This window comes from Zootermopsis nevadensis, unplaced genomic scaffold (assembly GCF_977971745.1).
Source record: "Zootermopsis nevadensis isolate Lab colony 2312 unplaced genomic scaffold, Znev_1.0 Znev_ptg000009l, whole genome shotgun sequence".
Taxonomy (NCBI): domain Eukaryota; kingdom Metazoa; phylum Arthropoda; class Insecta; order Blattodea; family Termopsidae; genus Zootermopsis; species Zootermopsis nevadensis.
The window spans coordinates 3,627,377-3,749,272 of NW_028259141.1; the positions used below are offsets into that span (position 1 = coordinate 3,627,377).

At 39.4% G+C, this 121,896-nt stretch overlaps 7 protein-coding genes, 3 long non-coding RNA genes and 1 other non-coding gene across 18 annotated transcripts; 5 read left to right on the forward strand and 6 right to left on the reverse strand.

The window, feature by feature from the left end:
* Positions 1-7,847: 7,847 nt before the first annotated feature.
* Positions 7,848-9,801, forward strand: LOC147874376 (uncharacterized). Its single transcript, XR_015534299.1, has 2 exons — positions 7,848-8,410; positions 9,293-9,801. It is a non-coding gene; the product is annotated as an uncharacterized LOC147874376 (long non-coding RNA).
* A 3,959-nt stretch (positions 9,802-13,760) lies between these two features.
* Positions 13,761-20,844, reverse strand: LOC147874377 (eukaryotic translation initiation factor 4 gamma 1-like). Its single transcript, XM_087345977.1, has 9 exons — positions 20,684-20,844; positions 19,805-19,951; positions 18,613-18,686; positions 17,764-17,907; positions 17,025-17,162; positions 16,326-16,541; positions 15,176-15,189; positions 14,922-15,075; positions 13,761-13,895 (listed from the first exon to the last, which is right to left on the reverse strand). The coding sequence occupies exons 1-9, from the start codon at positions 20,712-20,714 to the stop codon at positions 13,761-13,763; spliced, it is 1,053 nt and encodes a 350-aa protein (XP_087202103.1). The 5' UTR covers positions 20,715-20,844.
* A 4,826-nt stretch (positions 20,845-25,670) lies between these two features.
* On the forward strand, positions 25,671-33,407 carry LOC147874378 (eukaryotic translation initiation factor 4 gamma 3-like). Its single transcript, XM_087345978.1, has 10 exons — positions 25,671-26,399; positions 26,998-27,073; positions 27,806-27,952; positions 29,077-29,150; positions 29,856-29,999; positions 30,601-30,738; positions 30,859-31,074; positions 31,660-31,724; positions 32,340-32,620; positions 33,397-33,407. The coding sequence occupies exons 1-10, from the start codon at positions 26,373-26,375 to the stop codon at positions 33,405-33,407; spliced, it is 1,179 nt and encodes a 392-aa protein (XP_087202104.1). The 5' UTR covers positions 25,671-26,372.
* A 5,404-nt stretch (positions 33,408-38,811) lies between these two features.
* LOC147874379 (uncharacterized) lies at positions 38,812-40,061 on the forward strand. Its single transcript, XR_015534305.1, has 3 exons — positions 38,812-39,303; positions 39,466-39,568; positions 40,036-40,061. It is a non-coding gene; the product is annotated as an uncharacterized LOC147874379 (long non-coding RNA).
* Positions 40,062-45,846: 5,785 nt separating this feature from the next.
* On the reverse strand, positions 45,847-71,416 carry LOC147874380 (uncharacterized). 7 transcript variants are annotated; one of them, XM_087345511.1, is made up of 5 exons: positions 71,239-71,416; positions 64,766-64,872; positions 57,410-57,499; positions 55,861-56,031; positions 49,884-50,895 (listed from the first exon to the last, which is right to left on the reverse strand). In XM_087345511.1, exons 2-5 carry the CDS (start codon positions 64,865-64,867, stop codon positions 49,933-49,935), a joined length of 1,326 nt encoding a protein of 441 aa, XP_087201637.1. In that variant the 5' UTR covers positions 64,868-64,872; positions 71,239-71,416; the 3' UTR covers positions 49,884-49,932. The 7 variants fall into 7 exon arrangements, with proteins under 7 accessions (XP_087201641.1, XP_087201637.1, XP_087201636.1 ...); XM_087345510.1 differs by having other exon boundaries at positions 64,766-64,996; XM_087345509.1 differs by having other exon boundaries at positions 64,766-67,114.
* Positions 47,039-49,087, forward strand: LOC147874381 (uncharacterized). The gene is made up of 2 exons (XM_087345551.1): positions 47,039-47,171; positions 48,429-49,087. Exons 1-2 carry the CDS (start codon positions 47,039-47,041, stop codon positions 49,085-49,087), a joined length of 792 nt encoding a protein of 263 aa, XP_087201677.1.
* On the reverse strand, positions 69,678-69,780 carry LOC147874382 (U6 spliceosomal RNA). The gene has a single exon (XR_015534380.1). It is a non-coding gene; the product is annotated as a U6 spliceosomal RNA (small nuclear RNA).
* Positions 71,417-75,294: 3,878 nt separating the features above from the next.
* Positions 75,295-80,892, reverse strand: LOC147874383 (uncharacterized). The gene is made up of 6 exons (XM_087345525.1): positions 80,779-80,892; positions 79,801-80,018; positions 78,658-78,820; positions 76,932-77,057; positions 76,319-76,441; positions 75,295-75,897 (listed from the first exon to the last, which is right to left on the reverse strand). The coding sequence occupies exons 1-6, from the start codon at positions 80,863-80,865 to the stop codon at positions 75,541-75,543; spliced, it is 1,074 nt and encodes a 357-aa protein (XP_087201651.1). The 5' UTR covers positions 80,866-80,892; the 3' UTR covers positions 75,295-75,540.
* A 7,914-nt stretch (positions 80,893-88,806) lies between these two features.
* LOC147874384 (uncharacterized) lies at positions 88,807-105,791 on the reverse strand. Its single transcript, XM_087345561.1, has 4 exons — positions 105,639-105,791; positions 103,865-104,201; positions 92,876-93,119; positions 88,807-91,114 (listed from the first exon to the last, which is right to left on the reverse strand). Exons 2-4 carry the CDS (start codon positions 104,198-104,200, stop codon positions 90,999-91,001), a joined length of 696 nt encoding a protein of 231 aa, XP_087201687.1. The 5' UTR covers position 104,201; positions 105,639-105,791; the 3' UTR covers positions 88,807-90,998.
* On the forward strand, positions 88,995-93,634 carry LOC147874385 (ferric reductase 1-like). 2 transcript variants are annotated; one of them, XM_087345583.1, is made up of 3 exons: positions 88,995-89,124; positions 90,212-90,373; positions 93,164-93,634. In XM_087345583.1, exons 1-3 carry the CDS (start codon positions 89,089-89,091, stop codon positions 93,173-93,175), a joined length of 210 nt encoding a protein of 69 aa, XP_087201709.1. In that variant the 5' UTR covers positions 88,995-89,088; the 3' UTR covers positions 93,176-93,634. The 2 variants fall into 2 exon arrangements, with proteins under 2 accessions (XP_087201709.1, XP_087201707.1); XM_087345581.1 differs by lacking the exon at positions 93,164-93,634 and adding an exon at positions 92,035-92,733.
* A 5,597-nt stretch (positions 105,792-111,388) lies between the features above and the next one.
* LOC147874386 (uncharacterized) lies at positions 111,389-117,716 on the reverse strand. Its single transcript, XR_015534271.1, has 2 exons — positions 111,806-117,716; positions 111,389-111,699 (listed from the first exon to the last, which is right to left on the reverse strand). It is a non-coding gene; the product is annotated as an uncharacterized LOC147874386 (long non-coding RNA).
* Positions 117,717-121,896: the final 4,180 nt, after the last annotated feature.

The following is a 121,896-nucleotide window of genomic DNA, read 5'->3' on the forward strand; positions in this document are numbered from 1 at the left end:
AAGAAGGAAATTAGTAGATAATTAACATTTTATTTAATTCCATATTTTTATTGCCAGGAAACCTTAAGTCCCAAAAAATGTAATATTCCTAATTTCAAGGCTTTGAAAGGATTAATGTCTTTCTGTACATAGCAGACTGACCTGAATATCTGAAAACAAGATATTAGGCAAGATCTGCAGGTAAAAACTTAGTAACATTGTGAAAAGAATTAGTGAAGTGAAATGGAGTATAATGTGGTGGAGATTTACAATATGCACAGATGACAGCAGCATTCTTTGAGAGCACAAAAAATTAAGACTGTGAATACATGACTGGTGTGAAAACAAACTGATGGGTACAACAGTGCCCGGGCCCCTCAAAAATCGTCTTTAAAATTAAACACGTTTCTCCGTGGCATCCCAACAATTACTCCATTCACACACAGAAGAAGGCAATGGCAAACCACTTCTGGATCATCTGCCAAGAACGTATATGAACAGGTCCCAGTCCGAGAAAAGGATGGACGAATCCTGTTCATATGGACCTGTCGTCAGACAGAACACTAACTAATAATAAAAAATAAAATACGACGTTATTTTTAAACAAGGGCAAATTAAATTACAAAATTTACTTCAAGCCTCTTTTCATCACCTTTAAATTTATTTCATTTACACAGAAAGTATTTAACATTAATTATTGACTTCGTATATTTAGGATGGAATGTAACCAAATTATAACTTGTAGTAATTAAAATTTCTATTTCTTTAACTACAAATAATGTGTAAATACGAAATACAGTCGTTTTTATAAAATACGAAAACCTGCGAGAGAAAGATTGGAATTCGTAAAGCACACCTGTGACGCAGACGTGCAACAGTCTCGATTGGCAGGCTATAAGGTTCATTTTTCATTTCTTATGCACGCCTGAATGAACCGAATTGAGCGCCTTTTCTCACTGTTGCGCAATACGTGACGTCAGCGAAAGCCGATTGTTACCTGCTATTTATACCAACACAACAAAGGATCCTTGTCCGCAGGGGCATTGATCATTACCCTGTGCCGGTATCGGGTCTACAACAACTAGAAGCAACCGCCATTCACCTGGTACTGGCAACCAGGAAAGTCAAGCTAGTGGCGGCATACCTCGCACCCACCCGGCCATGGATAGAGTCGGACCTGACCGAGTGCTTGAGCGGGGGTTTCCCGGTCCTCTTGGCTGGTGACCTCAACGCGAAACACACGGACTGGAATTCTAGCCTTATCTCTACTAGGGGCTCGCTCCTGCGTGATTACGCCAACAGAAATTCCTGCTTCATCTACGGGCCGGATTCTCCAACCACGGCTCCCTACACACACAACGCCACACCTGACGTCCTTGATATTGTCCTCATCAAGGACTTCGTCCTACCGGTGCACCTGACTGTCTGCCCCGCACTCAGCTCAGATCACCTGCCCGTCCTCGTCGACACCACGTGCCGATCGTCCTTTCAAAACCTGCCTGATCGCCCGGACTTCGCGAGAATGGACTGGTCTGCATTCCAGGCTTGCCTCGAAAGCAGACTACCGGGGAACCCCGTGGTAAACGACGAGGAAGAAATTGACAAGTGCGTCGAGGAGCTGACCAGTGCTATCCTGGAAGCCACAGCAGCGTCCGCTCCCAAGCTTCGACCCCGCATTGACAGGCGACCGCTTCTACCCGCTAGTATTCGAGATGAAATACGCCTGAAGAACCGGCTGAGGAGGCGATGGCAGGTCACAAGAGACCCCGCTCTTAAGACCCAGGTCAATCGACTCCAGAGATCGGTGACCTATCGTCTCAACGAGTGGCGGAACGAACAGTGGAGCGACACGCTCGAATCCTTGGACTGCGAGGACCAGTCGCTTTGGAAAATGACCAAGCGTGTGATGCGAGTCCCCACTCCGTCGCCCCCCTTCTTAGTGATGGGAGGACTGGCTCTCTCGAACCTCGAGAAGGCAGAAGCCCTAGCCGACAGCCTTGAGGTCCAGTTCCAGCCGGTAGACTACCCGTCGGACCTGACTACAATTGACATGGTTAACGAGGCGATGCGAGCATACGAGTATACCCCTGTAAATGAACCAAAATTAACCAGTCCATCGGAGGTCGCCCAGGCCATCAAGGGACTCAAGCTTGGCAAGGCTCCGGGCCCCAACGGTATACCGAACAGGGTCCTGAAACATCTTCCACGACGCGCGGTAACCTTTCTCACGAAAGTGTTCAACGCGGTCCTTCGCAGGCAACACTTCCCCTCGGCATGGAAACACGCTCGAGTGGTGTCCATACTGAAGCCGGGGAAGGACCCCACGCTACCTTCTTCCTATAGACCCATCAGTCTTCTCGACACGGTCGGCAAACTCTGCGAGAAAATCCTACTAACGAGGGTCCTACACGAGGTCAGTGAACGCGGGCTGCTGCGCGACGAGCAGTTTGGGTTTCGACCCAGACACAGCACATCGTTACAGCTGGCTCGCCTCGTCGAAAGGGTCAACAGAAACCTTGATGAGAAGCGGCTAACCGGCGCGGTTTTCCTGGACGTGGCCAAAGCCTTCGACACAGTCTGGGTCCAAGGCCTCCTATACAAACTGACCGTCCTCAACTTCCCGTCGTACTTGGTAAAAACCATCTCTTCCTACCTCGCTGACCGGACATTCCAGACATCCTTCCAGTCGGCCACGTCCACACGTCGTACCATGCGGGCTGGAGTTGTGCAGGGCGGAATTCTCTCCCCTGTGCTCTTCAGTCTGTATGTCAACGACATACCCACACCGTCCCGCCACGTCGAGTTAGCACAATACGCGGACGACACGGCTCTAGTAGCCACGTCCCGTAGCCCAACGCTTCTCGTCAGGTATCTGGAGACCTACCTCAGTAGACTTGAGCTCTGGCTCAGGGCCTGGAGGATTGCTATCAACGTCTCGAAGAGCACCGCGGTTCTCTTCATCTCCGCGAGAAGACACATCCAACAGCCCCGAGCAGTGCAGTTCCTCGGACAGCCGATCCAATGGGTCAAAACAGCGCAGTATCTGGGGGTCACCCTTGACGCCGGGCTTACTTGGTCGGCGCACGTCAACCAAGTGGGAAAGAAGGCAGCGCAACGATTAGGTGTGCTAGGCCCGCTTATCAATAGGAGAAGTGGCCTGTCAATCAGGAACGGTGTACTACTCTATAAGCAGCTCATCCGTCCCATAATGGATTACGCATGCCCGATCTGGAGGTCAGCTGCCCACAGCCAGGTCCAGAAGCTGCAAGTTCTGCAATCCAAGTGTCTTCGAATTGTTACTAACGCGCCCTGGTACGTTAGTAACAGGCAAATACATGAGGATCTGGGGGTCCCTTTCTTTGCCGACCACATCAGAGCACTAACTGAGAGGTTTGACTCGAGGTTAGCTGGTGTGGGGAACCCCTTAGTTCGGCAACTCGGAAGACACTCGTGCCGAATGAGGGCTGCCAGAGTTCACCCAAGGGCAACCGAGGGCGACTGATGTTCAGCAGGCCAGCCGAAGCCATCCCCAAAAGACGGCCAAGTCAGCACAACGAGTGGTTAGACTACTCGGCTACCCTGACTGAGGTTTTCCGTGCTTTCCTCAGTTGTAAGGCGAATGCCAGGGTATAACTTAATAGGGGCACGGCCCGCCACCCTTCCCCCCGATCATGGAGGCCATCAGCTGAAGTGATCTTCCCCCCATGCCGCAGAGGCCTTCAGCCGAAACGGCCCCTCCCCCTCTGGGTTCATACCCCAGAGACCCAATCAACCAAATTCCTTCGACAACTTGCCTGACAGGATAACCTCCCATCAGCAGCAACAAATCCCAGTTTGAATGGTCGAGGCTCCCGCCACGACGAAACCCCGTTAGCGTTAGCAAAATTTCCGTTCTTATATTACGACCGTTTACCATTTCCAGCAATGCGTCTTGTGCGCAGGAATGGTTTCACCTAGGTAGGGACGATGCTTGCGCTTGCGCAGGCCTCTGCCCTCAGTTAGCTTCTTTGGTTGGTTGGTTGGCAGACGTAACCTATGACGCAACAGTCAGTAGAGGGAGTGCAATACGGTTCATTCAGGCGTGCATAAGGACGGAGAAATGAATCTTATGGCATGCCAGCCGAGATTGTTGCGCGTGTTCGTATTTTATATGAGCACCTGCGTTTCATATTTACACATTCTTTGTAGTTAAAGAAATACAAATTGGATTACTCCAAGTTATAATTTGTAAGAAATCAAAAATTAATATTAAATATTTTCTGTGTAAAAGGAAATTAATTTAGAAGTACTGAAACGAGGCTTGAAGCAAATTTTGCAATTTAATTTGCACCTGTTTAAATATAACGTCGTGTTCTTTTATACTTTTTTAATTTTAAAGACGGCTTTTGAGGGGCCCGGGCAATGTTGAGCCCATCGCCCCTGGGCGAGGGAAAATGTTTTTCCCTTCGACTCCCGATTATTCATTTTGACCAATAAGAGAACGCAGGAAGGCAAGAACTCTGGAAGAAGTGTCCTGAGTTCGATTTCCTTCAAGGGCGGTTCCTTTGGCTCCGAAACTAAGCGAGACAGAAGAAGGGATCAGAGTTTTTTGCTTCGAAGAGGAGATTTCGGAAACGAAGGCCTCGACACTGAGTTCGAGACCCGACAAGGATGGTTTCTGTTGACGGGAAAGCACCCACGAGAAGAAATCGACGCCAAGGCAAAATTCTTTCTTTTCGGAGAGGAAATTACGGGGTCTAAGGTCACGGACACGAATACACAGTCCTCGGTTCGAGTCTCTGTTAGGATGTTGGTTTCTGGGGTAATTTTACGGGCGTATTAAATGACGCACGTTTAATGATGAGGCCCATAAGCTACCGGGTGTTTCCGAATTAATCTGCTAATTTTGTGTGGTTATACTAGACCATGCACTTTTATTTATTCATGGTTTATTTAACGACGCAAGTTTTTACCCCCAAAGCTTCCTTCACTGTTTTGAGGTATTTGCGGACATTAGCCACGAGGGCTGAGATACACGTAGTTTGATGGGTAAATATGAGCTGCCAATACACTGTACAAATTTGCACAAAATGTGTCCAAAATTGGAATGTGCAGTTCAAAATTATTCCACCATACACACATGACAGCAGCACTGTCGTATTTCCTGGTGGATCCCAATGAAGTCTGTGGGCCAGACGCTGGTAAGTCTGGGAAAGGCTTCAGAAATGTCTGAGACACACAGGCTTATATATCAGAACTCAAACAGCTCACAAAATGCATTTGATAAAACTACCTACAAATCTGTGCACTGTAACTGTCACAGAAGTGCGGAACATCTTAGGTTGATCTAAGTCCTATGCTCCTTGGTTCCTATTTAGTATTTATTGAGTGTGTGATTTATCAAGTCCTTCACAGCCTTACAAGTGCCTTTTGACTTGACCAACTGGACCATTCCCTTGTACGACATTTAGAAGCACAAGCAACTTGCTTTGGTCTCTGGAGTATCAGCGTGCACATAATATCCCTAAATATCGTTTCAAGATTAAACGTCCTAATTCTAGGCAAAACTTCACTGATTATACGGTCAAAAGAATCTGGTAGTCTAAAATGTCAAATTTCGGAAACTGTAGGTAAAGTAGTCATAATGCTGATTGACTTTATTGATAGAGCTACCAAAACCGGTTGAACTTCTTTATTTCCCCGAGAGATGGCACAACGAGTATGAACCCTCCTCTGTTCATAGTACCAAGAGTACTCCATTGAGTGCATCCGCTACCGCACAATAATATTGATTTTAGTCGAAAGGTTTCGCCTGCGTGAAAGAACGCTGTAGGGAACACAGATTTTAAGATCACGAATGAAATGAGGCAGTGAAACCATTTACGTTACTTTTACGAGCTGCATACGAACCTGTCCCTCTGATCCAGTAACCAAATCAGCCAACTTTTCTTCATTAAATCTGCCATGAACAGAGTGCACTGGAAGCCTTTTTAAAAAGTAATTAAATTTGTGTCAGCCCAGCGGAATTCGGCGTACGAATTCACAATACTCTCTTTATTAAAATTGACAAAAAAAGAGAAGAGATTCTGGAACGAACTGTGGATTAATATAAGACACAAAATACAACTATAAAATTCTCAAGTCCAAATTGTAGGCATATATGAAAAATATAATACCCACCTATCATATATTAGCCAACACAGACATATGCTTATTTTGCATGCATCGCGTTAAAGAGCAAAGGAGCATAAGAACAAGTCATTTGTATTTTATCTTTAAGTGCGCTTGGTCCAGCTTAGGTCGTTGCAAATATTCCGTCCCACTCACAGGCCACGCCCAACATTTCGGAACAATTTATTATTCTCACGGTCGGCCATTGTCAGCACCGCGACAACCCAAAGGTCGGAGAATCACCCCTTGTCGGCTGTCCGCGAATGCTGATCCGAAACACTCCGTATCTGGCGGCCATAGTCGATCGTGATGCTGGTTTTGTGTGGGCTGCGGGGCGAAGTTCCCGCCCTCTCTTTCTGCGTTCAGTCTGTTTCTGGGGCCCACCTAGCCTCGTATCCCGTGACCACCGAGGGTAAAGCAGGCCGCAGCGTGAAGACGCTTGAGCACAGGAACAATTATAGCATCAACGAATTATCTGAGGCAGAATCGGATTCAACGCCAGAAAATTCTCTAACTTAACAAAAGTAAAACCACGAAGTACTCAAGACAAAGCTGAGAGGTTATCCAAGCGATTTTCAGTTCGAATCTCGTTCAAAGACACAATCCCCACCTTGTCGAAGGCAAATTCCTCAGCAGTTCCTAAAATCCATTTACACATTCGTCCTGTCCCATTCACAATTCATAACAAACTTAGCATCCGCCATTTGAAGCCGCCTGTGAGATTATTGAAAATCTGTGGCTCCATATTCTAAAAGAAAAAATAGATTCAATTCCTGTCCCCTCTTAAAACACGCCCAAAATATCGGCTTCATCCAATCGCAGTAAACTAACATGTTGGCACCGGCTAACCCCAGCTTCCTGGTTCTTCTCAGTTAATTTATAGCAGGCACAGAATGTACTCCCGCGATCCATCATTCATAACCATCCTTTCATATTTAAATAATGGATACGCAACATTATCAGTTGATAGAGCGTTGAAGGAACAAGAATAAACACTACCTTATAAGTCGTGGTGAACGCCTTCTAACTGGTTTACCCATCAAACTACGTGTATCTCAGCCCTCGTGGCCAATGTCCGCAGTCAAGGAGGCCGTGGGGGTGGAAACTTCGAAGTCCTCCCTCTGTAGGCCTCATCTCCGCCTGGACCAGCAGCTTCAGGGCTCTGACGTCACCCCAGAGAACAGCCTAATTTCTCGATTTTGAGGCGAAAAATCCAATTGTCTGGAGTTGGTAGTCAGTCCAGTGCTTCAAAAACATTCGAGTGCACAAGAACTTGTCAGTGGGGCGCATTTTCATACACTTTTTATTCTTATCCACCAAACTACGTGCTTTATTCATCCGCCGGTCGAATGCGGTAAATTATATTACCACAAAAACCTTTCCGATATTTGGGTAACCCTACAAATTGTACGGCACTTTACTTTTGAGACATCTGGTGGCATTCGTGTTAGTCGACAGAACGAAGCTAGTTTTGTGTTTCCAAACAATAAAATAGGATTTATCAATGGATTTAATGCTCGGAGCTTCTGAAAGTGCGTCGTTAAATAAACTATGAATAAATAAAAAATCATAGTTCTCTATAACCACACAGAGTCAGCAGATTAATTCGGAAACACCCGGTAGCTTATGGTCCTCATCATTAAACGTGCGTCCTTTAATACACCCGTAAAATTACGGGAATACATGTACAGTTTAAGTAAAGTAAAACTTACGGAAGCCGATCTTATGGAATGGACCCACATAGACTGCTTTACCCAGGCTCTGTGCCCCTCTGGGAATTGCTCTTCCTAATGAAACATCTCATGTGCAATAATTCTGGAAGCATTGGCAGTAGTTACATAATAAAATACATTAACAGGCTTAGGTAGACACTGCAAAACTTGCTGGGAGGTCAGAATTTCAGAGTAAACCTCTCAGTACATGAGCAGACAACTTGAAACTTCCGTCCCAGCAAATGCGACATTGCAAAACACTTACAAAGAGCACAGTTTGTATTTACACAGAAGACTTCATTTCATGAACCTTGTACATGCTCGCTTGATAATTGAAGGGTCTTTTAAACTGAGGTGCTCTCGTGTCTGCCTGCTTTGCCAGGCTTCAGTCTGCAATAAGCACGCTGTTCCATACCATTAAAGCTTGTGATTTGTACTACAGCACACCACGTGGGATGACATCAGGTCAAAGGCGGTACTTCTGCCGTACTTCCTGCTTCTCGATGACAACATTGTCGATGATGATGATGAAGACCCTCAGTTACTAGGCACTCAGCCTCACTTTCAAGGTCAGTACATAATATAAATGTCGCTGTTTTGATTAGGCCTTCGCTGATATTTGTGCACTGTAACTCTGGTATGATTCAACATTCACACTGCCTTATTCTTTAACTTGCTTAATGCATATAAATGGCAGGTATTAGCAAAATAATGGTCATGACTGTGAACTGCAGACTGATATCAGTAACATAATGGGTTGTTAACTTCTTGAAGTACAGTCTCTTCTAGAAGCTGAGCATTTACTCAGCTAGTCCAGACATTAGCCACGTGTGACATTTTTTAACATACGAGAACTTTTCCAGTGAGGCGCTTCTAGCACCCCACCTGCCCTCCAATATATTTGCAGCTGTTTGATGTCTGGACATCCTTTCATTCCGCAGGGGATGGGCCACTTAGCATGTTGAAAATGTTTAAACGTACCTTTTAAGAAGGTGGCTGTCCTGTGGGTTGTAATGCTGTCATATTGTAGAAGATTACAGACGTTTCAGAGGTGCATGCTACCTCCATTATCAGGGAGATTATGATGCAGGCAGCAAGCACCTCTGAAATGTGGTTAAACTTCTGCCACATGATGGCATGACAGCCCACAAGAAACACATCTTCATATTCATGACTGTGAGGACCTGAAATTATACGTTAATAAATTTATGTTGAGTGAGGTCTGATGATGGACACTGAGATAGGCTGTATTGAACATTCAGAGTCAGACACAACACAGAGAGTTGTTTAATTTTCGTGAGCTTGGTCTTTGTTTTACATTGAAGGTACAATTTTATCATCATGTTTTCAGAGACATAACATTTGTGTTGTCTTATAAACACTGCAGTAAGGATATTTCGGTACATTTTAATTTGCCTGCTTTGATGTGACTTCTGTAATATGTATTGCAGTTTCTCATTTGTTTCACCTCCTCTGGACGAAATCCACGAGCAGCGCCCAACCACAGTGATAACAACCTCCATTGGATTTTAAGCTTGTATCTGATATATGCAGTGTAAATTATAAAGTTAGGTAATGATGCTTTTTATTATTGCCTCACACAATCAGTGATATTTTATTACGTATGTTTGAAAAATTGACAAGAAACCAACAAACTGCTTAGAAGATAAATGGCTACAGGCTTCAACCAGTTTTAGGCTCTACCAAAAATTATTATTATGGAATGGATTTTGTGTTGTCTGTCACAATAATATACATCAGTGAACAAATTTATGTGATGTTAAATGTAATACATTACAATAAAATCCTCTCGGGCTATCAGCCACGTCAACTGGTTAACCAGTTGATGCGGCTGATAGCCCGAAAGGATTTTCTTGTACACAGTCGCCATGAAAGCTGAAGAACATGCATATATTATATTACATTTACAGATTGAGATTAAAGATACACTTAGGTCATATTTGCAACCTTGAATTTATTCCCAAAAGTATAATTCCATCATGGCAGGCTGTATTCATCAACTGACCTTAGAAAAAGTCCACAGAGCTCATGTGGTTAGTTGCCGAGTTCTCAATGTGGGGGCTCGGGTTGAAACCCAAGATGGTCCATGTAGGATTTATGGTGGGCAAAATGATACAGAACACTCTTCTCAGAGATATTTCGTTCACTCAGACACTAGATTAATTGTGTCCGTTGCTTCGCATTATTTGTGGGCTGTAAGATCAGGTTTCTATGGGACGCATTTCCAGACAGGCAGTTGCTTCCCTTCACGATAATAACAGTAATGCAGAACGTTGCAGTATTAGAATAAAAACGATACAGAATTAAAATCAATAATTTAAAATATGGGATGGGCTGTGGATTGTATAAAATCTATTGTTGCTGTGTGAAATGTGGTTCTGATGTTTCTCCCTCATAATGCTAAAAGTAAACTTGGGACCAGCTGTACATGGAACATTATGGGGTGGTCAGTTATTATTTCTTATTGTAATATATGTTTAGTGTTTGCTTGTATGCTGTTGTTCCGCTGGCCCAGTGTGTGTTGTGATCATCAGCGGTGTACCGATGTTCTATTTCTGTGTTGACTACAGTGGTATTCTGTGATAATGGGCCAGTTCCTGGTTTCCTGACTCGTGGTCTACCTTAATCCTATAAAATTGTTGCAGTAATCATTTGACAGTGCCCATAACAGAAATATTAACCAGCCATGTGGAGGGTAACACCAGTGCACTGATAAATGTAATTCTGCAAACCCTCCCTCACTGGGAGAGCTCGCAGTTCGAAAGCAGCCAGGAAGAAGTTGAGCAGTTTACCCAAAATCTTATTAAGTGTTGTCAAAAACTACAGTGAACTAAGGGAGTGAATAAAAGACCAGGGAACAGCTGTGTTGCCACGTATATTTTGTTAGATGCTTGTTTTCCATTTTCTTTCTTGAAAGTCAGTTGTGATTGGTGTTTAGTATCTGGGGAGTGTTCACACTGAAGCAATTGAAACTGAACCAAACCAGGTCACACCGGACTTAGATCTTCCTGGTATCCCACTGAACCAACACTTGGTTGCTGAGTTCATCATTAAATTATATTCCAGATCGCTGTTTACACTGTAGAACTCTGAATTCTTTATTTTTAAAGCAGATTGTGTTTGTAGGTGTCACTAGGTCTGTTCCGTTTATGTGTTAGAGAGTTGCGTAATGATACTTCAATTAACAAAGTTAACATGCTTTGTGTGTGTTACCTACTCAGCTATGAGTATATGTTCTTCGATACTGGGAGTGCCGTGAATAAAACACGTTAAAGAGACCTCTATCTAACATTGGACGAGCCTTTTAAATGAGGTTAATTATGCAGTGACAGTGCGTATTAATTTGATTTTGAGTATTCAAATAACTTGTGTGTTTGATGTCATCACGGAATAATTAGTCTGTAGTGCCATGATGATATTGTATGTGTAAGTGAAATATTTATTAGTGTCGTGATTTTAGATCTTGTGATTCAAAGTGGCAAGCCAGATAATCATTATTTTATTACGGTCATTAAAGAGGACTAATTGTTTATATTTATAAACATGCAAGCCGACTCCAGTGAGAAGTTAGCAGTTAGTAGTTAGAAGTGAGCTAAGTTTTCATACTTGTATGATAAAATAAAAAACAAAAATTGCTTGCATCATCACAACTTCAAATCCTACATAGAACGAAAGATAACTGGTAATAAGACAAATGCAGAGGAGTGCGTTGTTAAACTGTGGGCCAAATTAAACATGTCTTAAATAAGTGAAAAGTGATTAAAATTTTGAGATTTTTGGGTAGTTTTGGATCTCCAATAAGAACACGTATTCAGAGTTTCAGTCATGTAGTGCAAGTAGCAGCGATCATCTGTTATCTTGAGAATGTTGAAATAAAAAATGTTCCCCCACACCAGACTATTATTGCTAAATATTTCAGTACACACATTCGTGTATTTGCGATACCAAGTGAAAGTATTCTGTCTTTTTTTATTTACATTTATTCAGCATGCCCCATTACAAGATTGCAATATTACATGCATTAATATAAAACACTTCAATAGAGTATACAACTCTAATATCATGATCCATTGCCACCGTTTGCACCTATGTTCCTGTGCTAAACTGTATTATAATCAGTGGATTCAATGAATTTATTAAAATGACCTAAAAATTTCTGAACAATTTCTTCATGCAACACTGGCCATGTGCCGCCATTCCTGACTATTGCATCTATTAAGTTGTTGTAGTTCATCGCAGTCATAGATGAGGTGATCCACTGTTTGTGCTGCTTTCAGGCATGAGCATGTTGGGTCGTCAATGATTCCAAACCTGTGTAGATATGATTTGTTTTTGCCATGTCCAGTCGTCATTGCTGCCAGTTCAGGACTTATTTCAATATTTAGCTTCATTGTTTGTCGCACTGACGGGAAGAATTTCTTGCACACTGCTCCTTTATTGGTGGCGCTCCACTCATTTTGCCATTTTATAATCCCTTCCTCCTTTGTTTCTTTAATAATTGTACTTTTAGGCTTCTTTGCATATACTACATTTCCACCATCTTCTGCTGCTGCCTTCGCTAATCTGTCCGCTATTTCATTACCGAAAATTCTGATGTGTGCTTTGATCCACCCAAAATGAATAGTCCAATTTTGATCTTTGAGATTCCTTAATCTCTTTCTTATCTCAGATATTACAAAGCCATGTTTGAAGTTGTTTTTTAGTAGATCGAGAGAAACTGGACTATCTGTGTACACCGCTACTATTCTTTCCTCAATGCTGATTTCCCTTAAAGTTGTTACTGCATCCAAGGCCTCTAGAATTCCGATCTGCTCAGCTTGATTGTTTGAGCAGTGATCGGGTAACTTGGTTTTAAAGCTATGAATTAGTTCTCCATTTTTGAAGATAACAGCGGCAGCACTCACCTTTCCCTGGTGTTTACTTCCATCTGTATAGATTTCCACAGTGTATTTATTGAATTCTTTCACTTCATCAAGAGTTATTCTTTCCGCTGGATGAGACCATTCCTTCTTGTTTAATGGTGCTCCGTACTCGTTAGAGTCATCTTTCAGTCTGTGTATAGTTTTATTTATCTGCACTGCTTCTTCGATAGTAATGCAGATAGGATATTCTGTCTTCCTGGTCTTTTCGAAGTGTGCATTTGTCAGTAGTGAGCGACCAGCCCACTGCCTCTGCACAATTTCTACTCAATCCTTATCTTTGTCTGCTATAGCCAACTAGTAGGAATCAGGAGAGACTTGTGTGAGAAATGGCCAGGGAGTTTTGCTTAGGAAACATCTCGTTCATTGTTTTTTGTGCCATAAATCTACGGCATGGGACCGCACGCTTTAGTTCCCTTCCGAAGGAAGTTGTTCTATGGATTTTTATCACCCCTTAAAATTCCATCAAACTCAGCAGTGTTTGAACTCGCGTACCTTGGGTCCAGTGGCGACGACATTAACCACTAGTGCAATGAGGGCGACAAGTTCGTTGAAATATTACTTTGCCAAAATAACAACAAGAAAGTTTATGAACATGTTTTTTATTTAATATTCTTAAATATATTAATTAGAAACAATTCAGAAAACATTAAATAATTTAACTATTTAACAAAAAATAAACAATTGAACTATTTTACAAAGAACTAAACTATTTCACTATTTAAATACTGAAGTATTTAACAAAAAAACTAAATAATTTATTTATTTAACAAATGTGAACAATTCAGATATTTAACAAAAAAATGAACAGTCTAACTATTTAAATACTAAACTATTTAACAAAAAATAAACAATTGAACTATTTTACAAAGAACTAAACTATTTCACTATTTAAATACTGATGTATTTAACAAAAAAACTAAATAATTTATTTATTTAACAAATGTGAACATTTCAGATATTTGAACAGTCAAAGTATTTAACATCCATTCCTTGGATCCCAGTTGCTTTGCCGGAGTTCGATGACGCCCTCGATCATATACTTGATTCTGCTCGAGAGCACCGCCTTCTTATTCGATAGTTCCTTAATTGTATGAAGGAACTCAGACAGATCCTGCAAGAAAACAAAAATTTAAAGTCACATTTCATGGGCATAATTAACTTCTTACGCTTATAAGCCTACACATAAAACTAGAAAATTCTGCCACTACTCATGTAGTTCACATAGAACTTGCTGTGTGGGAAGGCGCGTGTAAACTTAAATTGAGAGCTGAAGGTTGCTGTCTCGAACAAAACGTAAGTATGTGTCTCATCTAAACTAAGGCATAAACCGAGATTTTTGGTGGCTGAGCCTAGACATGACCCTTCGATCAGATTCCTGCTTTGTCCTGTCATGACTGAGTGAATTCTGACATGATTCAGCAGAGGTGATGAGAGGAAACGTAAAAGTGTAACCCAATACTGAGCACGATTCCCGTCGCACTAGACGGGGACAAGTTGAAGCCACGGCATGAGGCGTCTTTATATGAAACATGTAAGAGTGTAGAAGAGTATGAAGAAATTCAGAAGAACATGTCACGGTGATCATTTATCACACAGAAACACTATTCAGAATATTGCCAGCGAGCTCAGAAAGGTATTTCATATCAGAATAGATACAACATCCTCACGCGTTCTTTACAATGTGCACTTTCAAGCATCGAATCCACCTTCTGTGACAGTTCCCAATTTGGCCACGAGATTGCAGCACCTGACTTTCTACCTAGGAGGATATTCAAACTAGGATTATGCGAGGTCGTGCAGAATACCACAAACTAAACATCAAATTTCATCCTAGTCTGTCCATTGGTTCTCGAATTGAATGGACTGGAAAGACAGATGGACGAGAAGGTGCGACCAGCCCATAATGCCTTCTCACTATGATTTTGTGCAAAGAATGTATAACAATTAAGAAGACTTGCATGTTACAAAATGGAAGCCAGAAAGTCAGTGAGATCAAAGGGACACACTTACTGCTTTTTGCATTGTACCTTCCGTATAAACCTGTGGTCATCATAGAGCCCAAAGGAAGGCAATAAATTACACGGTAGGAGAACTGCAAATTAAAACTAAAAGTATTCCAAAATGAAAACAAACATACTTGGCTCTTGCTCTCGAAATCCTTTCCGGCCGTCATCAGTAGTGTGCAGAGGCACTCCAAGGAATGCTCGTCTTCTTGGGAAAGGAGACGTTTAATGCAATGCTGCATGGTGCTTGTGGCGAGCATTTCTGCTTGATGCAGTTCGCCAATAAACCTGTAACATAGTGAAGAATATATCACTTGGGTTGAGTTAAGACAATAGTAAAAGTCCAAAGAACAGAAGAGAAATGAGGTTCTTTGCCTCTACAACTTACAGTAAGATTTGTGCCTTAAAATAATGAGAACTTTTGTTTAAATAGATGGAATTTAATCAGTGTCTTGTGTGTGATATATATTTTTGAGGTGAAATATAATATTTCTGTACGTGGTCCTGTAAAAATCTGTATCTGTTTATAAATATAAAACGGCTGAGACCGAATATTGAAAATTTCAAATTAAATAATTATTTTTATGTAATTTGCATTTGATTCTGTATGGAGGTAAGCCATCAGTGCCATTTCACGATGCAAATACAGAGGAAGTGTAGACTTTATGATAGTCTGTGATCATGTAAGCAGCAGCATTATGAAGCACATTTAGAAATTGGTCCTGGATTTTGTGGAACACTTGCATACTGGAGGGCAAGAACCCATTAACATTTCAAATTTCCTCTCAGTGTCTTGTCCTAATTCACAACTCTTAAGTTCACTACTTTCAGAGTCACTGATGAATCAAATGTAGAGCTTCAAAATCACAAAGAAAAATGTAAGTTACCTGATGTTTCCTATTGATTTCATTCGTATCCTTCGCAGTTCCTGCTGTAGTTCGGTTTTCTTTACCTGCAGAAAAAATAAGTAGAAAAGATTAGAAATCGCCTTTTTTGATGGTATCTTGTAAGAGCCCTTCTTTAATGCACAGCTTTCAACATATGTAAGTTTGCATTTTAAAGTATGTGTCCACGATACTCAGCCGGTCAAGAAGCCCCCTGCCTTTATGCCCCCAAAACAACGTCATGAGCTAATGAGAAATGTCAAGTGCAGCCGGAGTCCATTATTATGAGAGTTTACAACATTTTGAAAAAAATGAGTACATTAAGTGCTCATTATAGGAAGTTAAAGTAACCTAAGAAGTTAGGAAAATGTTTTTTCATCTTGAGGTACCATTTATATCATAATAATTTAAATTAAGTTTATGTGCGTTCTACAGTCAGTCTTTATCAATTATGTCTCTTTCTTGTCTTTCAAGAAGTCTTAAATCCTGAACAACATATTGAATAATAATTTTTCAAATGATAGATATTCATCTTGAAGCAAAAATGGAGGAGACATCTATTCCATTCGATCAAGCAGACGGAGCTATTCCCAATCTGTGGACAGAAGCGTAGTAACACACGACCGTAGACAAAGACATTAGAGAAGCACTTACTGGGTCTGCTGTTTCCTGAATCTCTTTCTGTCTGGCTTCTTGATTTATGCCTGATTCAGGATTCTTTTCAAATTCGGCCCGGCATCGACCTAGCAGCAACTTCCTGAAGGTCACCTCTGGTTCGCCATTGTTCCCACGCTCTGCCGGAACTTTTATGCTGGAGAGAACCTTGCACATTCGTGCATAAATCTCTGTGAACTTTGGTTCATCAACAGCCTGCACATAAAAACACACAACATTATCACTTTGCTCTCATGTTATATTTATGAAAAACAACTCTGTTGAGCATACGTTACATAAACTAAATTTATGAAATGATGGCCACCTAAATGAAGCTTCAACAAAAGTAAATCTTTATCCCTTAAACCTGAGAAACTCAAAATCTCAGTCAGATGCAAGACACATTTCATGACAGCCTTAATTTTCTTGCATAAGATAAACATTTTTAGATGAGAGCAGATAAATTCTAAGCTTGGAGGTGAATTTAAAGAGAGAACAATCAGCTTACTGCTTTTTAAGATTATTATCATAGTGAACAGTAACAATTATAATTTTCACTTGCCCCTAGCGTCTCCAATACTACACTGAGGATAACTTCAATATTTAAGAAATTGAGCTGCAAAGTTACAAAAGAAGGGAATTTCTATCAATATGACGTCTCTGTCTGAATGTATCAGCTGCTAAAGACCGGTGCCTCACCTTTTCAAATATGAGGTCGATGACGCCCTTCAGGCGATCGCTGCTGTCAATTGGCAGAGCCTGGACCTGGGAAACAAGTTTGTCGAACTTGTCAGGCGTGAGTTTGTTGAGCAAACTGCGAGCCTTCTTTAACAGCTCCTGCAACATCAAGTTCCCTCTCATCATCTGACAGAACGCAAACACAGAAATAAAGCGAAACATGTTTTACTTCCTTAAAGCCTTCATAGAGATGATTAAAACCTAGAGCCAGTTGCTCTGCATGCGCCGTCCAGCCGCGTTTTGTCTACACCGAAGAAGAAGTCTGTTGTCATGAGAAGCCAATGTCTATTGAGAAATATAATTACAATGCATACTCATTATATGCAATTAAAGACTTGGAAAGGTAAACATTGCTTCTAAAATAAAAGAGTAAGCAAAAAGAAAGTTTATTTTTTAGAGTGGCAAAGTTCCAATAAGAAGTGATGAGGAAATTAGGAGGAGACGAATTCCGGAAATGCTTGCAGCTTCTCAGATGGAAATGTCTGATCTTTAAGAGCATCAAGATTAAAATATAGACCTACAATTTTGCCTGTTCCTTAATTTGGTGATGAACCTTCACTTACAATAAGCCACCTAGTTAGTTAGAGTAGACGTGTTTCTTAGCGCAGGACTGTTCCTTTCAGCCATCTTGCATTGGGGCAGATACAGCATTATTGACTGTTTCCAGGATCCTGTCCTTAATTGAATGCCAGGAACATACCTGAGTCTGGGCAGCCTGCTCGTTGTTGGTCGCCGGCTTCCTTCGCCCAGGTCGCCAGGCGTTTTCAGCTCTCGACAGTTTTACCTCAGTGAGCTTGATTTCAATGATGTTCTTTGTTTTAGTGGCTGGCCTTGATGCAGGCTGCTGTGAATGACACCAAAGCAACACAACATTAACCAAAAGTGTTCACTCTTAAATGTTGTTTTTATCACAGTTTTACGTACAATTTTTCCATTTTTTGGCTTTAATCATGCATTTAATACATTACTCGATGCTTCCTACAGCTCAGATAATAAGAGACCTGTATGTATAAAGCCCTAAACAGTAAATGACTGAAATTAGGCTCCAGGTGTTGTGTTCATCACCTCTCACAAAAAATACAACACTTCTTCTGCTGCAGTTGACATAGAACTGTTCACTTTATTATTTTCTATCACAGTTTATATGTTCACAAATGCATCACCAGTGAAAGATGATACACCCAAATTATGCTATTTCATCCGTAAAAGCCTTGGGTACCCTCTCTTTTGACAGAGAGTACTCGTGTCCGACCCCATCGACATCGCGAGTCACCGAGTAACTGCCATAAGCTATACTTCGTCCTACAAACTACACTCTGACAGCTACAGATGAAATCCTTCTCCTCCTCTTCAACAAATGATTCAGTCGGAAATGGATTTGACTTCTCACTTTTATTTACACGCCTTAGAAAGCACTTACCTCTTCATTTTTCCAATATCTGACAATTTTCAGTTACTGTTTAGTATTTATGATTTCAAGGAATCGTTCATTAATGCACAGAATAACTCTGAGCCATGCCCCACAATGCAACAGAAAGTTTAAACGTACCTGATTTTTGTCATTCTTCATTGACAGTGAGATCTCCTGTTGCAGCTTCTCAATGTGTTGCCTTGCAGCAAATTCTGTAACAATCGATAATTATTTTAGATAGTAAAATTACTCTTTTGACTATATGTTAACAAACAAGAAAGTTTGTCTTTCGAAACTGTTACGAATGTAAAGATGGAAAAAGACGAGAGGGTTTTCCGAAGACCAGAAACCCATGTCTCATGCAGCAGAAGGAGTAGTCGGAGACTCTATTTATAAACTCCATCCTGAAATATGTTCATTCAGAACATGAAAATTTAAAGTCCTTATGTGACATTAAAACTGGCAAGATCTCATTACGACAGCCAATACACATCCACAATTAAGAACAGTGTTGCCAGTTAGACGTAATTCCAATAGGATTTTGTAGTGTTTAGTTAGGACTCGCAGACTGCGCATTGGGAAACTCTTGTCTAAGTAATAAATGCATGTCAATACGAAGGCAGCGTCTGCTTCGGTGTTCACACAGAAGTGGAGGAATCTAATTGTGGGTACAATCAAACAAAGTTGCTCCTCATCACTAATGTCCGAAATACAAAGAATTTTGTGGTTTTTGAAAAGGAGACATGACCGTACCAAATCAGAACCACGGTCTAAAAAATAATGTGAGGAATGTTTGTAACCAAACAATTCAGTCTGCTGCTTTGCCCTTTCATCTGCTATATATAATTAAGGTTAAGTGACACAGAAATAATTATGGCTCTTTTAATGTAGTGGCGTACAATTTGTCTCACATTTTAAGTGCAGAACGCAGACACACATTGTTTTAGAACAAGATTGTGTGGGCCTTAGGTGTAAAGAGTGGCAGCTGATAATGTTGGAAATTATCCCACATTTCGACTAACAATGGAGTTGCCTTCTTCAGGTTAGAGATTGCAACCGAAATGTTTTGTGAAATGGATAATTTCAAACTTTAATGCCTTTCACCTCCTAAGGCTCGAGTTCAAAATATGAGAGCAAACTCTCTTCTTCTTTGGGTACATAAATTAGTCTGCAACTCAGGGCGAAGGTAACTGGAACAAAATGCCTAGGAGAATATCTGGATATCTCATGAGACATGCAGGAACATGGTAATGAACAGAATTTCATACTGAGGCAATTTGCAGCCTGTAATCTTTGACTTAGTACTTAAATAGAATGAGAGCAAACATACTTTCTGCTTGCAGCTCCTTGATCTGCTCAGCCTGCAGATTTCTTTCCTTCCTTAGCTTTTCCTTCTCCTCTCTGACGGCTCGGAGACTGACTTTGTGTTTCTCCCCTTGCCGGCGCTCGAACAAGATTTGGTTTTTGAGCTCCGTGTCTGTAACAATTCACGACTGCATCAAATGGTCTGTTAAATTCCTCATGTGACGTTATTTCAAGAAACAGCGTCAGGAGTTAAGTATTACTACGAAAAGAAAAGAGTTTGTTTAGTTAAAAAAAATGAACTTTAATAAGAGTTTGTAATTTTGAAATTGCATTTTTCTTGCCCGTGATCAAAGTCCAAATTCAGTTTAAGAGTCACTTCCAGTTGGAAAAACCAGTGTCTCTTACGCAATGCATTACTGATTGCTATTTGCAGTGTTTAAAACTGGGATTTGCATGCTGGTCACCGGAAAACATTCTTCTTAACGAAGACGTCGTTAAACAGCCTGGCTCTCATCGAGTCTTCCCGAAAGAGGGATGGGTGTCTACCCTGGGGGACCATCAGACAGACCTCCTCCTCGTCACTTGTGACTGAGGCGCAAGGTACACGTGGACACAAAATTAATCTTGGTCTCAACTCTCAGAGAGCAAAGTAAACGTACATAATTCACTAGAAAATGATTCTTTGAAGTCCAGCAAATTTAAAATGTCTGAGAATGACTATTAAAAAAGCAAAATTGCAATGCATGTAACATTTCTTGGTTTTCCTTCTGACAAAATCACTTAAAATAATGAAGAGTTGCTGGAAGTCTGGGGGGCATATCTGGACATCTAGAAAGACGTACATAAACATAATACTGACTGTACTCCACAACTTACTGCATGCACGGAATTAAACGACACTTACTCTCTGCTGCCAGCATCCTGATCCTGTTCATCAAGAAGCAAGTGATCCTCGTGTCTTCTGTTTCAGCAGGGTTTACCTGAGGACAGACAAAAAATGAGTCATTTTATAGTCCAAGAATTCTCTGCAACTTCATGAGGTTAATATTTATTATGAAATTGTTGTCCCAGTCACACACAAATCGCATGTGCCTTTGCTGTTTGTGCTGTACTGCTATCGATTTTCGTTTCTGCCAGAAAATATTAAGAAGACCTCACTTATAGAAAGAGAAATTAAGGCTGTGTCAGATAACGAGGGCTTCCTTTTAATGAATGATTTACCTTTAAAATTAGCATGTTAGGAAACGTTTCAAAGCTTTAATTGCAATATACAAGTCAGTTTATGATTAATCTGTAATACAAGACAACGATCCTGAGAAATTAAGCTGTTCACTCAACAATAACTTTCCTCTAGACGAAAAAATTAAGACTGAAAACAACCTTTAACAATGTCTGAATGTGACGAGTGACCCAGTCATAGGTCCCTATCAGCTGTTTAGCTTAGCCGGAATTCAAGTAACTTTGTTGATGATGGCCGACGTGTGTTGCTGCTAGCATTTGAATTCTTAAGAATGACATAAAATCCCTCAAGATAACGAAATAATAATATTAATAATAAGTAGGAAACCCTTGACTCACCCATTGTGAAGAGCTGGAAACCTCCATGTCGCAGGCAGCAAGATTTGAATAACAAATTAAACAGGTTGCAGGAAAGATTTTCACTATATAGAGAATTATCTTGTTCTAGAAGCTGCTCACACCAAAATACGTTTCACACTGAGGAGAGCCAACCAACCACTGAGTAGAGTAGTACCAACCAACCAAAGAAGCTAACTGAGGGCAGAGGCCTGCGCAAGCGCAAGCATCGTCCCTACCTAGGTGAAACCATTCCTGCGCACAAGACGCATTGCTGGAAATGGTAAACGGTCGTAATATAAGAACGGAAATTTTGCTAACGCTAACGGGGTTTCGTCGTGGCGGGAGCCTCAACCATTCAAACTGGGATTTGTTGCTGCTGATGGGAGGTTATCCTGTCAGGCAAGTTGTCGAAGGAATTTGGTTGGTTGGGTCTCTGGGGTATGAACCCAGAGAGGGAGGGGCCGTTTCGGCTGAAGGCCTCTGCGGCATGGGGGGAAGATCACTTCAGCTGATGGCCTCCATGATCGGGGGGAAGGGTGGCGGGCCGTGCCCCTATTAAGTTATACCCTGGCATTCGCCTTACAACTGAGGAAAGCACGGAAAACCTCAGTCAGGATAGCCGAGTAGTCTAACCACTCGTTGTGCTGACTTGGCCGTCTTTTGGGGATGGCTTCGGCTGGCCTGCTGAACATCAGTCGCCCTCGGTTGCCCTTGGGTGAACTCTGGCAGCCCTCATTCGGCAGAGTAGAGTAGTGGGGGTGTGGACTGCTATTTATACCTACATAACCTGTGACGCAACAGTCAGTAGAGGGCGTGCAATACGGTTCATTCAGGCGTGCATAAGAAATGAGAAATGAACCTTATGGCATGCCAGCCGAGATTGTTGCGCGTGTTCGTATTTTATATGAGCACCTGCGTTTCATATTTATACATTCTTTGTAGTTAAAGAAATACAAATTGAATTACTCCAAGTTATAATTTTTTTAAAATTCCATCATAAATGTAAGAAGTCGATTATTGATATTAAATATTTTCTGTGTAAAAGGAAATTAATTTAAAAGTAATGAAATTTTGCAGTTTAATTTGCACTTGTTTAAAAATAACTTCGTGTTTTTTTATACTTGTTCAATTTCAAATTCGATTTTTGAGGGGCCCGGGCAATGTTGAGCCCATCGCCCCTGGGCGAGGGAAAATGTTTTTCCCTTCGACTCCCGATTATTCATTTTGACCAATAAGAGAACGCAGGAAGGCAAGAACTCTGGAAGAAGTGTCCTGAGTTCGATTTCCTTCAAGGGCGGTTCCTTTGGCTCCGAAACTAAGCGAGACAGAAGAAGGGATCAGAGTTTTTTGCTTCGAAGAGGAGATTTCGGAAACGAAGGCCTCGACACTGAGTTCGAGACCCGACAAAGATGGTTTCTGTTGACGGGAAAGCACCCACGAGAAGAAATCGACGCCAAGGCAAAATTCTTTCTTTTCGGAGAGGAAATTACGGGGTCTAAGGTCACGGACACGAATACACAGTCCTCGGTTCGAGTCTCTGTTACGATGTTGGTTTCTGGGGTCATTTTTACGGGCGTATTAAACGACGCACGTTTACTGATGAGGCCCATAAGCTACCGGGTGTCTCCAAATTAATCTGCTGATTCTGTGTGGTTATAGTAGTTAATGATTTTTCATTTATTAAACGACGCATTTTCAGTAGGCGTAGCACAGGAGCATAAAAATCCATTGATAAATCCTAGCTTAATTCTGTATTACTGACGCCTAACACGGATGCCACCAGATGTCTCAAAAGTAAAGCGCTGTACAATTTGTAGGGTTACCCAAATATCGGAAAGGTTTTTGTGGTAATATAATTTACCGCATTTGACCGGCGGATGAAGAAAGCACGTGGTTTGGTGGGCAAACCCGTAAGAAGGCGTTCACTGTGACCTGTAAGGTAGTGTTTATTCTTGTTTCTTCAACGCTCTATCAACTGATAATGTTGCATATCCATTATTTAAATATGACAGGATGGTTATGAATGATGGATCGCGGGAGTACATTCTGTGCCTGCTATAAAGTAACTGAGAAGAACCAGGAAGCTGGGGTTAGCCGGTGCCAACATGTTAGTTTACTGCGATTGGATGAAGCCGATATTTTAGGCGTGTTTTAAGAGGGGACAGGAATTGGATCTATTTTTTTTTAGATTATGGTACCACAGAGTTTCAATAATCTCACAGGCATCTTCAAATGGCCGATGCTAAGTTTGTTATGAATTGTGAATGGGCCAGGGTGAATGTGAAAATGGATCTTAGGAACTGCTAAGGAATTTGCCTTCCACAAGGTGGGGATTGTGTCTTTGAACGAGATTCGGACTGAATATCGCTTGGATAACCTGTCAGCTTTGTCTTGAGTACTTCGTGGTTTTACTTTCGTTATTCAACCGGAGGTCAAATGCGGTAAATTATATTACCACAAAAACCTTTCCGATATTTGGGTAACCCTACAAATTGTACAGCGCTTTACTTTTCAGACATCTGGTGGCATCCGTGTTAGTCGACAGAACGAAGCTAGTTTTGTGTGTCTAAACAATAAAATAGGATTTATCAATGGATTTAATGCTCGGAGCTTCTGAAAGTGCGTTGTTAAATAATCTATGAATAAATAAAAAGGCATGGTCTAATATAACCACACAAAATCAGCAGATTAATTCGGAAACACCCGGTAGCTTATGGGCCTCATCATTGAACGTGCGTCCTTTAACACGCCCGTAAAAATGACCCCAGAAACCAACATCGTAACAGAGACTCGAACCGAGGACTGTGTATTCGTGTCCGTGACCTTAGACCCCGTAATTTCCTCTCCGAAAAGAAAGAATTTTGCCTTGGCGTCGATTTCTTCTCGTGGGTGCTTTCCCGTCAACAGAAACCATCTTTGTCGGGTCTCGAACTCAGTGTCGAGGCCTTCGTTTCCGAAATCTCCTCTTCGAAGCAAAAAACTCTGATCCCTTCTTCTGTCTCGCTTAGTTTCGGAGCCAAAGGAACCGCCCTTGAAGGAAATCGAACTCAGGACACTTCTTCCAGAGTTCTTGCCTTCCTGCGTTCTCTTATTGGTCAAAATGAATAATCGGGAGTCGAAGGGAAAAACATTTTCCCTCGCCCAGGGGCGATGGGCTCAACATTGCCCGGGCCCCTCAAAAATCGAATTTGAAATTGAACAAGTATAAAAAAACACGAAGTTATTTTTAAACAAGTGCAAATTAAACTGCAAAATTTCATTACTTTTAAATTAATTTCCTTTTACACAGAAAATATTTAATATCAATAATCGACTTCTTACATTTATGATGGAATGTCAAAAAATTATAACTTGGAGTAATTCAATTTGTATTTCTTTAACTACAAAGAATGTGTAAATATGAAACGCAGGTGCTCATATAAAATACGAACACGCGCAACAATCTCGGCTGGCATGCCATAAGGTTCATTTCTCATTTCTTATGCACGCCTGAATGAACCGTATTGCACGCCCTCTACTGACTGTTGCGTCACAGGTTATGTAGGTATAAATAGCAGTCCACACCCCCACTACTCTACTGGAAGACTGAGTGAGGAGTGGAGGATTGGGAGTGGACGAGATCCCCACCGGCACAGCCTGGAGAGAGGTAGGACGATGCTTGCGCTTGCGCAGGCCTCCGCCCTCAGTTAGCTTTTTGGTTGTGTCCAGTGGGACTCGTGTCGAACGAGGGCTGCCAGAGGTCGCCCAAGGGCAACCGAGGGCGACCGATGTTCAGCAGGCCAGCCGAGGCCGTCCCCAAAAGACGGCCAAGTCGGCACACGAGTGGTTAGACTACTCGGCTACCCTGACTGAGGTTTTCCGTGCTTTTCCTCAGTTGTAAGGCGAATGCCAGGGTATAACTTAATAGGGGCACGGCCCGCCACCCCGATCACGGAGGCCATCAGCTGAAGTGATCTTCCCCCCATGCCGCAGAGGCCTTCAGCCGAAACGGCCCCTCCCTCTCTGGGTTCAAACCCCGGAGATCCAACCAACCAAATTCCTTTGGACAACTTGCCTGACGGGATGACCTCCCATCAGCAGCAACGGATCCCAGTTTGAATGGTCGAGGCTCCCGCCACGACGTAACCCTGTTAGCGATAGCAAAATTTCCGTTTCTTATATTAAGACTGTTTACCATTTCCAGCAATGCGCCTTGTGTGCAGGAATGGTTTCACCTAGGTAGGGACGATGCTTGCGCTTGCGCAGGCCTCCGCCCTCAGTTAGCTTTTTGGTTGGTTGGTTTTTTTTCACTACTCTACTCTGCCGAATGAGGGCTGCCAGAGTTCACCCAAGGGCAACCGAGGGCGACTGATGTTCAGCAGGCCAGCCGAAGCCATCCCCAAAAGACGGCCAAGTCAGCACAACGAGTGGTTAGACTACTCGGCTACCCTGACTGAGGTTTTCCGTGCTTTCCTCAGTTGTAAGGCGAATGCCAGGGTATAACTTAATAGGGGCACGGCCCGCCACCCTTCCCCCCGATCATGGAGGCCATCAGCTGAAGTGATCTTCCCCCCATGCCGCAGAGGCCTTCAGCCGAAACGGCCCCTCCCTCTCTGGGTTCATACCCCAGAGACCCAACCAACCAAATTCCTTCGACAACTTGCCTGACAGGATAACCTCCCATCAGCAGCAACAAATCCCAGTTTGAATGGTTGAGGCTCCCGCCACGACGAAACCCCGTTAGCGTTAGCAAAATTTCCGTTCTTATATTACGACCGTTTACCATTTCCAGCAATGCGTCTTGTGCGCAGGAATGGTTTCACCTAGGTAGGGACGATGCTTGCGCTTGCGCAGGCCTCTGCCCTCAGTTAGCTTCTTTGGTTGGTTGGTACTACTCTACTCAGTGGTTGGTTGGCTCTCCTCAGTGTGAAACGTATTTTGGTGTGAGCAGCTTCTAGAACAAGATAATTCTCTATATAGTGAAAATCTTTCCTGCAACCTGTTTAATTTGTTATTCAAATCTTGCTGCCTGCGACATGGAGGTCTCCAGCTCTTCACAATGGGTGAGTCAAGGGTTTCCTACTTATTATTAATATTATTATTTCGTTATCTTGAGGGATTTTATGTCATTCTTAAGAATTCAAATGCTAGCAGCAACACACGTCGGCCATCATCAACAAAGTTACTTGAATTCCGGCTAAGCTAAACAGCTGATAGGGACCTATGACTGGGTCACTCGTCACATTCAGACATTGTTAAAGGTTGTTTTCAGTCTTAATTTTTTCGTCTAGAGGAAAGTTATTGTTGAGTGAACAGCTTAATTTCTCAGGATCGTTGTCTTGTATTACAGATTAATCATAAACTGACTTGTATATTGCAATTAAAGCTTTGAAACGTTTCCTAACATGCTAATTTTAAAGGTAAATCATTCATTAAAAGGAAGCCCTCGTTATCTGACACAGCCTTAATTTCTCTTTCTATAAGTGAGGTCTTCTTAATATTTTCTGGCAGAAACGAAAATCGATAGCAGTACAGCACAAACAGCAAAGGCACATGCGATTTGTGTGTGACTGGGACAACAATTTCATAATAAATATTAACCTCATGAAGTTGCAGAGAATTCTTGGACTATAAAATGACTCATTTTTTGTCTGTCCTCAGGTAAACCCTGCTGAAACAGAAGACACGAGGATCACTTGCTTCTTGATGAACAGGATCAGGATGCTGGCAGCAGAGAGTAAGTGTCGTTTAATTCCGTGCATGCAGTAAGTTGTGGAGTACAGTCAGTATTATGTTTATGTACGTCTTTCTAGATGTCCAGATATGCCCCCCAGACTTCCAGCAACTCTTCATTATTTTAAGTGATTTTGTCAGAAGGAAAACCAAGAAATGTTACATGCATTGCAATTTTGCTTTTTTAATAGTCATTCTCAGACATTTTAAATTTGCTGGACTTCAAAGAATCATTTTCTAGTGAATTATGTACGTTTACTTTGCTCTCTGAGAGTTGAGACCAAGATTAATTTTGTGTCCACGTGTACCTTGCGCCTCAGTCACAAGTGACGAGGAGGAGGTCTGTCTGATGGTCCCCCAGGGTAGACACCCATCCCTCTTTCGGGAAGACTCGATGAGAGCCAGGCTGTTTAACGACGTCTTCGTTAAGAAGAATGTTTTCCGGTGACCAGCATGCAAATCCCAGTTTTAAACACTGCAAATAGCAATCAGTAATGCATTGCGTAAGAGACACTGGTTTTTCCAACTGGAAGTGACTCTTAAACTGAATTTGGACTTTGATCACGGGCAAGAAAAATGCAATTTCAAAATTACAAACTCTTATTAAAGTTCATTTTTTTTAACTAAACAAACTCTTTTCTTTTCTTAGTAATACTTAACTCCTGACGCTGTTTCTTGAAATAACGTCACATGAGGAATTTAACAGACCATTTGATGCAGTCGTGAATTGTTACAGACACGGAGCTCAAAAACCAAATCTTGTTCGAGCGCCGGCAAGGGGAGAAACACAAAGTCAGTCTCCGAGCCGTCAGAGAGGAGAAGGAAAAGCTAAGGAAGGAAAGAAATCTGCAGGCTGAGCAGATCAAGGAGCTGCAAGCAGAAAGTATGTTTGCTCTCATTCTATTTAAGTACTAAGTCAAAGATTACAGGCTGCAAATTGCCTCAGTATGAAATTCTGTTCATTACCATGTTCCTGCATGTCTCATGAGATATCCAGATATTCATTTTGTTCTAGTTACCTTCAATATTTTGTCTTCGCCCTGAGTTGCAGACTAATTTATGTACCCAAAGAAGAAGAGAGTTTGCTCTCATATTTTGACCTCGAGCCTTAGGAGGTGAAAGGCATTAAAGTTTGAAATTATCCATTTCACAAAACATTTCGGTTGCAATCTCTAACCTGAAGAAGGCAACTCCATTGTTAGTCGAAATGTGGGATAATTTCCAACATTATCAGCTGCCACTCTTTACACCTAAGGCCCACACAATCTTGTTCTAAAACAATGTGTGTCTGCGTTCTGCACTTAAAATGTGAGACAAATTGTACGCCACTACATTAAAAGAGCCATAATTATTTCTGTGTCACTTAACCTTAATTATATATAGCAGATGAAAGGGCAAAGCAGCAGACTGAATTGTTTGGTTACAAACATTCCTCACATTATTTTTTAGACCGTGGTTCTGATTTGGTACGGTCATGTCTCCTTTTCAAAAACCACAAAATTCTTTGTATTTCGGACATTAGTGATGAGGAGCAACTTTGTTTGATTGTACCCACAATTAGATTCCTCCACTTCTGTGTGAACACCGAAGCAGACGCTGCCTTCGTATTGACATGCATTTATTACTTAGACAAGAGTTTCCCAATGCGCAGTCTGCGAGTCCTAACTAAACACTACAAAATCCTATTGGAATTACGTCTAACTGGCAACACTGTTCTTAATTGTGGATGTGTATTGGCTGTCGTAATGAGATCTTGCCAGTTTTAATGTCACATAAGGACTTTAAATTTTCATGTTCTGAATGAACATATTTCAGGATGGAGTTTATAAATAGAGTCTCCGACTACTCCTTCTGCTGCATGAGACATGGGTTTCTGGTCTTCGGAAAACCCTCTCGTCTTTTTCCATCTTTACATTCGTAACAGTTTCGAAAGACAAACTTTCTTGTTTGTTAACATATAGTCAAAAGAGTAATTTTACTATCTAAAATAATTATCGATTGTTACAGAATTTGCTGCAAGGCAACACATTGAGAAGCTGCAACAGGAGATCTCACTGTCAATGAAGAATGACAAAAATCAGGTACGTTTAAACTTTCTGTTGCATTGTGGGGCATGGCTCAGAGTTATTCTGTGCATTAATGAACGATTCCTTGAAATCATAAATACTAAACAGTAACTGAAAATTGTCAGATATTGGAAAAATGAAGAGGTAAGTGCTTTCTAAGGCGTGTAAATAAAAGTGAGAAGTCAAATCCATTTCCGACTGAATCATTTGTTGAAGAGGAGGAGAAGGATTTCATCTGTAGCTGTCAGAGTGTAGTTTGTAGGACGAAGTATAGCTTATGGCAGTTACTCGGTGACTCGCGATGTCGATGGGGTCGGACACGAGTACTCTCTGTCAAAAGAGAGGGTACCCAAGGCTTTTACGGATGAAATAGCATAATTTGGGTGTATCATCTTTCACTGGTGATGCATTTGTGAACATATAAACTGTGATAGAAAATAATAAAGTGAACAGTTCTATGTCAACTGCAGCAGAAGAAGTGTTGTATTTTTTGTGAGAGGTGATGAACACAACACCTGGAGCCTAATTTCAGTCATTTACTGTTTAGGGCTTTATACATACAGGTCTCTTATTATCTGAGCTGTAGGAAGCATCGAGTAATGTATTAAATGCATGATTAAAGCCAAAAAATGGAAAAATTGTACGTAAAACTGTGATAAAAACAACATTTAAGAGTGAACACTTTTGGTTAATGTTGTGTTGCTTTGGTGTCATTCACAGCAGCCTGCATCAAGGCCAGCCACTAAAACAAAGAACATCATTGAAATCAAGCTCACTGAGGTAAAACTGTCGAGAGCTGAAAACGCCTGGCGACCTGGGCGAAGGAAGCCGGCGACCAACAACGAGCAGGCTGCCCAGACTCAGGTATGTTCCTGGCATTCAATTAAGGACAGGATCCTGGAAACAGTCAATAATGCTGTATCTGCCCCAATGCAAGATGGCTGAAAGGAACAGTCCTGCGCTAAGAAACACGTCTACTCTAACTAACTAGGTGGCTTATTGTAAGTGAAGGTTCATCACCAAATTAAGGAACAGGCAAAATTGTAGGTCTATATTTTAATCTTGATGCTCTTAAAGATCAGACATTTCCATCTGAGAAGCTGCAAGCATTTCCGGAATTCGTCTCCTCCTAATTTCCTCATCACTTCTTATTGGAACTTTGCCACTCTAAAAAATAAACTTTCTTTTTGCTTACTCTTTTATTTTAGAAGCAATGTTTACCTTTCCAAGTCTTTAATTGCATATAATGAGTATGCATTGTAATTATATTTCTCAATAGACATTGGCTTCTCATGACAACAGACTTCTTCTTCGGTGTAGACAAAACGCGGCTGGACGGCGCATGCAGAGCAACTGGCTCTAGGTTTTAATCATCTCTATGAAGGCTTTAAGGAAGTAAAACATGTTTCGCTTTATTTCTGTGTTTGCGTTCTGTCAGATGATGAGAGGGAACTTGATGTTGCAGGAGCTGTTAAAGAAGGCTCGCAGTTTGCTCAACAAACTCACGCCTGACAAGTTCGACAAACTTGTTTCCCAGGTCCAGGCTCTGCCAATTGACAGCAGCGATCGCCTGAAGGGCGTCATCGACCTCATATTTGAAAAGGTGAGGCACCGCTGGCCATCATTTCATAAATTTAGTTTATGTAACGTATGCTCAACAGAGTTGTTTTTCATAAATATAACATGAGAGCAAAGTGATAATGTTGTGTGTTTTTATGTGCAGGCTGTTGATGAACCAAAGTTCACCGAGATTTATGCACGAATGTGCAAGGTTCTCTCCGGCATAAAAGTTCCGGCAGAGCGTGGGAACAATGATGAACCAGAGGTGACCTTCAGGAAGTTGCTGCTAGGTCGATGCCGGGCCGAATTTGAAAAGAATTCTGAATCAGGCATAAATCGAGAAGCCAGACAGAAAGAGATTCAGGAAACAGCAGATCCAGTAAGTTCTTCTCTAATGTCTTTGTCTACGGTCGTGTGTTACTACGCTTCTGTCCACAGATTGGGAATAGCTCCGTCTGCTTGATCGAATGGAAAGGATGTCTCCTCCATTTTTGCTTCAAGATGAATATCTATCACTTGAAAAATTATTATTCAATATGTTGTTCAGGTTTTAAGACTTCTTGAAAGACAAGAAAGAGACATAATTGATAAAGACTGACTGTAGAACGCACATAAACTTAATTTAAATTATTATGATATAAATGGTACCTCAAGATGAAAAAACATTTTCCTAACTTCTTAGGTTAGTTTAACTTCCTATAATGAGCACTTAATGTACTCATTTTTTCAAAATGTTGTAAACTCTCATAATAATGGACTCGTGCTGCACTTGACATTTCTCATTAGCTCATGACGTTCTTTTGGAGGCATAAAGGCAGGGGGCTTCTTGACCGGCTGAGTATCGTGGACACAAACTTTAAAATGCAAACTTACATATGTTGAAAGCTGTGCATTAAAGAAGGGCTCTTACAAGATACCATCAAAAAAGGCGATTTCTAATCTTTTCTACTTATTTTTTCTGCAGGCAAAGAAAACCGAACTACAGCAGGAACTGCGAAGGATACGAATGAAATCAATAGGAAACATCAGGTAACTTACATTTTTCTTTGTGATTTTGAAGCTCTACATTTGATTCATCAGTGACTCTGAAAGTAGTGAACTTAAGAGTTGTGAATTAGGACAAGACACTGAGAGGAAATTTGAAATGTTAATGGGTTCTTGCCCTCCAGTATGCAAGTGTTCCACAAAATCCAGGACCAATTTCTAAATGTGCTTCATAATGCTGCTGCTTACATGATCACACACTATCATAAAGTCTCCACTTCCTCGGTATTTCTTCTTCTTGGTATTTGCATCGTGAAATGGCACTGATAGCTTACCTCCATACAGAATCAAATGCAAATTACATAAAAATAATTATTTAATTTGAAATTTTCAATATTCGGTCTCAGCTGTTTTATATTTATAAACAGATACAGATTTTTACAGGACCACGTACAGAATTATTATATTTCACCTCAAAAATATATATCACACACAAGACACTGATTAAATTCCATCTATTTAAACAAAAGTTCTCATTATTTTAAGGCACAAATCTTTCTGTAACTTGTAGAGGCAAAGAACCTCATTTCTCTTCTGTTCTTTGGACTTTTACTATTGTCTTAACTCAACCCAAGTGATATATTCTTCACTATGTTACAGGTTTATTGGCGAACTGCATAAAGCAGAAATGCTCGCCACAAGCACCATGCAGCATTGCATTAAACGTCTCCTTTCCCAAGAAGACGAGCATTCCTTGGAGTGCCTCTGCACACTACTGATGACGGCCGGAAAGGATTTCGAGAGCAAGAGCCAAGTATGTTTGTTTTCATTTTGGAATACTTTTAGTTTTAATTTGCAGTTCTCCTACCGTGTAATTTATTGCCTTCCTTTGGGCTCTATGATGACCACAGGTTTATACGGAAGGTACAATGCAAAAAGCAGTAAGTGTCCCTTTGATCTCACTGACTTTCTGGCTTCCATTTTGTAACATGCAAGTCTTCTTAATTGTTATACATTCTTTGCACAAAATCATAGTGAGAAGGCATTATGGGCTGGTCGCACCTTCTCGTCCATCTGTCTTTCCAGTCCATGTGGTGGTCAAATTGGGAACTGTCACAGAAGGTGGATTCGATGCTTGAAAGTGCACATTGTAAAGAACGCGTGAGGATGTTGCATCTATTCTGATATGAAATACCTTTCTGAGCTCGCTGACAATATTCTGAATAGTGTTTCTGTGTGATAAATGATCACCGTGACATGTTCTTCTGAATTTCCTCATACTCTTCTACACTCTTACACGTTTCATATAAAGACGTCTCATGCCGTGGCTTCAACTTGTCCCCGTCTAGTGCGACGGGAATCGTGCTCAGTATTGGGTTAGACTTTTACGTTTCCTCTCATCACCTCTGCTGAATCATGTCAGAATTCACTCAGTCCTGGCAGGACAAAGCAGGAATCTGATCGAAGAGTTATGTCTAGGCTCAGCCACCGAAAATCTCGGTTTATGCCTTAGTTTAGATGAGACACATACTTACGTTTTGTTCGAGACAGCAACCTTCAGCTCTCAATTTAAGTTTACACGCGCCTTCCCACACAGCAAGTTCTATGTGAACTACATGAGTAGTGGCAGAATTTTCTAGTTTTATGTGTAGGCTTATAAGCGTAAGAAGTTAATTATGCCTATGAAATGTGACTTTAAATTTTTGTTTTCTTGCAGGATCTGTCTGAGTTCCTTCATACAATTAAGGAACTAATAAATAAGAAGGCAGTGCTCTCTAGCAGAATAAAGTTTATGATCGAGGGCGTCATCGAACTCCGGCAAAGCAACTGGGCTCCAAGGAATGGATGTTAAATACTTTGACTGTTCAAATATCTCAATTGTTCACATTTGTTAAATAAATAAATTATTAATTTTTTTTGTTAAATACTTCAGTATTTAAATAGTGAAATAGTTTAGTTCTTTGTAAAATAGTTCAATTGTTTATTTTTTGTTAAATAGTTTAGTATTTAAATAGTTAGACTGTTCATTTTTTTGTTAAATATCTGAATTGTTCACATTTGTTAAATAAATAAATTATTTAGTTTTTTTGTTAAATACTTCAGTATTTAAATAGTGAAATAGTTTAGTTCTTTGTAAAATAGTTCAATTGTTTATTTTTTGTTAAATAGTTAAATTATTTAATGTTTTCTGAATTGTTTCTAATTAATATATTTAAGAATATTAAATAAAAAACATGTTCATAAACTTTCCTGTTATTATTTTGGCAAAGTAATATTTCAACGAACTTGTCGCCCTCATTGCACTAGTGGTTAATGTCGTCGCCACTGGACCCAAGGTACGCGAGTTCAAACACTGCTGAGGTTGATGGAATTTTAAGGGGTGATAAAAATCCATAGAACAACTTTCTTCGGAAGGGAATTAAAGCCGGCGGTCCCATGCCGTAGATTTATGGCACAAAAAACAATGAACGAGATGTTTCCTAAGCAAAACTCCCTGGTCATTTCTCACACAAGTCTCTCCTGATTCCTACTAGATGGCTATAGCAGACAAAGATAAGGATTGAGTAGAAATTTGGCAGAGGCAGTGGGCTGGTCGCTCACTACTGACAAATGCACACTTCGAAAAGACCAGGAAGACAGAATATCCTATCTGCATTACTATCGAAGAAGCAGTGCAGATAAATAAAACTATACACAGACTGAAAGATGACTCTACCGAGTACGGAGCACCATTAAACAAGAAGGAATGGTCTCATCAAGCGGAAAGAATAACTCTTGATGAAGTGAAAGACTTCAATTAACACACTGTGGAAATCTATACAGATGGAAGTAAACACCAGGGAAAGGTGAGTGCTGCCGCTGTTATCTTCAAAAATGGAGAACTAATTCATAGCTTAAAAACCAAGTTACCCGATCACTGCTCAAACAATCAAGCTGAGCAGATCTGAATTCTAGAGGCCTTGGATGCAGTAACAACTTTAAGGGAAATCAGCATTGAGGAAAGAATAGTAGCGGCGTACACAGATAGTCAAGTTTCTCTCGATCTACTAAAATACAACTTCAAACATGGCTTTGTAATATCTGAGATAAGAAAGAGATTAAGGAATCTCAAAGATCAAAATTGGACTATTCATTTTGGGTGGATCAAAGCACACATCAGAATTTTCGGTAATGAAATAGCGGACAGATTAGCGAAGGCAGCAGCAGAAGATGGTGGAAATGTAGTACATGCAAAGAAGCCTAAAAGTACAATTATTAAAGAAACAAAGGAGGAAGGGATTATAAAATGGCAAAATGAGTGGAGCGCCACCAATAAAGGAGCAGTGTGCAAGAAATTCTTCCCATCAGTGCGACAAACAATGAAGCTAAATATTGTAATAAGTCCTGAACTGGCAGCAATGACGACTGGACATGGCAAAAACAAATCATATCTACACAGGTTTGGAATCATTGACGACCCAACATGCTCATGCCTGAAAGCAGCACAAACAGTGGATCACCTCATCTATGACTGCGAAAAACTACAACAACTTAATAGATGCAATAGTCAGGAATGGCGGCACATGGCCATTGTTGCATGAAGAAATTGTTCAGAAATTTTTAGGTCATTTTAATACATTCATTGAATCCACTGATTATAATACAGTTTAGCACAGGAACATAGGTGCAAACGGTGGCAATGGATCATGATATTAGAGTTGTATACTCTATTGAAGTGTTTTATATTAATGCATGTAATATTGCAATCTTGTAATGGGGCATGCTGAATAAATGTAAATAAAAAAAGACAGAATACTTTCACTTGGTATCGCAAATACACGAGTGTGTGTACTGAAATATTTAGCAATAATAGTCTGGTGTGGGGGAACATTTTTTATTTCAACATTCTCAAGATAACAGATGATCGCTGCTACTTGCACTACATGACTGAAACTCTGAATACGTGTTCTTATTGGAGATCCAAAACTACCCAAAAATCTCAAAATTTTAATCACTTTTCGCTTATTTAAGACATGTTTAATTTGGCCCACAGTTTAACAACGCACTCCTCTGCATTTGTCTTATTACCAGTTATCTTTCGTTCTATGTAGGATTTGAGGTTGTGATGATGCAAGCAATTTTTGTTTTTTATTTTATCATACAAGTATGAAAGCCTATCTCAGTGTTCTGCTAACTTCTCACTGGAGTCGGCTTGCATGTTTATAAATATAAACAATTAGTCCTCTTTAACGACCGTAATAAAATAATGATTATCTGGCTTGCCACTTTGAATCACAAGATCTAAAATCACGACACTAATAAATATTTCACTTACACATACAGTATCATCATGGCACTACAGACTAATTATTCCGTGCTGACATCAAAGACACAAGTTATTTGATTACTCAAAATCAAATTAATACGCACTGTCACTGCATAATTCACCTCATTTAAAAGGCTCGTCCAATGTTAGATAGAGGTCTCTTTAACGTGTTTTATTCACGGCACTCCCAGTATCGAAGAACATATACTCATAGCTGAGTAGGTAACACACACAAAGCACGTTAACTTTGTTAATTGAAGTATCATTACGCAACTCTCTAACACATAAACGGAACAGACCTAGTGACACCTACAAACACAATCTGCTTTAAAAATAAATAATTCAGAGTTCTACAGTGTAAACAGCGATCTGGAATATAATTTAATGATGAACTCAGCAACCAAGAGTTGGTTCAGTGGGATACCAGGAAGTTTCAAGTCCGGTGTGACCTGATTTGGTTCAGTTTCAATTGCTTCAGTGTGAACACTCCCCAGATACTAAACACCAATCACAACTGACTTTCAAGAAAGAAAATGGAAAACAAGCATCTAACAAAATATACGTGGCAACACAGCTGTTCCCTGGTCTTTTATTCACTCCCTTAGTTCACTGTAGTTTTTGACAACACTTAATAAGACTTTGGGTAAACTGCTCAACTTCTTCCTGGCTGCTTTCGAACTGCGAGCTCTCCCAGTGAGGGAGGGTTTGCAGAATTACATTTATCAGTGCACTGGTGTTACCCTCCACATGGCTGGTTAATATTTCTGTTATGGGCACTGTCAAATGATTACTGCAACAATTTTATAGGATTAAGGTAGAACACGAGTCAGGAAACCAGGAACTGGCCCATTATCACAGAATACCACTGTAGTCAACACAGAACTAGAACATCGGTACACCGCTGATGATCACAACACACACTGGGCCAGCGGAACAGCAGTATACAAGCAAACACTAAACATATATTACAATAAGAAATAATAAATGACCACCCCATAATAATAAATGTTTAATGCTCCATGTAAAGCTGGTCCCAAGTTTACTTTTAGCATTATAAGGGAGAAACATCAGAACCACATTTCACACAGCAACAATAGATTTTATACAATCCACAGCCCATCCCATATTTTAAATTATTGATTTTAATTCTGTATCGTTTTTATTCTAATACTGCAACGTTCTGCATTACTGTTATTATCGTGAAGGGAAGCAACTGCCTGTCTGGAAATGCGTCCCATAGAAACCTGATCTTACAGCCCACAAATAATGCGAAGCAACGGACACAATTAATCTAGAGTCTGAGTGAACGAAATATCTGAGAAGAGTGTTCTGTGTCATTTTGCCCACCATAAATCCTACATGGACTGTCTTGGGTTTCAACCCGAGCCCCCACATTGAGAACTCGGCAACTAACCAAATGAGCTCTGTGGACATTTTCTAAGGTCAGTTGATGAATACAGCCTGCCATGATGGAATTATACTTATGGGAATAAATTCAACGTTCCAAATATGACCAAAAGTGTATCTTTAATCTCAATCTGTAAATGTAATGTAATATATGCATGTTCTTCAGCTTTCATGGCGACTGTGTACAATAAAATCCTCTCGGGCTATCAGCCGCATCAACTGGTTAACCAGTTGACGTGGCTGATAGCCCGAGAGGATTTTATTGTAATGTATTACATTTAACATCACATAATTTTGTTCACTGATGTATATTATTGTGACAGAAAACACAAAATCCATTCCATAATAATAATTTTTGGTAGAGCCTAAAACTGGTTGAAGCCTGTAGCCATTTATCTTCTAAGCAGTTTGTTGGTTTCTTGTCAATTTTTCAAACATATGTAATAAAATATCACTGATTGTGTGAGGCAATAATAAAAAGCATCATTACCTAACTTTATAATTTACACTGCATATATCAGATACAAGCTTAAAAACCAATGGAGGTTGTTATCACTGTGGTTGGGCGCTGCTCGTGGATTTCGTCCAAAGGAGGTGAAACAGATGAGAAACTGCAATACATATTACAGAAGTCACATCAAAGCAGGCAAATTAAAATGTACCGAAATATCCTTACTGCAGTGTTTATAAGACAACACAAATGTTATGTCTCTGAAAACATGATGATAAAATTGTACCTTCAATGTAAAACAAAGACCAAGCTCACGAAAATTAAACAACTCTCTGTGTTGTGTCTGACTCTGAATGTTCAATACAGCCTATCTCAGTGTCCAACATCAGACCTCACTCAACATAAATTTATTAACGTATAATTTCAGGTCCTCACAGTCATGAATATGAAGATGTGTTTCTTGTGGGCTGTCATGCCATCATGTGGCAGAAGTTTAACCACATTTCAGAGGTGCTTGCTGCCTGCATCATAATCTCCCTGATAATGGAGGTAGCATGCACCTCTGAAACGTCTGTAATCTTCTACAATATGACAGCATTACAACCCACAGGACAGCCACCTTCTTAAAAGGTATGTTTAAACATTTTCAACATGCTAAGTGGCCCATCCCCTGCGGAATGAAAGGATGTCCAGACATCAAACAGCTGCAAATATATTGGAGGGCAGGTGGGGTGCTAGAAGCGCCTCACTGGAAAAGTTCTCGTATGTTAAAAAATGTTACAAATGGCTAATGTCTGGACTAGCTGAGTAAATGCTCAGCTTCTAGAAGAGACTGTACTTCAAGAAGTTAACAACCCATTATGTTACTGATATCAGTCTGCAGTTCACAGTCATGACCATTATTTTGCTAATACCTGCCATTTATATGCATTAAGCAAGTTAAAGAATAAGGAAGTGTGAATGTTGAATCATACCAGAGTTACAGTGCACAAATATCAGCGAAGGCCTAATCAAAACAGCGACATTTATATTATTATGTTACTTGAAGGCAACATGGCCCTCAGGTTCAGCACCTTTTCTAAAAGTAATAGAACGTCAAAAATTAAACATTATTCCCATGCAACACAAATTAAATGTTGCAAATTTTTGTACTGACCTTGAAAGTGAGGCTGAGTGCCTAGTAACTGAGGGTCTTCATCATCATCATCGACAATGTTGTCATCGAGAAGCAGCAAGTACGGCAGAAGTACCGCCTTTGACCTGATGTCATCCCACGTGGTGTGCTGTAGTACAAATCACAAGCTTTAATGGTATGGAACAGCGTGCTTATTGCAGACTGAAGCCTGGCAAAGCAGGCAGACACGAGAGCACCTCAGTTTAAAAGACCCTTCAATTATCAAGCGAGCATGTACAAGGTTCATGAAATGAAGTCTTCTTTGTAAATACAAACTGTGCTCTTTGTAAGTGTTTTGCAATGTCGCATTTGCTGGGACGGAAGTTTCAAGTTGTCTGCTCATGTACTGAGAGGTTTACTCTGAAATTCTGACCTCCCAGCAAGTTTTGCAGTGTCTACCTAAGCCTGTTAATGTATTTTATTATGTAACTACTGCCAATGCTTCCAGAATTATTGCACATGAGATGTTTCATTAGGAAGAGCAATTCCCAGAGGGGCACAGAGCCTGGGTAAAGCAGTCTATGTGGGTCCATTCCATAAGATCGGCATCCGTAAGTTTTACTTTACTTAAACTGTACATGTATTCCCGTAATTTCACGGGTGTATTAAAGGACGCACGTTTAATGATGAGGACCATAAGCTACCGGGTGTTTCCGAATTAATCTGCTGACTCTGTGTGGTTATAGAGAACTATGATTTTTTGTTTATTCATAGTTTATTTAACGACGCACTTTCAGAAGCTCCGAGCATTAAATCCATTGATAAATCCTATTTTATTGTTTGGAAACACAAAACTAGCTTCGTTCTGTCGACTAACACGGATGCCACCAGATGTCTCAAAAGTAAAGTGCCGTACAATTTGTAGGGTTACCCAAATATCGGAAAGGTTTTTGTGGTAATATAATTAACCGCATTCGACCGGCGGATGAATAAAGCACGTAGTTTGGTGGATAAGAATAAAAAGTGTATGAAAATGCGCCCCACTGACAAGTTCTTGTGCACTCGAATGTTTTTGAAGCACTGGACTGACTACCAACTCCCGACAATTGGATTTTTCGCCTCAAAATCGAGAAATTAGGCTGTTCTCTGGGGTGACGTCAGAGCCCTGAAGCTGCTGGTCCAGGCGGAGATGAGGCCTACAGAGGGAGGACTTCGAAGTTTCCACCCCCACGGCCTCCTTGACTGCGGACATTGGCCACGAGGGCTGAGATACACGTAGTTTGATGGGTAAACCAGTTAGAAGGCGTTCACCACGACTTATAAGGTAGTGTTTATTCTTGTTCCTTCAACGCTCTATCAACTGATAATGTTGCGTATCCATTATTTAAATATGACAGGATGGTTATGAATGATGGATCGCGGGAGTACATTCTGTGCCTGCTTTAAAGTAACTGAGAAGAACAAGGAAGCTGGGGTTAGCCGGTGCCAACATGTTAGTTTACTGCGATTGGATGAAGCCGATATTTTGGGCGTGTTTTAAGAGGGGACAGGAATTGTATCTATTTTTTCTTTTAGAATATGGAGCCACAGATTTTCATTAATCTGACAGGCGGCTTCGAATGGCGGATGCTAAGTTTGTTATGAATTGTGAATGGGACAGGGCGAATGTGTAAATGGATTTTAGGAACTGCTAAGGATTTTGCCTTCCACAAGGTGGGGATTGTGTCTTTGAACGAGATTCGAACTGAAAATCGCTTGGATAACCTCTCAGCTTTGTCTTGAGTACTTCGTGGTTTTACTTTCGTTAAGTTAGAGAATTTTCTGGCGTTGAATCCAATTCTGCCTCAGATAATTCGTTGATGCGATAATTGTTCCTGTGCTCAAGCGTCTTCACGCTGCGGCCTGCTTTACCCTCGGTGGTCACGGGATACAAGGCTAGGTGGGCCCCAGAAACAGACTGAACGCAGAGAGAGAGGGCGGGAACTTCGCCCCGCAGCCCACAAAAAACCAGGATCACGATCGACTATGGCCGCCAGATACGGAGTGATTCGGATAAGCATTCGCGGACAGCCGACAAGGGGTGATTCTCCGACCTTTGGGTTGTCGCGGGGCTGACAATTGCCGACCGTGAGAATAATAAACTGTTCCGACGTTTTGTGCGTGGCCTCTGAGTGGGACGGAATATTTGCAACGACCTAAGCTGTACTAAGCGCACTCAAAGATAAAAGACAAATGACTTGTTCTTATGCTCATTTGCTCTTTAACGCGATGCATGCAAAATAAGCATATGTCTATGTTGGCTAATATATGATAGGTGGGTATTACATTTCTCATATATGCCTACAATTTGGACTTGACAATTTTATAGTTGTATTTGGTGTCTTATATTAATCCACAGTTCGTTCCAGAATCTCTTCTCTTTTTTTGTCAATTTTAATAAAGAGAGTTTTGTGAATTAGTACGCCGAATTCCGCTGGACTGACAAATCTAATTACTTTTTAAAAAGGCTTCCAGTGCACTCTGTTCATGGCAGATTTAATGAAGAAATATGGCTGATTTGGTTACTGGATCAGAGGGACAGGTTCGTATGCAGCTCGTAAAAGTATTGTAAATGGTTTCACTGCCTCATTTCATTCGTGATCTTAAAATCTGTGTTCCCTACAGCGTTCTTTCACGCAGGCGAAACCTTTCGACTAAAATCAATATTATTGTGCAGTAGCGGATGCACTCTATGGAGTACTCTTGGTACTATGAACAGAAGAGGGTTCATACTCGTTGTGCCATCTCTCGGGGAAACAAAGAAGTTCGACCGGTTTTGGCACCTCTATCAATAAAGTGAATCAGCATTATGATCTACTTTCATCACAGTTTCCGAAATTTGACATTTTAGATTCCCAAATTCTTTTGACCGTATAATCAGTGAAGTTTTGCCTAGAATTAGTAAGTTTAATCTTGAAACGATATTTAGGGATCGAATGTGCACGCTGATACTCCAGAGACCAAAGCAAGTTGCTTGTGCTTCTAAATGTCGTACAAGGGAATGGTTCAGTTGGTCAGGTCAAAAGGCGCTTATAAGGCTGTGAAGGACTTGATAAATCACACACCCAATAAATACTAAATAGGAACCAAGGAGCATAGGACTTTGATCAACCTAAGATGTTCCACACTTCTGTGACAGTTACAGTGCACAGATTTGTAGGTAGTTTTATCAAATGCATTTTGAGAGCTGTTTGAGTTCTGATATATGAGCCTGTGTGTGTCAGACATTTCTGAAGCCTTTCACAGTCTTACCAACGTCTGGCCCACAGACTTCATTGGAATCTACCAGGAAACACGACAGTGCTGCTGTCATGTGTGTATGGTGGAATAATTTTTAACTGCACATTCCAATTTTGGACACATTTTGTGCAAATTTGTACAGTGTATTGGCAGCTCATATTTACCCATCAAACTACGTGTATCTCAGCCCTCGTGGCTAATGTCCGCAAATACCTCAAAACAGTGAAGGAAGCCTTGGGGGTAAAAACTTGCGTCGTTAAATAAACCATGAATAAATAAAAGTGCATGGTCTAGTATAACCACACAAAATCAGCAGATTAATTCGGAAACACCCGGTAGCTTATGGGCCTCATCATTAAACGTGCGTCGTTTAATACGCCCGTAAAATTACCCCAGAAACCAACATCCGAACAGAGACTCGAACAGAGGACTGTTTTCGTGTCCGTGACCTTAGACCCCGTAATTTCCTCTCCGAAAAGAAAGCGTCAGCGTCTGGCCCACAGACTTCTTTGAAAATACTTCAGTGCTGGTGTCATGTGTGTGAATTTGAACTTCACATTCCAATTTTGGACACATTTTGTGCACCCTTGTATAGTGTATTGGCAGCTCATATTTACCCATCAAACTACGTACACCTCAGCCCTCGTCGCTAATGTCCGCCAACACCTCAAAACAGTGAAGGAAGCCTTGGGGGTAAAAACTTGCGTCGTTAAATAAACCACGAATAAATAAAAAATCAAGGAAACCAACGACCTAATAGAGACTCGAACCGAGGACTGTGTATCCGTGTCTGTGACCTTAGACCCCGAAATTTCCTCTCCGAAACTAAAGAACTTTTCATTGACGTCATTCTTTTATCGCGGTTGCGTTCCAGTGAACAGAAACCATCCTGTCGGGACTCGAACTCAGTGTCGAGGCCTTCCTTTCCGTAATCTCCTATTCGAAACAAAAAACTCTGATCCTGGCGCCCTTCTTCTGTCTCGCTTAGTTTCCGAGCTACAGGAACCGTCCTTGAAGGAAATCGAACAGAGGACACGATTCCCCAGAGTTCTGACCTTCTGGCGTTCTCTCATTAGTCAAAATGAATAATCGGGATTCGAAGCAAGGAAACACTTTTCCTCGCCCAGGGGCGATGGGTACAACAGTGCCCGGGCCCCTCAAAAAAAGTCTTTAAAATTAAACAAGTTTCTCCGTGGCATCCCAACAATTACTCCATTCACACACAGAAGAAGGCAATGGCAAACAACTTCTGGATCATCTGCCAAGAACGTATATGAACAGGTCCCAGTCCGAGAAAAGGATGGAAGGATCCTGTTCATATGGACCTGTCGTCAGACAGAACACTAAATAATAATAAAAAATAAAATACGACGTTATTTTTAAACAAGGGCAAATTCAATTACAAAATTTACTTCAAGCCTCTTTTCATCACCTTTAAATTTATTTCCTTTTACACAGAAAGTATTTAATATTAATTATTGGCTTCGTATATTTAGGATGGAGTGTAACCAAATTATAACTTGTAGTAATTAAAATTTGTATTTCTTTAACTACAAATAATGTGTAAATACGAAATGCAGTCGTTTTTATAAAATACGAAAACCTGCGCGAGAAAGATTGGAATTCGCAGAGCACACCTGTGACGCAGACGTGCAACAGTCTCGATTGGCATGCCATAAGGTTCATTTTTCATTTCTTATGCACGCCTGAATGAACCGAATTGAGCGCCTTTCTCACTGTTGCGCAATACGTGACGTCAGCGTTGTATGGGTATAAATAGCAGTTGCCAACCGCCAACTGCACTGAGAAATGGGACGAGGACTGCAGTGAGAACTGTGTTATTATTATATTGTAGTATACAAAGTGTTATTTTATATAGAATTTATTGGAAAGTGTTGTTATTAATGTTTTCTAAAGTACACAACACTGTAACAACTGTGGTACATAATATGACATCAGTACTGCAGTATAAGGCAGACATTAGAAAAAGAATATGAGTCCAGCCTGAACATTATCAGAAATGTCCTTACATAGGAAAAGTTAATAAAAGTAGTTTCTGATAAATTCTATATAAAAACACTTAAAGTACAACATACTGTTAACAATAAAGAGGTTTCACCTGTTTGAAATAAAATAAACAGTGATGTATTATAGATTTTAATAGTTTTATTGGCTATAAAAATTAATACTAAGAATAGAAAGATGTCACATGTTGCAATTATATTTTAATTTCTAACAAATGGGCATACAGAAAAGAACACATTCCATTATATGTGTGAAAATAAATATGGACAATTATTGGTTGAACATGGAAAATATGATTATACATGGTTTGCCAAACATGTAATATCATACAAAAAATTCCACTGCTGTTTAAAATACAAAACATGGTTTAGCTTTTGTTTATGTGTTGGAGGCTGGAACTGCAAGGACTACTACCCAGTTGGACAGTGAGTGTAAAAGTTTCTGTATAATAGTGGTTTTATTTAATAATAAAGAACTTTCAGTTTTAAACATCTTCATGTTGATAGCCTCTAATCCCCTTTTCCAACATATTCTGTCCTATATAGTTCTCTGAGGAATTGTGTTAGTCATCCCTCAGTTCGCTGCATATACCTATTTTCTACTACTGAATTGTAATTTCAAACAGATGTTGCAAGAAAACAAAGAAGTCTCCTCACAGACTTGTCTCTTTTTTAAAATTTCACACTCAGTGAGAAGGTGCAGCATGTAGCATGATCACACATTGGAAAACATGCACTGAGATAGAAGGTGACAGTGCTGACAAATTATAAGAGTTACCTGCACAGTAAAGGAGTGCAAACATTTTGTAGAGAACCATATGTCTTAATTTGAATTTCCTGACTTCATACTGAAATGTGCAAGGACTTACTCTAATATACAGGTCTGGCCATTACATTATTATAATCACTATCTATGCTAAATCTTGAACGAATATTCTCATTAATTGATTTCTTATTATAGTGGCGACTGAAGTCTGCAACTGGTACAAAATCTTCACTCATTGGATAACGTTCTGCCCCAAGCTCCAGTACATTCATGCACTGGTATTTATGAAAATTCAGTTTGCCTTCTTCATAGTGACCCATCTTATGCACCAGCTCAAGTTCCTTCACAATCTGTATGAAGCTCAGGACACAGACCACTGGTAGAAGAGAAATACTGCAAACAAATGAAGTAACATGTACTGTGGGCACATTATTCCCCACTTGGACAATGCATTGTCACTTCGGCTCTGAATATGGAGACAGTATGCTTCTCCGAAACACTGGTATCTATCAGCCAGTCCACATGGCACCAGAACCAAAAAGAACATAATCCTCGCCACAATGTGAAAACCTCAAATCTCACTTTCAAACACTGTCTGTGAGTCTGGACACTGTTACATCATAACACCCAGGCATCTGCATGAACATGAAAATGTTACTGTCTAAATAAGCTACTTGTTATAGTTACTTTCTGCCAAAATAATTCAAATTAGAAGGGGTTAGAAGGACAAGAGATTAATTTGCAGTTTTTAGTGTTCATTTTGTGAATATACCTTAAATTAGAGAAGGAAAGGAGAACAGGATTGAATTAAACAAAACAGCAGATTTTTGTGTTTACTTCCACCTTAAGATTGCATCGAAGTTTGGGGGAAGATAAGACGAAGGAAATTCTTTCTTTATGCCCTTTTCAAATCAGCAGATTAATTCGGAAACACCCGGTAGCTTACAGGCCTCATCATTAAACGTGCGTCCTTTAATACGCCCGTAAAAATTACCGCAGAAACCTACATCGTAACAGAGACTCGAACCGAGGACTGTGTATTCGTGTCCGTGACCTTAGACCCCGTAATTTCCTCTCCGAAAAGAAAGAATTTTGCCTTGGCGTCGATTTCTTCTCGTGGGTGCTTTCCCGTCAACAAAAACCATCTTTGTCGGGTCTCGAACTCAGTGTCGAGGCCTTCGTTTCCGAAATCTCCTCTACGAAGCAAAAAACTCTGATCCTTTCTTCTGTCTCGCTTAGTTTCGGAGCCAAAGGAACCGCCCTTGAAGGAAATCGAACTCAGGACACTTCTTCCAGAGTTCTTAACTTCCTGCGTTCTCTTATTGGTCAAAATGAATAATCGGGATTCGAAGGAAGGAAACATTTTCCCTGTCGCAGGGGCGATGGGTTCAACAGCGCCCGGGCCCCTCAAAAATCGCCTTTAAAATTAAACAAGTTTCAAAAACTGACGTTATTTTTAAACAAGGGCAAATTAAATTGCAAAATTTACTTCAAGCCTCGTTTCATTACTTTTAAATTAATTTCCTTCTTACAGAGAAAATATTTAATATTAATTTTTGATTTCTTACAAATTATAACTTGGAGTAATCCAATTTGTATTTCTTTAATTACAAAGAATGTGTAAATATGAAACGCAGGTGTTCTTATAAAACTCGAACACGTGCAACAATCTCGGCTGGCATGCCATAAAGTTCATTTTTCAGTCCTTATGCACGCATGAGTGAACCGTATTGCACTCCCTCTACTGACTGTTGCGTCATAGGTTATGTCTGCTTTGTTGTGCTGGTATAAATAGCAGGCAACAATCGGCTTTCGTCACTCTGGTTCGAATTGTGCTTCGAAGAGGTTTTGGATTAAGTGCTTCGAGAACGAGATACTTTTGTGTTGCCTTAGTTAGCAAATAACTTTCGGAATAACTCAAGAACCTTTCCTGTGCGAATTTCACTCTCTGCATTCTATTCTGTCGGAGGACATCGGCGAAGAAACTATTGAACACCGAAACGTCGGTAGACATGTCAACCAACAGTACGCAAGCAGATCACCAGGCTGGCTCTGAGTCGAAAAGGAAATTACTCGAAGAAATGAACTCGACACGCGCGAAGAAGTCGAAGAAGGAAGATTGCGCGGGCACAGAAAACGAGTCTGGTATTTACTATACTGAATTTGGTCCTCGCTTTACTGAATATGGAGGACCTGATATCCCTTTTCTGGATATTTTTCCCATGGCACCAACGAAACATCCAGTGGCAGAATTTCAACACGAAAATGTCCGCGGCGACTACATTGATGTTCCGAGGCCTCGACCTTTTAAAACCGACTCATCGTCTAACGCAGCTGAAGTCGAGGACGGCCACGAAAGCGGCATGTAGAGTGCGCTTTGTTCTTTGCGTTCTGTGTCAAATTTCCTCCTTTGTGCAAATGAGATTTTCCTACATCTCCCGGTTTGTGTGGGCCTAATAATTACCGCCTTCCAATTACACCCCGCGAGGTCCAGCTCATAAATCCAATATATATTTCTGCACAGACAGAAACAGTATTAATGTTACTTAATAATAATAATAACACGTGTTTACATTATTCTTATCGTAAAACACTAAGACAGGGTTGTATTCCTATCTACGAACTCCGGAGGTCGGTGTTCGAATCTCGACTGGGTAATTGTATGAAAATTCTCCGCTGATTGTTAGAAAATCCGCCACTTATTCCCCTATATAGCTATAAAGATATGATTAACGTTCATGAAATTAAATCTTTGAAAGCTGCCATTTCAGAGATCCAACAGGTGTTGAGACGTAGTCAGCTAAAAGATTCCTCACGTTGTTTGCTGATATTCCCCCGCGCACTACGTCTTCACCACGTATTTTATCAAGTCCTCTCCCCCGAACAAAGTTGCAAGTTTATAGCTCGATGAAAGATCCTCCATTTGTTACTTAATATTCCAAACGAGCGTTCTATGTACCTTCGGGCTCTAGAGAGTTTTTCATGTCTTAATGATGTCCACAGCGAGGAGCTCTTAAATATTTTAGAATCGCAATCTTTTCCGTAACTTCCAACATCAACATAGACAAAACGGAAGAATAACCTTTGTAGTCGAAGTACATCGATCGAAAAATTCGCCCTTCTTTCAAAATCTAAAGCGATCGTTTCCCAGTGCTGTTTAGTGGGAACGGGAATACATTCCAAACACTGCAACTTACATCTCTGACAATCTTGCTCGCTGTAGAAATGCCGAGTGATGTATATCTGTGAAAGTACAACCGCTCGCCAGATATCTGAAACAAAAACATGAATAACGCAAAAAGCTTAGAATAATGACAATAACAGTTGTAGCACATTCTTATTGATTGGTAAGAATCTAGCATGTGGCACATTGGTTTATTCTTATGTTGTTGTCTTTTTCAGCTACAGAAGTGATGAAGAGACAGGTGAATGTTCGAGATGCTCCTAAAAAATCAATTAAAAAACAAAAAGAGGCTGCACGATTGGGAGCTGGAAAGCCAACTACAAAAACGCACGATTACAACGCACTGTTACCATTCCTAAGGAAAGTGTTCCAGGAACGGAAAACAGAAGACACCCGATCAGCCGATATTGGACAGCCCGAGGCGGCGAACGAGCGAACACCTCAAAACACCCATGAAAACGAAGTTACTCAAGCAATCGCCAAGGATTTCAACACACCAGTAACACGAAAACGTAAATTAGACAACGTTGAACTAGAAATGATTCAAGCTCTTAAGGATCAAGCGGATCGTCATTTGTCTTTTTTCAGAGGGATAATTCCTTCATTGAACACTTTTGATGACGACGAGATATTAGAATTCCAAATGTTGGTGCTACAAAAAATAACATCCATGAAACAACGGAAAAAAATGGTTTCCTACAATCAGTACTCTGCTGAAATTCATCCTATGCGCGTAAACACTAGTCGGCAGGCGACAACATCAACTGAAGGCCATCTCTATCAGAACGTGCGTCCGAGTACTTCAACTGGTTCAAGTGATGGGTACGATCCAGCAGAGAAGTTTGGTCCACATCTCTCACCAGCATCAGAAACCTGATGACTTTACTTCATGAAACGTTTCTAAATATTTCTTGTATTGGTCTTTTTTGTATTACAAGTAATTATACATTTCTACGCTAACAATAGTTGTAGATTAATATCCTCTGCGCGTTTCTTGTACTTTGTATATCATAAGTAAAACTATTGACACTTTCTATTCATTAAACAGTAATTGCAACGGCCAACATTTGGATAGGCTGGATGCGTTCTCTCATGAATGTGTCTTAGCGCTGAAGAGAATCCTTTAGACGTCGGTGCAGTTCATCAAAAGCGGATATTGTCATCCTAAAATAATTGTTAATCTTTTTTTTCTGCTCTGTCCCAGTTTTAATTTTCTTTATTACGATCGGGCACACGGAGGACGGACAAGATCTACTAAACGGAATTGGAAAGCGACACAATCACTTCGCAGCAAAACACTTCACTTTTATTGCCGTTCTGTGTACTTTTCTGCGATCTACATTAAACAATATGAAAAAAGAATACTTAAGTTCAAATGTTTACACATAGTTAAAACATTTTAGATGAAATGGTAGGAAATATTAAATTCTAATTTATTTGTAAAAACGAATATATTTAAAATAAATGGCGTGATAATAAATAGGGATAATTATAATCGAACAGAACATTTTTCGGTTGGTATCGATTTATAAGAAGTTGTCGCTGCCACGATGTGCAAAATGGGGTTGGTTGCCACGATATTTAGTGTGCCGCGAGTGTAGAAAGTTGCACAACATGGCAGAGGTACTCAAAAGAAGATTTCATTAATGTCACTGAAATAGTCATTAAAGAGATTATGCAGGTAAAAAATCATTTATTATATACATCACATAAATGTGGCTGCTATCTACCATGTATAAGAAGATGTTTCTTCAAATTACTCTGTTGATTGAATGATCTGTTACATACATCACAGAAAAATGGCCTTTCTCCACTGTGTGTACGCTGATGTGTCTTCAGATTACACTTTTGATTGAATGACTTGTTACACACATCACAGGAATATTGCCGTTCTCCACTGTGGATGCGTAGATGTTTCTTCAGAAGACACTTTAGATTGAATGACTTATTACACACATCACAGGAATATGGCCTTTCTCCACTGTGCGTACGCTGATGTGTCTTCAGACTACTCTGCTGAGTGAATGATTTGTTACATACATCACAGGAATATGGCCGCTCCCCACTGTGGATGCGTAGATGTTTCTTCAGATTACCCTGATCAATGAATGATTTGTTACATTCATCACAGGGAAATGGCCTTTCTCCACTGTGGATGCGTAGATGTTTCTTCAGATTACCCTGATCAATGAATGATTTGTTACATACATCACAGGGAAATGGCCTTTCTCCACTGTGCGTACGCTGATGTGTCTTCAGATTACACTTTAGTTTGAATGACTTGTTACACACATCACAGGAATATTGCCGTTCTCCACTGTGTGTACGCTGATGTGTCTTCAGACTACTCTGATGAGTGAATGATTTGTTACATACTTCACAGGGAAATGGCCTTTCTCCACTGTGCGTACGCTGATGTGTCTTCAGATTACACTTTAGTTTGAATGACTTGTTACACACATCACAGGAATATTGCCGTTCTCCGCTGTGTGTACGCTGATGTGTCTTCAGATTACTCTGCTGAGTGAATGATTTGTTACATACATCACAGGGAAATGGCCTTTCTCCACTGTGCGTACGCTGATGTATCTTCAGACTACACTTTTGATTGAATGACTTATTACACACATCACAGGAATACGGTCGCTCACCATCATGTAACAAGTTCTGTTCATTCGGAGGACTCTAGCAAACAAATAGAAAGAAATAATATTAGGGTAAATCTTATTAGGAAGAAGAATGAAACTGAAAACAAGACATAAGCAAGCCCAATAAATATTGCTTTAATAAAGTTATGTTCTTTTCAGAACAGATTTATTTTCTCAGTGAGATAGCATTATATTTCCTATTCCATTTAGTTCCTAGCTACCTGTGACAAATAGGTTAATTCACTTGCCAAGACCGTAATTTTATACATAGCAAACAAACTCTTGACTGACAGCATGCAGCAATGCAAAAGAGTTACATATTCAAACCACATATTCACATTCCATAACACAATGTCCGAGTTCAAGATTGCTTCACCCAACCAGATTCACTGTTAGAAAACCCGAATCAAATTTCTTAGCCTGATGGGGAGAGAAAAAAGAGAAAATAACCAATCTATTTTTTGGTATCTAAAGAATCAAAAAGCAGAGATACACTGATGTAGTTAAAATGGTGACATATAATTCTACGCATTATAATGAATCTTCTGATAAAAATCTTTCAAACAATATGTTAATCATTAACTGGGTTCAATCTACATTACAGATATGAGTGAAAGGAGAATCTAAAATAATTAAACCTCAAGTTCATTCACATTCAACTAAATCAACAATGATTTTCTATTACTACTTGCATCATCTACTTATTATCCTTTTGTAATCCTTGCATCTCTTTATCCTAAGAACAGAATCTCATAAACACTGAACAGGTCAGATTGGAAAACAAAAGAAAATGCAACCATTCTGGCACATTCACAGCAATTTGGCCTCTGAGAATGCTGCCAGTGACATCTAGATGTTTGGGGCAAGAGACCTTAGCTTGAGTAGGGTGCCTGGCCTCTGTTTGAATGGGTGATGATGTCAATATGAAGAATGACAACTTAAGATTTGCTCAGTGTCATTGCGTAGCTATCTGGTGATTCTCCACCACTACAACAAAGTCACTTTCACAAGCAAAAGCACACGTAGGCATTAAGGTAAACTACCAAATGCTGCCAATATGACACTGAACAAAACTGAAATGTTTCTTCAAATAGAAAAATTCCCTAACATAAAATATCTTGAAAATACAATTAGCTGTTTGTTCTCAAGTTCTTACATATGGATAGAGGAATAGGTACAGTGAAGATAACAGGTACATTTCTGTAGCCTTCAGTTTCAAATGTGCTTAAAAATAAATCAGAGAAAAGTCTATATTATGCGGGCCCCTAGTAACTACGTCACAGAATGTCTTCTGGCTGTGGATTAAAGAGAAGACCTCATGATGTAGGCGTAACTATTTCATTCTAAATACATCCATGGGATTATTTGGGATTATCACTCAAGAATTATATGCAATCACACAACCCTGATCAGACATTCCACATCTTTCAGGTACTGGAGAAAAATCAGGAGTACAATGGAAGACATGTCAGCTATTTATAGCCTTCAGGAAATCCTATGATTCAGTTAGGAGGGAAGTATTATGCAAGTATAAGGTTCACTTCATCATCTACTGCCCCAATAATAAATTACATATCAGACCATAATATCCACGAGCTTATGAATAATACAATATACTGTAATATTTTGTATTAATATAATATTGCTGTAGCAGGTAACTTCCCTTTTAAAAAAGACAAAAATATCAAAATATATGTTTAACTCATTTTTGTATATTTTTCAAAGTATCAATGAAGGCAGCTTTCTAAATAAATATAATAATGTAGGCAAAATAAAGAATGATTGGGTTTCGCAAGGATTAAAAATATCTTGTAAATGTAAGAGGAGTCATACCTACAGCAGGAACTGTTAACACCTAAAAACAACAGCATTCTATATTAAGCATTGTAAAATCCTGAATGATCTCATAACATAGGCTAAAAAGCAGTTTTACAGTAGACTAATAACAAATTCTGGTAATAAAATAAAAATGGAGACAGGAAAGATACATTTATCTGAACTGTTAACTACTTCTTTGGAAGTATGTGAGGTGAGGTTAGGTTATGTCATCATATGCACACTGGTCCCAGAAAAATCTAGCTACAGGAAATGTGTGTCCACTGAAGACGCAGCCTTCAAACTAACAGACAACCAAAAAAATGACGGTCAGAGGAATTTACTGTGATTTAGCAAAAGCCTCTGACTGTGTAATCATTAAATTTTGTTAACTAAATTACATTTTCATGGCATTCAAGGAATAGTTGCAAAATGGCTCATATCCTATTTAAGAGAGAGAATACAAAAGGTTTGAGCAAAATCACACAAAAAAAATATCAATTTCTTAAAATTGGGGAACACTTTTTAAACTTGAACAGAACCTCCAATTGTAAGGTGCCATACGAGTTTCTACAGTGACAAACCCTGAATACCTGTTTGCTCATCTTTTTCCAGAGAGGCAGTTTTATGGCCAAAAATGGATATATAAACAGCTCCACATTTATGGAGCAAGCATGGGAAACATCATGATACTAACATGCACATGTGCCTTGTAATAATCAGAAGCACATGGCTGTACACCGACAAATAACAAAGATCTGTAAAACTTTAATCATTATTTCTGACATTGCAAATAAATAAATAATTATAATTTCCAGCCAGATTGTGGCAGTGCATCACACAGGTAAATTGCAGCAAATATGCCCTATAAATGACAGCTGAATCAATATCTTGTATTTTCCTGGTGCTGAAGTTTTTCATCATGCAAGCGTTAGTCAAACGACTTTCACATTTCTCATAAGAACATGTAGATATGAATTTCATATACAGGTTTTGTAATGTATGGTTGAGTCAATGTACTGGGATATTAGCAGCACTTCTGACAACTGAAGCATGTTTTATGATGTACACAGAAATTTACCTGAATATGAGAAGCAACAGCAAGACAGGGAAAGCAATGCATTCAGTGTGGTTCAGAAAACCAGAACACAAGCAAATGCAAGATTATCAGAGACCGATAGCATGTGTTGACATACATGGAGGACTTTCCATAGTGATGGTCTTTATCTATATATATATATATACAGTAAAACTACAAACAGTGTCATGGTCTGTTAAAGGTACAAAGTCAGTAACTGATTACATATTAGATAATAAGAAAACAGGAACATTAATTAAAGATGTTCAGATGATTGGAGGATATGACACGTTACTTGAGATTTGAGTTTCTCAAACACCTAGTATGAAGATGGTCGTCTTCCACATAATCTGACAGAACTTTCCTGACGTTTGATGTGCTTGCTGCCTCTGTCATCGGGGCAATGACTCAACACCCTGATGATGTTATATTATTCTAGTTTACAATATAACAGTGTGATTGTATGAATGACAGTTTTATGCTCACCAATATCACAATAAATGACTGATGTATCACATACTTGACAAAAATTCATATCCTTTATAAAAACAATAAATCTTAACCTTTTTAATTATTTACTGTTTTTGCATTTCATCACAGGAACATTTAATTGTAATGAATATTATTTGATGTCCACAAACAAAATAATATTTTTTGAGATGTTATTATACAAAGAAAACAACAGAATTTGTAGGGACAATTAGATATAACTAACTAGATGGCTTTCGGAACCCGAAGATTCATCACCGAATTAACCAAAGCCCTCCACCAGTCCCTGTCCTGGGCCAACAAAATCCAGTCTCCTTCAACTCATATCTCCCATAGATCCCACTTGAGATCATTCTCCCATCTATGTCTAGGTCTCCCCAGCGGTCTCATCCCCCAGGATTCCCGAACAATACCCGGTGAACATACCCTGCCCCATCCATGTGTGCCACACGCCCCACCTATCTCACGCCCCTTGACTTAATCACTCTGATAATACTGGGGGAGGAGTTCAAATTTTTAAGCTCATTTTTATGCAATTTTCTCCAGGCCCCATCGTCTTCTCTCCTAGGCCCAAATATCCTCCTCAACACCGTATTCTCAAACACCTGCAATCTATGCTCCTCCCTCAGAGTGAGAGACCATGTTTCACATCCACACAAAACAAATACATATAAAAATCACTTGCCAGCGACACGGTAACAAGTTTAATTAAAAATTGCTTATATCGGAAGATTCAGGAGGATCTGAGGGACGTATATCTGTTCAGCATTCAGTAATAACCCTAATTATGAATCATGTGAAGGAACAACTTTCAGATAGTAATCCAGAGATTTAGCTTATCTTTTCCTTTTAGTAATGAGTAACGTGCACTTAAACCTAAGTGTGTCGTTTACTGGAGAAGACCTCATTTAATTCAAACTGCCGCTAATCTAAAATTGTCAGTAAATCACAATGAATTATCCAAAGATAGGAATACTGACAATGCATTTTACATTTGATAGTGTCTAACAATTTATGTAGCATCCCCCCCCTAAATACCTACCATTAAATCAGGTGTCTTACATTGATGCAGTCTCAATGTCAAGGCAATATAATACTTCAGAAAATTAACTATGTCCAACATAGTCATATAACAAATCAAATAATATTACAATTTTAGAGGGTCATCAATTATCCTGTTAATGGAAATGGCAGTTCTATGCCACTGTAGTGATACACGCTTCAAAAAAGTTAAAAAAAGAAAGAAAGAAAGAAAGGGGAATAAAAGGCACCACGAGAAAACCTTCAAACATTCATAGATCCACAAAAATGTGCATTGAATTCAATGGGAATTAATGCCATCAAAACAAGGCGTACTGGAAAGTGTGGACAAATTATCAAAGGCTTGTGTGGTTACATCTGTCTAAAACATTTCTTGTATTTCTCAATATTTAATATCACATGTCTTAAAATAAAGCTAACACAAAACAGAAGGGATATTCCACAAACAGTAGGCAACAAATACAATTCCCTTCAACTAGTTTGTAACGGACACTTCAAGATCTATTCAACAGAGCGGAATTGCTTATGAGGACAGACAAATGGAGATGCAACGTGCCTAACGATGCTCACACAACTCACCTCATCCTCTGCCTTTATTACTGGAAATGTTATCATGACAGGACCCTCCTCCACTTTCACACCTCCGTCATCCTCAACTTTGATATCGATGACTTGATTGTCATCATAAGAAGCCTCAAAACTCGTTTCACCATAAGAATCAGGTACAACTTTCTGTAAATTCATGGAGTCCTGTAAAATAACCATACTCATTATGAGTCTTGACTTTGCGCTCTCACTGCATGAAATGGAATAATTATCAATACAATTGTACTGAATCAAACTAATAGCAGCTGCGGAACATCTTTAATGGAGCCTGACGATGGTGCATTTTATTTACTATTGCTGTATTTCTTTACATGATCCATCACTTGATATTTTAAAACAAGATCACTACGTTCTGGGAACTAGATTTGCTCTGGTCCCATACAAGGAACTAATCGCAAAGGATTAATACGACTCTTCTATGGAAAATCAGAAAAGGTATTTTCACCTACAGACAAGAGCAGATCCAGCTCTCAAAATATAGCGAATCTGTTTCAGAATATCAAACTATGGACAAAGTCCAGAAAAACACCAACATGCAATCATAGTAGCTGTTTCATAAAGATTTTCTTCCTTATAACTATCAAAACCATTACCATGAAAAGGATTTTTCTAATACAAATATCACTTCAATAGTATTGTCTCCATGTAATATGAAATCAAAGACATCCACATCAGTTTACCTGGCATGTTCATGTCAAAGCAGTAACAATGGCTCAATTGATTAACGCTTGGTTTATGTAATGAGACAGTAAAGCACATATTAAAAGGTCACAAAAAATTTTGTTACGGGGTTTATTCGATAGTTACATGTACACACCATGAATAAAGTGCACACAATAATGAAATTACATTTTGTATGTTCTGGACAGAAATACTGAGCAGAGTATCACATTAACGCTCCTCCCTCCCGGCCAACTTTATATATGAAGTCAAGTTAACCTCTTAAATATTTGGGTCTACAGAAACAAAGTCAAAAACAAAGCACAAAATGTTATGATACAATCTGCTTCTTCATTGAATGTCTCCATGGCTGCAAATTTATCTCCTGATCAAAGTTTAATATTACATACTCAATGTTAGCTTCCCATATGGAGAGAGTTAATGATGCTTAACAGAAATGACAACACTGTTCTAATATATCAGTGCAATTTGTATCAAGACACAAAAGAAATAAATTATAACCTTAAAACATTCATAATTCCTGTGAATTGTATAAGAGATTCAACAACAGGCAATATTTTGAATATGAACAAATTATGCAAGATTAATGGGCCACATCTGTCTAAATTATTTCTCAGTTTGGTCAATGTTTAATTTCACGTTTTAAAACTGATGCAACAGAAGTTTAAAATGGTATTTCATAAACACTGAGCAACAAAATTCAGTCCTCTGGCACCATTTTGCAAAGGACACTTCAAAATCCATTCACCAGAGTGGAAATGCTTCATGTGGAGATGGACAAGAAAAACACAATAGGTAATCCTACAGATTTCTTAAAAGTTAATTGTAATGTACAACTCACCGTATGTTCAGACTTTATCAATGGAAGTTTTGCTATACAATCCTCCTCTTCTTGTGTATCAGCAAAATCCTCAATTTTTATATTCATGATCTGCGAAAGACGTTACACATCTCATTCTATGAACCAGGTACAACTTTCAGTAAAATTAAGTTATGCGAAACCTCCATACCTGATGCTGATCATGACCACGTTTTGTCCACTTACAATTTCCATGTAAAATGTAATCATAACGCAATAAGACATGCTTGCAAAATAAAGGGCTAGCGCAAGGATCGATAACCTTTCTTGGCTGATAGGTAACTTGGAGGAGCTGACAATTATAGCGAGTATTAAAAAAGAGCATCTATATATATCCGGACTGAAAGAATTAGACTACAATTGTGGTAATGCATGTGCTGTACGAACAGCCTCAAGAACAACTGAACAAATTAAACATGTAAAATGCAATGTTTCATTTCTTTACTGAACTAAGTCTGCTGAACAAACTAGTTCTCAGGCAGTCAAGAAATTAGCCGCATATACGGAACCCAGAGGCTTACAGAGTGAGTTCAAAGAGCGTGCCACTGGTTGCTATCCTTAGCCACAAGGATCCAGTCCTTGTGATTATATCCTACTTCTTAAACAACTATTTTAATATTATCCTCCCATCTATATCTTCATCAACCAAGGGGTATTATCTATTCTAGTTATCTAACTGAATTCTTGTATTCATTTTTAATGTTTACATTCCCCACACATCCTCCTTGATTTGATAACCATGAATTAATATTTGATGTAGACAAATGATTAAGAAACTCCACATTAAGCGTCTTCTCCAGTCCCCATTATTTCCTTCAGTGTTCCAAATATTGTGCTCTGTACCCAACTGTCAAAAAGCATCAACGAATGTTCTTCCCTTAACCCTTCACAGCTGAAGTCGTTTAAATATCATTAAATAATTCAGTCAATACCTGCCTCAAAGGAAACACCACACACTGCAATTACAAGATCAATTAACTAACACATACTGGAAGCCATCTCTAGTAAGTATGACTGTACATCAAACATGTCGTCATCCTACAGAGCACAAAACAGTGACAATTACCCGTTCAATCAAGTAACAAAAATATCCATCATAAAATTAAGAATGAAAGTAAGAAATTAAATTCCACTTGGCAAACCAAAAACAAAAAATACAAATATAAAATGAAACAAATTTAACAACAGTAAACACAAAACATCAACATAAAAACAACATAATAGCACACATAAACAAACAAAGGACATAAGGAGAAATGGAGCACATTTGTATACACATGCAAACAAACATCGCATATAACAAAATTAAAAAAAAAATGCTGATAAAAATAGCTTTCCAAACCACTCATATCTTTAAAAAAAACACCAAATACCTAAATCACAAAAAAAATTGATGATGGAGGTGAAAATAAACTAAACTGCACACTAATTATATAGCACAAAGAGATCACACACTTCAAGAGATGTTTGAAGAACATGTATGTTCAATATTGAACAATAGAGATCATCAGGTAATGCACATCATATCCATAATACGGGAGAATCCTATGGCCCCAAGGAAGATTCTTGGAAATAATAAAAACAGTCAGTAAAGAAAGATGTTTAAACTATTATAGAAACAGCACATATACTGTACCCAAAACCAAACCAACAGCTGAACGATATCCATACAGTCATAACCTGATCTTTGACGCACTATACAAGCAATATTACCAACAGCACACATCCTCCCCCCTTACAAGAGGAGTTTGAAAAGTAATGCGACTACTCGCATTATCCACAATTTGTGGATTCCTGAGGCTTTGGCAGTTTCATTGCCAAAGCTATACATTTTTTGTTGCGTCCCACCAACTTCTCAAACACGTGCAGTAGGCCATTTCCAGACATCTTGAGTAGGGCAGCAGCAGTAGCTTCTTTATATTCAGTGTCATGTTTAAGCACTGGAAATGCCCAAAAATCACATGGAGCAAGGTCTGAACTGTGGGGAGGGTTTTGTACAGGTGGTCCATCGATGTCTTGTAGCGCCTCCGTCGCGACATGCAGGGCTGTGGAGTCAGTATTAAAACCTCCGTCTCTGGCTCTTTCAAAGAAGCTCAATATATATTAATAATGGAAAACCTACTAAAATAGTAAATGGTACCAGAAGAGATTTCATCACCACCACGTGGATCATCAGGCTAATTTTTAGACTTATAACATATACTTAAATTCACATACAATGGTTATTGCAGAAGTCAGTTGATTTGTAGACAGTATGCATTCTTAATCTTTATCTTACTAGCGTTCCTTGTCTGGGACGTAAATTGTGTACTCAGCCCTACGAACGGTCCTTGTGCGGAATGTGAATACTTGCATCATTGTAAGAAGACTTGGCTATGTCTTTTGGCCTATTTTAGAGGCTGCAAACATTGATTCACTTTAACTAGGGATTTGACAAGTTCAGCCTGAGCTGTCAACCCGGGAAGTATAATCATAAACAGCAATAAACATTGTTATTGTCAAGTGGTTTTCTGCTTCGTTATCAGACCCCCTATTCAAAGCTACTTACATTCCTCGGCATGATGGATGAAAAGAATGTGTATCCACTAAATTAGAGGGAAGTTATATTATTCTTTCTTCATGTGGTGGAAAGAAAATCACACACAGAGAATTTTCGACTTGCCCTAGTGAGAAATATGCTAGTACATGCTGGACAACAGCCACGTGTACACAGACCACCAGGTAGGCCAGCAAATGTTGCCAATCAAGTCACCAGACTGGACACTACTGGCAATAAGCACTGGCCTGTTCTATCGAATCGCCTGCGTAAGTGTGAAGTGTCAGAAATGTGAGGTGGGTTTATGTGTGGACAAAAACTGCTTCTTGGAATATCACACCAAGACGCAGCTGTAAAAGTATTCAAGTGTATTAAAGGTTAATGTGACAGAGCCAAAGTTACAAAGCATTATTCCCACACCATGTGCCTCAATGCATCATTGAATCTCAGCAAGCGCGAGGCCACTGGCGGCTCACACGGTAGCGAAAGTGTTCTTAAGAGTTCATAAGGAGGTAGGAGTCGGCACATTTTTACCGACTCCGCAGCACTGGCCACATGTGCAATATGTGGTCGTATATTGTCTTGAAGCAGACACCACCTTTTCTTCAAGAACTCTGATCACTCCTTTCTGAATTGCATTCCCCAAATAAGTTTCAAGTATATATTCATAGTAAACACCATTCAAAGTTAGCTTCTGAGGTAGCCAGTGATGAAGAATAGTGCCTTTTGGGTCAAAATATAATATCAGCACCACTTTTCCACATGATGGTGCTTGGTCTCCCTCTTCGAGCGCCGTCAACCACCCTTTTGTTTCCATTTTTAAAATATTTCAAAAACTGAAACATTGTAGCTTGGCTCATTGTTTCTGTTCCATACATATTCTGTAACACCTTTAACGCCTCTTCATCGCTTTTTCTGAGCTTCACACAATATTCTCTTGCACATCTCTGCCTTCAAACATGAAATGCCGTTCTGTTCCACCAATGCAAAATAGGATTTTCGTACCAGAACTTTTACAGACACACACACCTTGGAAAATGATTATATATGTATTAATAGCTAAACACATTTGAGAAAACAAAACAGAATATGTGCGATCTCGATCAAGGCCACTAAAGATAAGTAGTGTTGCCAATCTCATTACTCTTCAAACTCCCCTTGTACATAGAACATATAGCATGACATTATACCATGATACACAGTGCAGTACACTCCTCCACAACAGACGACATATGAAAGCCACAAGACCTGCTGTAAGTGTTAATGCACCACATCAGTCTTAAATAGATTTAAATATATACACAAATATACGAAATGTTATTTATTACACATATCATTGCAGATCTTAAATACTCCACAGACATCCAATATCAGAGAAGATCGTATCAACAGAGAACACAGCCAAAAGCAAGATACCAAAATGCAGTAAACATATCTACATAGGAGGAACTGCGCCAACCCAACTTCATACGAGCATCCAGACTTAACAAGAAAACACAACAAAGCCACTGACGTTTGGAGTTCAATCGACACTAACAGTAACAGAAATGTAATATGAATATGGAAATGGAAATATATTTTTCACTTATACTAACTCTTGCATGTAACCTTCTTAACTATTTTAACAGGTGACTGTGGCATTGTAGTAAATCAGTGTTTATAGGGACATATACGAGGGTCGCTCATTAAATAATGCCCCACATTTTTTTTCTCAGCCAATAATGAAGATAGAAAAGTGTACTTTTACATGCTTGAGATTTGATGTTTCCCGCATTCGTGTACGGAGTTTTAAATGATTCCAACAGGTGCAGAGCTCTAGTGAACTGTTAAAATGGCGTCTGTGAACGACTCTCGTTACAAGCAACGAGCTGTAATTGAATTCTTTGTTGCTGAAAAATAAACTGCGGTGAACATTCATAAACGTTTGTGTGCTGTGTATGGAAGCTGTGCAGTCGATAGGAGCACCGTTGGTCGCTGGGCTAAGAGAGTAAAAGCTTCAGGAAGTGAAGAAACCAAGCTCCATGATCTGCCGCGCTCTGGACGTCCTGTCACAGCCACCACTCCAGACATGTTGAACAGCGCGGATGCCATTATTCGTGAGGATCGGCGCATCACAACTCGACAATTGGCCCAACAGTTTTCATTCAGCATTGGAAGTGTGATTGCAATTATCCGGGCTCTCCGATATTCGAAGGTGTGCGCAAGATGGGTTCCACGAAGTCTCACAGCAGACCACAGGATTCAAAGGAAAACAATTTCTTCTGAATTGTTGGAGCGTTTTGATGCTGAGGGAGAGGTCTTTCTGTCCCGGATCATTACAGGAGACGAAACCTGGATACACCACTTTCAGCCGGAGACAAAAAGGCGGTAAATGGAGAGGAATCATCTTCAATCACTGCGAAAGAAGAAATTCACGACAACTCCCTCTGCCGGAAAAGTCATGATGACTGTCTTTTGGGACAGTGATGGGGTCATTCTTGTACATGTGATGCCAAGAGGTGCGAGACGCATACATTGGGACCCTGAAACCCTCAAGAAGCGTTTCCGACGAGTTCGGCCTCACAAGCATCCAGCAGAAATTTTGCTCCTGCACGACAATGCACGCTCTCACACAAGTCTGAGAACCCGGGAAGAAATCTCCAAATTGGGTTGGATGGTGCTGCCCCATCCACCCTCCGACTTCCATCTCTTTGGAATACTTAAAGATGCTATCCGCGGAACAAGGTTTGAAGATGATGAGAGCGTGATTCAAGCAGTGAGGACATGGCTATGTGCACAGGACAAGAGCTGGTACCGGCAACGCATGCATGCACTTGTTCCACGCTGGCGTAAAACTGTACAAGTTGATGTGGACTATGTGGAAAAATAGTATGTGTAAAGGAAACATTGATTTATATTGTCACTAAATTTCAGCCATCTCGAATAAATATATTCTGAGAAAAAAAATGTGCGGCATTATTTAATGAGCGACCCTCGTATTATAACCCAATAACACAATTATGGCAAATAGGGCATTTCAGCATACATATTAACATTTAAATATTGCACAGCACACGCTAAAGTATATCATGATAAACAAACTACCACTTTAATAACATTAGAGTGTACATTACCAAATAGTTTGTGAGAACAGACAAGTTTTCCTTATCTTGTGCTGTTAAAGTAACGAGAAAAAAAAATTGGCAGGGTTGTAATTTATAACAAAATCTTCACACCAAAATATAAGATTCTGTCAAAACAGATTTATCATAATACTTGTAAGTGGAAATATTATACGGAAATAAATCTAAAAAAGATGTAAAGCAAAGTAAAAGATTAATAGAAAGAATTTATTACTCATGAAAATATCCAAATGAACACAATTATTATTAATATTATAGTTAATGTCTCTCTCTCGCACACATGCATAAGTGTGTTTGCACATGCACACATGCTTTCAAACAAGATACCAATTTGAACAAATGCATTATATTGAATTTGTAACATCTTTCTGTTTAGTAATTATTTACAATTACTGGGGCACAGTTGTTCTACAAGCCTGAAAAAGGTGTCTATGTTACTTTGTATTACAAATTAAGATAATGAATATATATGTACACTACCCGATTCAGGCTGCAATTTGCATATGCATTCCCAATAAAAAGTCAAAAGTACTTATGTTCTTCCCTTTGGGTGAGAAACCAGGTTTCACACCCACACAAAATATTAAGAAAATACATTGTTGTTACAAATCCCAAAATTTGCTGATATACTGCACTGACATTAATAACTTTGGTATCATAGAACATGTAAGAGGTTAGAGTATTCTGATCAATTAGCAGTGCTTCCTAGGTGGGACATTCAGCAAGCATTAATAAGCAAGGTGCGTACACTAGTGACCAGTGTGTGTTTTGTATGAAACAGTTTGTTTTATCAAACTGGAAGTGCTGTATGATGCAGCGCGATTTTAGAGTGAGACTGCAGAGAAGGTCCGAAGAGATCAACTATTTAAAAGTGTGAAAAATATTGAACATACAAGTTCTGGGTTGGCAGAAAAATGTTTGTGAGGATACCAGAAAACACTGCATGTATACAGACAGCACTTATGCGTACCCAAGGGAAATCTGTAAAATGGCTGCCACAAGAGCTTGGTTTAAAGGTTTAAAACAATCATCCATTTTAACCATAACAAGAAAAGACTTAAAAATGTTTGCTCATAAAATTCAGATCCAACAAGCAGTGACGGATAACAGCTATTCAACACATGTTGTTCTCTGAAGCTCAGTTTCACATAAATGGAAATATCAATAAATAGAACATGCATATCAGAGGCGCTGATGATCCCCGTGCTTTGCGTCTGAAAAATGCAGTGTGGGACGCTATTTCATCACATGGAATCTTCTAACAGATCTTCCTGGATGACATAAGTAATGCCGCTCGCTACTTGCAGATCTTTCAAGGCTATTTTGTTCAGAATGTTTAAGCCATGGAAAAATATTTTCGAACAAGATAGGGCAAGACTACATATGACAAATGTGATTTTAGACATTTGAATGACATTCTCATGATATGGTCAACTCTGACAGATATCCTGGATGATTTGGACTTGGATAAACCTGTCCAAAGTACTCACCACAACTGAATATCTAATCTTTTTCTTCAGGATTCCAGAAGGGCGGGAAAAACTAGTTCTCAGGCTGATATCACACCCACTGTGTTATCGGAATATTACATTAACAATCAATCAGTTAATAATGCAACAAGTACATACATAACCAAAATCCAAGTCTTTCTTCTCCATGGTTTTCCAAGTCACTACGTACCTCTACTTTCTGAAGAAAATCAATGTAGTCCCTTGAATTGAAACACAATATCCTCAGAAGCCGCCTCGGAAAGGATGAGACGCATGCGTGACAGCAAGTCATACGATCTATGAGGTTGTGAAACAGGATGGCCAACGAGAAAAAACCAATTCATTATACATGTTATGATGTGACGACTACAGATGTTTCTTGTGTCATGCAATAAGCCTATATAGGCAAGTAAATGGATTCCTGTAAAATTAGGAGGAAAAAATGTATAACAAAATTCAAGAAAAAGAAAGAAAAGTATTTCACTAGTGTCAAAAGCGATGAAAAATGCTATTGCATTACTTACAACATAACAAAAATTATATTTGAAAAATAAAACAATAATTTACAATACAGAAGTGTCTCTCGAATATGATCTGCTTACACGAGAAAGTGAACGAATTCAATTTCTTACGTACAAAATACATTAAATTATTTCTTTATATTGGGAAGAGAAGTCACGGTTCGCAGTAAAGTTACACAAAAACGGGAAATCGCAAATAATGATCATCACACTGGACTGAAATATATTGTTCTAGTGAATGGTCGGTGAATTGAATGTGTGAAAAGTTACGAACAAGAAGAACCAAAAATACATTAAATTATATACAACATACCCTTCCACAGGTGTTAGGAATCTTGTCACACTCTTTGAAAACGTGAACGTCGCAAGCATGGAGAACTCTCGAAGAAGATAACTTGGTTTTTTAGCCTTCTGGGTCATCTTCATAAGCAACGTTATGTTGATCTCACTGAATTAATGAGTATAACCTTACTTCGAAACTTGGTGCATTCAAAATTAAGGCGCATTACAAACCGAATTTTATCAACCCATTATCTGTACAAAAAGCTTTGGAACAAATATTAAACTGCTTTTAAAAAAACTTTTCCCGTTGAAATTTTTTTAAAAACATATTTTTCCACGCAATGTCCATCGGCAACCAAGTCAGACGCAAACTACATCTGAATATTATGTCACTTTTTCGCTACATGAACGGGTTACATGCTTGGACATTTATTTGTTGCTATTGTATTTTGGTAATCGACAGTAACGACCTCTTCGTAGTGGGAACGAATGTTCGAGGCTTCTAATTAGTAATGGTAAAAATCAAATAACTGGTGAATAATTCGCACATTATAAACCATTCTAATAATATATATTACACTAACAAGTCAGTAAGGCAATTCATGATGAAATCCATAGATGATTAAATTCAAAGAATGCTTGCTATTATTCAGTTTAAAATGTTTTGTTCCAACTCCTAATATAATCACAAAGACTACTGTACTCAAAAGTGTAATTTTGGCATCGAGAGGACTAAATTCTTGGTCTGTGTCAATCGTCGTGTGTTTTTAAAAAGAAGACTGCCTTTCTGAAGCTCGATCTACTTCCTTCCTCAGTTTATAAAGTGGGGAATGGCACTTACTCAGTTGGGTCAGACGGAGAGTTCCTCTGTTACTGGCCCCTTCATAATTGATTTGTAATTTTGCAAGTTGTGCTGTATGGGTGAGGAACTTGGTCTCTCACTTTGAGGAAAATTGATAGAGGGCCTTTCAGAACAGTTCTTTGAGGAAAATATTTGCTCCTAAATGGGAGGGGAATGCATCACACAGAAAATTGCACAATGAAGAGCTTCACGGCCTATAAGATTAAGAATTAGTTAGATCTATACTACCTATCCCCCAAGTGCCTACATGGCATGTAGCGGGACAACTTTACTTTACTTGCCAGTCATTACAGTAGTTATTGCATCCTGCTTAAATTATCTTCATTGCCAGAGCACACATCCTTGTCAAGAAGTAAAACTTTTTTAAATGTGTCTTATCATGGATTGTGTGAACTTATCTCTACTTTATGTGAACACTTTGTTTGTATTTTGTGACATTTATATAACAGTATGACTTGTATGGTCATCTGACTAACTTATGGATTCATGGAATGTAATAAAGAAGTATGTATGTAGTTCCATGTTCAGGATTATGACAGCTGGGTTCCCTCTGGAAGGCTGCCATGCAAATACTTCATTCATTCTACAAATAGTAAACATATTGTTCTGAACACATTTCTCCTGAACTGCTTTGTAATTTTGAAAGTAAGACTGTGAAGTGACATGGTTACTTAAAAGTTGCTGCTAAACACTCCACAGGAGAAACAGCATTATAAAAATTTGATTTTTGTTCCTGTAGGGATAACATATCCACAAACTATAATTACTTCTTGCCTTTTATGTAGAGTCTGAATGAGCCTGAAGCAGTGTTGATCAACACCTGGGCACAGCATAACTAGCATATATAGTCCTTAAAGGCATCACAATCATCGACCTGTGACGATTACAATGCAGGAATGAATTTCCAAACCTACACAGTAATACTTAATAGATTTCCGTCTTCTGGGTTGTTGCGCTGTGTAGTCTGGTCGATGTTAACCTATGTTTCAGAGGTCATACTGCCTCCGTCATGGTTAACATCGACCAGACTACACAGCACAACAACCCAGAAGACGGAAATCTTCATACTCACCGCTGTGAGAACCTCAAGTCTTACATAATACTTAATACTTTCCTTACATGCATTTGTCATTTCCCTGAGTTTTCCTACTAACCGTGAGAATCTACCTGTATCTTTGAAGTCCCACCCGTGGCTCAGTTTATGAAAAAGGTAAAGACGGTAGAGTTATTCGTGTACTTTATTGATGACTAAGGTATGAAAACATATCCATGTGCTTTAAGTAATCAATCTATGATCAGATATGACTAAATGGAACTGTAGTTCCATACATTCTTACTATTGGCACTACATGGGGGTGAGTGATTACCTTCAAGCCCTCAAATTCAACCAAGACACTTGTTGGAAACAAAACACGCTTATGTACTTCACATATTCATAGCATGTATCATCTGAAGTTTCCTGGACAAGGTTAGTACATTATCCTTTGGTAACAAATAGTGATTAGAATATAAAATAAGCAAACAAACAACTATTAACACTATAAAAAAGACACTATTGCCATACACGTTTCAACCTCAAGAGGACATCATCAGTGGCATCAGGGAAATTAATTCATTTAATCAAATGACATAAACTTTATTTAGAAAATAAATAATGATAGCCTTTTCTTTGTTACACACAACTCAAGTCCTATATTCCGTATTCCCTGACATCCTCAAATTTCCAGATGACGATCTTTTATCATTTGCACATCTTCTAGCCCCCTGAGTACATGCTTGTGTGTGTACTTTTCTTTCCCACTACTTTTCAGTTGATTGTAAAATACCAGAGACCTGTTTTCTTTCTTACTAGGTCCCATATTCTGTCTCTCAATAAGCGCACAAATTTTGCTTACACAAAATGTTTTTTTAAAATGTCATGTGGCCTGGCCATGGCAAATATAACAGCCATGGATTTACAAGATCAAATTCTTATATCCAATCTATGATGACACTGCACTACAAATCTAATCCAACACAGAAAGAAACTTTTAACCTTTCCCATTTGGGAATAAGATATTTAAACCTCCCATACTACATGAGTGCAGGCCAAGCATTGACTCTTCTTCTTCTTCTTAAAGTGCCTATCCATTCTGGATGTTGGCGATCAGCAGAGCAATTTGAACTTTACTGGCTGCTACTTGAAACAGCCCCCCAGGGGACATCGAGAACCAAGTTTTTAGGTTCTGAAGCCAGGAGATTCTTAGCCTGCCAGGTCCCCTCTTCCCGAATACTTTTCCCTGGATTATCAGTAGAAGCTGCATGTATCAGTCACTAATTCTCATGATATGACCAAATTATTCCAACTTTCTCTTTTTTTGTGTGTGTTTTTAACAACCTCGACGTCTTTGTGGAGCGCCGTATAAAAGCACAGAGAGATTATAACATCTGAGTAGTCTTAACTTGGTGTTTAACTCTCTACTCCTGAACATTGACTGTGGTGTTTAATCATTTATGGCAAGCTACTCTGACATATGGCCAGTTAGACCTCACATATTCCATAACACATCGCTGGTGAAGGTTAGTAACTCTTAATGAAGACAAATACAGTGTTTTGAACCTCAATGCTGCACCCCATCTTAGAATTCTAGAATAGTCTGTTCGTTAAGATACAAGTTTAATATTAAAAGGTATTTTGGTATTGAAAGGGTTCCCAACTGCTGCAGCCAATACCCAGTCATCACAAGAAATGAGTAGAACTAACATTCAAATGTATATATGTCGAACAATGGACAATGTTCAAAATAAGTGTGGTGTTGAATTGAACACAAAGACAGCAAGAACTGGTGACAAATGTAAGAGACTTTAAATCGAATGCTAGAACTACATTCGCTTCAGTAGATACAAACTAATTAATGTAGGAAATGTGTTGACATCTGAAAACATATCGTCTCTATGTATGTCTGTCTCCTGAAATGAGAAGGTAAACATAAAAGCTGCTGTGCAGTGTGTAACGTTGAAGTACAGTTAATAGTGAGGCCAAAACTGACCAGTGTGGAAATGCGGCAATTCTAAATACTCAATAATCTGGATGTTCAGGTAATTTGTGCAGGCGTGTAAATTTCTGAGGAAAAGATGTCTGGATTCAGTGATGTGGCAGGATGAATCTGAAGGGATGTGGGAGGCAGCAGGTGTGGCCTACTTTAAATTGATGTCCTGAAATTTCCCAGGACTGAGAAATATTGTAAGTCATGAATCACAAAGGAGACTCTATTTTGGGCAATACTGTACTAGTATGTCATTCAGGATCTCATTCATTGGTCAGTACTTTAAACTTTCTGCAAAGAAGATTCACCTAACAAAATCAATTATGATCTGTCGTCAAGTTGCATTTGTTATTATATGATAAACTATAATGCAAACTGTAAACAGAGAGATATTAGTTTTAACAATTCATTAAAATTACGAAACGCTTCGTGATTTTGCGTGTAATCCTTGTGCAGGGGACACGCTAATCTTCCCTGTATTACTGCAATGTTAGTGCATGCAGTGCCAAACTGACTCCCACTCAAGCTACTGTCATTGGATAATTTAATCTACATATTTAGTAAACTAGAAGATCAAATGTTTGCAAAAATTTTAACTCAAGTCATTAAAGAAGCTAAACACATGCATTACAATAAATTGAAAGTAGAGTCTGAAAATAAAGTAAAAACTGATTGGAAAATTGTAAAAGAGGAAACTGGCAAACAATTTAGAGACACTGAAAGCCCACCAATAATGATAAGTAATAATAGAGTAAATGATCCTAAACTTATTGCTAACTTTATTAATATGTACTTTTTAACAATTGTAGAAAGAATGAACAGCAAAAACCAAAGAAGCAGTGAAGTTCTTGGCTAAGGCAATTCCTTATTTATTTTTGAATATTAACCTTATTCCTACCACACCAAATCTAGAATCTAGTTACTGTATATACTAACTGGAATATTAACAACCGTTTGAAATTGAATGTTTCTTTAAAACTAGATATATAATGGTAAGGAGGGTGTTTTTCAAGGGTTTGTAGACCTGTTAGCATACCATACAAAGATAATTTGATGCAGTTTTATGACTAAATGCCACCTGTATGTGCTATACAACTAACTTCAAATGGCTGTAATGTCTTTCAGATTTCGGAGATGCAGCACACAGCAGTGGTATGTCAAATCACATCTTTGTGTTGGATGAGAAACATGGAATGTTATCGACTACACATTTCAATGTATCTCTATATCAATCAAAAAACTAAAGCTTAAAGTTACCTCACTACTTGATTTGGATACAGAACAATATAAACATCTTTTAGGTTAATTAATGTAACGAAACAACTTTCCGTCCCCTTATATTTGAATATGAATGGTTGCTTGCCTGACTGCTTTGAAGTTTGTTCAATTCCAGATATTGTATGGATCTATCAACACAACTAACTATTTTTAAAATCAAAACTACGAAGTTTTAACCTAATACTAACCAAAATTTTGTACCATAATAGCATGTTTCATGTTACAGAGCAATAGTTATGTCACTATAAAGTACTCACTAGAGCATTGCAGTGGAGAAAATAAAGATGTGTATTTCCCTCTTCAAATCATTAACGTAGTTAAAAGGATAACAGCCTTGCCACGAATATAATATATGCCTCTTGTATGCGTAATGACAATCAGCTTCCTTCCTACACTTGCTATCACCCGCAGCCTGAATTCCGATTCACAGGTTGGTTTAATTTTTGCCAACCATTGCTATTGAATTTTGGGACCAAGATAATTTCTAAATATCATAAAGAGTATGAAAGAAATATGGGCAATATTCTTACAGTTAATGACCACGTTCACCTGTTGATGTTTTTGAGGTTTATTTACTTTATCGGAGCCTATGAAACACTTTCAATTGAACTAACTCACCTAACCTGCCACGAAGTTCGAATTTCACATGTATTTACTCACTAGCAACACACACACACACACAACTTTAACTTACCTCATGCAATTAGTCACCAAATTGTAAAAATTTGTACAGAATCGTTGGAAGCATCAGGAAGAACAAGACAGGCTTGATGAAATTTAGGAAGTTTTAAGGTTAGGAATCCACAACTCATTACCTTGCTCATTCACAAATACCACGCACGTATTCAACAGGCACACCAACTTAAATGCAAATTAAATTAAAAACACTGAAATATCATTAAAATATAATTGTGCCGTTTAGAACCACACAAAAATACATATTTTATTAGAAGACTCAGCATAATGAGGTAGTATGCAGAACAGAAGGGTAGGGCATGATAATGAAATCTATGTACCAATGCAACACATTATGAAGATGCTGTGATAAAGCTCTTTGCAATCTTAACTGTTGAATGATACAGTATAGCAGCTACATGTGCCGACCCCCATTTCTCAAAGGATGAGCATGGATGGGATTGTGTTTGGTATGATGCATAACTGGGATTCAATTCATGAAAGGAGCAGTCATTTACTCATCAACAACGTCCAGGCCGGCTCTGGTGTCCAACATCTTTTGAAAATATTCAACATGATTAGGAAAACAAGCTGCACTGCTCAACACCTAGAATGTTTGCTGCAGGTTCCAGTCATGTCCCTATTATTCTCCCAATGTACATTTGATGGATACAGGCATGTGAGAATTTTCCTTTTTAATTGACTGCACAATTGGAGAGTAAGAACATTGATTTCAGTTTTAAATAATATGTCCTCCACTTTTTGGCTGTAAATAGTGATTTCTCAAATGCAACTTGTATTCTCCAGCACTTGACTGCTTAAGTGGATATATTAACAGGTGATATTTTAAACTTCTGTAATCTGCAAAGATGCCTCCTGCAAGATAACCCGACTACATGAAAGTGATAGAGGTTACCTTATGTGAAATTTTGTAGATAAAAAGGTACTGTAAAAATATACAAATGGAGGAAAAATTAAACACATATATGACATGAATTAATTCGTAATTGTAACAGAAAGCAATTACGTAATTCTTCTGAAATATAACAATAGGATATTTTCAAGATCAGCGTTTTGCATAATATATGCAGATAATTACAAATAGCCACATAGTAGGTACTTCATAATTGTATGCATCAAACATGATTGTGTTCTATAAAGTAAAGTAAAGTTTGTCCCACTATACGCCATGTAGGCGTTTGGGGTGAGAGGAGGTATAGCTCCTCTCTTCCTTGACCTCGGCACTAGATGGGGGTGAGTGGTCAGCATCACGCCCCGGCCGGCTTTACCCCCGGGAAAGGACCCCGGTACCCATTGTAGAGGAGGCTGGGTGGGCCCCAGAGCCGGTCTGGATGCAGAGGCTAGAGGAAAAATCCTGCCCCCATCGGGGATCGAACCCCGGTCGTCCAGCCCGTAGCTAGTCACTATACTGACTGAGCTATTCCTAAAACAAAGCCAGAAAGTTCCTACAAACATACAGTTGCAACCTCTTCATTAGTGAGAACTGGAAGAATCAGTAAATCAAATGAGACACGTAAAACACCTTATTAGAAGCACATTCAGCTTTGTTCCTAAAGTTATCTTAACAGGATTTTAATGTTCTTAAAGTATTGGCAAAAGTTTCTGAAAACGTCATCTGTTACTTTGAATGCGTGAATGAGCTGTGACACTGGTACACTGAAAATTTACTTTTGTCACAGCCCCTGAATCAAATGCCAAAGCTAGCCATGGATGTTGACTCTTTCCAAGTAAATTTTGTCCTTCAGGTGTCCCCACAGGTAGGAGTTGGTAGATGTAAAATCAGGCCACAAAGGATGCGAAGTCAATTTGGTTCATCTCACCATCAGCATGTGTGATGAGAGTCCAGAAGCTCCTTTATGTTGTAAATAAGACGTTCTAAGAGTTTAAACACTAAATCATAAGGTGATATGAAGACATCACCTGTTATTTCTGTCCAAATATTACTTTTCAACTGATGCTTCGTTGCTGCAGCCTCTCACAAGGCACTTGTGACCATTTGTTCATAGGAGCTTCATCTTGGATTGATTTTAGGAGTAGATCACAATTCTTAAACGAAATGAATGCAATTAAGAATCACCCACACATATATTATTTATTGCAGAGGTGTCAGGCAATTAATCTGCATTTATTCTTCATATTATTGATCATGACACATAATTAATTTCATCGCCAAGCGTATGAAGGCAACTGGAGTATGAAAAACTTGGCATCAAGACAAACTCTTTGTTGCCAGTACGAAGACGCACTTAAGGCTCTCAAGGAGGGAACAACTGCAAAGGCCATGTTAAAGTTGGAGAAACAGCAACTCTTAGCTGCAAGAGACTGTAGACTGTACTGAAATTACTGTAATTTCATCAAGACTTTATTTAATTATGATATAACAGCAGACAACATTGCAGTGCCCATTCATTGTTACCATCAGCATATCGATCATAGATTCCACTGCATTTTAGTATCTAATGACCAGAAAATCTTCAGATCTTTCTAGAGGGAACAAAGTGAAACACTTGTAAGATTTGAGGTTTTCACAGCGGTGAGTATGAAGATTTCTGTCTTCTGGGTTGATGCGCTGTGTAGTCTGGTCGATGTTAACCAACGTTTCAGAGGTCATACTGCCTCCGTCATCAGGGCGATGAGTATGAAGATTTCTGTCTTCTGGGTTGTTGCGCCATGTAGTCTGGTCGATGTCAACCAACGTTTCAGAGGTCATACTGCCTCCGTCATCAGGGCGGTGAGTATGAAGATTTTTGTCTTCTGGGTTGTTGCACTGTGTAGTCTGGTCCATGTTTACCAACGTTTCAGAGGTCATACTGCCTCCGTCATCAGGGTAATGAGTATGAAGATTTCTGTCTTCTGGGTTGTTGCGCTGTGTAGTCTGGTCGATGTTAACCAACGTTTCAGAGGTCATACTGCCTCCATCATCAGGGCGATGAATATTCATCACAGCGCAACAACCCAGAAGACAGAAATCTTCAAAGTGAAACATTTATTATCATTATATCAAGTTCCTCCATCCAGAGGGTCTGCTTCTGCCATCAAGACCTTCCAGGAACTATAAAATTGTAACACTTACGTAAATTAAAAATTAATACAGAGAGATATTTACTGTATACCAATATTGATATAAAACACCTGATCACTTAGAACTTTTCAGAGGTAACCCACAAAGTTATCTGCTGACAGAATGGTGAGTATTTAGCAACAAAAGATCACTGGAACTACAGTCCTCTTAATTAAGTATATGTTGTGTATTGTGTCAGCAAGGACTGTTTGCTTCTACTAGCGTCATTACGACAAGTGTTCACTGTGCATTCATCTTAAGAGTGTCAGCTGCAGTTTCTTTGCAGTTATTCAACCTACCATTTGTCTGCCTCTGAGCATCATCACTTTGCCAGTTATGATCGATCAACTATTCCCCATTTGACAATCCTTCATACAATGATACGAGGTGCGATCGGAAAGTTTCAAGACTGCACCTATAAAAACCCGTACACTTATCTCAGGTATTAAATTCATCCATCACCCTCGAAGTAGTTCCCCTGGGAGTGAACACAACGATCCCAGCGCCGCTGCCAAGCCTGGAAGCATCCCTGGAAATCTTTCTTTGTCAGCCTGTCAAGCACCATCTGCGATTCTGCCTGAATCTCTTCTATCGTCTCAAATCTCCTTCCCTTTAGCTGAATGTTCATCTTTGGGAAGTGGAAGAAGTCACACGGAGCTTAGAAAGGAAGTTTGGGTCGGTTCTTGCAAGATCTTTGAGCTCCTGACAAACGAGAAGTCGATTCTGCTTCTGGTCCTCAGACGGGATGCGTCGCATGTGGAGTTCTTCCTTTAGAATCAGCTGACAGGTCCCATAGCCTATCCCAACAATGTCGCACAAGTCGTTGATGGTATGACGTCGATCTTCGTGAATGGCCTGCCGAATCTTCGTAACATTTTCGGGCGTTGTGCTCGAAGATGGTCGTCCAGAACGCTCGTCATCATCGACAGAGGTTCGGCCATTTTTAAAACGTAAATGCCACACAAAAGTTTGTGCACGACCCATTGCGGACTCCCCAAATGCTTGCTTTAGCATTTCATAGGTTTCCGTAGCCGTTTTGGCGAGTCTTTGGCAAAATTTGATTTGTTCATGAAAATCCGCCATTCCGAAATCGCAGGAGGGTCGGTGTAATGCACTAACAAAACGCCCGTAACTAAGAAACAAATGCTAATTCGATGATGCCGGCTGGCACACTGATTCACTATGAATGTTGGCCCAACCCCTTAGCGGCAGAAGCTCGTACTACATCCGTTTCGCCCTCTATTGACACAGTCTTGAAACTTTCTGATCGCACCTCGTATATTGAGCACTCACCTGAAGCTTGCTGAATGGACCATCCAGCGGACTGAACTTTAGGTAGGGTGTCTGCCCCTTCTTGCATGGTATCCTGTGCACTGTAATGTAGTCCTCTAACAAATCTGTGTTGTTAACTGCTATGACAGGTACAGTCACCTTCCCCTCTGCCATATGCTCTGTTTTATTGCTGATGCGAGGAGTGACATACAGATCGATCGGTTTGTTAGTTTCTCTGTTCCAGATATTAGCCAGCATAAGTCCTGTGTTGATATCCTTGCTGTCAGGATCCCACTGAAGAGGATTGTCATTTGCAACAGTAACCTTTGCAAAAAGAGAAGGTTCCCATACTTAAACTATGAGAATTTGAGACAGTACTTAAGGTTTCTAATTATCATACCAAGAAGCAAGTGGATTGCTGTGCCACGTAGTCTGGCAGATACTGACTGATGTTTCGAAGACACGTATTATCCCCATCATCATCAGGGCGAAGAGTCCGTCAGTATCTACCAGACTACAACCAAGAACAATGATTTCAATAACAAGCCAAACTACTATCAGATGTCACCAAATAAATATATCTTCAAAGACTTGAACATGTTAGACTTTCATAATTAACATAAACTGTTTCTTTACAAAATTACAGCTCTCAATTATCAAAATGTTGCTAAAGAAAGGGCTAAATGGTGACTACACAGCACTAATCAGCCAATTTTCCAAAGGTCGCAAGCCACGTATATCTTACCTGAACTCTTACGTAATCCGTGTTGTTTTCTATTGCTTTAGCTAATGCTTTGGATACCTTTACACCCTGTCCAGAGTTTCCCAATTCAACAAACTTGCCTGCCAAGTTTTTAGGTTTATCCACCTGAAAAAATAGACAAATTCAATTTAAGTCACAGTTGGTGAATGCCAGGATAACATCTAAAGATAGGTCATGATAGCCTCTGTTTCTGTCCTTCACAAATCACTGTTTGTAATGATTCGTACATCTCGTTCGACTCCAAATCTGCGTCACTGAATACGCATGAACCAATCACACAAGGAAGAAGTCAATCAAGACTATGCTGCACTCCGATAACTAATTAACTAACTAGATGGCTTACCGAACACGAAGGTTCATCACCGAATTAACCAAAGCCCTCCACCGGACCCTGTCCTGGGCCAACAAAATCCAGTCCCCTTCAACTCCTACCTCCCATAGATCCTGCCTGACATTATCCTCCCATCCATGTCTAGGTCTCCCCAGTGGTCTCTTCCCCTCAGGCTTCCCGACCAACAATCGTTGCACAACTCTTGTCCCAGGTTAGCACTCTCATAAGTGGGTAGAATTGTGTAACAAATTCAGACAGACATACCTTAATCCAGGTAGTTATGGGGCCAGCATCTAGCACCTTCTCCTTCTGCTCCTCGCCTTGCTGGTGCAGGATTGCTTTCCCAATATTCTCGTTTGCTGTCACGATGTTATCGAAAGCTGTCTTATACTAAAATACAGAAAGTAACAAAGAATCAAAAACACAAACCCTAGCACTACTGTGATAAGAAGATTGCTGTTTTGTGGGACCTCTGATATGTCGGTAAATTTCTACCACACTATATGGTGCAACAACCCAGAAGGCAACAACCCAGAAGGCAGCAATCCTCAGACTCACCGCCGTGAAAACCTCAAATCCTACACAACAGTGATACATTGTAATTTCTTATTCACCCCATTATTTAGACATCTGAAATGAATACGAAGAGATAATACCCTGTTTACGGTTGGTACAACCATTATGCCAAATGCAAAGGCCTGCTTATCAAATAATCAAATTAAAACAAAACAAAATTCTGTGCTGCACCCATTAAATTCACTGTATCTCAGTACTACCAAATTAGCTAGCACATGTTAAAATATGTCATACAGAAACCACGATTCATACGCAAGGAGCCAATAACATGCAACACTGTACTTAATAACAGTTTCATGTATGTTACATGGAATGTAGAATTTTGTAAAAAAGTTTCCAACATTTCCATGTCCCTGTCACCGCAACATGGTGCGTCCTCAGGTTGCTGATGGAGGGACAGCCCCCAGTAATGGATGTTAACTGCAAATATATTGAATAAGCGGTTCCTGACAGCCGACGAGGGGTGGTCTTTCATCTGAGGGGTTGGGAGCGAGGGTATCGACCTTTCATCTTAAAAAAATTATACTTGAAACTGGGTGGACTCATTGGCATGACCAAGGCAATTGAAATGAGTTTGCTGACCGAAGGACAGGGACCAATAGAGGGCTTTGGTTAAATTGACGATGAACCTCCAGGTTTCCTAAGCCATCTAGTTAGGTAGTTGCCAACATCTCACAATGAAATTGCATGAAAGGATGTCATATCACAAATCCTTAAGAAACAACTAGTTGGTGTCCAAACACTGAATTATCCATTCAAGAATTAAGGTTCTCACAGCGCTGAAGATGAGAAAATTGAGATCAGACTTCTAATATCATGTACACTTGTACGTGGGTAACAGTGTTTCCAAGAAATATATTACCTCCATTTACTCTGAAGATGCAGGCATTACATTCCCCTTCAACTATGAAACCACCTATGAAGGCATCACAATCTGAGATGACAGTCCACTCAATTATTGTTACTCAATATTAAAACCAGGTAATTAAAAAAATCAACAAATAAAATCTATAAGAAAAACTGGATGTTAAATGACTCAAGAGATATACATAAAAAAATATATTCTAAGAAAAAGAATAATGCTTAGAAAAACCTATATTAACTTCTGTAATTACCACACGAGGTTGATAAGCCTAGAGACAGGCAAAATGATTACGCTTCTTATGATTCAGAAATTCATCATAAACGTCTGCTAGAAAGGTGGCGAATAAATTTCTGATTCCTCATGTCCAATGTCCACTTCCAAGACTGCTAGATAAAGTTAAGGCTGACGCGCAAACAAGGCACCCTTAAAGACCAACATTTGTCAAAATAACAATCCAATAATATTTCTGCACTGTAAACGCTCTTGCTAAGTGTAATCTTCCTTTCATTTACATCCAACAAATAAAAGAGAATTCCTTTTTATACGTACGCTTTCTACGTTATCAATGTATGTAGGATCCAAATCATGGTATGCAGGATAATCCGGTTCCGGCGCTCCCGACATACTTTCAGGAAAAGATGTACTCGCTGTCATATTATTCATATTACGCGTCATGCTGGACAACAAGACGGCCATAGTGTCCATCACCACTCTAAAATATGTATAAAAAATTTGAAGTAGTATTCATGCTTACAGATCTGCAAAACTATGTGGAATCAAAGTGAAATTAATCCTAACTAAAGTAAACAGCTGAATCCTATAATAAGCTCCTTCATTCAAACTGACATCATCATGATATTATTACTCTAGGAACAATGTTAAAATTGTCTGCAACTGCCTTGCAATCAAAGGTTTCTCATGGTTTTCCCCAGTTCTTACCAGCAGATGCCATATAGATATGTACATTTATTAAACGGTATCGAACCATCAGAGCTCCTAGAGCTGTTTACTAACCAGGTGAACTTTGTATTGAAAGGTATTTATTTTGAGCACCAGCCAGGAACCCGCTTTGTGACGGAAGTTTCTGTAGTTTTCTCAAGTCCCTCCAGGTGCAATTCTGGACACAACCTTTAAACGGACCTCAATCGCTGTCCAAATTCCCCCTACATCCATTTCCTACTTAAGACCAAAGACATGCTAAGATAATCTTTGAAATGAACACATGAAAGACATTGTAAACAAAGTTCTTTGGTTTTAAATGTTGTTGTTGTTTCTTGGCTCTACAACCCAGTTGTGGGTTTTTGCCACCTCCTATCAGAGGTTTCTTAGTCCTTGAAGTGTGAATTTGCGAGTAGTGAGGGACCAGCCCACTCACTCTGCACAATTTCTACTCAATCCTGATTTTTGACTGCCAGAGCCATCTAGCAGTTAATCAGGAGAATTGGGTGAGAAATGGTCGCTGAATTTTGCATACGAAACATCTTGTATCATGCTCGTAAGGTTCTTTTACATGCTGTAAATCTACAACATGGGATTGGTTTCAAATAAGTCAAGTTAAAATAAGAACTGTTGTAAACCATATGGGAAACTTGTACAGTAATGACCCAGTCACCAGCGCTTCACTACAGGATTCAATGCTGGATGCATCATATAAAGATAAAAGTGAGAAATGAGACGATATGCAGTCCATACCTTGAAGTATTCATGAGTTCTGAACTAGACATTTGCGTCCCCGAATTCGGATCTGTAACTTCATGATAAACGCTGTTCATGATGTTCTCCAAAATGTGGGATGAAGTGAGAATAGTTCCATGTGGAATGACAGGGGTGTCATTCCTATTTCCTGCTCCTAGAACCAGATTGAGCACCGATACAACTTGCTTCCCAGACGAGTCATAATCCACTGGAATCTGAATTAAAATCAATAACATTGAATGTGGCTTCCGAGCTGGCACCGCGTGAACTACATCTTATCTCCCTATCACTGCCTATCTATTGTAATACATCGCTAAACTTTCTTTAGTCTTGAGACATATGAAAATCTACGTGTATAAAGCACTTACTATGACAGCGGACATAAATACCACCTGGAGGACGTTTTACGAGACACACGGCAAGTAACGTAATTCTTGATTATAAAAGAAGATACGAAGAAACGAATACAAATTTAACGAATAACAGATAACACACTACACTATAAAATAAACAGGAGATTTGTCAGGACTCATAAAATGCACATAAAAAATAAATTCAGATAAACATAATGCTTAGGAAAACCTGCAAATGTCTATAAATGTATGACTCAATAATTACTATAACAGGTCGGTAAGTCAAGCGCTAGGAAGAATACTGAAGATGGGTGATGATTTAGAAACTATTTATGGACATCAAGAACAAAAAAAGTTGTATTGAATAAATCACAACATAAATTTAAAATTTGTTATAAAAACACTAACAAAATGTATGTGTCACAAATATGTAAAACAAACTTTTCTCCACGTTATGACAAATAATTTTTTTAACTTTAGCACAAATTACGACTCTAAAATGTCAACAGAATCCTTAAGGTATGACCACATAACAAATGGTTTGCACAGAAGCACAGATGAAAAACCCAAATTTATACTAAAAATCATTTTAGCCAGTGGGACATTCGATCAATCAACATACCTGATCGAGAGCATTTATAAACTCTTCCTTCAATATCCGCTTGTGCTCCTCGTTAATATCCTCACTTGTATCCATAGCAACTGCCATAGCAGCGATGATCCTTCCTGCACCTGAGACAGAACACAATAACAGAAAAGAGATTTTAAAATATAATAAAACTTATTAAATTACACGTGTACCTTATGTAAAGATGAATGAGTACAAATACAGAATTATACAAACAGGTATCAATTATTTTAAGAAGACTAGAGCAGGGCGCTCCTTTCGGAGCTCCTAAGGGGGGGGGGGTTCAAGTTTGTAAAACTCAATCAACCTTGTGTAAGAAACTAAACTAACCGCTCCGAATTGAGGGTTGCGTTTTGAAATCTTTAGTAACACGCTAAACTAACTGCCCTTCGGGGTGTTGGTTTAGTGTCTCATTCAAGTGTTTTAACCCTTGAGTAAGTAACTAAACAACCCACCCAAATGGTGGTTAAAATATTTGACGAACCTCCCTCCGGGGTGGTTGGTTGCGTTTTAAATTCTTGAGTAAGACACTAAACTAACCCCCCTTCAGAAGGGTTAGTTTATGTCTCATTCAAGTGTTTTAACCCTTAAGTAAGAAACTAAACTAACCCTCACCCCCGAATGGGGGGTTAAAACACTTAACCAACAAATAAAGAAAAGCGAAGGGAGATTTACATTGATAAATGCAGAAAAACTTATTCAACAAAAACAGAATAGCAGAAGAAAACAAACGAAGACTTGCAAGGGTGGGGTTGGACGTAGAAAGTTGTCTGACCAAAAACAGATTTCCTCTGAACATCGATGTAAAGAACTAAGACATCAGATCTATTTAACAAATAAGGATAAGCGAAAGAAGACTTACATTGTTAAACGAGACCATATTAACAACACACGTAGAAAAACAGACGAAGATTTACTAGGGTTTTGTTGGACGTAGAAAGTTGACTAACCAAGAACAGTTGGCCTCTGAAAAGCGACGTAAAGAACTAATCCATGAGACCAACTTAACAAATAAAGAAAAACGAAGGAAGAGTTACATTGATAAATATAGAAAAACGTATACAACAAGAACAGAAGAGAAAAGAAAAAAACAGACGAAGATTAGCAATGGAGTTGCTGGACGTAGAAAGTTGACTGATCAAGAACAGATGGCCACTAAACAGCGACGTAAAGAACTAAAACATCAGAACTATTCAACAGAAAACAGAATAGAAAAAAAGAAGACTTGCAAGAGTGGGGTTGGACGTAGATAGTTGACCAAATAAGAACTGTTGGCCTCTGATCAGCGACGTAAAGAAGTAAAATATCAGATTACAGGAAGCGCTCCGAAGGGATTAGTAGTCGTTGTCGTCAAACAATGATTTCAACAATATATATAACCTTATATTTGTTTATACACGGGGGTTAGTTTAGTGTCTTACTCAAGATTTTAAAACGCAACCAACTCCCTTCGAGGGGGTTGGTCAAGTGTTTAAACCCCCCATTCGGGGTGGTTAGTTTAGTTTCTTACTCAGGGGTTAAAACACTTGAATGAGACACTAAACTAACTCCCCTTCGGGACTAACCAAGGTTGGTTTCGTTTTACAAACTTGACACACCCCCCCCCCTAGGAGCTCCGAAAGGAGCGCCCTGCTCTAGTATATATTTTTTTACTATAAAAATTTGTGATTAGTCGTTGTCTTCAACCAATTTGTCTTCAAAAAATGACGTCATTAACAATGACAACAGATATTTGTTTACTCGGCATTGTTGTGGAACACAACAATGCTGTGTAAACAAATATCTGTTGGCATTCTTGAAGTTGACACAACAATGCCGAGTAAACAAATAACGCTTCACAACAAAAGAAATCAAAGAATATCAAGTCAGTCGCATTATCACTGCTCCAGAAGCAGCACGTCGCATTCTTAAGAATTGACTAACAGTTGTCCTAAAACATCAGGAAAGTGAAAGAAGAAGTTATCAAATATTTGAAGTACCAACTCCAACAAGGTAAAGTGATACTCATTCCATATATTACGATTATGAAAGCTATTATAAAAACTGACTTTATGATCGGTTTTGAGACGAAGATTTGCAAGGGTGGGGCTGGACGTAAAAAGTTGACTGAACAAGAACAGTTGGCCTCTGAACAGCGACGTAAAGAACTACAACATGAGACCTATTTAAGGAATAAAGAAAAGCGAAAGAAGACTTATATTGATAAATTTAGAAAATTGACTGACCTAGAAAAGTTGTCCTCTGTACTACGACGTAAAAACTACAATATCAGACCTATTTAAGAAATAAAGAGAAGCGAAGGAAGACTTATATTGATAAACATAGAACAACTTATTCAATAAGAACAGAAGGGAAAGAAACGGACGAAGATTTGCAAAGGTGGGGTTGGACGTAGAAAGTTGACTGACCAAGAAGAGTTGGTCTCTGAACAGCGATGTAAAAACTTAAACATCAGAACTATTTAACAAATGAAGCAAAGCGATGTAAGACTTACAAAGATAGACGAGTCCATATTAACGACACATGTAGAGAAACAGACGAAGATTTGCAAGGGTTGGATTGGACGTAGATAGTTGACTAACCAAGAACAGTTAGCCTTTGAAAAGCGACGTGAAGAACTAAAACATCAGAACTATTCAACAAAAAACAGAAGAGAAAAAAAAAGAAGACTTACAAGGGTGGGGTTGAACGTAGATAGTTGACTAACCAAGAACTGTTGGCCTCTGATCAGCGACGTAAAGAACTAATCCATCAGATATATTTAACAAATAAAGAAAAGCGAAGAGAGAGTTACATTGATAAACATAGAAAACGTATACAACATGAAGAGAAGGGAAAAAAAGAAAAGAAAAAACAGACGAAGATTAGCAATGGAGTTGCTGGACGTAGAATGTTGACTAACCAAGAACAGATGGCCTCTGTTCAGCGACGTAAAGAACTAAAACATCAGAACTATTCAACAGAAAACAGAAGAGAAAAAATAAGAAGATTTGTAAGGGTGTTGCTGGACGTATAAAGTTGACTAACCAAGAACTGTTGGCCTCTGATCAGCGACGTAAAGAAGTAAAATATCAGATTACAGGAAGCGCTCCGAAAAGATTAGCCATCGTTGTCGTCAAAAAATGACGTCATCAACAATATCACCTTATATTTGTTTATACACGGGTGTTAGTTTAATGTCTTACCTAAGATTTTAAAACACAACCAAACCACTTCGGGAGGTTGGTCAAGTGTTTAAACACCCCATTCGTTGTGGTTAATTTAGTTTCTTACTCTGTGGTTAAAACACTTGAATGAGACACTAAACTAACACCTCTTCGGGACTAACCAAGGTTGGTTGCGTTTTACAAACTTGACCAACACCCCCTAAGAGCTCCGAAAGGAGCGCCCTGCTCTAGTTTTACTATACTATTATTATTTTTACTATAAAAATTTGTGATTCCTCGTTGTCATCAATAAATTACGTCATCAACAATGTCAACTTATGTTTGTTTATACTCGGCATTGTTGTAGAACACAACAATGCCGAGAAAACAAATAACGCTTAGTACCAAGACAGTCGCATTATCACTGCTCTACAAGCAGCACGTCCCATTCTTGAATATTGATTGACAGTTGGCCTAAAACATCAGGAAAGTGAAAGAAGACGTTATCAACTATTTGAAGTATAAACTCTAACAACTCCAACAAGGTAAAGTGATACTCATTCGATATATTACGATTACGAATGTATTATGAAAACTGACTTTTGATCGATATTAAGACGAAGATTTGCTAGGGTGGGGCTGGACGTAATAAGTTGACTGAACAAGAACTGTTGGCCTCTAAACAGCGACGTAAAGAACTACAACATCAGACCTATTTCAGAAATAAAGAAAAGCGAAGGGAGATTTACATTGATAAAGGTAGAAAAACTTATTTAACAAGAACATAAGAGCAGAAGAAAACAAACGAAGACTTGCAAGGGTGGGTTTGGAAGTAGATAGTTGACTAACCAAGAACAGTTGGCCTCTGAACAGCGACGTAAAGAACTAAAACTTAAGACCTACTTAACAAATAAAAACAAAAGCGAAGTGGGAATTACTTGCAAGGTCAAGGTTGGGGTTGGACGTAGATAGTTGACTAACCAAGAACAGTTGGCCTCTGAACAGCGACGTAAAGAACTAAAACATCAGACATATTTAACAAATAAAGAAAAGCGAAGGGAGATTTACATTGATAAACGTAGAAAAACTTATTTAACAAGAACATAAGAGCAGAAGAAAACAAATGAAGACTTGCAAGGGTGGGGTTGGACGTAGAAAGTTAACTAACCAAGAACAGTTGGCCTCTGAACAGCGACGTAAAGAACTAAAACATCAGACATATTTAACAAATAAAGAAAAGCGAAGGGAGATTTACATTGATAAACGTAGAAAAACTTATTTAACAAGAACATAAGAGCAGAAGAAAACAAATGAAGACTTGCAAGGGTGGGGTTGGACGTAGAAAGTTGACTAACCAAGAACAGTTGGCCTCTGAACAGCGACGTAAAAAACTAAAACATAAGACCTACTTAACAAATAAAGAAAAGCGAAGGGGGAAATACTTGCAAGGTTAAGGTTGTGGTTGGACGTAGATAGTTGACTAACCAAGAACTGTTGGCCTCTGATCAGCGACGTAAAGAAGTAAAATATCAGATTACAAGAAGCGCTCCGAAAGGATTAGTCGTCGTTTTCGTCAAAAAATGACGTCATCAACACTATCACCTTATATTTGTTTATACACGGAATTGTTGTGGAACAGCAATGCCGTGTACACAACAATGCAGAGTAAAGAAATAACGCTTAGTACCAAGCCAGTCGCATTATCACTGCTCTATATCGTCTCCGAACAGCGGCATTAGACTATTTAAGAAATGAAGAAAAGTGAAGGAAGACGTTACCAACACCAAAAAGGTAATCTGATAATAATAATAATATTCATCCAAGTCATACTGTTCTTCAAGGGTTAAAACACTTGAATAAGACACTAAATTAACACCCCGAAGGGGGTTAGTTTAGTGTCTTACTCAAGATTTTAAAACGCAACCAATGGGGAGTTAGTCAAGTGTTTTAAACCCCCATTTCTGAGTGAGGGTTAATTTAGTTTCTTACTCAAGGGTTGAAACACTTGAATGAGACATAAACTAACCCTTCCGAAGGGGGGTAAGTTTAGTGTCTTACTCAAGAATTTAAAACGCAACCAACCCCCCGAATGATGAGTTAGTCAAGTGTTTTAAACCCCCATTCGGGGGTGAGGGTTAGTTTAGTTTCTTACTCAAGGGTTGAAACACTTGAATGAGACATAAACTAACCCTTCCGAAGGGGGGGGTTGTTTAGTGTCTTACTCAAGAATTTAAAACGCAACAAACCCCCCTGGAGGGAGGTTCGTCAAGTATTTTAACCACCATTCGGGGGGGAGTTAGTTTAGTTTCTTACTCAAGTGATAAAACACTTGAATGAGACACTTAGCTAACCCCCCGAAGGGCAGTTAGTTTAGCATGTTACTTAAGATTTCAAAACGCAACCAACCCCCTATTGTTTTAACCGTCAATTCGAGGCGGTTAGTTTAGTTTCTTACACAAGGTTGGTTGCGTGTTACAAACTTGACCAACCCCCCCGTAGGAGCTCCGAAATGAGCGCCCTGCTCTATACTATAAAAATTTGTGATTAGTCGTTGTCTTCAACCAATTTGTCGTAAAAAAATGACGTCATCAACAATGCCAACAGATATTTGCTTACACGGCATTGTTGTGTTCCACAACAATGCCGAGTAAACAAATAACGCTTCACAACAAAGAAATCAAAAAATATCAAGCCAGTCGCATTATCACTGCTCCAGAAGGAGCACTTCGCATTCTTGAATATTGACCGACAGTTGGCCTAAAACATCAGAAAAGTGAAAGAAGACGTTATCAAGTATTTGAAGTACCAACTCCAACAACTTCAACAAGGTAAACTGATACGCATTCGATATATTACGATTACGAAAACTATTATGAAAACTGACTTTATGATCGATTTTAAGACGAACATTTGCAGGGGTGGGGCTGGACGAAAAAAGTTGACTGAACCAGAATTGTTGACCTCTGAACAGCACCGTAAAGAACTAAAACATCAGACATAAATAAGAAACAAATAACGCTTCACAACAAAGAAATCAAAAAAATATCAAGCTAGTCGCATTATCGATGCTCCAGAAGGAGCACTTAGCATTCTTGAATATTGACTGACAGTTGGCTTAAAACATCAGAAAAGTGAAAGAAGACGTTATCAAGTATTTTAAGTACCAATTCCAACAACTCCAACAAGGAAAACTGATACTCATTCCATATATTACGATTAAGAAAGTATTATGAAAATTGACTTTACGATCGATTTTATGACGAAGATTTGCAAGGGTGGGGGCTGGACGTAAAAAGTCGACTGACCAAGAACAGATGGCCTCTGAACAGCTACTTAAGGAACTACAACATCAGACCTATTTAACAAATAAAGAAAAGCGAAGTGAGATTTACATTGATAAACGAGACCATATTAACGACAACATGTAGAAAAACAGACGAAGATTTGAAAGGGTTTGATTTGACGTAGAAAGTTGAATGATCAAGAACAGTTGGCCTCTGAAAAGCGACGTAAAGAACTAATCCATCAGACCAACTTAACAAATAAAGAAAAACGAAGGGAGAGTTACATTGATAAACATAGAAAAACGTATACAACAAGAACAGAAGAAGAAGAAAAAGAAAAAACAGACGAAGATTAGCAATGGAGTTGCTGGACGTAGAAAGTTGACTGATCAAGAACAGATGGCCTCTGAACAGCGACGTAAAGAACTAAAACATCAGAACTATTCAACCAAAAATGAAGAGAGAAAAAAAGAAGATTTGCAAGAGTGGGGTTGGACGTAGATAGTTGACCAACTAAGAACTGTTGGCCTCTGATCAGCGACGTAAAGAAGTAAAATATTAGATTACAGGAAGCGCTCCGAAAGGATTAGCCATCGTTGTCGTCAAAAAATGACGTCATCAACAATATCACCTTATATTTGTTTATACACGGGGGTTAGTTTAGTGTCTTACTCAAGATTTTAAAACGCAACCAATCCCCTTCGGAAGGTTGGTAAAGTGTTTAAATCCCCTATTCGGGGGAGAGGGGTTAGTTTTGTTTCTTACTCAGGGGTTAAAAAAAACACTTGAATGAAACACTAAACTAACTCCCCTTTGCGACTAACCAAGGTTGGTTGCGTTTTACAAATTTGAACAATCCCCCCTAGGAGCTCCGAAAGGAGCGCCCTGCTCTAGTATAAACAAATATAAGGTGATATTGTTGATGACGTCATTTTTTGACGACAACGACTAATCCTTTCAGAGCGCTTCCTGTAATCTGATATTTTACTTCTTTACATCGCTGTTCAGAGGCCAACTGTTCCCGGTTAGTCAACTATCTACGTCCAACCCCAACCTTGCAAGTAATTCCCCCTTCGCTTTTCTTTATTTAAGTAGGACTGATGTTTTATTTCTTTACGTCGCTGTTCAGAGGCCAACAGTTCTTGTTCAGTCAACTTTTTACGTCCAGCCCCACCCTAGCAAATCTTCGTCTTAATATCGATCAAACGTCACTTTTCATATTACTTTCGTAATCATAAAGTCAGTTTTCATAAAACTTTCTTAATCGTAATATATGGAATGAGTATCAGTTTACCTTGTTGGAGTTGTTAGAGTTGATAATTGAAATAGTTGATAACGTTTTCTTTCACTTTCCTGATGTTTTAGGCCAACTGTCATTCAATATTCAAGAATGCGACGTGCTGCTTCTGGAGCAGAGATCATGCGACCGGCTTGATAGTTTTTGTAGTGAAGCATTATTTGTTTACTCGGCATTGTTGTGTTCCACAACAATGCCGAGTATAAATAAATATAAGTTGACATTCTTGATGACGTCATTTCTTGTTTTTAATTATTTATAACTGGAATATGCATATGCAATTGTTTGACCCAGATATGTTAATTATATTTAATTATCAGTATAAAATTTATAAAATAAGCGTGCAATGACAGTAACAATGAAAAGAATATTGATAACAAGACTAAGTTGTTGTTATTCATATTATTTAGTGTGGTTTGTTGGTAACACTGTATTTCTTAATATGTAGTGCTACTGTCGCGCAAGACTACTCCACTTTCTGGGAAGGTGTGAAGTCTGCCCCTCTATGGATTACCAAACGCGCAGTGGGCAATAGTTCAGAGTCAACTGTCACCCCACCTCCAGTTCCTACGACTCCATGCAAATCATGTTTCATAAACTTACACAGTACAAGGTACAATTAAAGACACTTTCATGTCATAGGCAATTATTTTTTGTAATTATTGAATGTGTCATTGAGATTCTTACAAAATTATTTTGTGGCGTTCTAGTTTCTCAGAAGTTTAGTTTCTTTCTAAAGACATTTTCAGATGTTGGAAGTCCAAAAATATTATCACAGGTGATATTTGGAGTGTGGCCTCTGTGCCATAACGCCACACCATACGACCTTCATTGTTACAAGCAGATATAATTATAGCATCTGAATTCTCTGGTTTCCAGTGTGGAAGATAATTATACCAATTGAAAGTGCTTAGTATATCAGAGAACTGCTTTGTAAGATAGTAAATCAAATTATTCACATTTCTTTTTATCACAATAAGTTTGACAGTTTTGTGTTAATATCTTCAGGGAATGCATTACCTCTCCTAACCCATTCATATGACTTGCCTTATGAGACTGAAACATAATGGAAACTGTTTCTCCTTTTTATGGGATAAACCCATTGCTTGGCGCTGCGTTGGTTGGAGACATTTTCAATTTAAGTTTGCCACTTTTCTTGTTTTGACACCAATATTGGTGGTTGACAAAATGTGGCGCTAGCAGGGTTTGAGTGCCCCTTTATAACTTTGTATGAAATAATATTATAAAATTTGATGTTTAGGACTGTGTTAATAAGGTTGGGAGTAAAAAGTAAAGTTTGTCCCACTATACGCCATGTAGGCGTTTGGGGTGAGAGGAGGTATAGCTCCTCTCTTCCTTGACCTCGGCACTAGATGGGGGTGAGTGGTCAGCATCACGCCCCGGCCGGCTTTACCCCCGGGAAGGACCCCGGTACCCATTGTATAGGAGGCTGGGTGGGCCCCAGAGCCGGTCTGGACGCAAAGGCTAGAGGAAAAATCCTCTGCCCCCGTCGGGGATCGAACCCCGGTCGTCCAGCCCGTAGGATAAACAATCTTTGAACTTTATATAGCATCAATGAATAATTTAAACAATAAAGAGTACTGTTATGTAAATACTATTTAAGATTGTGGATATGCTGACAGTGACCAGTTATGGGCTGTACATAGGTATAATTCACTGTCTCTTTGTTTCTTGCACAGGCTTGCACAGCTGTCGGATCTTGCCACTTGCTACTCAGACTTCATGGGGCATTCATGATTGGAGCTTGGATTGGTGCTGCAGGCATTGGAATTTTGCTAGCGCGTTACTTTAAGCAGACCTCGGCTGGAAGCCGGAATTGTGGAAAAGATCAGTGGTTTGCTGTAAGTTGTTCGTTGTAGTATCAGGTCCAGATGTTGGGAACATTTGATTCTAGTCTTGATGCCTGTCTGGTGTTGGGTCTTCAGGATCTTTGTTTTTGTATTCAGTTGAATTTGTTTGGATTTGACACACTTCGGTTCTAGGCGGTATAGCGGGACCTGAGGTTCGTGGGAACGCAGAGTTTTGGGAATTTATCAGCCTTGGAATTCTTCTGTGTAGGAATTATCTGTTTCTAGCCTAAGTGGGTTTTGCCATGCGTTAGCGATGGCCTTTAGAATAAGAATGTGGCAGAGATCCTGAGGATCGGTGCGAAAGGGGAGGTCCTTCGAACTGAACGTGGAGCCACACCAATAGGAGTTGATGTTACATTTCCTTTTGGGAAAATTTGACTATCCAAGCATAAGAGAGCTTGCAGTATAAAAGGGGTAATTTTGGTCGCAAAGTGAACAGGTACCCTGACCGATGTTTTCCGAGCGTTTCCTCCGTTGTAAGGCGAATGCCGGGGTATAACTTAATAGGGACACTGCCCGCCACCCCCGATCACGGAGACCATCAGCTGAAGTGATCTCCCCTCCAAGCCACAGAGACCTTCAGCCTTAACGGCCCCTTCCTCTCTGGGTTCAAACCTTAGAGAACCAACCAACAAAATTCTTTTGACAATTGCCTGACGTCATCAGGTTGGTGATGATTGAGGCAGCAAGGACCAGTGAAGCATTGGCAAACTTCTACCAGACCGGACAGTGCTGCAACCCAGAAGACAGTTATCTTAGGACTATAACATGTCCAAAATTTGTCCGCTTGGACTCAAATGTTTCATGATTTACATTACAATATTAATTTAGCTTTGAAGCAAGAGTACACATAGAATAGGTTATATTCATAATCAGGAATAAGAGAAATATCGTATATATTAAGAGAGAATTTCAGATATGAATGCGTGTGTGCCCATTTTTTTTAGAAATTTAAATAACCGGGAGTTGGTTCTGACCTTGAATTATCAGATAAACAACCAGAATTCCTTGAGATGTGACGAAAGGACGTAAACATGGGCCCAGAGAGACTTTGCTTAGAGTGGGGAATGATCTCAGAATACTCAGTTCAATGGAATTTTGTGTCGTGTTGTGCCACTTGTGGACTCAGCACATAACAGTTGCAGAAAGAAATTAAAATAAAGAAACAATATTAAATACATATATACAGGTGGGACCCGATTTTTGCCAGGGTTACGTTGCACCTCCTCAGGGTCGTTAGCTGAAGCGACGTAAATTGAGGAGGAATTACATTGTGTTTAAATGAGATAGGTTCCTTCAGTACTAAAATTGAACCGTAAGATTTAAAATAAGTGTTTTTATATTAAATATTTGTGGTTATTTTATAATTATGAGCAGTAAATAATATTTTTGGATAGAATAAAATACACCACTGTCTGGTCCCTTGTTGATGTACTCTGACAGTGGCGTAATGGGTCGGCAATAATGGGATGGGCCTTCTTATTAGAGCGCCAGAGAACAGGAAGTAGAGTCTTCACAGTGCCCCTCATTTTACGTTGATTCTCTGAATGGTGCACCAACATCGGCTTTAACGTGTCTGATGCAATACCACCCAGAAGTAATGTAAGTCGATCTTTTGAAGCCTTAAAACCAGGGGCAACCTCTCTTCATAGGTTATGTACGTCCTACCTTGCATCATCTTCCAGTACTGTCCCGTTTCATCAAAATTAAAGACGAAGTCTGGCAGACGAGGACAAAGCAACTGACGCCGACATTAGCACCGTCTAGGTACCCACTTCTTGTGCTGCATTTACGCTTGAGTTTTCCTATTTTATTTTATTTTCTTAATTTTTCATTATTTTAAAAGGGCGTTAATGTAAAACAGCGTAACATGAAGCGTTGTAAAGCGGGGCCTACCTGCATTACTAATACAAGCAGAAAATAGTATCTTTGAAGTGAACAAAAATATTTACCAGAATAAGTTGATTAACAACTTAGTAAACAACTGCAAGATCATATTTATACTCTGTCAGTTAGTATGCTTGTGAATATAATGTACATCTCTATCTCAATTAACATTTTTAATATGAGAATATGGGATTTGGAGTTCCATATTACAGGACTCTGGTGTTCATTGTATAGCACTGTATCAAACAGCCAGCTCGACTGTGCATAAGCCATGATCAACAGCCAATAAAGCTTGATAATGTTCAAATTATTACCAAACATCATGACTGAATATTAGTCCTGCGTCACATTCATATCTCAGATCATTCAAAGGCCTCTCATGATTTTTCTCAGTCCCTCCAGTCAAATGTCAGGATAGTACCTTAAAACAGACCATAATCACTTCCTTCCAAATTCTTTTCAATTTATCATTCACAAATCATTCTACCAATTGACAAATAAACAATCATGCAGATTGTTCCCATCCAACATGCAAAGTTTCCTAGATTCGCTATTGCACCAACTAACAACATTTATTTTTGGATCAAATAAGAGTCTTGTACTTACTGCCAAGAATATGTGCCACATTGCCAACAAGCCAATGCAGCCAGTCGAACGTGGGTCGGCGTCTTGAATCGGGATGTGGTCGGAAAGCTGCTCCAAATGGTTGCACAAATGCTTGTGCTGTTGTTGCACATCCAAGAATTGCATGTGGATTGTCCTCGGCAGACCAGTCTTTCAATTCGAGGAAGATCAGAACGAAGGCAGCCACTGTCAGTCCCCATGTCAACAACATGAACATTCGATGCCACTGAAATGAAATTCACAATATTCTTTGAATTTGACTATTTCCAGATCTTCCTTTAGATATTTCCAATCTCATCTTCACACAGCACATTGCATGGAAATCAAGTTACGGAAGTGTACAGGCTACATCCAGAGCAGAGAAAAATCACTACTTAATTCTAGAAGAACTGAGTCGTGGCAACATAACCATTAAGTTTAGTTTGGAGGAAAAATGACTACCAAAATTTGGGTTCATATAATTACAAGCTCAGTATATGTAACGGGCACATTGGAAATGAGAAATAGTTACAGAATATCTGATAGAAAGAGATCACTTGGGGACCTAGATGGAATGATAATAGTACAACGAACTTACAGTGATAAGGTATGAAGGTATGTTTTACTTGTGGTTTATTTAACAATGCTGCTAATAACTCAGCTTTTAGAGCAACACATTGTACCTAATCAAGCTGCACCATGCTCAGATTCTCATTGTAAAAGAACTTGAAAGAGATAAAAATGTAAAATATAGAATTTGGGACATGACCTACGTATATGTTAAATTTGCACATTGAACACAAACTATACAAACAATATTGAATGAAGGCAAGAAGGATGTAGGGCTTGTAGGTCCACTGCTTGGATCGCAACTTGCAAATATTCTTGCCTCAAGCAACACAGCAAATGAGATATCACAAGGATTTACCTACAGTTGGGATTGCTCAAAAGTAATACAGGAGGTGAAGGAAATGTAAGGTAAAATAATGACAATGAACTTTGTACTTTACAGGTGGCAATTCTTTCAGAGTGCTGTTGCACCACTCACAAAATACATGCACTTCACTACACAGACTGTTGCAGAATAGGTATTAATCAAATTGGGGATTTATGAATTATTTATAATTTCTGGATTATGAGATTTGTCCTTAAAATACTTGCAATGAGTGCAGTTATGTTATTTTGATTTTGTTCACTAAATTTTGTACAAGTATAAATTTGGTGGCAGATAGTCTCTGTGACCTGCTAATATCTGTACTTGAACTTGAAAACCAAAGTGTTAGAAGCTTGCTGACATGCAGTGATATTTCCTACAAAATGTGAAAATCTCTTCCCTCAAATCCATTTGTATCTATGCACAACCAATGGGTAGAATATGTCATATATCTGTGATATGACAGAATGTCCAATATCCAGAGTCACGCATCTGAAATGAACAGAGAAGAAGACGTAAGAAGATTTCTGTATTCTGGGTTGCTGCGTTGCTGCGTTGGTCAGAATACACAGCGCAACAACCCAAAATACAGAAATCTTCATACTCATCGCCCTGATGACGGAGGCAGTATGACCTCTGAAACGTCGGTAACCATCGACCAGACTACACAGCGCAACAACCCGGAAGACAGAAATCTTCATACTCATCGCCCTGATGACGGAGGCAGTATGACCTCTGAAAGTTGGTAAACATCGACCAGACTACACAGCGCAACAACCCAGAAGACAGAAATCTTCATATTCGTCGCCCTGATGACGGAGGCAGTATGACCTCTGAAACGTTGGTAAACATCGACCAGACTACACAGCGCAAGAGCCCAAAAGACAGAAATCTTCATACTCATCGCCCTGATGACGGAGGCAGTATGACCTCTGAAAGTTGGTAAACATCGACCAGACTACACAGCGCAACTACCCAGAAGACAGAAATCTTCATACTCATAGCCCCGATGATGGAGGAAGTATGACCTCTGAAAGTTGTTAAACATCGACCAGACTACACAGCGCAACAACCCAGAAGACAGAAATCTTCATACTCATCGCCCCGATGATGGAGGAAGTATGACCTCTGAAACGTCGGTAAACATCGACTAGACTACACAGCGCAACAACCCAGAAGACAGAAATCTTCATACTCATCGCCCTGATGACGGAGGCAGTATGACCTCTGAAACGTCGGTAAACATCGACCAGACTACACAGCGCAACAACCCATAAGACAGAAGTCTTCAAACTCACCGCTGTGAAAACCCCAAATCTCGTACTGATGACGGAGGCAGTATGACCTCTGAAACGTTGGTTAATATCGACCAGACTACACAGCGTAACAACCCAGAAGACAGAAATCTTCATACTCATCGCCCTGATTATGGAGGCAGTATGACCTCTGAAACGTTGGTTAACATCGACCAGACTACACAGCGCAGCAAACCAGAAGACAGAAATCTTCATACTCACCGGTGTGAAAACCTTAAATCTTACAAAGAAGAAGTATTCCAATTGAATCTATGTATAGCCAATGGGTAGTCTATGTTACTTAGCTGTGATATGACGGAAGATCCAATATCCAGAGTCACGCATCTGACTGGTATGTTGTCCAAATGAACAGAGAAGAAGACGTATGAAGATTTCTGTCTTCTGGGTTCCTGCGCTATGTCAGTCTACACAGCACATCAACCCTGACTACAGATATCTTCATACTCACCGGTGAGAAAACCCTAAATCTTACAAAGAAGAAATATTCCAATTGGGGAACTATGCCATGAAATGTGACTTGGCTGGTTTTTGCTATAAATCCCTTGATCAAAATGTAGGATATGGACAAGTTAGCACCTTGCTGAAGCTGAAAACAAATTAAGACATATGCACATGCGGGAGTGCCAGCACACTCAGAAGATACATTTAACTCCTTACATAAACATTTGCAATGGAAAAATGGCCAGACTTTAATTTAAACCAAAACTGCCTAAAGAAATAGGCTGTGGTAATCTGCTGAAATATGCTGGGATAAGTGAACAATGATTTGGAAAAATATGAAAGGAAGTGACTGTGGCACATTTTATGCATTGTACCAGCATTTGTTTGGAAGTAGTTAAAACAACAACAAATCTCAGTCAGGATAGTTGTCTCCAGGTAGACATTTGACCACAAGATTCAGTGTGAAGGTGTGGAATGAAATGAGGGTTGGTTCAAATGGCATGCTCTTTCAATGTGGTGATATTCTTTGTTCCATAAAATAAAAACATTTCTTGGTTTTTCTGCCAGTCGCTTTTCACACTCTGTTCACTGTCTGTTCCCTTTAACAAAATGTTTCAAACTAAAGTGGTCACTGATACACCCATCATTTCACAACAACACGCCATAAAACAAACAACTCAGAGAAAATACACTGATACTTACCAGGCTGTGCTAAAAACAATTAAAAACATTTTGTTAATCATTTTAGAATTTTAAATTTTAAATGAATTAATAAATTTATTAATGTTTTAGTATAAAGTTATTATTTCTGGACAATTGTGGAGAAGATTCATAGTGCAATGACACAGAAGCAGGGAATTGAAACCGATGATGGCCACAATGGTTCAAAAAATGTTATTCAGATGAACAGAGTGTGTTAAAAGTGATGGGCGTAAAAGCCAAGATTCAACATAACACACCAGAATGCTACACTACAGATAAGAAACATTTCTTGACCAACTGAGAAACTGAAATATTTGAAGGAAGACTATGTACCAGAGAACTAATTAGGTAGGTACTTAAGTTGTTCACAGTAAGGAAATGTGATGAATTTCATGTAAAACTCCCAAAAACATTCTGGTTTGTTACATCACTGACAGCTGTAAGCAGTAAAAATCAGAAAACACTAATCTTACTCCTTGTAACAGCTAAAGGCTTATCCTTGTTGTTCATTGTACTACATCAACAATAAGCTGGGCAAGCTAGCAGCCCAATTACTGGTGCACAGACATGTGTCACAAACCAACTGGAAAACTAACTGGTTAATAAGTCACTGATAAAGATCACTTATATATGGTAAACTGTCTTCTCTTATAGGTGATAAATATAAAATTCAAATCACCCTGCTTCATATTAAACATAAGTGAATTAAGTGAGATTTTGTGTTTTCACACACCAAATATGAAGCAGGCTGTCTTCTGGATTCTTGCAACATGTACTCAGGTAGAAGTTTACTGATGTTTCAGAAAGGGTTTGCTGCTCCATCACTCTGAAGATAGAGGCAGCAAGTTTATCTGAAATGTTGGCACACTTTTACCAGACTATGCGGTATAACATCATGCAAACTGCCTTTTGAACAAAATCACTCCTCTGATGTCATTGCACGCAAATCTTAATTCAGAAACCAATACCAAAAATTGTTAATAAAAAAGGGATGTCACTTTTTGATTTCTTAAGAACGGATCCATCTGCTATTTGTAGGGAGTATAGGTAAACGTAGCACATAATGAAGGTAAATTATTTTAAATTAAACTTATTAATTAATGTGAAAACTCCACCAAAAACAAATATATAAAATCAAAAATATATAGAAAAAATTATCAAACGAAAAGCCGAAGTGTGTCAAATCTAAACAAATTCAACTGGATACAAAAACAAAGATCCTGAAGACCCAACACCAGACAGGCATCAAGACTAGAATCAAATGTTCCCAACATCTGGACCTGATACTACAACGAACAACTTACAGCAAACCACTGATCTTTTCCACAATTCCGGCTTCCAGCCCAGGTCTGCTTAAAGTAACGCGCTAGCAAAATTCCACTGCCTGCAGCACCAATCCAAGCTCCAATCATCAATGCCCCATGAAGTCTGAGTAGCAAGTGGCAAGTGGCAAGATTGGGAACTATAGACCGGTCAGTTTAACCTCGGTGGTTTGCAAGCAAATGGAGCACGTTATAGCAGGGTATCTAAGGCAAGTCTGGGAAAGGAGTGAGTGGTTATATGAGGGTCAACATGGGTTTAGACCAGGGTACTCATGCGAAAGTCAAGTAGTCACGGTTTGTCAAGATGTTGCTGATTCATTGGACGAGGGAATCAGGACTGATGCGGTTATAATAGATTTCTCAAAGGCATTCGATTTAGTCCCACACGATAGGCTGATTACAAAAATTGCTGCAACCGGTGTGGACTTGAGGGTAGTGTTATGGGTAAAGGAATTTCTCTTAGGACGTTCGCAAAGAGTAAGAGTGGAAGGACAGCTATCTCATGAAGTCAGGGTAACGTCAGGAGTGCCGCAAGGGAGCGTATTAGGTCCCTTGCTATTCCTAGCTTATGTTAATGATATTTGGAAAAACATTGATTCAAATATACGGCTTTTCGCTGATGATTGTATAGTATACAGGAAAATAATGGATAGTAGTGACATTGATAAGTTACAGACAGATATGAATAGATTATGGGAATGGGCGGTAGAAAATGAAATGAAGATAAATCCAGGTAAAAGTAAAGCAGTCAGCTTCAATAGAGCTAGGGTGAAGGATAAGCTGAGTTACTTTTTTGGGGATCAATTAATTCCAGAGGCAAATAGCTTTAAGTACTTAGGAATACTTATTCGCAGTGATCTGAGCTGGGCAGATCATGTGAATTATACACTAATTAAAGCATGGAAGGCTCTCCATTTCGTAATGCGTATACTAAAAAAGGGAAATAACAATACGAAACGTTTAGCTTATACGTCGCTAGTGAGACCGATACTTGAATATGGAGCTGTGTGTTGGGACCCTTACAGGGAAGGACAGGTAAGAGCACTAAATCGGGTGCAGAAGAGAGCGGCTAAATTTGCTAATTTCACGAACGAATCTGGTTGGGAAACATTGGCACAGCGTAGATTGATAGCCCGAATGTGCGCCCTTTTCAAAGCATACACGGGGGGCCGGGCTTGGAAAATGATAGAGGATAGATTATTAAAGCCATGCTACCTGGGCAGGGACGATCATACTCGGAAAATTAGGACTAGGAAACAAAGAACGGATGTAGGCAAATATTCCTTTGTAAATAGGACCATAAGAAGCTGGAACCAATTACCTCCAGGCGTGCTAGAGTCTTTCCCCTGTAAATTAGGCACCTTTAGAAAGAGGGTCAGAAAAGTAGTTACAAGCTAAGGGTTATTAAGTTGGGAATAAATGGTGATAAGTGAAGTGAAGTGTCTTAGTCTCCAAGTGATGAAGGGCTGTAGTTCTTTGGGATAAAATTTTCATGTACTGAGAGCGGACTTTATATTCCACTCTTAAGTATTGTGATTAATTAGTGGATGTGTGTTTTTTTATTGTGTGTCAGATGTTTTATTTTGAGTGTGGTATGTTGTATTGTTGTGTCTCATTGTATTGTTGTGTGAGTGCATCAGTTCATGACGTTTGTAATACATTACAGTTATTGTCTTATGTCTAGGTGGTATTAAGTTCTTTTTTTTAAGTTAAGTACTTGAGGTTGGATGGTTTTGTAATTTATGAGTTGGTTGATTTTGAGTGGGATGTGTTGTTTTTGTTGTGTCCTTTTTTATTGTTTTGTTCTGTCTCTGTGTTGATGTATCTCATTGTATGTTGTGTCTTATGGTTTTTGTTGTGTCCTTTGTTTATTGTTTTGTTGTGTCTCATTGTGTTGATGTATCCCATTGTTTGTGTGTCATATTGTTTTTGTTGTGTCCTTTTGTTTATTGTTTTGTTCTGTCTCTGTGTTGATGTATCTCATTGTTTATTGTGTCTTATTGTTTTTGTTGTGTCCTTTGTTTATTGTTTTGTTGTGTCTCATTGTGTTGATGTATCCCATTGTTTGGGTGTCATATTGTTTTTGTTGTGTCCTTTTGTTTATTGTTTTGTTCTGTCTTTGTGTTGATGTATCTCATTGTTTATTGTGTCTTATTGTTTTTGTTGTGTCCTTTTGTTTATTGTTTTGTTCTGTCTCATTGTGTTGATGTATCTCATTGTTCTGTTCTGTCTCATTGTTTTGTAAGTTATTGTAGGACACTGCCACCGGGTATAAACCCATTTGCAGTCAATAATAAATAATAATAATAATAAAGCTGTGCAAGCCTGTGCAAGAAACAGACAGTGAATTATACCTATGTACAGCCCATAACTGGTCACTGTCAGCATATCCACAATCTTAAATAGTATTTACATAACAGTACTCTTTATTGTTTAAATTATTCAATGATGCTATATAAAGTTCAAAGATTGTTTATCCTAAAATACTCCCAACCTTATTAACACAGTCCTGAACATCAGATTTTATAATATTATTTCATACAAAGCTATAAAGGGCACTCAAACCCTGCTAGCGCCACATTTTGTCAACCACCAATATTGGTGTAAAAACAAGAAAAGTGGCAAACTTAAATTGAAAATGTCTCCAACCAACGCAGCGCCAAGCAATGGGTTTATCCCATAAAAAGGAGAAACAGTTGCCATTATGTTTCAGTCTCATAAGGCAAGTCATATGAATGGGTTAGGAGAGGTAATGCATTCCCTGAAGATATTAACACAAAACTGTCAAACGTATTGTGATAAAAAGAAATGTGAATAATTTGATTTACTATCTTACAAAGCAATTCTCAGATATACTAAGCACTTTCAATTGGTATAATTATCTTCCACACCTGAAACCACAGAATTCAGTTGCTATAATTATATCTGCTTGTAACAATGAAGGTCGTATGGTGTGGCGTTACGGCACAGAGGCCAAACTCCAAATATCACCTGTGATAATATTTTTGGACTTCCAACATCTGAAAATGTCTTTAGAAAGAAACTAAACTTCTGAGAAACTAGAACGCCACAAAATAATTTTGTAAGAATCTCAATGACACATTCAATAATTACAAAAAATAATTGCCTATGACATGAAAGTGTCTTTAATTGTACCTTGTACTGTGTAAGTTTATGAAACATGATTTGCATGGAGTCTTAGGAACTGGAGGTGGGGTGACAGTTGACTCTGAACTATTGCCCACTGCGCTTTGGTGATCCATAGAGGGGCAGACTTCACACCTTCCCAGAAAGTGGAGTAGTCTTGCGCGACAGTAGCACTACATATTAAGAAATACAGTGTTACCAACAAACCACACTAAATAATATGAATAACAACAACTTAGTCTTGTTATCAATATTCTTTTCATTGTTACTGTCATTGCACGCTTATTTTATAAATTTTATACTGATAATTAAATATAATTAACATATCTGGGTCAAACAATTGCATATGCGTATTCCAGTTATAAATAATTAAAAATCTGCAGACTACTGTAGTTGTCTGACTTCTATAACAGAATGTGCACCTCTGTATTTAATTATAGATGTTCTATGCTGGAAGATGACTTAAGTCAAAGAAATGATGACTGGCATCACAATAATCTTTTCAGCAAATATTCTGAATTTCTTCTGCTGAATGCATATGATTCTCTATTATTTTTTGTACCTTTTTGTATATTAAGTATATTTGGTACTGAGATGTCAATTAAGTATGAAGTTTTCCATCTCTTCTCTAAATGTGTAATATCTGGTCTGATGTGTATGATGGGTTTATAGGCGGTGATGTCGTTGACATTTAACACTGTTCCAAGAACATACAGGAATTTACCATGGTATATCTAATTCTTTAAAATATTTTTTCTCACTCAAATTGACGGATTTGATTAACTACATTATTATTATTTTTTATATATTCTTAGTGTTAGACCACTGTACCCAGTTTTTATATGTTCTATGGATTCTTATTGGGTATTGCTGAATCATGTTTAGACATTTCTTGGCGCTTATACTTTTTCTTTTATGGTGATCCCATGAACCTCTCAGTTATTCCATGTATTGTGCCTTGTCCAAGCTTATTAGCTTGTTATTATATAAGGATACTTTTTTTCCGTATACAACACATAGTTTTAATGTTATGATTTTGTAGTCTTAAAATTTTTTTTACATTATATTATGGACAATTTTCAAAATCAGATGCAAATTTCTTAATTCAATAAAATTTAATGGTTTCAGATCCCTTATTCTGAAACAAGTGTATTTATTGAGTTGAAAGTCATGCATTAAACTTTATCATATAATAACCATTCTATAGGGTTGCCTCTAATTCTCGCATTAACAGTTTTGAGTTATGCAAATGTAATGCATTATTTGAGAACAACGGTAATGAAACTATACCACATCAAAAAGAAATTAAAAGCACACTATATTTGGGTAATGCCACTGTCAGAATCTTTCATCTTCCTGTCTATTGTCTAAAATCTGAAGATCAAAATGCCTTACGTTTCTTAATTTTCTCAAACTTGTGTCTCACACTCTAAAGGAAGAACATAAATTAAGGTTGTATGGGAACAGGGTACTCAGCAAAATATTTTAGCTGAAAAGTTTGGCAAAAATTTGTAATAATGAGCATCATAATTTGTTGTCTTAATCAAAAATTATTAAAGTGGGCAAGTAGAGTGAAGCATCAGAAATGTAGCAAACACGTGGAAGTTTAAAAATGCATACAAAATATTGGTTAGAAAGCAGGAGAGAAACATATCAGTTGGTAGACCAAGGTACAGATGGTCAAATATTAAAGTAGATGTCAAAGAACTAGGATGTGATGTAAACACAATAATGCATCTTTGGTTTTCATAAAAGGAAGAAAATTCCTTGATCAGGTAAGCAACTATCAGATCCACAATAATGACTCTCCTCTACAGCACGCAGAATTTTACAACCCTTTAAAGGTGCTAATATGGCACGGCTGACAATTGGTTCTGTTAATGACATCAAGTGAAATAAATCAAATTTAGGTGAAACCTTGAACTACATAGTCTTGTAGAAGTTGACCACCATTTCAGAGGTCCTCATAGAAATGTTGATCAACTTCTACAAGGTTACATGTTGTAGAGGGATGTGTTCATTCCGTCCCCAAAAGAAAACAATTATCTAATTTAAATATATGCTATTGATGTATTCCAGTTACACAAATATTACGGGACCCTCATAATGTTGTATTGATTCCCACTTAAACTCCAGGCTGTATCGTACTGACCATTCTGTATGTATAAGAGTGTCCTGAGAATCATGAAAGCAGCATAAATTGCGTGTTATTAATTTAGTAAACTTGTGTTGCACAATAATGTGTTCATTAATTAGTATCCTTTTAAATAGGTCACAAATTACCTACAAATAGTAGTCTGTGCCACATTCATTAATTTGCTTGTACATTGAAACTACATCTGAATTTGATCAAAAGTTTATTTAAATCTGTTTACTGGGAGTAAGTTTGAACTTCATTTCTCAAATCATTCTGCAGTAGTCAGTGTCACTAGTTTGTGCACAGAATTTATAATCCACTGTGCAGACAAATTTCCATGCGCTAAACTTACACAAACATATTTTGTTTAAAAGAATTATCATAATTTAGCATGGGCTACTACATGCGAGTACCAACACTTTAGCACCAGTTAGAGTACCAAATAACACGGAACTCTGCAGTCCATCCATAACCTTTACCAAATAGGTTACCGCACCATGTACTGGTTAGGACATGAAATGCAATTAGCTCTCTGCAGTCTGCACAGTGCCTCAGGTTTCCTTCTTCTTCTTTCTAAGATGTTTCCACTTTGTACAGGCCATCAGACTGAACCAGATATGATACCAAACAACTTAAGACATCCAGTTCTGGTTACAGAATCAGACATGCTTACGACGCTACAGTCAACGTCATTTATTGGTTAGGGTACCAAATGCAGTGTGACGACAGAACCAAGAATCTAAGTTGATAAATATTGAAGATGACTGTCTTCTGGGATACTGTGCAATCTAGTCTAATACTGACCAACATTCCAGAATACAGCCATCTTCATATCTGGCACTGTGGGAACCTGAAATCTCACCTGATAAGGGTCATTTGAGTTAATTCCTGTTTTCTTCCCAGTAGATGCCAAGTTGTTTAGTGCAATTTTGTTGTTCTATTTTTGTATTCATGAACGTTAAATATTCATCACAGAAACATTAATATACTCACATTTTGGATACTTCCACAGGTGACATACTCGTTGTAGGATGGTACATCAAAGAACTTGCCAAATGCAGAGTCACTATCTTCTGACTTGCGTGCTTGCATTACAAAACCCCTGATAGGTATTCCTGTAGTTGATGTCAACATAACCTTTAGTTTCGCATCGGGAGGATCGGTAAGTTGGCTGGCAGTCACAGCATATTGAGGTATACCATAGTAATGTAGAGATAAAGTTTGACAAAATCTTCTTAGATATTTAGCTAGGTAGTCTTCTGAGCCATTACATAATGTCACCAATGCAAATGTCAGCAGCAGGAATGGAAGGAATGATAAAACTGTCATTCTGTAACAAAATAATTCAATCAGAAGGCCGGAAATGATTGAAAGCAAAGAAAAATCACAAAATCAAAACATATTCGTAGGAAAGTAGCCATTGGTTTATTTTAATATTTAGTGAAAAGTACCTTGTTTTACTTACAGACTAAAATTTCAATGATTGGTTTGTTGATTGATTTGTTTCAGAGGATGAACAATGATGAAACTCTATCGATAAATTGCATAAAACCACACAAATGGTATCAAAAATTATATTCGAAATAAAAATATCGAAGCACTGGAAGATTAAGGACAAGATACGTGTGGGGAAAACAACAAAGGAGAGTTTTTTTGTAACTTCGATTTTCGAGGATGGGTCACGTGAAATGCTAAGAATTATCCAAACGTTTCGGCAAATAATTCAGCTGCCATTCTCAGGGTGTCTAATGGTAGGACCCTTTTTGAAGGCTTATACATGGCATGCAGTATGTGGTGAGTTATGTTTGACGGTGATGTTTATTGGAGTGGAAGTGCATTTTACAGAATAACTTTCTTCCTTATATTTCCCTTTCATTTAAAGTGTCTGAGATGCTGATACAAATGAATGTCGCATTACGCATGTACAACACCGTTAGGCAAAACAGTACAGAAAATAGATATTTTACAGCAGTGGTTTCAACCTGGGGAACGCGAAGACAATTTAGGGGGTACGCGAAATTTAAAAAATATATATATTATTTTATAATAATACTGAACAATCAGTAAATTATTTAATTTATTTTGGATGTAGATTATATACTATGTATAACTTGAATTATACACCAACAACTTTGGGGGTACGTTTCGGATAGTGGCTCTTTTTCCGTCTTCAGTGATGGAGACCCAACTGAGTAGGTACCTCTAACCTGAAGACGGAACCAGGGCCAGTTTCCGAAACGTCGTGGTTTCTTCCTTTAAACAAGGACGATCAGGATCTCTGCCACATTCTTATTCTAAAGGCCATCGCTAACGCGCGGCAAAACCCACTTAGGCTAAAAACAGATAATTCCTGCACAGAAGAATTCAAAGGCTGATAAATTCCCAAAACTCTGCGTTCCCACGAACCTCAGGTCCCGCTATACCGCCTAGAATCGACTGGCCATTTCCGATCCCAAGCTTACAATATTACAGAATATAAATGAAATACAAAGGAATCATAAACTAACAAACGAAAGCAGGACAATGAGTGGCTAATACAAAACTTCATGACATAGCACATAAAAGTTGGATTTCTTACAAGTATAATATTAAAATAAACCAGTAAAGTCATTGATGAGCGGTTACATACACCCTAAGATTTAATATCATTCTTTCAAAATCTTTGAAAGTGCTGAGATTACAACTTACGCCCTTCAGATTCTTCACCAGGGAGTAAAGAACAAACACAGACTTACACTAAATAGGACAAAGAAATTGCAGTACATACGTAACAAATCGCCTTCTGCTCTCGTGAATTCTCACTACACTAATCCACCATTTGCATTGAGCACTTGACTTAAGAAAGTCCTAACTTTTATGGTTACACAGTCTTTTTTTCTTTTATGTTACATTCGTCCGATGGAAATCTTTATTTCCACAACGGGGGGACACACGTGGTGACTGGTCACCAGAATATGCACTGAATCGGTGTCAAGTTGCGACTTGCACGACATGAAACAGCACTAATCTTGCGGTCGTATATCGTTTATTTGTTCCGTAACAATTCACCCATAAAATCATTTATGCCCAAGAATTGCATTGATTGACAAAGTAATAAACTTTACAAATTCGACTTTCATTCCGTTTTATTACTAAGCTATAACAGCCAAAATATATCGGTGATGAAACTAACCCATTTTTACTAATTTTGAGCTGCTAAACACGAGAATGACATTCATTTTGTATGATTGTTTCGCATTTCGAAGATTTTCATACCAAGCTGTTTCGCTCAATTTTCGTAATTTTCAGATTTGTAACGGACTACTTACTTCAGAAACAGCCTGTACAAGGGTGGAGCAGGTTTTGTTATTTCCTGCAGGTCTAGTCAAGGGATGTTTAATAAATTGGTTCAGTTGTCCTTGTGGTTCTGTTTGGCAAACAAGTGTTTTGTGGGTTGCGGAGTTTGTGTTTCATTTCGTCTTAGAATTCTTATGTAGTAAACAGCAAAAACGTCGTTGTGAGTACTTAAATGAGAAATTTGTAACACTGAAATATACAAAATGTCGCGTAGATGTGTCAATAATCCTAACAACTTTTGTTATATCTGTGGAGAAGTGACTTTTAAATCACAAAAACCAAACTCGACCCCCATCGTTAAAAGAGCGAATCACCTTTATTTTGGTTGCAAAGTGGGTGGCACGGACAGGGCACGAGCACCCCATATTTGCTGTCCGAGGTGTTCTACAAATCTACGCGAGTGGCTAAAAGGAGAAATGCAATCTGAGCCCTTCGCTGTGCCCCTGGTGTGGCGGGAACCGCTTAACCATGTAAACGACTCCACTCCTGTCATCGGCATAAACATTAAGAAAAAACATGCTTTCATCTATCCAAACACCCCCCCAGCCATTCGTCCTTTGCCCCATAAAAATATTGTCCGTGAACCACTTGCACATTAAATTGGGTCTGATGAAAAATTTTGTAAAAGGAATGGATCGAAATGGAGAAGCCTTTAGGTGCCTCTTTCACAAATTTCCCTGACTAAAAGAAGCTAAAATCAAAGATGGAGTTTTCGTAGGTTCCCCCAAATAAGAAGCCTGATTGTTGATGAATATTTTGTCGACATTTTGACGGGGGAGTAGAAAATTGCATGGGAATCCTTCAAGTCACTTGTTAGGAATTTTCTTGGAAATAACAGGGCCCTAAACTATAAGGAACTATTAGACAAATTGTTGAAAGCATACAGTAAGATGGGGTGCAATATATCTCTTAAAATGCATTTCCTCAACTCTAATTTGAACATTTCGACTGATAATCTTGCATCGGTTAATAATGAACATGGCGAACAATTTCACCAAGATATTTCCACACTTGAAAGTCCTTATCAGGGGAAATGGAGCGCATAAACGACAGCTGATTACTTCTGGTCGGTGGTAAGAGATGCCCCTGAGGTAAAAAACAGAAGAAAGGCCAAAAGACAACGTCTATAAAGTAGACGAAAATTTTTAAACTTTTGCATATCATATGGACGAATTTATTGTTGATATTTTACAAAGTACAAAATATCTTCAAATCGCGAACTAACTAAGTTTTTTTATTGTCATTTTCGAATTTATCGGACGAAAATACATAAGATTTGATTAGTTTCATTTCCGATATATACAATGTATGTGGTTCAATTAGTAACATTTCTTATTATGGCTGCATGTTATCTCAAGTGGGTTCGTGACAGTTTGTTATTCAGATTTAATAGTTCAAGGAAAACGTTTAACGATCAAACATTAAGCTGTCGGATCCTTGAAAAAAAAGAAGGAAAGGATAGGGAAGGAGACGACTTCGGCGTTCCAAATTAGCTGTATTCAAACCAATCAATCAGAACAAAATAATTGACAGTGGAACCATGGTTCCGGAGAATTTGACGTAAATACGTCTATACGGAAAGGAAGTTTACATATTTGCTTTATTCTAAATATTTCCTTTATACCCGCTTTACAATTGAGTAAAGTTTGATTAAGACTTTGCTTATTTAACTTGAATTAGTTACGCTTAAGATGGGTCTGTGGTAGCTGAATGTAATGTAATGAAATGTATGGTTAAGTTTTCTAGGTAACAACAATGCCGAGTAAAGACGACGTTCCCCAGGTAACCATTGTTATCGGATCTTACACATTTTCCTGTCACTTTTTTGCGGAATGACACTGACCCTTCCATATAGACGTATTTACGTCAGAAGATGGGAAATAATTTTTTGACGTAAATATGTCTATATGGAAGGGTCAGTGTCATTCGGCAAAAAGTGAAACGAAAAAGTGTAACTGCATTGTTATGTTACCTTGGAAACGTCATCTGTTTACTCGGCATTATTGTTACTTATAAAACATTTCATTTTATTACCTTACATTACTTTACATTACATTCAGCTACCACACACCCATTTTAAGCGTAACTTGTGTTGGGCAAGGCCGTGGTCTAGGCAACACGGAGTTTTCCTCCGGGGGCTTCCCCGGTTTCTCCGTGGCATCCCAACAATTACTCCATTCACAACACAGAAGAAGGCAATGGCAAACCACTTCTGGATCATCTGCCAAGAACGTATATGAACAGGTCCCAGTCCAAGAAAAGGATGGAAGGATCCTGTTCATATGGACCTGTCGGCAGACAGAACACTACAAATAAAAATAAAAAATTGAACTTGAATAATCAATGTCTTAATCAAACTTATCTCACTTGTAAAGCATGTATAAAGGAAATATTTAGAATAAAGCCTATATATAAACTTCCTTTCCGTATAGACGTATTTACGTCTAATTCTCCGGAACCATGGTTCCACTGACAACTTTGTTTTGTACAACATATTCTGCGGTTAGCAACTAGCTTCCGACCTAAGAGTTCCAAGGTTCAAATCGTCCAATGGAAATCTTTATTTTCACAACGGGGGACACATGTGGTGACTGGTCACCCGAATATGCACTGATTCGGTGTCACGTTGCGACTTGCACGACATGAAACAGCACTAATCTTGCGGTCGTATATCGTTTATTTGTTCCGTAACAATTCACCCATAAAATCATTTATGCCCAAGAATTGCATTGATTGACAAAGTAATAAACTTTACAAATTAGACTCTCATTCCGTTTTATTACTAAGCTATAACAGCCAAAATATATCGGTGATGAAACTAACCCATTTTTACTAATTTTGAGCTGCTAAACACGAGAATGACATTCATTTTGTATGATTGTTTCGCATTTCGAAGATATTCATACCAAGCTGTTTCGCTCAATTTTCGTAATTTTCAGATTTGTAACGGACTGCTTACTTCAGAAACAGCCTGTACAAGGGTGGAGAAGGTTCTGTTATTTCCTGCAGGTCTAGTCAAGGGATGTTTAATAAATTGGTTCAGTTGTCCTTGTGGTTCTGTTTGGCAAACTAGTGTTTTGTGGGTTGCGGAGTTTGTGTTTCACTTCGTCTTAGAATTCTTATGTAGTAAACAGCAAAAACGTCGTTGTGAGTACTTAAATGAGAAATTTGTAACACTGAAATATACAAAATGTCGCGTAGATGTGTCAATAATCCTAACAACTTTTGTTATATCTGTGGAGAAGTGACTTTTAAATCACAAAAACCAAACTCGACCCCCATCGTTAAGAGAGCGAACCACCTTTATTTTGGTTGCAAAGTGGGTGGCACGGACAGGGCACGAGCACCCCATATTTGCTGTCCGAGGTGTTTTACAAATCTACGTGAGTGGCTAAAAGGAGAAATGCAATCTGAGCCCTTCGCTGTGCCCCTGGTGTGGCGGGAACCGCTTAACCATGTAAACGACTCCACTCCTGTCTGATGAAAAATTTTGTAAAAGGAATGGATCGAAATGGAGAAGCCTTTAGGTGCCTCTTTCACGAGTTTCCCCGACTAAGTTAAGCTAAAATCAAAGAAGGAGTTTTCGTAGGTCCCCCCAAATAAGAAGCCTGATTGTTGATGAATATTTTGTCGACATTTTGACGGGGGAGTAGAAAATTGCTTGGGAATCATTCAAGTCAGTTGTTAGGAAATTTCTTGGAAATAACAGGGCCCTAAACTATAAGGAACTATTAGACAAATTGTTGAAAGCATACAGTAAGATGGGGTGCAATATATCTCTTAAAATGCATTTCCTCAACTCTCACTTGGACGTTTTCCTTAATAATCTTGGATCGGTTAGTGACGAACATGACGAACGATTTCACCAAGATATTTCCACTCTTGAAAGGCGTTATCAGGGGAAATGGAGAGCATCAATGAAAGCTGATTACTTCTGGTCGGTGGTAAGAGATGCCCCTGAGGTAAAATACAGAAGAAAGGCCAAAAGACAACGTCTATAACGTAGACGAAAATTTTTAAACTTTTGCATATCATATGGACGAATTTATTGTTGATATTTTACAAAGTACAAAATATCTTCAAATCGCGAACTAACCTTTTTTATTGTCATTTCCGAATTCAGCGGACGAAAATACATAAGATTTGATTAGTTTCATTTCCGATATATACAATGTATTAAACCTCGACCCGACACAGTAATACTTCTAGATGTCTTCCGCCAGACACGTCATGTCTCTATCAACTCATCACGGACTAATATTGAACATCAGATGAACCATGTCATACAAACAATACCTTCGTTTCTAATATATAAGAATAATCTGATAAGAACATCTTTAATAACCTGCATAACATTGTAAAGGATTGTAATTCTAGTTTTAAATTTACCAATCTAATTTTATACCTGACGACGGTTAAATATAACCGAAACATGTCGTAAGAGACGTTCCAATTTGTAAATCGATCATTCGATGCGGAACGTGAAATGATATTTTCAATATTTTATATTTTATTATCTTATTAAAAATTGTGATTTGACGGAAAATATTAAAATATTAACAATGTATGTGGTTCAATTAGTAACATTTCTTATTATGGCTGCATGTTATCTCAAGTGGGTTCGTGACAGTTTGTTATTCAGATTTAATAGTTCAAAGAAAACGTTTAACGATCAAACATAAAGCTGTCGGATCCTTGAAAAAAAAGAAGGAAAGGATAGGGAAGGAGACCACTTCGGCGTTCCAAATTAGCTGTATTCAAACCGTGCAATCAATCAGAACAAAATAATTGACAGTGGAACCACGGTTCCGTAGAATCTGACGTAAATCTCTACACTGTATGACGCAATGCGCAGACGCAGAAGTAGCGTGAAGTTCGATGCGCCTTTGTTTGTATAAAAAAATGTTTGTAGAACCTAAACCATTTGTGATATGTAAAATCTGAAAACAGATAAGGAACGCTCAAGAGGTAATACGTATTTCGTACGCAATATGTCCAGATCCATCTCTTACGTTTTTCGAGAGGCGGGCACTCAACTCCCCAGATGTATTGAAAATTGTACACATTGGTTCATTAAAATTACAATAAATGTATAAACAATTATAATTACAATAAATTACATTAGATATTCTTAAAGATCTTTATTTACTGATCATTTTACATATGGATTACATTACCCTTATTCTTATCATTCCTGAGGAATGAACGTTTAAATGTGACTCGGCGCTGGATCTTACACATCTTCGTAACAACCGCTGATATGCCGAAAAACCCTTACATATAGACGTATTTACGTCAAAACCAAAATTGTTTCCTTCGAGAAAGTATGAGGGCGTTAAATCTGGGGAATTCTTGTTACAATTCTGTTCATAGTTTTTTCCGAATTATCCCTGCCTTCCCGTCTCCAATAGCCAAAGTCATCCAAAATACTGAAGTAACGAACAATTACTGAAGGTGACTGGAAGAGGGGTCTGGAGGGCACATCTGGACATCTAGAAAGACATGCATTAACATCGTAATTGACAGAATATCATACTGATGTGATTCATAGACTGTACTTTTAACCTCAGTACTTACACAGAATTCCACCATACTTACTGTCTGCATTGAATATCCCGATCTGTTTTTCCAGCATTATACACTTCTCGTTTAATTCTCTGATCCTCTCAGTCAGAGTTTTGAAGATTTCTTTCATTTCCCTCACGAGACAAGAACTTGTTATTTCAAATGGTCCCATTTGCGTAAAGGATTTACCTAAGGACACACAAAATGCAGCATTTTATAATCCAAGAATTCTCTGTAACGTCAAAATGTTAATATTTTTTTGTTAAACATTTGTCTCAACTTTGAAATCTGAACATACGTCACACACAAAAACACGTGTGCATTGGCTGTTTGTGTGTTGCACTGCTATTGATTTACATTTGTCACAGAAGATATTAGGAAGTCTGCATTTATCAAAACACAAAATAAGGTTGTGTAAAATAACGTGCACTTTCTTTCACGAATGCTTTTGCTTTAAAATTAGCAAGTTAGGAAACATTTCAAAGCTTCTATTACACGATTAATCCATAACACAAAACAAGGGTCCTCAGAATATCAACTGTTCTCTCTACAATCACTTTCCGTTAGATGAATATCCAGAAGACAGAAAACAACTTTTAACAATCTCTGAATGTGTATTCCCTACCATAATACACATAATATCTTCAACACTTCTCTGCAACGTACATTTGGAGGTAGTACATCCCCCTTGTTAAGCAAAATAAATTTGCAAATTTTAAAAATTTCTGGATTTATGTTCTTTACGATTACGAAGATAGAAGTTAGAAACTGAACTACACTAGTCTCATTCATTCAATTCATATATGAAGTAGGCAGAACCGACACCTTGAACTGTATCAAGCAGTTTGTGCATTCGCAAACAAATAAAACAAACAGGCAGTAAGCCAAATGCACGCAATAGTTTTCATTGGCTGTGTTTCTTACGACTGTAGCGTGCACATGAAACATCATGGGCATGTAATTTCTTCGTGAACTGAAGGCACAAGCCGGACGTAGCATGAACTTGTTCTGTTTTGGAGGTTTTCCTGTAAATAGGCTACTAATAAGCACGCCTATTCGCTGCTCTCGTATATTAAAAAGAATTAACGCGAATTTGTTCCAATGAGGTCGATGAATCGGTAAAAGCTGTTTGTGAAATGCAAACTTTTGCATATGCGAGTTTGTTCTTACGCTCTTTAAACTTTCAAAGGACTAATTTCATTTCTGCGGAGGTACCGGGGTTATTTTTACTACGCGATTTTCTATAGGTCGGCGTCTTACATGAATGCAACTGTCGCATAACCAGAGATGACTGTACACATCAATCACATGAAAGAATCGCGGGGATCAACGAAATTCGGATTGTAAGTGTAAAAAATACATTTTTGAAATTCCCTTTATTTTGAAGATTTCTGTCTTCTGGTTTGCTGCGCTGTGTAGTCTGGTCGATGTAAACCAACGTTTCAGAGGTCTTACTGCTTCCGTCATCAGGGCGATGAGTATGAAGATTTCTGTCTTCTGGGTTATTGCGCCGTGTAGTCTGGTAGATGTTTACCAACGTTTCAGAGGTCATACTGCCCCCGTCATCAGAGTATAAAGAATTCTGTCTTCTGGGTTGTTGCGCCGTGTAGTCTGGTAGATGTTTACCAACGTTTCAGAGGTCATACTGCCTCCGACATCAGGGCGATGACTATGAAGATTTCTGTCTTCTGGTTTGTTGCGCCGTGTAGTCTGGTCGATGTTTACCAACGTTTCAGAGGTCATACTGCCTCCATCATCAGGGCGATGACTATGAAGATTTCTGTCTTCTGGGTTGTTGCGCTGTGTAGCCTGGTAGATGTTTACCAACGTTTCAGAGGTCATACTGCCCCCGTCATCAGAGTATAAAGAATTCTGTCTTCTGGGTTGTTGCGCCGTGTAGTCTGGTCGATGATAACCAACGTTTCAAAGGTCATACTGCCTCCGTCATCAGGGCGATGACTATGAAGATTTCTTTCTTCTGGGTTGTTGCGCCGTGTAGTCTGGTCGATGTTAACCAACGTTTCAGAGGTCATACTGGCTCCATCATCAGGGCGATGACTATGAAGATTTCTGTCTACTGGTTGTTGCGCTGTGTAGTCTGGTAGATGTTTACCAACGTTTCAGAGATCATACTGCCTCCGTCATCAGGGCGATGAGTATTAAGATTTCTCTGTTCTGGGTTATTGCGCCGTGTACTCTGGTAGATGTTTACCAACGTTTCGGAGGTCATACTGTCTCCGACATCAGGGCGATGACTATGAAAATTTCTGTCTTCTGGTTTGTTGTGCCGTGTAGTCTGGTCGATGTTAACCAACGTTTCAGAGGTCATAATGCCTCCATCATCAGGGCGATGACTATGAAGGTTTCTGTCTTCTGGGTTGTTGTGCGGTGTAGTCTAGTGGATGTTAACCAAAGTTTCACAGGTCATACTGCCTCCGTCATCAGAGTATAAAGAATTCTGTCTTATGGGTTGTTGCGCCGTGTAGTCTGGTAGATGTTAACCAACGTTTCAGAGGTCATACTGCCTCCATTATCAGGGTAATAACTATGAAGACTTCTGTCTTCTGGGTTGTTGCGCTGTGTAGTCCGGTAGATGTTTACCAACGTTTCAGAGGTCATACTGCTTCCGTCATCAGGGCGATGAGTATTAAGATTTCTGTCTTCTGGGTTGTTGCGCTGTGTAGTCTGCTACATGTTTACCAGAGATTCACAGGTCATACTGCCTCCATCATCAGGGCGATGACTATGAAGATTTCTGTCTTCTGGGTTGTTGCGCCGTGTAGTCTGGTCGATGTTAACCTACGTTTCAGAGGTCATATTTCCTCCATCATCAGGGCGATGACTATGAAGATTTCTGTCTTCTGGGTAGTTCCGCTGTGTAGCCTGGTAGATGTTTACCAACGTTTCACGGGTCATACTGCCTCCGTCAACAGGGCGATGAGTATTAAGATTTATCTCTTCTGGGTTATTGTGCCGTGTAGTCTGGTATGTTTACCAACGTTTCAGAGGTCATAATGCCTCCGACATCAGGGCGATGACTATGAAGATTTCTGTCTTCTGGGTTGTTGTGCGGTGTAGTCTAGTGGATGTTACCAAAGTTTCAGAAGTCATACTGCCTCCGTTATCAGAGTATAAAGAATTCTGTCTTCTGGGTTGTTGCGCCGTGTAGTCTGGTCGATGTTAACCAACGTTTCAAAGGTCAAACAGCCTCCGTCATCAGGGCGATGACTATTAAGATTTCTGTCTTCTTGGTTGTTGCGCTGTGTAGTCTGGTAGGTGTTAACCAAATTTCAGAGGTCATACTGCCTCCATCATCAGAGCGATGACTATGAAGATTTCTGTCTTCTGGGTTGTTGCGCCGTGTAGTCTGGTAGATGTTAACCAACGTTTATGAGGTCATACTGCCTCCGTCATCAGGGCGATGAGTATTAACATTTCTGTCTTCTGGGTTGTTGCGCTGTGTAATCCGGTAGATGTTTACCAACGTTTCAGAGGTCATACTGCCTCCATCATCAGGCCGATGACTATGAAGATTTCTTTCTTCTGGGTTGTTGCGCCGTGTAGTCTGGTAGATGTTAACCAACGTTTCAGAGGTCATACTGCCTCCATTATCAGGGCGATGAGTATGAAGATTACTGTCTTCTGAGTTGTTGCGCTGTGTAGTCTGGTAGATGTTTACCAACGTTTCAGAGGTCATACTGCCTCCGTCATCAGGGCGATGACTATGAAGATTTCTGTCTTCTGGGTTGTTGCGCTGTGTAGTCTAGTGGATGTTAACCAAACTTTCAGAGGTCATACTGCCCCCGTCATCAGAGTATAGAGAATTCTGTCTTCTGGGTTGTTGCGCCGTGTAGTCTGGTCGATGTTAACCAACGTTTCAAAGGTCATACTGCCTCCGTCATCAGGGCGATGACTATGAAGATGTCTGTCTTCTGGGTTGTTGCGCTGTGTAGTCTGGTAGATGTTAACCAACGTTTCAGAGGTCTTACTGCCTCCATCATCAAGGCGATGACTATGAAGATTTCTGTCTTCTGGTTTGTTGCGTTGTGTATTCTGGTTGATGTTACCCAACGTTTCAGAGGTCATACTGCCTCTGTCATCAGGGCGGTGAGTATGAAGGTTTCTGTCTTCTGGGTTATTGCGCTGTGTGGTCTGGTAGATGTTAACCAACGTTTCAGAGGTCATACTGCCTCCATCATCAGGGCGATGACTATGAAGATTTCTGTCTTCTGGGTTGTTGTGCGGTGTAGTCTAGTGGATGTTAACCAAAGTTTCAGAAGTCATACTGCCTCCGTCATCAGAGTATAAAGAATTCTGTCTTCTGGGTTGTTGCGCCGTGTAGTCTGGTCGATGTTAACCAACGTTTCAAAGGTCAAACTGCCTCCGTCATCAGGGCGATGACTATTAAGATTTCTGTCTTCTTGGTTGTTGCGCTGTGTAGTCTGGTAGGTGTTAACCAACGTTTCAGAGGTAATACTGCCTCCATCATCAGGGCGATGACTATGAAGATTTCTGTCTTCTGGTTGTTGCGTTGTGTAGTCTGGAAGATGTTTACCAACGTTTATGAGGTCATACTGCCTCCGTCATCAGGGCGATGAGTATTAAGATTTCTGTCATCTGGGTTGTTGCGCTGTGTAATCCGGTAGATGTTTACCAACGTTTCAGAGGTCATACTGCCTCCATCATCAGGCCGATGACTATGAAGATTTTTTCTTCTGGGTTGTTGCGCCGTGTAGTCTGGTAGATGTTAACCAACGTTTCAGAGGTCATACTGCCTCCATTATCAGGGCGATGAGTATGAAGATTTCTGTCTTCTGGGTTGTTGCGCTGTGTAGTCTGGTAGATGTTTACCAACGTTTCAGAGGTCATACTGCCTCCGTCATCAGGGCGATGACTATGAAGATTTCTGTCTTCTGGGTTGTTGCGCTGTGTAGTCTGGTTCATGTTTACCAAAGTTTCACAGGTCATACTGCCTCCATCATCAGGGCGATGACTATGAATATTTCTGTCTTCTGAGTTGTTGCGCCGTGTAGTCTGGTCGATGTTAACCAACGTTTCAGAGGTCATTCTGCCTCCATCATCAGGGCGATAACTATGAAGATTCCTGTCTTCTAGGTTGTTGCGCTGTGTAGCCTGGTAGATGTTTACCAACGTTTCAGGGGTCATACTGCCTCCGTCATCAGGGCGATGAGTATTAAGTTTTCTCTCTTCTGGGTTATTGCGCCGTGTAGTCTGGTAGATGTTTACCAACGTTTCAGAGGTCATACTGCCTCCGACATCAGGGCGATGACTATGAAGATTTCTGTCTTCTGGTTTGTTGTGCCGTGTAGTCTGGTGGATGTTTACCAACGTTTCAGAGGTCATATTGCCTCCGTCATCAGGGCGATGAGTATTAAGATTTCTGTCTTCTGGGTTGTTGCGCTGTGTAGTCTGGTACATGTTTACCAAAATTTTACAGGTCATACAGCCTCCATCATCAGGGCGATGACTATGAAGATTTCTGTCTTCTGGGTTGTTGCGCCGTGTAGTCTGGTCGATGTTAACCAACGTTTCAGAGGTCATACTGCCTCCATCATCAGGGCGATGACTATGAAGGTTTCTGTCTTCTGGGTTGTTGCGCTGTGTAGCCTGGTAGATGTTTACCAACGTTTCAGAGGTCATACTGCCTCCGACATCAGGGCGATGACTATGAAGATTTCTGTCTTCTGGTTTGTTGTGCCGTGTAGTCTGGTCGATGTTAACCAAAGTTTCAGAGGTCATACTGCCCCCGTCATCAGAGTATAAAGAATTCTGTCTTCTGGGTTGTTGCGCCGTGTAGTCTGGTCGATGTTAACCAACGTTTCAAATTTCATACTGCCTCCGTCATCAGGGCGATGACTATGAAGATGTCTGCCTTCTGGGTTGTTGCTCCGTGTAGTCTGGTAGGTGTTAACCAACGTTTCAGAGGTCATACTGCCTCCATTATCAGGGCGATGAGTATGAAGATTTCTGTCTTCTGGGTTGTTGCGCTGTGTAGTCTGGTAGATGTTTACCAACGTTTCAGAGGTCATACTGCCTCCGTCATCAGGGCGATGACTATGAAGATTTCTGTCTTCTGGGTTGTTGCGCTGTGTAGACTGGTTCATGTTTACCAAAGTTTCACAGGTCATACTGCCTCCATCATCAGGGCGATGACTATGAATATTTCTGTCTTCTGGGTTGTTGCGCCGTGTAGTCTGGTCGATGTTAACCAACGTTTCAAATTTCATACTGCCTCCGTCATCAGGGCGATGACTATGAAGATGTCTGTCTTCTGGGTTGTTGCTCCGTGTAGTCTGGTAGGTGTTAACCAACGTTTCAGAGGTCATACTGCCTCCATTATCAGGGCGATGACTATGAAGATTTCTGTCTTCTGGTTTGTTGCGTTGTGTATTCTGGTTGATGTTACTCAACTTTTCAGAGGTCATACTGCCTCTGTCATCAGGGCGGTGAGTATGAAGGTTTCTGTCTTCTGGGTTGTTGCGCTGTGTAGTCTGGTCGATGTTAACCAACGTTTCAGAGGTCATACTGCCTCTGTCATCAGGGCGATGAGTATGAAAGTTTCTGTCTTCTGGGTTTTTGCGCTGTGTAGTCTGGTCGATGTTAACTAACGTTTCATAGGTCATAATGCCTCTGTCATCAGGGCGATGAGTATTAAGTTTTCTGTCTTCTGGGTTATTGCGCTGTGTAGTTTGGTCGATGTTAACCAACGTTTCAGATGTCATACTGCCTCTGTCATCAGGGCGATGAGAATGAAGATTTCTCTCTTCTGGGTTGTTGCGCTGTGTGGTCTGGTCGATGTTAACCAACGTTTCAGACGTCATACTGCCTCCGTCATCAGGGCGATGAGTATGAAGGTTTCTGTCTTCGGGGTTGTTGCGCTGTTTAGTCTGGTCGATGTTCACCAACGTTTCAAAGGTCACACTGCCTCCGTCATCAGGGCGATGATTATGAAGATTTCTGTGTTCGGGGTTGTTGCGCTGTGTAGTCTGGTCGATGTTTACCAACGTTTCAGAGGTCACACTGCCTCCGGCATCAGGGCGATGAGAATGAATATTTCTGTCTTCGTGGTTGTTGCGCTGGGTAGTCTGGTCGATGTTTACCAACGTTTCAGAGGTCACACTGCCTCCGTCATCAGGGCGATGAGAATGAAATTTTCTGTCTTCGGGGTTGTTGCGCTGTGTAGTCTGCTACATGTTTACCAAAGATTCACAGGTCATACTGCCTCCATCATCAGGGCGATGACTATGAAGATTTCTGTCTTCTGGGTTGTTGCGCCGTGTAGTCTGGTCGATGTTAACCAACGTTTCAGAGGTCATATTTCCTCCATCATCAGGGCGATGACTATGAAGATTTCTGTCTTCTGGGTAGTTCCGCTGTGTAGCCTGGTAGATGTTTACCAACGTTTCACGGGTCATACTGCCTCCGTCATCAGGGCGATGAGTATTAAGATTTATCTCTTCTGGGTTATTGCGCCGTGTAGTCTGGTATGTTTACCAACTTTTCAGAGGTCATACTGCCTCCGACATCAGGGCGATGACTATGAAGATTTCTGTCTTCTGGTTTGTTGCGCCGTGTAGTCTGGTCGATGTTAACCAACGTTTCAGAGGTCATACTTCCTCCATCATCAGGGCGATGACTATGAAGATTTCTGTCTTCTGGGTTGTTGCGCTGTGTAATCCGGTAGATGTTTACCAACGTTTCAGAGTTCATACTGCCTCCATCATCAGGCCGATGACTATGAAGATTTCTTTCTTCTGGGTTGTTGCGCCGTGTAGTCTGTTAGATGTTAACCAACGTTTCAGAGGTCATACTGCCTCCATTATCAGGGCGATGAGTATGAAGATTACTGTCTTCTGGGTTGTTGCGCTGTGTAGTCTGGTAGATGTTTACCAACGTTTCAGAGGTCATACTGCCTCCGTCATCAGGGCGATGACTATGAAGATTTCTGTCTTCTGGGTTGTTGCGCTGTGTAATCTGGTTCATGTTTACCAAATTTTCACAGGTCATACTGCCTCCATCATCAGGGCGATGACTATGAAGATTTCTGTTTTCTGGGTTGTTGCGCCGTGTAGTCTGGTCGATGTTAACCGCGTTTCAGAGGTCATTCGGCCTCCATCATCAGGGCGATAACTATGAAGATTCCTGTCTTCTAGGTTGTTGCGCTGTGTAGCCTGGTAGATGTTTACCAACGTTTCAGGGGTCATACTGCCTCCGTCATCAGGGCGATGAGTATTAAGTTTTCTCTCTTCTGGGTTATTGCGCCGTGTAGTCTGGTAGATGTTTACCAACGTTTCAGAGGTCATACTGCCTCCGACATCAGGGCGATGACTATGAAGATTTCTGTCTTCTGGTTTGTTGTGCCGTGTAGTCTGGTGGATGTTAACCAACGTTTCAGAGGTCATACTGCCTCCATCATCAGGGCGATGACTATGAAGATTTCTGTCTTCTGGGTTGTTGTGCGGTGTAGTCTAGTGGATGTTAACCAAAGTTTCAGAGGTCATACTGCCTCCGTGATCAGAGTACAAAGAATTCTGTATTCTGGGTTGTTGCGCCGTGTAGTCTGGTAGATGTTAACCAACGTTTCAGAGGTCACACTGCCTCCATTATCATGGCGATGACTATGAAAACTTCTGTCTTCTGGGTTGTTGCGCTGTGTAGTCTGGTAGATGTTTACCAACGTTTCAGAGGTCATATTGCCTCCGTCATCAGGGCGATGACTATGAAGATTTCTGTCTTCTGGGTTGTTGCGCCGTGTAGTCTGGTCGATGTTAACCAACGTTTCAGAGGTCATACTGCCTCCATCATCAGGGCGATGACTATGAAGGTTTCTGTCTTCTGGGTTGTTGCGCTGTGTAGCCTGGTAGATGTTTACCAACGTTTCAGAGGTCATACTGCCTCCGTCATCAGGGCGATGGGTATTAAAATTTCTCTCTTCTGGGATATTGCGCCGTGTAGTCTGGTAGATGTTTACCAACGTTTCAGAGGTCATACTGCCTCCGACATCAGGGCGATGACTATGAAGATTTCTGTCTTCTGGTTTGTTGTGCCGTGTAGTTTGGTCGATGTTAACCAAAGTTTCAGAGGTCATACTGCCTCCATCATCAGGGCGATGACTATGAAGATTTCTGTCTTCTGGGTTGTTGTGCGGTGTAGTCTAGTGGATGTTAACCAAACTTTCAGAGGTCATACTGCCCCCGTCATCAGAGTATAGAGAATTCTGTCTTCTGGGTTGTTGCGCCGTGTAGTCTGGTCGATGTTAACCAACGTTTCAAAGGTCAAACTGCCTCCGTCATCAGGGCGATGACTATGAAGATGTCTGTCTTCTGGGTTGTTGCGCTGTGTAGTCTGGTAGATGTTAACCAACGTTTCAGAGGTCTTACTGCCTCCATCATCAAGGCGATGACTATGAAGTTTTCTGTCTTCTGGTTTGTTGCGTTGTGTATTCTGGTTGATGTTACCCAACGTTTCAGAGGTCATACTGCCTCTGTCATCAGGGCTGTGAGTATGAAGGTTTCTGTCTTCTGGGTTATTGCGCCGTGTAGTCTGGTAGATGTTAACCAACGTTTCAGAGGTCATACTGCCTCCATCATCAGGGCGATGACTATGAAGATTTCTGTCTTCTGGGTTGTTGTGCGGTGTAGTCTAGTGGATGTTAACCAAAGTTTCAGAAGTCATACTGCCTCCGTCATCAGAGTATAAAGAATTCTGTCTTCTGGGTTGTTGCGCCGTGTAGTCTGGTCGATTTTAACCAACGTTTCAAAGGTCAAACTGCCTCCGTCATCAGGGCGATGACTATTAAGATTTCTGTCTTCTTGGTTGTTGCGCTGTGTAGTCTGGTAGGTGTTAACCAACGTTTCAGAGGTAATACTGCCTCCTTCATCAGGGCGATGACTATGAAGATTTCTGTCTTCTGGTTGTTGCGTTGTGTAGTCTGGTAGATGTTTACCAACGTTTATGAGGTCATACTGCCTCCGTCATCAGGGTGATGAGTATTAAGATTTCTGTCATCTGGGTTGTTGCGCTGTGTAATCCGGTAGATGTTTACCAACGTTTCAGAGGTCATACTGCCTCCATCATCAGGCCGATGACTATGAAGATTTTTT

What these genes read in the sequence shown, in the direction of transcription:
- LOC147874377 (XM_087345977.1), bottom strand. Translation starts at nt 20,714, where the DNA reads ATGAACAGGATCAGGATGCTGGCAGCAGAGA. An exon ending in CAGGATGCTGGCAGCAGAGA is followed by an intron (nt 19,952 to 20,683) that starts GTAAGTGTCGTT and finishes GAATTGTTACAG; the next exon opens with ACACGGAGCTCAAAAACCAA. An exon ending in CAAGGAGCTGCAAGCAGAAA is followed by an intron (nt 18,687 to 19,804) that starts GTATGTTTGCTC and finishes CGATTGTTACAG; the next exon opens with AATTTGCTGCAAGGCAACAC.
- LOC147874378 (XM_087345978.1), top strand. Translation starts at nt 26,373, where the DNA reads ATGGAGGTCTCCAGCTCTTCACAATGG. An exon ending in CAGGATGCTGGCAGCAGAGA is followed by an intron (nt 27,074 to 27,805) that starts GTAAGTGTCGTT and finishes GAATTGTTACAG; the next exon opens with ACACGGAGCTCAAAAACCAA. An exon ending in AGCAGGCTGCCCAGACTCAG is followed by an intron (nt 30,000 to 30,600) that starts GTATGTTCCTGG and finishes TTGATGTTGCAG; the next exon opens with GAGCTGTTAAAGAAGGCTCG.
- LOC147874381 (XM_087345551.1), top strand. Translation starts at nt 47,039, where the DNA reads ATGTCAACCAACAGTACGCAAGCAGATCACCAGGCTGGCTCTGAGTCG. An exon ending in GGGCACAGAAAACGAGTCTG is followed by an intron (nt 47,172 to 48,428) that starts GTATTTACTATA and finishes TGTCTTTTTCAG; the next exon opens with CTACAGAAGTGATGAAGAGA.
- LOC147874380 (XM_087345511.1), bottom strand. Translation starts at nt 64,867, where the DNA reads ATGACTTGCTGTCACGCATGCGTCTCATCCTTTCCGAGGCGGCTTCTG. An exon ending in TGATAAAGTCTGAACATACG is followed by an intron (nt 56,032 to 57,409) that starts GTGAGTTGTACA and finishes GTTATTTTACAG; the next exon opens with GACTCCATGAATTTACAGAA. An exon ending in TAATAAAGGCAGAGGATGAG is followed by an intron (nt 50,896 to 55,860) that starts GTGAGTTGTGTG and finishes TTTGTTTGCTAG; the next exon opens with AGTCCTCCGAATGAACAGAA.
- LOC147874383 (XM_087345525.1), bottom strand. Translation starts at nt 80,865, where the DNA reads ATGGCAGTTGCTATGGATACAAGTGAGGATATTAACGAGGAGCACAAG. An exon ending in GAACTCATGAATACTTCAAG is followed by an intron (nt 78,821 to 79,800) that starts GTATGGACTGCA and finishes TACATATTTTAG; the next exon opens with AGTGGTGATGGACACTATGG. An exon ending in ACATTGATAACGTAGAAAGC is followed by an intron (nt 77,058 to 78,657) that starts GTACGTATAAAA and finishes TCTGTATTTTAG; the next exon opens with TATAAGACAGCTTTCGATAA.
- LOC147874385 (XM_087345581.1), top strand. Translation starts at nt 89,089, where the DNA reads ATGCAAATCATGTTTCATAAACTTACACAGTACAAG. An exon ending in ATAAACTTACACAGTACAAG is followed by an intron (nt 89,125 to 90,211) that starts GTACAATTAAAG and finishes TTTCTTGCACAG; the next exon opens with GCTTGCACAGCTGTCGGATC. An exon ending in GAAAAGATCAGTGGTTTGCT is followed by an intron (nt 90,374 to 92,034) that starts GTAAGTTGTTCG and finishes CTCTCTTCATAG; the next exon opens with GTTATGTACGTCCTACCTTG.
- LOC147874384 (XM_087345561.1), bottom strand. Translation starts at nt 104,200, where the DNA reads ATGACAGTTTTATCATTCCTTCCATTCCTGCTGCTGACATTTGCATTG. An exon ending in CCTGTGGAAGTATCCAAAAT is followed by an intron (nt 93,120 to 103,864) that starts GTGAGTATATTA and finishes ATTTCATTTCAG; the next exon opens with TGGCATCGAATGTTCATGTT. An exon ending in TGTGGCACATATTCTTGGCA is followed by an intron (nt 91,115 to 92,875) that starts GTAAGTACAAGA and finishes TCTGGGTTGCAG; the next exon opens with CACTGTCCGGTCTGGTAGAA.